Source organism: Myiozetetes cayanensis, unplaced genomic scaffold (assembly GCF_022539395.1).
Source record: "Myiozetetes cayanensis isolate MyiCay16 unplaced genomic scaffold, myiCay2020 scf13, whole genome shotgun sequence".
In the NCBI taxonomy this organism is placed as follows: Eukaryota; Metazoa; Chordata; class Aves; order Passeriformes; family Tyrannidae; genus Myiozetetes; species Myiozetetes cayanensis.
The window spans coordinates 4354201-4486323 of NW_026086937.1; the positions used below are offsets into that span (position 1 = coordinate 4354201).

At 43.0% G+C, this 132123-nt stretch overlaps 4 protein-coding genes and 1 long non-coding RNA gene across 11 annotated transcripts; 2 read left to right on the forward strand and 3 right to left on the reverse strand.

Moving 5' to 3' along the window:
• Positions 1 to 256: 256 nt before the first annotated feature.
• LOC126636432 (uncharacterized) lies at positions 257 to 3748 on the reverse strand. Of its 2 annotated transcripts, none has more exons than XR_007627988.1 (3): positions 3558 to 3748; positions 2856 to 2994; positions 257 to 2517 (listed from the first exon to the last, which is right to left on the reverse strand). It is a non-coding gene; the product is annotated as an uncharacterized LOC126636432 (long non-coding RNA). The 2 variants fall into 2 exon arrangements; XR_007627987.1 differs by having other exon boundaries at positions 2856 to 2999.
• A 5579-nt stretch (positions 3749 to 9327) lies between these two features.
• Positions 9328 to 33993, reverse strand: MOGAT1 (monoacylglycerol O-acyltransferase 1). Of its 4 annotated transcripts, none has more exons than XM_050307797.1 (6): positions 33900 to 33993; positions 22868 to 23046; positions 22249 to 22450; positions 19469 to 19643; positions 16032 to 16231; positions 9328 to 12991 (listed from the first exon to the last, which is right to left on the reverse strand). In XM_050307797.1, exons 1-6 carry the CDS (start codon positions 33979 to 33981, stop codon positions 12837 to 12839), a joined length of 993 nt encoding a protein of 330 aa, XP_050163754.1. In that variant the 5' UTR covers positions 33982 to 33993; the 3' UTR covers positions 9328 to 12836. The 4 variants fall into 4 exon arrangements, with proteins under 4 accessions (XP_050163754.1, XP_050163753.1, XP_050163757.1 ...); XM_050307796.1 differs by lacking the exon at positions 33900 to 33993 and adding an exon at positions 33076 to 33362; XM_050307800.1 differs by lacking the exon at positions 33900 to 33993 and adding an exon at positions 32724 to 33200.
• A 304-nt stretch (positions 33994 to 34297) lies between these two features.
• On the forward strand, positions 34298 to 68775 carry FARSB (phenylalanyl-tRNA synthetase subunit beta). The gene is made up of 17 exons (XM_050307801.1): positions 34298 to 34407; positions 35395 to 35450; positions 36035 to 36189; positions 36744 to 36816; positions 37286 to 37401; positions 37842 to 37992; positions 39209 to 39317; positions 41564 to 41634; positions 42955 to 43016; positions 43101 to 43152; positions 44708 to 44769; positions 45171 to 45378; positions 45803 to 45883; positions 48271 to 48363; positions 50344 to 50461; positions 55724 to 55876; positions 68503 to 68775. Exons 1-17 carry the CDS (start codon positions 34350 to 34352, stop codon positions 68652 to 68654), a joined length of 1770 nt encoding a protein of 589 aa, XP_050163758.1. The 5' UTR covers positions 34298 to 34349; the 3' UTR covers positions 68655 to 68775.
• A 4582-nt stretch (positions 68776 to 73357) lies between these two features.
• On the reverse strand, positions 73358 to 109361 carry SGPP2 (sphingosine-1-phosphate phosphatase 2). Of its 3 annotated transcripts, none has more exons than XM_050307828.1 (5): positions 109316 to 109361; positions 94936 to 95094; positions 85319 to 85498; positions 82760 to 82849; positions 73358 to 76787 (listed from the first exon to the last, which is right to left on the reverse strand). In XM_050307828.1, exons 2-5 carry the CDS (start codon positions 94951 to 94953, stop codon positions 76239 to 76241), a joined length of 837 nt encoding a protein of 278 aa, XP_050163785.1. In that variant the 5' UTR covers positions 94954 to 95094; positions 109316 to 109361; the 3' UTR covers positions 73358 to 76238. The 3 variants fall into 3 exon arrangements, with proteins under 3 accessions (XP_050163785.1, XP_050163786.1, XP_050163784.1); XM_050307829.1 differs by lacking the exon at positions 109316 to 109361 and adding an exon at positions 109038 to 109110; XM_050307827.1 differs by lacking the exon at positions 109316 to 109361 and adding an exon at positions 108663 to 108869.
• A 15163-nt stretch (positions 109362 to 124524) lies between these two features.
• LOC126636337 (RING finger protein 225) lies at positions 124525 to 128025 on the forward strand. The gene has a single exon (XM_050308423.1). It carries the CDS (start codon positions 124525 to 124527, stop codon positions 125767 to 125769), a length of 1245 nt encoding a protein of 414 aa, XP_050164380.1. The 3' UTR covers positions 125770 to 128025.
• The last annotated feature ends 4098 nt before the right edge of the window (positions 128026 to 132123 follow it).

Below are 132123 nucleotides of genomic sequence, written 5' to 3' on the forward strand. Positions count from 1 at the left end.
CCCTGGAGCCCCTCTCAGCTGCTGCACCCTCAGCCCTGGTCAGCCCCTCAGCTCCTCCAGCTCCTCTGGCTATGGCTGTCTGATTTCTGAAATGATTCAGTTTAGGGAATAAACAAAATGGAGCTTCCTCCCTGGGGGAGAGGCATGAGCAGCAGATGAGCAGTGAGAATACCAGCAACCTGCTGTCACAGCCCAAGACTGTCATTACCCTACGTCGCATGTAATTAAGGCTGCGATTCAGCCTCGGTGAATTAATTTGTTCAGTCCTCCTTCACTTGCTGCTGAAATCATGGCATGGGTCCCCTAACTACACCTGGACTTCAGCTGTGAAGTCAGATTTGAACTCTTCAGACTTGAAACAGGAAAACCTCCATCCAGATCCCCTCTCTAGTTCTTTGTGCCTATTTCTTCAATCGAAGGGTTTTGTTTGAAATTGGTGATGAATCAGGACATTTTTGAGGGATCTGAGCAGGACAGAAATCCAGGTGAATTTTGTGTATATATACATTTTTAAAGGTTTCACCTAATTACATCAATATTGCTGTATTAAGTGCAATAATTTTGAGAATCCAGGTATGCACTTCATGTAAAAAGGTGAAACAAGCCTAGGACTGATGATGAGAGTGCTGACGGAACTAATGCACATTTAAAAAAAAACCAAAAACAACAGAAACTGAACTTCCCTTCAATATTGATTTGATCTGGGCTATTGTAGAGCAATGACAACTCTCAGATTGCTTCACATTCCTGTAAGTTAGACTTCAGTGCTTCATGAGAGAACTAAGAAAACATATGAAAAGCCACCATTCAAAATTTCTAACAGCTAATAAGAAATTAGCTACAGAAAGTTCTGCCATTTTATTACATACATGCACACACATATATGTAGAACTGCTTATTTACTCATTAATGAATTTTTTACATCTCCCATCCAGGGTAGCTCCTTTGCTGCAAGGCCCTAGCCAAAATTTAGGGCTAGATGCACAGCCCTTTTCATACATTAACATTATGTTCTAATTCTGGACATTATGTTCTAATTCTTTTTATTTCAAACGGTTATAAATTATTTAAATTGGAGATCTAGCTGACTGTGGTGTAGAGAAATCATGTTTTACCTAAGCTCAGACTGGTTTTTTTAACAATACTATTTATTTCAATACCTGATAAATTCAAATATATTGCCACGCAAGGAAAAAGCTATTTTTCTGTTGAAAATTTAATTGAAGGTTATCCCAAGTAATAATGAAAGCCCTTAGCAGCATTGGCATTACATCAAACATCTCTCCTGGTGCATTACAAAGGTACCTCTGTAGTGCTCATGATCAGAGAAAAGATTAAGTGATACAGAAGGTCGGCTGGTGCTTTCTTAATAAATTCTGGCAACAGAGTTACAACTCTGGACCCTGGCCAAGAGCACAGTTTTCCTGTGCAGTGAAGGGTAGAGCTTAAAACAGAGAAGGCAACAAATCCTCCTCTGCAGCCAGGGCTGGAGAAGGGACAAGCCAGCAGGTGGCCATGGTGGAGCCTCAGAACCACGACTGGGGACAGTTGTACACTATATTCCAATTGATTTTCATATATTTTTTTTTTAATGCAAGTGATTAAAAGCACAGCTGTCCATCTGCACTGCCCAATGACAGCTGGTTTTGCTTTCTCACAGATTAAGTAAAGACAATCAGTCTCTGCAGACCTCTGAGACCACTTCCCATTGATGTCAGAGCCTGGCTCAGCCCCATTCTCACCCCACCCTTTGACTGGGAGCAGCAGGTGACTCCAGTGGGACACCACCATGGCAAGGGCAATCGAGATGCCTTTGTCGACAGGCCAAGCTAAGGAGGCTGTGCCTGACTGCTCCTCAACCACCACAGGGCAGAGCAGCCCTCCCCTTGCGTAGATGGGGTCAGGAGTGGCATCAAGCTGAACAGGAATTGTGAATGAAACAGCAGACATTGTACCCCACAGCCTGGCCACTGAGGAGCATCTTAAATCTCAGCACACAGCTGAAATGATGCTCTTTTACAAACACCACTTTGCCTTAAGCAAAGAAGTTGCATTTATATCAGGTGTCACAGGGGCCCTGCAATACAAATCTTCATTGGAAGCAAAATCAGATTTTTTTGTTGCAACTCTGTAAAACATGCAATGGCATATGATTAGCAATTTTACATGGAAAGAGTCAATTTCATGCTCTTCCCTACTTTTTTCTAGCTCTTACCATCTTGCAGTGTGAAATCTTAGGCAGCAATCACAGCAATACAGTCAAGCAATATTAGAAGAATATCTTTGCAATGCCGAAAAGGGCACATCACACGTGTTAGCAAAATTTGTAATAATACCACATAAATATCAAGCACATCAACATTATTATCCTGCTGCCACCATGAAGGACTGTAGACCAATAGTGTGATAAACACCTCGAGAACTGGAGATTTCCATGCAGGTATCCAAACCAGTTACCTTTTTCCCAAAGGTTTAGAGTGCCAGGCTATCGTCATACAAAATCAGGTGAAGAGATTCCTGTAGAAACAAGACATGGGGTTTAGGATTCCATTTCTAAAACAGTTAATTTAACTTCAAAGTAATTTGATGTTATTAGAGTCATACTTTTGGTTTTGTTATTTCAAGTGTGGATTATTTTCTTACGTATTTTGGTTTTTACTAATGGATAAATAATAATAATAAATAATGTGTCCATTTAATTTTTCCATCTCTTATGGAAAAGGTCAATTATGGAGTTTATACCAGCTTTTAAACCAAAAATTTTTTGTCTGAGGAAGGAATCTAGGAGCTCTCTCTTCTATGAAAGTAAACTTCAATGCTTAAAAAAGATCCAAGTTGATGACAATACCACTTACTGGTTTTACCTCCACTGATAGCATGCTCAAACCGAGATAAGAATCACACCCATGGGTGGTTTCCATCAGGGGGGAATGAACTTCTCAAGATACTCCAGGTAGAGCTGCTCACCTTGCAGTGAGGGTCAGTGTTTCAGCACTGGACTTAGAGAGACAAGAAAAATCAGCATTTGCTGGGATCAGGCCCCTAAAACAGCTTTTCTCTTCACTTTTCACACCAGTGTTTGTACAGACTGGTTATTACAAGTGGGGTCCCAGGTGCTGCAGGGGAAGCAGCCTGTCACACAGCCATACCTGCCAGAGCGTGCCAGCAGGTTTTGGGATCTAGCTACACTTCCAGCAGTTTGCAGCAGCAGATACCTGGGAAGCAGTAATCATGCTCTGGCCAAAGAGGTAAACCAAGGCACAGAGGATGAGGGCCCATTCTGAATCCCAGGGCAATCAGTTAATGATTTGTTTATTACAAAATGGTTAGTCCTTTGTGAACCTGTTCCCTGTTTGCCAATCCACTGTCCTGACTTCTGGACCACATTCAGGCTACTGGACCAGCCCCACTGTTACCTGGTTAAAAAGATTGAGAACAATTTTCCCTTTGTATTTGCTTTTGCACAGGCAAGTTTTTGCACCATCAGACTGAAATATGTTTCTCTGAAGTGCTTCATTCCCACAGGGTTTGTGGCTTTGCACTGAGGTCCATCATACCTAAGGGTTCTGTTTACTTCAGCTGTTTGCATTTTCTCCAAGGCTCCCGAGACAGCTGGACTGCTATGGGACTATCAGGGTGATGAAAAAACTTTCAGTGCTTTGCTCCGAAATGTCCAAAGACAACGCTTCCAGAAAGGCAAAAAGGTCTTGAGAACACATTCCTGTGAGGCTTGTAAGAGGATCCTGAGTCTGAAAGTTAAACAAACAAGAAACCCACATTTTCTGCGAGTCAGACTGGATCAAGACTTTTTCCTCAAGGTATAGAAATTTCAGCTGACCTGCTGGTGACTCCTCACTCTTGCCTCATGTAAAATTGAATCAGGCTTCACACATAAGACCCAGGATAGCACGCTGTTTAGTGGGGAAGTGAAATCTTCTCAAGTTTTCCTCCTGACTTTGAGACCTTTCCCCCCTGGAACCATATGTTTACAAAGAAAGAGACGCTGCTACAAGCAAACGCATTTCAACCTTCCCTGCTGTTATTCTGAGTCAAAGCAGATCTGAATAAGCTGCATCAGATATATTTAACAGTTGCCATGCACCAGTGAAAAGTACATTGTTTTGGACTTATTTCTGTAGTGTTTCTTGGGATGAATGCCCTTAAGTCTACAGACATTTGGGCACTGAGCAGAATCCAGCACATGAGGATAGTGGCTGAGGGAGTTTATTGACATATCTACATTTTAGTTCAGATTAGGGTTGCTCATTTGAACTAAATCTTCCAAGCACAGCAGTTCAGAATTAGTTGAAGGTATGATTTGTCATGACTGAACACTATAAAACTGAAGGAGTAAATTCATGGATACAGCTTCACTTCTCACCTGGGAACAACATTTAACACAGGACTAGAAATGAAGCCCTTCCTTTCATGGTTGAGTGGATTCAGTGAGAGCTGTGGATACCAGTGCCCGTACTGCCTTTTCAACACACCTGTACGATACTCAGCACACCTTGACTCCTGAAAACAGTGACAACAGCTATTTCAGCTTGACCCTGTGCTTCCCCTCTCCAGCTCACTGTTGGCAGCTGGAATTTCAGCTTCTGTTTTCTTCTCCCCAACTTCCAACCCCCGCCCTTCCCTTCCCCTCCCCGCCCCGTGCTGACCCCCAGCTTACAGAGACTCGGCACCACGATATACAGGACACACTGCAATTCAAAGGCCAAAAGTTGCTAAAGCGCTTATGCAAGTTAATTACTGTGCCTGTTTAATCCTATGTAATGCAGATTAGCGCTGTCAGCCACTGCTCGGAGAGCACTTGATGTTACAGGCTGGGCCATCAGCAGGGGCAGAGTCACTGGGAGTGAGGAGATGCTGACCAGTGCTGGGAACAGAAACCTCTCACACCGTTCCCTGGTTGCTATCAGGATGCAGGAGTTGGACACAAAAGCTACATATGAAAAAAAGGCAGGTTTAAAGAGAGTACTGCACCCTTCATTTCAAAAGGAAGTTGTCAGCTTTGACCCCCATGCCCCACTTCTGCACCTTCAGATGAAAAAGTCCAGAGAGGAGATCCACAAAAGAAAGACATCCTTATGCCAAGACACCAGCCATGGTGAAGTTGAGCCACTAGGCACTATTAATATATCAAACTACAACTCCTAATGCACGTTTCCATCAAAATGAACACCGAGAGGTCACAGAAAGCTGCCCAGTTTGAAAGGGACATCATCCACCAGGCAGGAGAAGGCGGAAAGGTGGAGCACTTCCTTGGAACTTCTACTTTGCACAACCTGAGTCCAATCTAATAGGATTAATTTACAGTCATTACTCAGGTAAAATGTCCTTTGGCAGCAGTGTGTGTTTACATAGGGCCTGCTTATTCCCTGAAGGAGTGCAAATACCATGTGTTCAGACAGCTCAATTAAAAAATTACTGACATGTAATATTTCAGAATTTCCAGCACTGCTTTTCCTATTCTGAAATGTTAAAAAATACGGGTTATCTTGATTCGTAAGTGGTAGCCAGGACTACAGCATTTCATACGACACCATTGGTAACCCAGCTGCAGTAATAATGCCAATTTCCTCCACCCATGCATTACTTAACAGTTAAGCAAATATTTTCCACCTCAGCAGATTTTACGATCAAATTACAGACTTATCTCTCTCTGGTTCATGGCTGATACCACTTTGATTGATGGAGGTAATAATGACAGAATATGTGATAAGGTTGTCTATCACTGGCTGAGACTCAAGGCATAGGACACTAAACTTCCACGCTGCTAAAAACCCTTTTTATTCCATGTGACTTACAGATGCAGTAAAATTCAATCATTACTTTAGAAAGAGTATATTTAAATATAAATCACATCAATACTTCTTTTACATTGGAAATCTAAGTCACTTGTATTCTAAAAAATTAGATTTTGCAAGCAAAAGAGATGAGAGATTAAAAGATGAATGAAGTGTCTTGAGATGTTTAATACTGCACTCAGCATGCTTCAGCCACTCGCCTCAATGCCCGAGCATGGACATTAAACTTGCAGCCATCTACCTCAAGATGAATCACAATTTCCTTAAAATCTGCCTGCCAGCAGGGCCATGTGCAGCACCACAGTGATGGGGTGATGCTCACAGGTGAGTGCACTGAGCCTTGGCAACAGCCAGAGACATTCCTGCCCACGCCTGCCTCTTCCTCGTGCCTCTGCCAGTCTGCCCGAGTTTCAACGAAGGGTCGAGGCAAGATGCCAGGCTGAGATGTGGACACGCATCTCGTCCCACCAGCTCTGCTTCAGGAGTGCTGACGTCCATCAGGGAGATGGGGAAGGCAGCGGAGGTGACGTCTCAGCCACCACCGCAAGCCCTGCAGCAGCTCAGGCAGCAGACACCCCGCTCCCCAAGGACAGTGGGCATCCAAAGAGCGGGGTTACCTCTGGCTACGCAGGAGGAAATGGCAGACAAAACATCTTGGCCAATCATTAGCAAAGCCACTCACTTCACGCAGCAGTGGAACAAGATACTGCAAATGAGGAAGGCAAAAGCATCCCTCAGGTAAACGTGGCAAGTACGGAACAGCAGAGCGGGGTAGGGAAAATCGCTCAAAAGGATGAACACGCTGAAAAATAACCCCTGGTACAATGTAAACAGGCTTCCACCTTGAGAATATTAAACATTTTTTCATAGGGTCTTTTTTTCCTTTTGCTGAAGATCAAAAAGCAATGATGTATTTCAGTAGCTTCCAGAGCAGCAACAGTTGTGTTACCTTTTCTGTGCCTTTCTTCCTCCTTCCGTCTTCAGGAATTAAAACGTCGAGCTGCAAAGTCATACGTAGAATTTTTTTTTTTCAGGTGAAACACTGAACCGGAAGGAAAACAGGCAGGGAACAAATGCATTCCAGCAGCAGCAGCACCTTCCTAAGCGCAAGACAAACACGCCAAATCCGGGCAGTCGGGAGGCAGAGTCAGCGTGTTTTAGCTCCATAAAGCTTGACCAAACCACCAGCCCAACAGCTCCCGCAGGCAGGCAGAAGACAAACTCACCTCCTCCGCTGTTCCCTCTCACCCCGCCTGCGTTGGCTTCCTGCTCTGGAAGCGAGGCGAACAGGGAGACACGCACCGCGGAGCACACGCGTGGCAGGGCACGCTTCCATCCATCCCTGCCGCTTTGGAAGCGTGAGAGAGCGCACATGCCTAAATCTTGGTATCCAGGGACAGAATTTCAAGGGCATCCCGCCCTCTCCTGTCCCTGGAGGTGAGGATCGGTTGTTGGTTCCTCTCCGCATCCCGGTCCCGCCGCACGGGCGGTGCGGGAGCCGCTTCCCGCAACGGGCCGCGGGCGGCACCTGGCGGCGCTCCCTGAGCCCGCACGGCTCATCCCGGCCCGGCGCTCCCCACCTTCCCCAAACTCAAAACAGGCAGTGCTGTGTCACTTACCGAAACGAGAAACGGCACAGATTTTAGCAGCAAGTAAACCACCTGGCTTGTGTTTTAGCGTGGACTTCCAGTGCATTTTGAAGCACGGTAGATGTCCGTATTACTACGTGTAAGAATTAGTCCTAAGCAACTTCCCCAGGAAAACGCTGTAGTTCATGTCTCCAGAGGACAACCAGTGCTCTGCAAACAAAGAGAATGAGAGTTTTCCACTCAACACACCTATTCTCTGTGATTAAATAATGCTTGCTGTCTGCAGAAGGGAAAGATGAGACCACCGCTGACTCATGTTAGCCAAGAAAAGCTCACAGCCAACATGCCGGGCTCCTGGTCTGTTCATTAAATTTCAGCATGGCTATTCCAAAAGCAGTGGGGCTCCATTCATGCCGGAAGGAAACTTAACTGAAAATAAATTGCACAAACAGAAGATGCCCCCTGGCTAACAGTTGTAATTGTTACAACTGCCCAAGATGGAAAAGGATCCAGGTTAAATGCCTGTCCATTGGGGTAACAAGTATCTCTTGACCCCAGCACGCTTTAAGGGAAGCTCTTCCTCTTTGCACCACAAACGCTTTTCCCAAGCTTGTGCTGTTTGTGAAACTCAGTGTATGGAAGGCAACCATAGAGGATATGGTTCCTCACCTTCTTTTAGCTACTTTTTTAGATGCATATATTTCTCCAGCATATGACTGCATTAAGTAAATTAATCTCCTCTCCTTTGTCTTCTTCTCTTCCTTTTCTGCAGCTCTATTCTGCCTGTTAAACTGGAAAAAAAACACAAGGCTCTCCTGGGTTCTGCAATATGGGCACTGCTCCAGCAGTTCAGCTGACATGAAATTGATACCAACCTTAAGAAACATCAGCTGAAAGAAACATCTACATCCCTCAGGCCACCCAATTCCCTTCAGAATCAACTGCTTGGGTAAGGAGGTAATATCACCATATCACTTACCTATCACAAGCAGTTGTGATCAGGATTTGTGTTGCTGCAGCACCTTGAGAAGAATGAATGTCCAGTTCATCTCCATTCCTTGTTTTTCTCCATTTCTTGCTTCACAGGTATAACATGCTTCTTTTCAGTATTTCAGCAACACCAGGATGTGATGTTGATCCACTGATGAACCATGACACGCCTCCAATTTACACATGCACACACATAATGGGACTACTTCAAAGTAATCCAAGGCCACTTCTTATCCATTTTTCCTCTTTATAGTATACGGAGATGCAAAGTGGGATCATTGCACAGAGAAAGTATTAAAATGGTAACAAAATACAATTAGCCTTTTCTAGGCTTTGGAATTCACACTTGTCACTGCAGCTGTTAGTGCTGTGTAACATTGCCCTACTTAAAAACCCCAAACATTAAGTACATCACTGTTGTGAGTCGTTTTCCTCTTCCCAAAGGACAAATGCAACACATTTTTTACTCCAAACAGCTATTCAGTTCTTCAGTTCCTAGAGTTAAGCAGAGCCTCTGCAGAACCTTTGTTCTTCTTTCTAGGGTACAGTTACTAAGATTTGGACTTCTTGATGCAAGTTTCATGTAAAATTCAAACTTGCCTTTAAACTGAAGTTGAATTCAACTTCAAAAAACTATTATTTCACCAACTCCTCAAGGGATTGCCCATCCTCCCGTGCTCCAGCTTCCCTGTTGTGCCCTCTTGGCATTGAGCTCCTGGTTGTGGGCTGCTGCAGCCCAGCCCTTCCTGCTGTGGGTCACTTGTTCCTCAGATCCTTTGGAACCCCAGCAGGAACCTGGTTTCCAGTGACCCTTCGGGAGACTGCAGCAAGCAATCCATCCACCTTCCCCACTCCCTGATTTATCAGCATGGTATGAGCACATATGACCCCTTGAGGAGCAGTGGTGCAAATCTGAATTCCAGTCAACACAAGTCCACTTTGATACAAACCTTTATTATCTCAGATCTTGCCACAGCTATCACTGAAACAACTGATGGTCATATTTTACAGGTACCATAAAAAGTTACAAAATGTAAAATATGCTTTGTAGTTCACCAAGTAAAAATACTTGAGGACTGACTTTCTGTAAACAAAATTTGGCACAGGGATGTTCACACATGAGGGAACAGGCAGGTACTGTTATCCTGAGCACACTGGGGAGGCAGTGTTTGCATGGTATAGAGGCAGAGCATCTCTGTCAGTGGGATTACCTGTGGCATTAAAATCCCTTTCCTGGAACTACCTATGGCATTAAAAGGCACAAAGAGAAACACACCACGAAGCAGACCCCACTCAGTGTGATCATCCCATCAGAAATCTGAGCACTACCCAATTCTTCTAGTCACAGCTGGGGAGGGGGTGTCACCATTCCTACTGGCTCTTGCTTTGTCCAGCATGAACCTCAACTGAAGACTGTGCTGCTCCAACAAACATGGGCAGCCTCCTCATGGCTGCAGCAGTGGTGGGATTGGTGCCTTCACTGGCCAAAATGAGGCCATCTGTGGCTTCCAGGGCTCTGGCCTTTGAGCTCATCATTGTGAGGCTGCTTCACAAATCCACACACTAACACAGAGGTAAATATTTCAGAGGATGCCATGTCCACCAGGTTTTAGAGATGGAAATTCTATTTTAAAATAGAATTGTCCTAGATACACTAGACAAGTGGTTAATAAAAGGTAGTTTGGAAGGACCATCATAAACTATAGTCAGCAGTTATTGAGCAACGATAAATATTTAAGTAGCTTGCAGATCTTATTTTCTTTCTTTCTGCATCTCCCTCTATTACAAAGCAATGACAATATCAGTAGTCATAGTAACACAATCCCTACTTGTTCTGCCTGTGCCAGTTATGGATGGTACTCAGAGCCCACAGATAATTTTCTCATGGAATTCAGAGGTAAGCCTGTTTCTAAGGTACCCTCTGGTCCACATATTGCCCCCAAATCAGTATCATAATAATAATAACAATAAATAATGCATATTCCCTAGAAGTTTTGGTTAATTTGGTCAACAAAAATCCATTGTTACTTCCCATTCTCAACATTAATATTTTTAAATTTACAGCCTGAGCTTCTATATCATAAGATAATGGAAAAAGAACAGACAGAGAACGAGAGGAAATATCTCATTAGAGCAGATGATCTAGGAGAGAAAATCAGCACTACTCATCAGGGCAGGCAGCAAAGAAGCAGATCCAAAGGAAATTTCACACGGCTGGCTTAGCAAAAATGACTGCTCAGGGCTCATTACTTAGTACAGTGCTTAGGACCCTACAGACCTCTGCCCAGGAAAAAACCTGCTGTGTTTGACCTCCCTAGAAACATGCCCTTCCAAGCGCTGAAACAATCCTGATCTTAAACTCGTGTCAGACACGTACAGTCACAGTGCTTCCTCTTCTCAAAACCTGCTCCCAAAACCCATTTGTGCTGAATGAGGAGACACCACTCAGTATTTTGCATGCACAGACAGCCCAGAGATCTCACCCCAGGGAAAGATGGACAGAGAGTGAGGAAGTAAGACGCCTACACCACAGTGATCATCAGGAAGCAAAGGCATGGGAAGAGAGGGCAAACACACACGGCATCAAGGCTCAAGTAGAGGTGAACTGTGGGCACGTTTACAGCAGTCTGTCAGGAAAGAGGGGCTTCTTCAGGCACTGCAAATTCCAGCCCTGGTTCCTAGAAAGACTCTATTGTCCAAGAGAAAATGAGAGCAGGATTCACGGGCTCAGTGTTGCCTACATCCATATGACAAACATGCAGTAAAAGGAAGAGCCCTTCTGAGGAAACCAACGTGTTGCTGCAGGGGTTTTGGAACACATATATCTGCTCTGTCTGGCAAATACTTGTTTGGCTTTGGAGCTTTGGTTCATTAGGAGTTCACTCTGTAAGAGCTGAGATCTTTCCACTCTTTTCTTTAAACACCTTCATCTTGCTAAGATATTTTCTTTCCAGAGTTCTACCTTGTTCCCAAAGTCCTAACAGTGTTTCTTCTAAGAAGCCTCCAGCCCAGCAAGCACACAGTGTGCCCAGTCCTGCTATTCTTGGAGCATCCCAGTGCTGAACTGAACCACCTGCAGATGCCCTAGGCTGCCTGACAGCCCTGTGCACAACCTGCCAGAGCTCCTAATTGATGTAATATTCAGGCACCAAAACTGCCTAAAGTAAACAAACTCTTCAGTAATACCAGATCTGCAAAGTCCACATGCAGATAGAAAGCATGTACAAATACAAGAATTTATCTCATAAAAAATTCAGTAACATACTGCAGTTCTCTCCATGCACCATAATCTCCAAGACCTAGGCATTTTAACTGAAAAAGAGTTTGTCTCAGGTTTTTTTTTTTCCTTTTTTTTCTGAAATTGATATCCACATTTAGGATACAACTTTAGGCACCTGGTTTATATACAAAGCACCCTCTTAACCTGCTGCACCCTACAGCTGTGCTCACACTGTCTTGGCATTGCAGCTGTGTCACACTGCAGCTACAGCTGTACACGTGCTTCCCCACACCTGTCAGTGGGGAAGAAAAAGGCATTATCAAGTCAACTTTCCTTGGTGGAGTTTCAGAACCAGACTGAGCAAACCGGGCTCCCCTCCCTTCTGTGCAAGTGCTCGACCTGTGATCATTTCTGCTTTGCACAAGGTGTGAAGGTCACACGATTCCCTCACTTCTCCTGTCCTGTGCCTGCCATCTCCTCTCAAGCTGGAACTATCAAAGCTGCTTCATCTTCCAAACTGAAGATTCAAAACACAGATTGTCCCACACATTCATTGTCCCATCGCTCAGTGCTTCCCACCACCCAGCACACACATGCACACAAAAGCTCAAAACACTGTTCTCCTCCAAACAGAAGGTTTGCTCTGCTTCATAACTTGGACAAACCACTTTTGCCAATATCCTATTCAGGGCTGAAAGCTCCTATTTATTCTTGAATTCTCATGTAAATGGTTTACAGTACCCATCTGCTGAAAACACACACCGTCATCTCTCTGGAAGAGCAGCAGTGGCTTTCTGACGTTCAGAGAACAACCTGATGCCATGTTTGATAAATGCTGGAAAGTCTCTTAACTTCTAATCAAAGACTTCTTGGGTTTATACTTTTCCTGCTCGTGATCTCGTGCTGGGGCGATTTCCTGTGCTCAAGCTATGGGTAGGTACAGTGGCAGTAAGAACATCTATGTGGGGTCTCTTACTTGCATTTCTGGTACAGATAAACCTAAAAGGACAACTCAAAACAACACTGGCTTCGAGGCTCCCATCCCAAAGATTTCCCCCCCACCCAAGAGTAAGATAAAAATCAACAAATCATCTAATAATCCCTTCTTAAAAGTATTCCTTGCATAAGGATAATTACAGCTTGCAAAATATGGATTGCAACAAAGACATCTTTCAGCAGATACTGTTTCTTTCCATGAGATTTGGAATTTCAAATTGTAATTTGCTACTCGAAGATGAGAGATTTATGCTCAGGGATCCCGTAATTTTTTTTGTGTTCTTCAAACAATTGCCTCAGTTTCTGAAGATACAATGCATGTAGATCATCAATCTCTTCAGTGGTGGGGTTCAAGTTCTTTTTCACAGGGATGGGGCTTCCCACTGCAAATCAAACACAACAGCAACATTAGCTTCATTGACATCCCTTTTAAATTAGAATTGCTGTCCCTCCTGTAAGAGATGCTACACAGCTCCCAGGGAGATGACAGAATCACAGCACAACTCTCTTGCCGTGGGGCCTGATCCTGCCTCTCACAAACTTGAGTCCTGGGCCTGGTTTTTCACTTGCTTTTGCTCAAGTTCAGTTAAAATGAATTAAACCCCCCACCATTTCAGTTTGGCAGCAAAAGAGCAAGTGAGAAGGGGATTAAGTTCTAACTTGAAGGAGTTGTTTACAGTTCAAGATACAATCCCATGCATTATGTGCTGTCCACAAGTTCAACACAGTATTTAGAAAAATGTACTTTCTCACAGTCTTCTGATTGGAATACTAAAGCTGTTCAGTGTGAGGGACATGCCTGTGAGAACAGAGGTGCCCTCAGCCACCCAGTCACAAAACAGGACTGAAGGAAACACAGTTACCTTCCTTTTTTTTTTTTCAGAATGGGTATCACTGAGCCAGAAATGTTGTCAGTGACCTCAGCCTAGGGTAGCATGTAAACTCCCAGACCTTCTAAGGTGTCTCTGAACTATCCATTGCCCACGAATGTCACTGCAACCAAAATGTTCTCCAGGCACTGCAAAGCCTGCTACTTGCTCCACTGGAGCGAGAGCAAGAGGGAACATGGATGTCTGGAGGGCAGTCTCCTCCTCTACAGAAAGCTATGGTTAAAAAGCCTGAGATGTGCTAAGAGAAGCTTCCCATGATCTCAGTCTTCCCTGTGTTGTTCAATCACTGCAGAGTTTTACAGCTGTTCTTGCACTGGAGGCACCAAGACTTTAACAGACCCAAACAGGGATTACAGAGAAAATCTGTAGAAAAGCAGAGAGTTAAAAGCACCCCCAGGAGCTTTTACAAAGGCACCTGAAAATCCCTTTCAACAGATGTTGCCACTTCAAATTGGATGGTGTTGACTATGGGGAAGCCTAGCCAGAACCACAAAGAGGCTGAGTCTGCATTTTCCTGCTGCAGCTTCAGCTGCCAACAGCTCTGGGGCCCTGTGTGGTGCTGAAATTCAGACTTTACGTGGATAGGGCTGGGAACCCAGCCCTGGATTGAGCAACACCTTAGGGGGTATGAAATCAATATACATACAATACAGGATTTCCAGAAGCAGGACTGGAAACAGCAAACAAACCCCCAAGCCCTTCTGCAGCAGCCTCTTCTCCCAAGAGTGGAGATTTGTTGTGGAATTAGAAACTACACTCATCTCCCTAATTTTATGTGCAGCTTTAAGAAACCTGCTTAATTTGATATTTGAGAGTTGTTTCTATTTCTGAAAAGCAGTAATAATTTTCAGGAAAAACAAAAGTACCTCACTGATCAAGCCCAAAAAACACTCAGACTGCACAAACCTTGGTTAGCTGAATGGATTTAGGATCCGTGACTTCTGAACCATGAGTAAAACGCTGTCAACACAGCTAACTGATGGTCCTTGTGGGTCCCTTCCAACTCAGGATACTCTGAAATCTGTGACACTGGCTCAGGTGGAGCTCACTGTGACCCTGCAGCTCTCAGGAGCAGAGCCAATGCTTTCCAAGCCACGTTGGGCCACACCAAGAATACCCCACACACGCCTCCAAGGACACAAGGACATCGTGATAGCTCTCAAACATGAGGAAAGATAAAGGTGAAGGATTTCATCAGATCTTACGAGTTCTGTTGCAAGACTCTGGTCTTGCTGATTTGTAGCACTCCTGTGCTCTTGCCAGGGACCACCTCTGCACTTGCAGTAAATATAACAATGATGATTTGACTCAGAGTAAGACATTTTAAGCTTCACAACAGTCTCAGTGTCATCAGCCAAAGGAAAAATTGCAGAAAATACATCTCATGTCATCCAATACATCTCATTTCAATTCTTTCATAACTCTCTGGCTTTAAATTAAGGGACATTTTTAGCCTACCTGTGAACAATGTGGGCTTTAAAAATTAAATCTTTTCAATATATTTAACTGCATGAAGTGATAAAACACAGATCTGCATGAAATTGAACATAAAAAGAGCTACATTTTTGTGTTAAACATTTTTTATTTGCTTTGTACTAAAATAAAATCATCCCTCCATTAAAGGGAGGGCCACCTTAAATGTCCCTTGTGGAACACCAGAAAAGCTTGACTTACTTTTCTTTAGAAAAAGGTTTCATTAGTTCACTCCAGTCAGAATCTGGCAAAAAATTATTTGTCAAAAAGTATACAGACAGAGAACTGTTGCTTTTGCATGATGCCCAGCATCACTTTTTTTTTTTTTTAAAGGTGTGGTTGTCAATAGCACTACTTAAAGCCATTAAAATATGTTCAGTTCCACACTCCAGTGAGAGTGGATGACCAATAATGAAAACTTCTGGGGAAAAACACTCTTCCAAATGGCCTGTTTTGGCATGAACACTCACAATTAAACATGACTGGATCTTTCCATAGTGAAAAAACCAAAGGGGAAGGAAAAACCCTAAAGACCTGCAAAGCCATGTAAGTGGCAGCCTGTCCAAGGGCTGTGGCAGAGGTGCTGCAAGGTGCCCTCTCCCTTTCCTCCTCCATCTTTCCCTCTGTCCTGATGAACTCCAGGTCAGGACTACACAAGTTCCTTCCAGTAGCCTTGCTCCAGAGCACTGCAGTGGTGGCTGTGCATCACCCAGCTGCCACTTCTCTGCAGAGCTAAGAAATGAAGGTTCTGGGCTTCTAACATAGTAAATGCAGCATCCAGAATCCATGGACTGGACAACCCTTGCGTTTCTTTTTGGACTGCTAAGCCTGTGAGTAACTGAGAATGAAGAGTAAGATATGGCCTAGGACAGAAAAGGGAAAGGAGACAAAACCTCCCCCTTTTAACTGGGAAGGACAGCAATTAAAAAAAAAAATAGCTTAAACCTCACATACTGGTTTTAGATACACAATAATAAATTCTTTTTGTTATAACAAATTTATAAAGCAGCACACTGATGAATTTCTAAACATTTGTAAAAGCATTAGAAAAGGCACTTACCAACAGTATGAATGGGTTGCCTGTAAGGTATTAAGCCAAAACTGTATTGAAATACTCCTCTAGCATGAAATAGGGGTAAAGCAAAGCCCATTATCTTTTGCAACTTTTCCTGTACATTTCTGAGCCACGAGCCTTTGGGGTTTGCAACTTGTTTGAATAGTTCATTTTCCCCAAAGGAGAACACCGGCACCAGATGAGCCCTGTAAAACAAAGAGGGCACTGAGAACCCCACATCAGCTTGCACTGCAGTTCACACATCAGCAGCATGGAAGCAGTTTCACAATAACCAGCACAGAAAGCTTCAGCAGCTTTAGGTTTCATCAGCAACAACAGGCATTCAACCCTTCTGATGTGCAGCTGCTTTTTGGATGCCTTGGGTGGTTTGTGTTTAAAAAAAAAAAGTGATAGGCATACAACTAGCAACTAGCTTTTGGCAGTGTTTACTTGGTACCTATTGCAACTTGTTATGACTGTGTGTAATCATAAAAGTGAGTAATTGTATATATCATAAGTACGAGTTTATCCACTTCTACTTCAGCAAGTCCACCCTTGCTGCACTACATTTTCTCCACTGGGAAGCAAAGAAGCTTCATTTCTAACCCTACAAAGGTCCCAGATGGGTGGCATCAAAACCAGATCTTGGCTTGCCTTTGTCTTTTGAGCAGAGTAATGCATGCCCTTGATTTCAGCATAAAAACCATGATAAAAACCAGACATCCTCACAGACATGACTGCAATGCCAAATTTCTCCTCTGCTGTCCAAGTCCCAGTGAAATCCTGCTTCCTCCAGACTTCTTCGAAAACACCAGCCTTAATAATCCATTATTATCAGAGGTCAAATCCTACCCACAGAAATTACATGAACTCGCTTTGGCTCTTGTACAGCCTAATAAATTCTCATTCAGTTCATGAATTGGCTTGGGAGAAAGGCACTGACTCCTGGACAAACTACTTGGGTAGATGGAATCAGTGCAGTTGTCTCCAGCAGGTAAATCCACCATTATACTGAAGACCTTGACTGCAGTATGCTTTTGAATAATGCTTAGTTTCATTAAATGTTCTAAAGACTTTAGAGAAAAAAAGAGCAGTGTGATCTTAAGCAGTCTCTGAAGGATTCACAGATGTTTTATTTGCTTTACTTAAGTCTTAGCTTCTATATTTTAGCTCCATGCAGCCCACACTATCTTTGAGGAAAACATTACTGTAAAACAGCAGCATTGCTATTGTCAGGATGAATTTCTGTGTGGCTCTGAATGCTGAGGAGGATGGAGGATGCACTGAGGACAGAGCTGGCAGGAAAATACTGCAGACAATCAAAACCCACCAGTACAGAAAAAAACCAACTGCTTCAACAGCTTCTTGAGCCTGAGGACTCACACAGACTATCACTCCCACCTACTATTCTGACTGGTGTCTGCTCAGAGTTTCTTTCTCCAGTGGAGCACATATTACCAGCCACCTGTAAAGGAAATATTATAAAGCCTGGTACTTCCTGTGGCCGTGTAAAAACTCCACTTTTTACTACAACACTGAGGCAAACAGGAATATCGTGTGGTGCAACAGTACCCTGACACTGTGGGATTTGTTTTAATCTGGTGAAGGCTTTTGCAAGATGCTATGTAGGAGGTTGAGACAGGGAAATCAGTAACTTATGATTATGAAACTAAAGATAAGTCAGCTGATTCGCCGTTTGTTTCGTGTGTTTAGGATTTCTTCACTTCATATCAGATATTTGTACTACCTTGGACCAAAATGCCTTTTGCAGAAGTGCAGAGGACTTTTGCTGACACACTCAGACCACTTTTGACGAGTTCCTACCTGAGGAACACAGCTTCTCTGTGCTGGCAGCACAGGAGCCAGGGGCAGAGGGGACAGCTTCCTGCATTGCCCCTTCCTCTCTCGGTATTTGATGCTGCAGTTCATGAGCACCAGGAATGTGTGCAGGCACTGATGGCAGGTGGCTCTTCTCATCTGTGTCACCCAAGCCTCCCTTTCATTGCCATGTGAGTTGGAAGCTTTCTTCACATTTTGTTACTTTTCAGAAATAAAGCATTAAAACCCGAAACAATTAATGGCTGCAGAATCTCTGGGCAAGAGCTCTGTTAGAGTCATATTGTCCCACAGCAGCCATTTATGTGTTTTGTAAGTGTCCTGATCTTCTTGTTGTGTGTTGGAGATGCTTTTGAAATCAAGGCCACGACAGGCACAGGTGTATCTGATTTCTCAATCCAAATCAATTTAGATGAGAGATAAGGACCAACCTTGGTGATCTGACAGACCAGATATTTATCAACATGCTCAAAAAAAAAAAAAAAAAAAGGGGGGGGGCACCTAACTATTCTTCTAATCTTTATGGTTAAAACAAGCAAAAGAAGTGTTGAGGGTCCTGCTGAATTAATCAGCAGCTGTCCAGAAATTGAGTAAAGACTCATTTAGGCACTAAAATTCTAATTCAAATACACAAGAGGTGTTTCTGGGTGGAAATTAGACTAAAATGTTACTTTCTACTGGCAAACAGGTCCTTTATGAATCTCCCAGTGATATGTATAAGAAACCCTCTTGGAATTTTGACAAAGAACAGCTTCTAGAACAGACCTTAGCATCCTGTGGGAAAACAGAGAGCTCTTCTTGTAGACCACCTTTTCCCAGTTAATGGCTTAAAAAGCTGTTACAGATTTCTCAAGACCAGTATTTTTTTCTCATTGTTTCACATGTCGATATATAATCCTGGGAGCTTTTCAGAAAGCTTATCAGGTACAAGCCATTGCTTCCAATATTTCTAATTTACAAGCCATCTAGACCAGTCCAGAACAAACACAGTAGCTTATACTATGTAAATCACTCAAAAGATAATACCATCTCTGTTTAGTTACACATTGATGGCTGCTTGATAATAAAAGGTAAGCTAGTTTTTCACAAAAAATTCCCAGGAACTTGCTTTTGCAAATAACAATCCTCAAAAGAAAGTCTTTAGAATGATGGTGAAAGTAGATCCTTCTAGACCACAAATTTTCAGTGATTTAATAAAACAGGTCCTGGCCTTCCAATTTGTTTGTTTGCTTAACCTGATAAGAAAATTCTACCTTAATATAACTTCAGTTTACAGACCAGACAACAGAATGTTTGTTCTACTCAGTAAAACCAGCCAAGGTTTACTAATATTGTTTCATAATTCTTACCCTTTGCTAGTGCAAGAAACAAATGAAACAAAACAAGATATGCTAATAACACCTACTGCTTACAAATTATGAAAGTCAAAGGGAGTTTTCCTTGCAGATAGGATCTAGGTGGACAGGCTTGCTCCTGTGCCCGATATCTGCATGTTCTTAGACAAGTAACTCTTTCAAAATCTCTAAGTTTATACAATATGAACTATATTTAAGAATCAATCTGCATTCAAAGCATGCTCACTACAGCAGCCTAAATGGGAAACCTACCCATGTTTCAGGGCCATTTTAATAAAGCCCTTCCTCTTGAGGATGTTCAGTGTTAGACTTCCAGGATGTGCATTCAGAGATTCCTCTGCTCCTCCGATCACAATGACAGATGCATGGCCACCTCCTTCTTTATTCAGCACATACGAGACACTCTCCTTGGATGCAGAAACCATTCCTTCAGGAGAAAACATGTTAGGAGTGACCACTGGATCTTCATGTACAAGTACAATGGAATTTAAGAAATATTTTTAAATATCTAGATTGTGTTTCAAAATTATAACAGCACAGGACAGAGTTCAAAGATTTGGGTTCAACTCCTCACTCTGCAACAAATTTGGTCTTAGGCAAGTCCTTTGATTCACACTCATGAGCTAAATGCTGATGACTATTGCAAGAGTATTGAGTTCTTCAGTGTGCTCCTCTGCCAAGTCAACTCCCCCTCAGAGAGACTCTGTGCCTGGGAACAGAGGAGTTCAATGGCAGCAGATACTGTCAAGAGGCAGCAGCTAAAGCCATACAGCAGGTGCATACAAACACAGGCACAGAGGGGTTAAAAGAATGAATAGAGGACTTGTTAACTCAAACACCGAGCTACAGTGCCAAGCTGATCCCCTTCATTCTTTTCAAAGCTATAAAGCAGCAGCTCCATTTAAGGCAATGGCCTGACAGCATTACAAGAAGCAGAAAAGATTCACTTGTACCATTCCCAGTGACTGCAAGGGCTCATTCTCTAGTACCCAGGCCCTGGCACTCACCAAACTATTTAGGCTAAAATAGCAGGCTACATGAAGCTTTTGTGGTACTCCCACTCAGAAGCACACTGCTGTACAAGCCTTTATCAATGATTTAGATCTTAGTGCTTTGAAAAATCCCCTTTCTAACAGATACTCACCTAACCTTTCCAGAGTTCCTTTGCACCCTAATTTTTACTTCAAAGGCTCATAGTAGTACCATTTACCGAGAAGCCATGTTTAAATACACTGTGTTGAATTAATATAATCCAAATGACAATTTAGAGATCAAGTCTAATTGATGTTGTGGTTGGTTTAACAGAGCTGGTAGCAAAATGCACTCTGTTGGATGTCCTGTTACTCTCTTGGGTGTTTTTCTACCAGGGACATTACAATGTGGATTATAAAAATTTCATAAAAAAGGAAAAATTACTGTAACCTAGTTTTGAGAGCTGGCCACCAAGAGGAGTAGCTTGCTACTGGAGCAAGTTCAAACCTGAGTAAAAAGCTACTTCCACTTGCCATATAGGTCTTCACAGTCACTTTTACTCTGAAAAATGCAGCTGACTCGCAAATAATTCAAGTGATTCTCATTCACACATCAGCTTGCATCTTCTCTGGAAAGGAAAGCAAGGGCCACTGAGTTTCCCCAGGACAAATCTGTCCCACTGCTGAGGCCGAGATGTCAGCCTGCATACGGGCACTGCTCCCTGCTCACTCACAGCACAGCTCGGGACTGCTGCGACTGCGCTTCCCAGTGCAGAGACAACTCCAGCCAGGCAGGCTTTGGAGACAGGCAGAACAACACTGGGAAATGAAACAATGTGCTAGGAGCACGGCTTGCAGTACAAGGAAGATTTTGTGTTTCATGACTTGACTGATAACCTGTATTACACCGAAGGCCCTCTCTGGTTTATCAGCTGCATACCCAGAAAACCGAGCTCCAATGCTGACTTACTCTTTTGCATGCTTTTTATTGCAGTTGTTTCTTATCCTGCAGGTAAATATTTGTTCCTGGGGGTCAAGATGCCAAAAACAAGTAAAGCTGACTTCCAGCCTAGGAAGTTTAACAGGGTTTAAAAGACAATATTTAAAATGATCATATTCTACCACTGCCAATCCTTCACTTTGCAAGCCTCAAAGAATCTCCTCAGAAATAACATTTGTCTGGAAAGGCATTCTTTGCTATGTTGATCTATATGTAGATACGTAATTGTGATATTAATCTGAAAAACACCCTAGGCCTGTTTCTATGAATGGAGTAGCTTATTGAGATCACACCACTGTGTTACAGTCAGGAATAAAGTTAGATCTCTGTCTTCTAAACCTAGTCTTGTGCATCAGACCATACAAAATGCTTTAGTTGAGTGAATTTAAGTAAAATAACTCCTGTATTAAACACTGTGGGGGAACACTAGTCCTGATTTCATGACTCATTCTTCTGTTCCCCCAACTTTAGTGCTTATTTTTCATTACTGCAGCACTAGTCATGACTATCACCCCTTTATGATAAGTGCTGCTCAGAACAGAGAAAAAATGCTCCTGTCTTTAGAGTTTACATCTCAATTAAAACTACACAAATTTGCAATATGGGACCTCAGTCAGAAGCATGGAATTAAGATCCGACTAGAAAGATATTTCTGATGAGTAAGACTTTAAGCCCTTCAGGTAAGAGATTAGCCTGAATTTGTTTCACAAGTGCCTGCTCAATGACTAAATAACATTATAAACTATTCTGCCCTTGTCTTCTTGCATATAAAGGGTACTCAGTCTCACAGTTCAACTGCTGTCTCACCGTTCAAGAGATAACCAGCGAACTTTTTTCAGAAAGGAAGAAAAGCTCAGCGGTATAATTTAACAAAACTATTACTAAAACCTTCCAAGTTGTTTTGTTACAACATTTCACTACAAAATACAGCTTAAATTTATCATCAACACTGATCCTTCTAAAGTGAAATTACTTACCTTTATAAGTAGAGGAACAGACCCTACATTTGAAGCAGAAGCTACAACATGGAGGAACAGCTGAGACATTCTGCTTTTACCTACCAGCACTCATTACGTATTCTCTGAAGAAGGGACAGCCAAACCAGATGGGCATGATATGAAGATATGGAGTAAGCCCAGGAAATAAATTTTTGAAACTTGGACCGGTGCAAAAGTTTCCGAAGGCTCCAGCTACCAGGACCCCATGAGGGTGAAAGCCAAGTAAGTAGTTGTGATTTGGGTTCAGATCTGAAGTTTTTATCAGCTGAAAAATAGAGCCAGTGGAGGACATTATAATACTTACCTCAAAAACAACAAGTAGGGAGATTGCACATTGACAGGACACAGAACCGATGACAACTCATCTCCTTCTGAGCACTTTAAACCATTGTCCCATTTTACAGATGAACGAAGTTTAAACAGATGTGTCTCAGTATATCATGACTAGCATTTACTGTGCTGAGGCACTACCTTGTGACACAACAGTCCAAGCAGAAAACCAGGCCCTGCCTCTTTTTGTCACTAAATCTCAGATTTCCCATATTTTAAAAATAAGTTAAGTTCACCCTGGAGTGAATTAGAATTTTACCAAAGATGAGTCTTAGACAGTTGTCCATGCTCATGGCTGTTCAAGCTGCCTCTGTTCCAATATTCAGAGTTCTGTGAGAAACCTCTTACTCACATGAATGGGAAAGTATTCCCTGAAGTACTTCCAAACAGTCCAGCTTCTGACCCACTGGGACCGTCTGCCCCCAGCACATGGTGTTTCCCAGTCGAGGTAGAGCCACAGCAGATACAGCACAGCAAGGAACCAGAAGTTTCCCAGGATCAGGATCACGAAGAATCCACAGCAAAACTGTGCTGCAAGATACAGAAAGGGAAAGGAAACCATTAATCACACCTGTCTCCTTTTAAGACCCTGAATGTCCTGCCCTGATTTTTTTATTATGGATGTTATTCATAATGTAAACAAATTGAACTCAACTTACTCCACATTGCATCGTTACCCTGATGGTGAAACATCTCATAGGTACACCACCTCAGTCTATTATTTCTCCTTCTACTGCACAACTGGATATTGGGTAACTAATGTTTGGTAGAGAGCATCTGGTTTACCTAAGGCTTTTAGGAAAAAAGGACATAGCAAGAACTAACAGGGATGTGAAGCTCCAGGGAGTGAGAATAAAGGAGAACTGTGGAAGGAAAGAACAGAAAGGGGACCACAGCACCATCTCTTTTCTAATGAGAGCAGTGTTGGGCAATTATTTTTCCGTTCTGTTTCTTAGTTTCTCTACCTATAACATTGGAATGGTAGTTCTAATCCCAGTCAAAAGTGCTGTCAGTGGTCAAGAAGATGCATTAGACAAGATAAAACATCAAGAGGTTCCACTTTAGACACTAAACACATCACTCTAAGTGGAAGTCAACCATTGCTATGGGAACACAACACCAGTTTTAAGTCCTCATGCATTTGTAAGAACATCCTGCTACAATAACGATACATAATAATTGTATTATACACAATTCAAAGAGCAAGAAAAAGCTGTTTGATTAAACACAGCGTGTTACTTTATGACTCAGTTCTCAAATAATTATTCAGGGAAACACTAGGGAAACTTCATCTTTGTAGAACTTGCAGAATTTTACACTCTTGGAGAAACTTGAGCAGCCCTGGGCAGAGCTGGCTGAAGAGCAGTACAGAGGTACCTGCTGCTCTCTGCCCTGTGGTACTCCCTGCAGCAGCCTGCTTGCTCTGACACCTCCTGAAAACCCCATCAGGCTCATGGATCAGGTGCTGCATTCGAGGTTTGAAAGGGAGTCAGGGCTTTAGCATCATGTATTTACAGAATGGCAAGCAAAACAGGACGCAGTCCTCACTGGAAAACTCAACAGGCAGAGTTGTAGGAAACAGGCATTTTACAGAGCAGAAGTAGCACTTTGTGTCTCCCAATTGACTGGCTTTCATGGGGGAAATATCCTGTTATGTCCTAAAAGAAATTATACCAGTGAAACATACTGAGCTAAATACACCCATAAATAGAGCAGAATTAAAACAAACAACAGAAGTACTTCAGGCAATAATTTGGCTAACACAAGGTAAATATCACCAGAACTGAAAACTTTGAAATAAGCAAATGGACCAACAGTAAAAACCACTCATCCTAGTTTAGATCACCTTCTTTCAAGAGATATTGCTTCGGCATTGAAAACTCACAGCAGACTTCCCAGACTAAGTAGGTTTCGAGAGGCTGAAATTCAGAGCTTAACTTGGCCTAATGACACCCTTGCACTTCCTCCAACCTGAATACTTACTTTTTCTGAACTTAAGCCAACTCCTCCTTGTGCCTGGTTTGACTGTGCCTTCAGAACAGACACGAATATCTTGTCATGGGGTAACTGAGAACTACCACAGAATCCAGAAGCAGACCGAGAAAGCAAAGTTGCTGGTTAGATTGAGTAGGAAAGACAGGGATGAACATTCTCATTTATGGCAGGGATATGAGCACAGAAATAAGGAATTTCATTTGCTCTGAGGAAGGGAGAGGAAACAACCATAAACAAAACCAAGAGCAGGATCAAATCTACCACTTCGAAGGATACTCCATTCCTCAGTACAGAAATTCACTGCTTCCTGCTCCAGCAGGCAACCCGAGTTTTGCACAGAAGAGCACTTCAGTGAGAGCAGCAGCTAACTGAGACCCACAGACCTCCAAAGTCAATGAGGAAAACTCACAGGAGTTGCAACAAGTTCTACACAACATAACTAATGAAGGACAAGTAACACAGGTGGAAGACGACACTCAATTCCACTGCTCCAGATGGAGAAATCACCGGGAATCCCACACCAGCATCACTTCAAAATAGGGCACAGAAATCTTTTGAGAAAAAGTCACTACCTGTTCTTTGAAGAAGAGATTCTGAAACTACAGGAATTTCTACCAATGCTAATCTGGAGAGGATGCTGAATTTCACAGTTTAAGTTTGAATAAGTATGAGAAGTTTTTTAAGTCGCCATAAATCTATTAGTTTCAAGTTGGTACGAAAAACTTGTTAAGTATTTATATTTGCTAACCTTCCTCACAGAAGCACATTTGGCTCAGTTCAGCATCACGTGGGTTTTTGCTATCAGTTTCCAAGCCAAATAGCTGAAAGGTGTTTTTAATCAAAGCATCCTTGCTGTGAGACCTAATTAAATCAGCAGGGAGAAGGCCCAGATAGCAACACTTAATCCTATGCAGACAAACATACTCGAGATCAACAAGTTCAACGCTTTGCTTTAGCTAGAACACATTCCTGAGTGCATGCAAGGTATGGGGAGATAAGCGTGCTGTTAGCACTTCCTTAGGAGAGCTCAGCATCTTGTAGGACAAAGTCGATTACTGCATTCCCTATGAGACATGTGGCAAATTCCTTTTACCATACCTCCTCATTATTTCAATGCATTAGGAGCCTGAAAGGTGAGTTAAACAGTGATGACTCAAACCCAGTGAGCCTATAAACACAAACCGGGTGTTTTCTCCTTCAGACGAGACAATGAGTAAACAAATGGCAATCATTTTACCCAAATTCACAAACAAATTCCAGGCAAAAGGTGAGTAACTTGGAATTCATCACTCTACTATATCATTACATCCTTGGATGTAATCCTGTGTATGCTGTAAGCATAATTTTTTGGTTGAACTTGAATTAAAGCTTTGAAAAATATCTCTATGGTGTATTGGAATAGTGTGGGGAAAAGAAATATAGATTAAAAGAAATATCACTGCCCTGGGACTCTGAAAATCAGCTTTTCCAGCCAATGTTGGCGAGTCCCTTTTCCTCCATTTCCCCATTTATACAACATGTGGATACTCATCTGTTGCAACAAATGGATGTAGTGTTAGCAGCACTGGAAGCCATCCTGCCCCATGATGTTTGAACACCTTGTACTTCAATCATCGAACAGGCTCTGAGTTTGCAGCTGTGGGCACCAAATTCATAAAATAGTTAAAATACCACAGAGGTAGGAAGTAGGAAAACACCATATTGGGTGACAAAATACAGCTGATGGCCACAATTATAGAAGATCCAAATGTATTTGTAGTTATTAAGGAGTCAAAAATGTTTGAGCAATATCTAATGCGAGGGCCACCAAATGTAAGATTGTCCAGTAGAAGAAAAGCCTCCCATTACTCTCAGAGCAGTCTCAAACCATGCCCAGACAGTGCAGGTGTGTCCTAGGTGCCAAGGGTGCTGGTCTCAATCCAACCAGCACTACTGGCTCTCTGTAGTGCCCCAAAAACCTATGCAAAGCAGCTCACTCCAAAACCTCCACACTGCCTGACAGCTCTCAACTACGAGCCCGCCCCTGCCATTTCCCACATGCCATTAGCAAAGTTTTCTGTAAACACATTATGTTGCTATGCTTCAAATGAGATGGAGACTTTCAGAGTTCAGCAATTTGAACCCCATCGCACCAAGGACATGATAAATAAAGCATCTTTGTTCCCCTGGCATTCTCCTGAATAGGCAGGTAGAGATGTGATTTTTAATATTGTACTTCTCTGGGCTTTACAAGTACATGTGCATACCAATTGACAAAGCAAGGTGAAAAGTTCATTTCTTACACCTGTGGACAGAGAGGAGAAAAAAAAAACCAAACCTACAAAACAAAATATGGCATATCCTTCAACAACCATGTTGATATACCTTTAACAGAACACCTTTAGTTTTCAGAGCAGTGACTCCGAGCTGGGTTAGGAACAGAACATTGGAGGGAACACACAAGGAGAATTGCACAGTGATGTTTTCATCCCCAATGAACATTTGCTCTTCTCTATTATCCCTCAAGATACCACCAATAAGTTAATTTTGGCATTAAAAAAAAATTACTTTCCCCGCTTAGTGGATTCTTTCATGCTGGAAAAGAAAAATAAAAATTAAGTCAGCCTTAATTTATGGAGATACTTTCTGCATTACCTATAAATCATAAAGAAAGTGACTGAAATTTAAATGAAGTAACAAATACTACAAACAGACTCCAACAGTCCCACCAAAGTAAGACCAAGGACAATAAGTAACACCTGAAAGGAGGCAACCTGCCAGGGCAACAGTAAATGAGTTCCTGCCTCTGCAGCTTTTATACAGAAAGTCTCTTTTAAAAAAATGGAGTCATGATGTTAGTACTATCTTGTTTAAAGCCTACTAGTCTGTGCAATTCTGTCAATTTAAGAATTTCCACCAGGAGCACAGGAACTTGCTGTCACTTTTTACCCATGGCACATACAGACTCCTCAGCAAAGAAAAAGCTGGGAACATATTTAAACTAACTGCACTGGGAAGTTGTTGAAGCCCACAGGAATCTGGTATCCATCTGAGGTGGTCAGGTGGCCAGCATTTGTTGAATATGTGTCAGTCTCCTGTAGTGGAGGGCCTTTGTTAGGTTATTGGTTACAACTGGGAGTCCCAGTCACAAGGATATTTGAGCATTCCTACCAAGGGAGCTGTATTTCAACAGGGCTGTGATAACAAATACAAACCACTCTAAGATGCAAGGTTTGGAGGTTTGTTTACGCTGAAATTTGGTTGCAGTTCCCAAGACCTTGCACTGACAAACACTGATAAACTACAGATACGGAGCATTAAGCACTACTGACTTGCAGATAGAGCGGTCTGGATACCATAAATCCCTCGGTTACTAATTACCAAATCCCGAAACAGCATGCCAAATTTAGTCTACATATTTCCTGTTTCTTCTATCTCTCCGTAGGCATCCACTGTCAATTATGTTCACACACAGGTTGCCAGGCCAGGGCTCTGGCCTGACACAGCACAGCCATTTTCTCTTCTTATTCTTGAGATACAAACAAATATACACAGATATATGGTGAAATTCCCTCCCTAAAACGAAGGTAACAGAAGCAGTATTCCTAGAAATACTAGTCAGTCAGGCATCAGTAAGTACCCTGTTATTCCCTATGATCACACTTCTGTCCCTACCCATGGGCCAGCAATAAATTTTATGGATAGATGATTACAGACTGACACAAACATGTAGCAATACCAGGCAGCTTGCTAGGATAGGCTCATGGAGCTTAGCTGAGTTTTTTTAATGATCAAGAGTTTTTTAAAAAAAAGGATTTGAGGAAGAACAAGACCGTATTAGCCAGCTATCGCTGATGAATTAAATCAACACCAGATAACAAACAACCACGGCATATTTGGGGAAAAAGTTATAATTTGCTTTAGCACATTACCTGCTTTCTCAACACGGAAATCACTTATTATTTCAGCAGCAATATCTCACCCTGTGGCAAATGTTCCATCATTTCTGTTCTTCTGGGGAAGCCAGATCCACAGCCCCAAACTGTCTCCAGCAAGTTCAATTAACAGACTGTTTCATCCTACATGCATGGAAGTTTAATCACTAGAAAACAGGATGTACTCTAATATATAACAATGTCTTCAGCATATTATTTTGTGGCTTCATGCAGATTAAAGTGTACCTTATATTACATACTGATTTTGTATGTATTTTGCTAGTAAACACAGGCATGCCTGCACAACAGTCACTTCCTAAATCCCCAGTGAGGAAGATCAGCTGGACCTCAAAAGTGAGCCTTAGAAGATGCATCATTCTCCCCTACCACCACCTTGTCTCAGAGCAAAACACTGATATCCCTGTCATAGGGGTAAACTCTCATTTTCCTCTCATCATCATCTGATCCAAGACATCACCACTCCACCCAAGTTACCTAGTTATGCATTTGATTTTGTACAGGCTCAAACTCCACTGTCCCTTTTCACATCAGTTGCATAGAAGTTAGCAGGACAGAAGCTCACCAACCCACCTTCTAGCTTTATTTTCTCCAAAATGCTGTGATTTGATTTGTGCACATGAGAAAGAAAGGAAAACAAAAGGCTAAAGCATCTGCCAAGCAGCACTTTAACCAAATCTGATTGGTTTGATCGTTTTTGTTTGTTTAGGTTTTTATTTGTTATAGGTTATTTTATTTTGTTTTGGGTTTTTTATTGTTGTTTTGGGGTTTAGTTTAAATGGTTTTGTCTTTAAATGAACCCTCTGATCTACCTCCTGCTTAGATACTGCTCACCTCCTGATACAGATGTGCAGTACTGAGGCACACAGCTCACACACCAAGGATAAATCACTGCTCAATTACTGTGCACGAAACAGAAAACCTATTCCTAACAGGAGGATATCAGATAGTGGTAAACACATAACACATAAAATTAATTCAAAGTTCTTAAGAAAAATATTTCCAAGCTTAAAAACAAAGACTCCGTGTTAAACACCAGGGACATCCATTGTATTCATTGACAGTGACAATTCTTTTTGTGTGTGTGTACCACAAAACCTACAGTACAAAAACGTAAGTGATGTTACTCCTTTGCTTTGTTGGTCCAGCAGCACTTACAGGCTCGGAGATTTCATTTCCCAGGTGACTTTCTGCCTGGAGTTGGGCTGGACGATGGCACAGAGTGATCAACAGCAAGCAACTTCACAGTGAGACACGATGCAGGTGCTGCCTGAGCTTGGAAGGGGGCAGACCAGCCCCAGGACTGTCAGTCCCTGGCCAAGACGATGAATCTCTAACAAAGGTAATTACAGCCATAAAAACTACCAATCAAAATGGCTTGTTTCAGCTTTTTTCCAAAGTAGGTACTATAAAATTGCAAAACTTCATATATTTGCTGTTTCAGCAGTATAGCACTAATGGCTTGACATTATCCTTCAGCCTGAAGCTCTTTTGGATACCTGCCTAATACTGCAAGTAACAGTATCATTTCAGCATATTTCCTCATTTTTAGTTTTCATAGGTTTAGTTTTCTGGACTCCAGACTAATAACACTTTCCTTTCAAAAGAGGGAAGCCCGTTTAAAACACCTTTTCATGGAACTTACAACTAAACCTTTTTGGTCTGCTGCACTTGGAGAACACAAGATAGGAAACCATACTGCAGTTTCAACCAGCATGCGGTGGGAATCTGTTAATGGGCATTTCTCTCATCTAACCCAGTATTTCAGAACTTATTTTTGCTTCTGGTGTCATGCCCTTGGATAACAAACAGACAAATCACTGTTACAATGAAAACTTGTCTTTCCCCTTTGAGGGTGAACTTTGGCAGCTTGCAGCACAGAACAAGGAAGCACAGGAACTTACAGCCAGAATTTTAAAGAGGTTCCCTTTGTGTGTAATGAAATTCTGTGCACATCTGTACAGCTTTTTTTGAGGCAGAGGCATGTTTACTCTGCCTACGCTGGACAGCAGAAGCAATGTATCTGTAGTGCAGACCCAGCCTAAGTTTGCATGCTGCATGAAGAAGCAGAACTTTGCTTGTACCATTCTGCTGCAGCTGTTTTCTCAGTATTTTTTGACTGATTCGGTCTTTCTACAGTGGAGATAAGACTGCATGTCTGTATTTCAGGCCAACTTGTGCATAGCCTTTAGGCACAAAAGCAAGAGGGCATTTTTAGTCATCAATTCCAGAGTCTCAGAAAACCATGCAGCATTACGAGAAAGCAAGCCTGGAGAGAAAGGGATTTTTACATTTCTCAGCCAGGAAGATAAAACCAATGCTTAATTTTCTGAGTCTTCTATCCAAGTCACATTACAAATTCCAAGTTGTAATAGGCTCACATTCCCCTCACAGCTTATTCAGTGTGCCAAATCACATTTTCCCATGTCACTCTGATTTAAAAGGTATCATTAACCGACTGAGCTTTTGTGATTCAGGGCACTAATTTCTAGAGTTATCTTACTTTATCTGTTAGTCCTATAATTTCTTTTACTAAGTTATGGCATGTCACCACATACCTAGATGGACAACTTTAGGAGCTAGGCCAGTAGCCTGGTTATTCACTGCTCTAAACATAATAGCTCTATCTATAATATGAATCATGAGTTATCACGGGGCATTATCTGTTCATGTTTTCACATGTAGATATTTAACACAAGACAGACTGATCTACATAAGATCTTGCTTGCCATAAACTAGCTGCAGCCACATACAAACCTCCAAACAGCACCTAAATCTCAAATGTCTCCTGCAATCAACTCACACAGTATTTCAGTATTTCACCTGTACTGGGACATCCCCTCCATGATTTGAAAGTGTCACTTTTTCAAGAGCTTACAAACAGATGTTTCCCTATTTTATCTGCACAGCGGGGGGAGGAAGACAAAAAATCCAGACATAGAAACAATCCAGAACTTCAGAAACCAGCCCTTTTTTCACTCCTTTAAGTCATTTAGGATTCAGCCACCTGAATTTTCCTGCAGCTAAATGAAACTTTTTGGCCAGATCACTGACTGCCCCATGACTGAAAGCTTACGCCTATGAAATTAAAAGGTCACCTTGGATAGCTCTAAAGATAAACAACCCCATGAAGCACAAGCAGATAATCATTATTAAAATCAGTTTGTTCACCAAAATTCAAACATTCTTGCAAACTGATTTTTTCATGGTCGCATGTACTCACTACACCCCAACATAAACCAGCCATAAGACCACTTCCTTGCTGATTTTCCTTGACATTTATTCCCAGACAGCACCAGCTGCAGATGACAGCTGCCTACTTCTCCTGCTGAACTACAGCGAGAATGGATTTTCTGCATCCCAATCACTTCTAGTAAGATCAGAAGGATGTGTTTTTCTGCAGTAGCATTGCTAGGATAAAAAAACTTACTTCCATTGCCACTGAACTTCCACTGCATTATGAGACCGGAAAAATGGCAGTTGCCAAGATCTAATTCAATAACAGAAAATTAGAAGTACAGACTATTTACCATGCAGACAAAAATACAAACAGTTCATACTCCAACTACATATAATTAAAAGGTAACAAAAGAGCCAAATGCTAAGGATAAATAAATCTATGAAGATGCTTCACACCCTCCGTGCTTCTCCCACATACACAAATCTTTCATGTGTGGGCTAACAGCCTAAAAAAAGAAATAATCTGAAAGACATCACACCATCTGAAGGATAATATATTTGTAAAACAAGAAAGACATGCACACATTCCTTTTCTCCTTGTAAGTCCTAAGGCATAGACGATCGTGAAGCGTTCCAACATTTCCAGTAAGGCACGGGTAGTCAGTTGCTCTGTACCTCGGAACAGATTATTCGATAATCACTTCCCAATTTACACAATCCACGGCTTTAGTCTGAGAGAGTTAAGGCTTCTCTTACCTTATCAAGTCACCCATTCCATCGAGTTCAAGATAACTACCCATGTGAATAACATTTGCTGCTGTGAATAGGTGTTTAGTGATAGGTGTCTATTAAGATATTAGAAACGTTAATTATAGAGGAACAATCAGTGGAAAAAGTTTATCAAGTAGAATTGTTATGAACACTTTCTTAAAGCAAATGAGGACATTTTTCATATGTTTACAGAAATGGCTGCATTTGAGCCAGTTCCTTGACAATCCCTATTAATTGTCATCACCTAGTTAAACGAGAATTTTATTATTGAACTACAGCATATAAAGTTATTTTACAAAATTACTAATGAAAACAGCATTACTCATGTACCAGACTTTATGCTCATGTTCAGTAAAAAGTTGCTGTCAGAAACCTGGACGGTGCCTCAGCGTGAAGACACAGTCACTAGCTTTTTAGGATTATATTTGAAAAAGAAGCCATAGGAAGAAATAGACCCAAAAAAAGAGGAAAAGCCATCCAGAGCTTTAAGAGAAGAAAGAAGTGCGACGCTCTTGCCCGCCCGGGGATCGCCGGATTGCTGCTCGCCTGCGGCCGCCGCCTCTGCACCCACGTGGAGCCACAGGGTGGCACAGAGCGATGCACACAGGTAACGCCGGCCACGGAAAAAGCCGATTCTAAGCCATTTTCCCTCTGGGGCAAGTGTAGGAAGGAGGGCTGTTACCAAGCAGGAGGAAGGAGAAGATCCACTGCAGCACGGCGACTGTCTGGATCCTCCTCTTTAGGGGGATGTTGATGGGGGCAAACTCGACCTTCATGCTGGCGGGCGGACAGCAGCGTGGGGAGGCGCGGACCTGCCGGCTCCAGACTCAGCCCCAGCCCGCCGCACCTGCCCGCTCCGCTCTGCTCTGCCGCGGCCCCGCTGGAGGACGCGCCCCTCCTGCCGCCGGCGCTGCCCACGGCCGGGCCCCGGCGGGCGGGGACGGGGAGGCGGCACCGCCCGCCCCGGCCGTCGGAAACACGATCCTGGAGCGGGACAGAGCCCGGGCGCGGCTGCGGGGGCTGGTCCTGCTACACCCCCGTCCTCAGAGACAGCTCGCACGGCCCGGGATGCCGCGGCTGCTCACGGTGCTGAGCGGCACCGGGGCGGAGGCACCCGCGGCTTTATCGGGGCATGTCCGCGCCCGCGGAGCCAAGCTGTGTCCGCACCCGCGGAGTCAGGTGTGTTCACACCCCCCGCACCCGCGGAGCCAGCTGTGCCCGCACCTGACGGTCCGGGCCAGCGTTCCCTCTCGCAGCGTCCCGGAGCGCCGGCGCTCCCGGACGCGCTTAAGGCTCTTACACCATTAAAGAGCTTATGGAGCTGACCCAGAACTTAAAATTTGAGTTCCTGCCGCGTTCGGGGTCAAGCCTTTCGTTTCTAATTAAAACCAGCACACGCACAGCCTTCTACTCGCTGCCGGGGTGTCCGTCACAGGGATCGCCCCCTTCCACCACCCCCACCAAAAAAAAAAAAAAAAAAAAAAGAAAATTGAAAAGAAAACACACTCCCGAAACTTGCACAGAGCTGCCCCGGCTGAACCCGCTTCCCCGCGGGGACGGCGGCAGCGCCCGGGACTGGCGGTCCCATATGGGAACGGGGACAGGGCAGGGAGTGGGGGTGCCATGTGGGGACAGGGACAGCGCCAGTACCGGGACACCCCGTCCCCAACAGGCCGTGCCCCCGCTCTCCGCCGGCCCCTCCCGCCGCCATGGCGGGTCCCCTCGGGCGGGCTGATGTCACGGCCGTAGCTGCCCGCCGCGCTGCCGGGGCCCGGCGCGCCTCCCTCCCCGTGGCCGGGCGGAGGGCACGGGCGGACCCTCCCCACGGCCGCCCGTCCCCGCCGTGTCCCCGCCGTGTCCCCGCCGTGCCCGCCCCGGGGGCCGCGGGGGGCGAGCGGCGGGCAGCGCGGCGGGGCCTGACGGGCGGGCAGCGCAGGCGCGGTGCGGGAGAACGCCATGCCGACCGTGAGCGTGAAGCGGGAGCTGCTGTTCCAGGCGCTGGGCAGGCCCTACAGTGAGTGTTCCCGGGATCCGCGGGACCCGCGGGGATGCGTCCCGACATCCCCCGGCCCAGCACCGCGGGGATGCGTCCCGACATCCCCCGGCCCAGCACCGCGGCTGCCGCGCTGCGATCGGCGCGGGCCGGCGAGCCCCTGAGCGGGCACGGCCGCGCCCTCCGCGCGGGGTGTCCCGTGTGGGACAGCTCCGACCCCTCGGGCGATCCCGGTGGCGCATCCCGGGTGCCCCCCGAGCCCACCCGCCTGCCCCTCGGCAGCCACCGGCACGCCGGGCACAGCCACGGGCCGGCCCTGCCCCTCTAGTCCGTGGCGCACGTGGGCGCTGTTCGAGCCCGGATCTCTCGGGGGAATCAGAACCAGGCCCTTCCAAATCGCGGCTTCTGGCTGGGAGTTTCTGTTTTAGGGACTGGTTAAGTCAAAAGGAGAGGGAAGAGGTGGGAGCAGGCACAGCAAGCGGTGGACACCGTGGTTTTATTCAGTTCTCCTTTCCCGGCTCTTTAGAATCGTGGCTCTTGGGCTGAAGGAGCGTTCGGAGCCACGCAGGGGCTGTGGCTCTTAGGACAGATCTGCATGGCCAGATCAGGGCTGTGTTACTGACACGCTACAACGCAGTTGATGCAACCTCTGTGTAACAACCTGACTTAACAACAACGGGAGCAATTGGCAGAAGCTGCCCAATGATTCCCTCCTGTTTTCATTATCTGTTCAGGCCATAATTGCTCTGACACGCTTGGCTGAGGAGCTAAGCTCCAAGGCTCAGAAGCCCTTGCTGTGACTGTAAGAATACCATGTCAGCAAATGTACATATGCTTAAGAAGCTGCCACTCAGATGCAAATACAAGCAAAATTCTTTAAATTATTACTACCCATTTGTTTTCAAAAAATCCTTTGTTACCTTGTTTGAAAACATTCAAAACAAACACACAAAAAAAATTAAGTCTGGGGTCTGCTTATTAACCAAAGTTCACCTTCTTCCTTCACAGCGGACGAAGAATTTGATGAGCTTTGCTTTGAGTTTGGTTTGGAGCTCGATGAAATTGTAAGTAATGTTTTTATTTGTTGCAACATCTGCAATAAATGTATTTTTCCTGTACATTGTTACCCAAGTTGTAATTAACTCATATTTAAAGTTTTGATTTAGGTTCTGTACTTCTGAAGATTTGCTAGCCTTGATAACTCTATCCACGTGAATCTTTTTCAAGTAGACCTGATTTGGTTTTGATTTTTAATTTTAAGTTATGCATCTTTTAGTGACATTTATCAAAACACATCCGAACATCATGTGTTCTGCTTTATTTCAGAATAGACTTGATGATAATAAGTCATTTGTCAATCTATTGCCAAAAATGTCTCAGTTATGTACAGGGATCTGACAGCCTGGAGACTCTTGTTTCTAAAATCTCTATTTTTAAAATAAAATTTTAACACCGCTTTACAGTCCCTTAGTCTGAGAAAGATGGTATGTAACTTCTCGAATTTGGTGTGTCCATTTGTTGTATAAATCCAAATTACACTGTTAAACTTCCAATTAATACAGTTTTTTCTTATTATGTTATATAACTATCACACTCCTATCAGTGACAAGTTATTTCAGATTCAAACCACATTTTTGTTGAATTTCAGACATCTGAGAAAGACATTATAAGTAAAGAAAAAGGCGAAGAAAAGGCAAAGGGTGCATCTGATGTTGTTCTCTACAAAATTGATGTTCCTGCCAACCGTTATGATCTTCTTTGCCTGGAGGGGCTGGTCCGAGGACTGCAGATTTTTAAAGAAAGGTAAGGCAGAGTTGTGAGAGTTTTGTGTGGTTGGTTAGTTGTTGAAACACAAGTCCATTTCTGGTCAGTAAATAAAATTTCAACTTGCTTGGATTATGAATATGATTTTGTGTGTAGATCAGATTCATCAGATGTTCCTCTGGACAGGATCTACTGTATAACTTTAAAAGACCAGTTGAGGCTGTTAACTGGGTTTTGGGTCTGTTCTAAAAATTTTTAACTGCTGTTCCATTGAGACTTATCCTCTGTAAAGAACTCCTAAAGAACTCCTGTAGCAAAACTTCCTTGTGATCCTTTGTAATAAATACCAAAACAAATAACTTATTTCACTTTTCTGCTACGACTTTATCTTCTTGAGTTCTTCCTTTCTAGTTCAGTAATCTGTTTACCTTCCCATAGAAAAGAAGTTTTGAACAGTTAGCTGATTACATGTCAAGAAACGTTACAAAGGAAGTTTTGCACATATATTGCTGCTACGTTTCTAAAGTTTCTTGCACTTGGGGAGCTTTTTTTTTTTTTTTTCAGTTACAGACTTACTTCTGGTTTTGTTTTAGGATAAATATCCCGAGATATGAAAAGATAATACCAGCTGAGGGTGAAGGTCAGAAGCTGATTATCACTGAACAGGTAAAAGTGTTTACTGCACCTTTGTAAATGTATTGAGAGCTGCTGAAGCAGCAAGATCTGTATCAGTGCCAATTTTGTAAGAGCAGTGAGACTGGAAATCTTGTTTGCAGAACAAGAGCTAAAACAACTTAAATATCTCTACTCATTGCAATTTATTTTTAGTGAAGTGGACGGGGAGGAACAAGAGAGAAATTATTTGGGTGAACCTAATAGCAGATCAAATCAAAGTTTCAGGTGCTCACATTCCATTGACCTTCTGGGCCATTGCACAGTATATTGCAAACCTGCTGGTCTCTACCGACCTGGATTGTGTTTATTTGGGTTTTTCCCCTTTGGCATTCTAATATCTTTGCATGAATTTTCCTACTTTATGAAAGAGGACTTTATGAAGAAGAGTGCCCATTTAATCAGTTGGAATTTTGTGTTTCCCGTGTACTTGAAATTTACATGTTGCTGCTGCAAACTGCAGACTGTCCAAATCCGTCCTCACGCTGTAGCTGCTGTCCTCCGTAATATAACTTTTACCAAGGAACGCTATGAGAGCTTCATTGACCTCCAAGAAAAGCTACACCAAAACATTTGCAGGTTAGTGTTTAAATTTAAAGTAGTGTATAGTGTCTATGAATATGATTTTATCACATGTTAAGACTCTGCATCCTTGTTGCAGAGAGGCATTATAGTTACACCAAGGGAAATCTTTTATACCAGCTGTCTATATCCTTCTAATTTCTTTGCCTGTTTCTGCCCTCTTTCAGTAATGTTCAACAGAAATAGCTGTTACAGCTCAGGTGACAGTTGAGGCAGAAGTGTTTTACAACATTCCCACTGGATTTACCTTTGCTGTTGTGTTGTTAACATTTGATAAAATGTGATTTGTGAAATAATTTCTGGGCTTCTCAAAATTATCCTCCTTTTTCAGTAAGTTCTATGAATGCATAGAAGTACAGAGCATCATTAGATACTATCTCTAAGAAACTCCAAGTATTTTTAGTAAAAATGTGATTTTGTCTTCTTTTTCTTTCTAGGAAAAGAGCATTAGTAGCAATAGGTACCCATGACTTGGACACCATCTCTGGTCCATTTACTTATACAGCCAAAGCACCTTCAGACATTAAATTCAAGCCCTTGAATCAATCTCAGGAGTACACAGCCTCACAAATTATGGATCTGTATAGGGTGAGATTTTTTTCAGACTTTTTGCACTAAATGCAGGAAGATAAATTTCCAAGGCATAACATCCCTCATATCCTTGTTGTTGAGAGTTGTTCTTACAAATAAAACACAGTTATTTTTTGTAGCTTCACAGACAATGAACAGTCCACATTTTGCTTATTCGTGAGAAATGCAGGGTAATACTTTATTTTTATTGTCCATGAGAGATACATCGTGGTGTTTTGTGGCTAAGCACAGCTCTAAGAACAGTGGGTTTGATAGTAACCCTCTGATTTGTCAACACAAAGGCTGCTTTTTATGATGCTCTTAGTAATACTGTAAAAGGGTTCTGTATTTATCTGTCTACACTGGTAAAATACTCAGTGTAAAAAGCTGGGAAAAGTTTAGGGTAAATATTATTCTTTTAATGTTACTTTCATTTGGCCAGTTTATTTGTGGAAGATGTTGGTTTATTTATCCAACTGCATATCAGGCAAGCATAGCTGTGTGAAAGGCTCAAGTTAACTCTGGCACTGCTCTTGGCCCAGCATCCTGATGAAACCAGGTAAATGCTAGGAAAAGATTCTGTCAGGGCTAACTTTATGAAGCCTGTGTGTCCACTTTCAATGCCAGCATTTCAAAATAATACTATTATTCTTTCATTTTACAATATACAGCTGTGCTGGAGCACACGTACTGGCCATAGAGACAAATCCTCAAATATCTCTGACTAAAGATGAGTAAGAGCTAGGAAAAAAAGGGTTATCAGAGAGACTGAAAGGAAATTGTTTTTGGCACAGCATACCTATGTCATTGAAATAAATGTAAATTTTGAATCAAATTCGAGTGTGCCAGTATGCAGCAATTTATAATTAAAAGCATTACAGTGCTAATTTTTATCACTTTTAAGGGTAGTTCCTATAAACTAGGGACGTTTGGCGATGTTTGTCTGCTGTGTTGAACAGGGGCATCATCTGGATAGCATGGCCTATGCATGTTTGAGAGAATCCTGAAAGTAATAGTTTTTAACACTTCTGAAGAAAACCAAAAATCCAGTTCTCTCATTTCAAACTTCTCCTGCTGCTGAGAGCAAACAGCCTTTGCTAGTAAAAGTATGCAGCTCTAAGGCCAATCCTTCCTTCTTTCAAAATTCCCCTTAATCTCTTAGCAAAGGTTTGTGGCACTGTGGAAGTTCACACGTGAGCTGAAGTGAAACTTAGGCTGTGCTTTGTTTCTCCAGAATGACAGCCACCTTCGGCACTATTTACCCCTGATTGAAAACAAGCCACGTTATCCTGTCATTTACGACAGCAACGGTGTCGTTCTGTCCATGCCACCCATCATCAATGGTGAGATTAATTTGTGACTGGCTCGTACTGTCACTGCTGTTTTGTGTGTGAGTTTGTCTGACAGAAACACGGATGTGTAATAGGGATTATTGTGCTTTCTTAACATTGTTTTACTTAAAATTTCATATTATCTTCTTTCCTCTTTTCAATTTAAATGCAGCCAAACCTTTTGCTCCCTCCCTAGGCTGCTTGTGTTCTTTCTTCTCATCCTCATCAAGAGGATGTAAAAGTCCCACTGCAGACCTCTGCATTTAGCTTCTCATACCCTTCTACAGCTTAGCAGAGTTCCTTGTGACAGAAATCTTTGTTAGGAAAGCATTTGTTTAGCTAAAAGGAGCATGCAAGAAATGATTTTGTAAACTGACAACTGTAACTAATAACTGTAACTTTGTACTCCGTTTTACGTGGTCACAGCAGGGAACGTTTCACCTCTGTCTTAAGATCAGTGTATTTATGAGCACTGTGAATTAGTTTTGATGGATTCCTATTGTTATCACACAAGTGATTTCAGGAGACTTTGATGGCTTAAAAATAATAAATTGGTCTCAACTCTTTTTGCATTGTTTCTAAACATGGGTTCCTCTGGATGCAAAAGAAATGGGTGATTTTTGACAACCACGCTTACTGAAGCCGTTTAATGGCATGACAAGAATTACTCCTTTAAGAAAGATGTTTCAGTATGCCTCTGTCTATACCTATATACTGAAATACAGGTCAAGAATCAGTAACTTTCCCTACACTGACCAATAAATCTGCAGTGATAATCTCTTTGGATGTATTTTTCCTAATTGACCTTATCCAGCTAACCCAAATCTTCTTAAAAGGCAGCTCAAACTCTCTGGCAGGGACTGGTAGGAACAACTGTTGTGAACTGAAGCTGGTGTCAACCACTGTGTCTGATCCTTCTTTGTTGGGCTCGTTCCAGCTTGGGTGTGTTCCATGTATAAGTGTTACAGATTGTTTATATTTTGTCAATTAAAAATATTGAACAGTATCTGAGAGAGGCTTCCAGGTTAAAGGTGCCTTTTAAATGCAGTGTAAACATCTGTATAGGTTGTTTGGGTTATCTACAAGCACTGAAATGAAGGGTTATGTTTGCTTTGAAGTGGGTCCAGAAATGCCGAATACATTCCATCTGCAAGGAGATGCAGCCCAGCATTGAAGGGAATACAAGATCCCTCAGTCCTGGGATCCTCAGTGCACCAAACTTTCAGTCTAGCTGTGGCTTAGTTTCTCAGGTAGGAAACTAAAACCAGAGAAGCTGAATGACTTGCTCAGGGTCAGAGGAAGCAGGAATGCCCAGGTGCTTTCCTTTGCCTCTAGTGGGGTGCATCTGCATTAGTTAATGGTGCAGTGAAAGTAAAGAAGCAGAAGGAGGTTGGATTTGGCATGATCCCATACAGTTCTAGGACTCTGTATGCCCATGGTGCATGGTTACCAGCCGTGGAATTCACTCAAGGCGTGCACTGCCCATCTGTACCTAACAGGCAGTACCAGGATTGCTTGTGGCTTACTAACAGAACCCCAGTTCTCAACCAGCTACTGGGGGAGTTTGCATCTAGTTTGCAAGAGAGACACTTTAGGTGCTTCTTCCAGACAAGAAGCAGTTTTGAGGGCATTAGGGATGTGCTTCAGCACGCACCTCATGGCTCCCAGCACAGACAAAGCAAATTCATGCCTAGAAGAGATCCATACTAGGATGTAAATTATTGATGTAGAGCAACCTATAGTGTGTCAGCAGACAATGTCTAAGGATCTTGATTATTCACGGAATTAGCTATTGATAGTCACTAGTCTAAAGCACTTTTTAAAAACCATTTCATTCATTCGTGCCTGAGGAAATTACGCACTTCACACATTTGATGCAAGTGTCAGACTAAATCCAGGGAAGATGGGATGCTGTGGCAGTGCAGAACCCCTTTGCTAACAGCAGATGGCCACTGTCCTGCTAGTTGGCTTTTTCAGCTGGGTACTGAGATACCTGTAGATTTGTGTATCCTTTAGTGAAAGTCATGGCCCAGTCAGCGTGTCTGGTCTGTCTTTTTCCTTTCTTTGATTCATAAATTCAAAAATAAAAAGAGCTGCTATTCTGCCAACAGTTGTGAAAGTTGGTGCAGTAGACAGTGGCTTTTTTTTAAGCTGCAGAAGATGACAATGATCTATCTGAATCACAGAATGAGTCAGTATCAGTGTTATTGCAATGAAAGTAATATTTCTTAACATGTTTTTGTCTTCACATGTTTTAGGAGATCATACAAAAATAAGCCTAAAGACCAGAAATGTGTTTATTGAATGTACAGGCACAGATATTACAAAGGTAAATTAATCTTTCCTGCTTTTGATATGTATTAATATCATTGTCTTCCCTATGGGTGATAGGGCTCCTATACAGAGACCGACAATAACCAGGCATATGGAGCCAACCTTCCAATTCAGAAGTTGCAGGACTGTGGAACTCCCTCAACACAGTTTTAGGCTTGCTCAATAGACAGCACTGTGTTTTCACTGAATTTTAATTTTCCTGTATCTTTACGTGAACAGTAAGTGTTCAGCTTGTATGAGAAAGTAATTTAAGTAAATTAGGGACTGTTTGTTCTTGTTGTTGTTCAGCACTTTTTCTAAATCTGAAAGGCTTTGAAAAGAGTAAAATTCACTAAGACTGCCTTTTTTTGGCAGAATACTCTTTGTGAATAATCATTTTGTCTCCTGCTGAAAATTTGGGCTGAGGGAAGGAAGGCAGCAATTTTTCTTCATAGTTATCTTTTTCAAGCAGGGACGCTGTGCAAATAGTTGCCAGATTCAAGTCTTTCCATATGCAAATTCTGTAACTCAAAGCTGCAGCATGAAAGCCTAGCAGTCATAATTGCCTATTCTTGAATATAGGTTGTGCATTCATTGAGTTTCCCTGAAGTGTGTAACTTGATCCTTAAGAGCAAAACTGCTTTTAACTTACCCTACTACACAATGATATGTTAACAACACAAATAAATCTGCACGTTGGGAGTGGCTTCTAAGCAAACTAATAAATAACTGCTTCTTGCTACTGCTTGCCTTGACAGGAGGAATAAAAATAGTGCTATTACATTTACATGAAGGAAATAATACTGTCAGGCATCAAAAAAAAAACCCCTTTGTAGATGGAGAAGTTCATCTGAACCTCATGATTATGTTCTGCTATACTAATCTCTTAAAATATTAACTGTAAAACAAAAAAAACTGCAGACAAGGTTTTTTGATAATGTATTACTAAGCAATGCACAGTCCTTCAGCCTCTACATTCTCACTTGAACTTCAGTGAAATGACTAATTAGACTGAAGGTTAGGAAGACCCAGCTCCAAATGGTCATCAAGACCCTGTGTATCTACAGAACAGAGTTAATAAAAGATAAACCAGTACTTCAGAACCTTGAAAACCAAAGATTTCAAGTTTTTGCACAAACATCTTTACATCAGAAGAAAAACATCCATTAAAATTGAATCTAGTTTTCTAGACTGCTAGGATTTTAGTTGAGTTATTAGAATAGAATGAAAAGAACGTAACACAGGATGTCCCCTCCCATTTTTTGTTAAGATATTTTGTCTACTTCAACACAAGCAGCTGAGAGATTTCAGTGGGATTATTTTCTTTATTTTGTAGGCAAAAATTGTTCTTGATATTATAGTCACGATGTTTAGTGAATATTGTGAGAAGCCGTTCACGTGAGTATAAATCTCCAACCAGAGAAACATTTGGGCCATGTGTTAAAAACGTTTTTACTTCCTTTTTTTTTTTGTCTCTCTCAGTGTTGAAGCAGTAGAAGTAGTTTATCCCAATGGGAAGACCCACATCTATCCGGTAAGCGTTGCATTATGGTATCTCTGTGTCCTTGGGGAAAGGGATTTTATTTACACAGAGTCTGGTAAGGGTGACATTGTTTTCTTCTTGTGCAGTGGCAGCACATGCCGGTTCTGAGGTGCAGAGCTTGGCACTATCTGTGTGTTAGTGAGTCAGAGCCTTCTCTAACCCCACAGAAAATAACTCGCTTCCTCTTATCTAGGAAACTCATCCTGAAGCTCCATTAATTTATGATAAGGCTAAAAATACAGACTCACTGACATAGCCTTGTACTCCAGAAAAAAGGGGTAGGGTTTAAAGTTACAAGTGGGAACTACTAATATGTTTTAGAATGCATGTGATAGGAACTTTTTCAGAAAAAATAAAAATTGCAATCAAAGGTCATAATCTATGTCTAAAGGCTTTAAAACCTATGTGTTTGAAATCAGGAAAAATTAATGCAGGAAGAGGTTCTGCAGCCTTAAGCCCATGGACAGCTGAAATCAGCCTCAGCACAACTTACTTATCAGATCTGGAAGCTTTAATGCCCTTCAGTTAAAATAACCTTGTATTACACTGCATTTTTCAGTCTTTCACTTCATAGACACCAACTATATAAAGGTCTATAAGGCAGGATGTTGACTTGAAGTGCAGGTTGCCTGCATTCAGAGTCCCAGACAGACCTCTTTGCAGTAATGGAGTCTTACATTTTTGTTCTCTTAATAAGTATGAAGAAAGCAATTCCTTGTGTTTCCTGAAAGTAACTGAAGACAGATCTGGTTGAGTTCCTAAAATCAGATATATTAAGCAAGTACAAACTGTGTAGAGGGAAAGTTATTTTTGTTGAGAGGTTTTCTAGTGGTATTTTAGCTTTTTCGTTTTTGCAACGTCAGCTTTAATCAACAGAGGAAAGACCTTGAATCCTGAAGAGAAAACCAACAAAACAGAAATCTCTGCAGTTACCAAAGTAGCTTCCCTAGATAAAACAGTAAAAAAAATCCCCAAAGTGTTGGATGCTATGGTTTCCAAGGATGTGTATATCAAGAACTTTAGAAACACATAAAATACATAAATACATACAAAGTAGCTTTTTAAAATACGGTGCAAACTTGCTAAGTAAGATACTGGTAGATATTTTTGTGCCAACATGGAAATAGAAAATATTCTTTCCTTTTCGTCCTAAGAGTCACTTGGTCTGTGCTAGACCCTGGGATCTCATGCATGGCCATTCAGTGCTTTAGGGCTTTGACTTAGGATGAACTGGTGACCAGAAACTTTCAGTGACCCTACTACTTGCATAGGTCAGAAATTATTGGAAGATTCAATAACAGGGATTTCATGCTGCATCCAACCTTCTAGCATAACCAAGAAACAGCTTTTGCATCACATACTATAGTATGTTTTCAAGAATCCTGTTACCTTTAAAATGCTAGGTTTGGCCTAATATTCCACATTTTCTTCTGTGGATGTGATTTTAATGTGTCAGTTAGAAACTGGATTACTAAGGTGTCAGTGTTGAATCCTCTTCTGTGGAAATGGCAAGCACTGTGTATGCTTAAAAGCTTTCTCTTTTTAGGAACTGGCTTACCGAAAAGAGAAGGTGAAATCTGAAGTCATTAACAAGAAAATAGGAATCAGGTGTGTTATTGCCAATGCAAACAATTTCCATTAATCACGAAAAAAGTACTAAAAGATACTGATTATTGCATTGTTTTAAAAATGTTTAGATTATGTGATTTTTTTAGTTTATCAAAAATTCAGAGGTAATTTGAATGACTCTCTAAGACTTCTTCCCCTGTTCTCAACAAAAGAGAATTCTTTATGGTCCCACACAACTGTTATGAGGTAAAGAAAAATGACTATCTCAAGAGTCAGAATCTGAGCTGGTTCTGATTGAATGCTAAGTCTGTGTGCAGTCCATAAGACATTTGGAGATTCTTTAGGACATAAGGCAGTGCAGCAGAAACATTGATTACTTTTAAAAAACCAGTCGATATAGTGCAAAATCCATAAATTACTACTCTCTTGTTTTGTTTCAGTGAAACTCCATCAAGCCTCGCAAAGCTCCTGACCAGGATGTGTTTGAAGTCGAACATCATAGGGAATGGGAACCTTCTAGAGGTTGAAATCCCTCCTACCAGGGCAGATATTATCCATGCATGTGATATCATAGAAGATGCAGCAATAGCTTATGGTTATAACAACATTCAGATGGTTATTCCGAAAACGTACACCATAGCTAATCAAGTAAGATTGCCCCTTCAAATGAACGCTCTGTTGTCAGTAAATGACTAGTGCATGCCAGAAGGGCTTTGGGGAAAACAGAACCTAGGAATTAAATATTTTGACATGCTTTGCCTTGAGAAGTATTTACCATGGATGGGATACAAAACAGATGCCCCGCTGATTTGACTAAGTCCAAGACCAGTGGTTGCTGGTACTTGAAAAAAGACAGGGTTTAAGTAGGGAGCCTGTATTAAATCTCTAATTGGGAGATTCATTTCCTCAGGCAAGCCTAAAGGCAGCTGGCTGATGCTTTCAAAAATTTTAAGCACACAAGCATAGTCCTTCCCTAGTGAATTTACCGTCATGTAACAAGCAGAATCACCTCGGGAAAAAAATAGCAAAAGGCTTTTAGATGGAAGCTGAAAACTGTTTTGTTTCATTTTAGCTCCCTCTCAATAAGCTCTCAGAACTTCTGAGACTGGACCTGGCAGCTGCTGGATTCACTGAAGCACTCACTTTTGCCCTGGTATATTATATTGATTTCATACTTTTCTTAGCTGCATGTTGGAACAGCAGTGCAGTCAGAATTGCAGAGGATGGTGTGAAGATATGTTACTGTGTAAATGTACCAGTATTATCCAGTACTGATTGTTTACTAGTGTTTTAGATTTAGAGTATAATATTTTGTGAGTTTGTAGGTCAGAGAAATGGAATGAATCACTGTTAATGTGGCATGGAGTTTTAAGTATAGAGGGGGAAAAAGCTGCTGAAGTACTAGTTTGAGTTTAACTTGATAGGATGAAATTGTAAGACAGCAAGTATCTCTTGAGACTTTGGTCACCAGTGAAATTCATCACAGTTCTATAATCTGGAAAACAAACATTTATACATTCTGGTGGATACTACTACAGTTTAGAGATTACCCTGTTTCTATATTTCCCTTCAGTATTGTCACTTGCCCATGATTCCTTGCATTAGATACCAAGCTGGTATGTAATTATTCAGTCAGCAAAGAGTATATTTTAAGAATAGCCTTAAAAAAGTTACCATGCACACTAAGGGGACACAAAATCCTCTGTAAATTTCACCACAGATAGAGGGGGTTTTTTTTTGTATGGAAGAACAAATAAAAATGCAGCAATTGTTACCAATGGCTGTAGGTATTATTCATATTATTTTGCTACAAGCCACGCCAGTAGTCTTTTACCAAGAATTAGGACTCTGCAACAGCAAGATGCACCAATGCAGGCTCCTAAAACACTTCCAGTATTTGAAAAATCCAGGTATTGCAACCAAATTTGGTAATTTGAATGTATTGAATAAAATTTTAACTCCTTCAGATTTTACAGAGCTTCAAAGGCAAAATCTGGCCTAATTCTGAAAAAATACATTCCAGTTTTAATATTTGTTATTAACTCATTTAAGTAACCAGAACAGTAATTATTATTAATTCCTGCAGTGCTAGTATCTGACAAAGGTATTCAGACCTGTAGCAGTACCATGTTGGGGAAACACTACATATTACATGGTCAAGCTTTTATAGCTGTCCTTATTCGTTAGTAAATATAGTTAATTCTTTTTCAGCATTGAATAGGTAATGTGTTTAAAGCATTTAATGTATTACATCGCTACAACTGAGAACCTTTTATGAGCTACAACAGCAGAATTTTTGAAGGTCATGCAGTGTATCATGTTATCACATTACATATTTGCATTTCTGCTGTGGCAGGATGAAACCCACAGCCTGCTGTGTCACCAGCACTATTAAAACACCAGTGTGAGGCCCATGACTATGATAACTGTAATTTATGCTATAACATTCTGTAGCCCAGTGTTATGTGATAAACAGTGCTTATGTATTTGTGCACTCAATCTGTTCCCTTGGTTAGAGCCCCAAATTATACTTGTACACAATAACATTGCCTTCTGTGAGAGGCTCCAATTGAGCCAGAATGCATTTGGTTAAATCACAGTAACATGCTGTAGTTTAGATACACATCTGAAAACTGTTTAACACAGTTTTCTCCTCCTGAGTTCAGCTTGGGGTTTTTTATTATTCAATAATCCACTTTTTCAGATGGTATCATCTGCTCATTTTTCTCACATTTGGTCTATCAACGCACTTTCCAGAGTGCTGCCAGTGCAAAGGGAGCACTTCTGGCAGACTGCAGTGTACAAGCAAATCCTCAATTACATGCCTAGTGTGCTATTGGTTTCTCTAATACATTAATAAAGCTATAAATTCTGGAAATCTGAAGTGTGGATCTTATCAGTAGCATCTATTGCTGCATGTGCACAGACAGTGTCTGAGCCTGATAACGTGAATGTGTATTGTGTTACCGACCAGCATAAAAATGCACCTCTAGAATAAGGGCATTAAAAACACTCCCAACTCCCAAAAATTGAAAAGAACAAACTGCAGGAGTCCTATGGAGCTCTGAAAATTGAAGTCTTGGCCATAGAACCTGTTTACATAGACAGTACTTTACTTGCTCCAAGTTTCCCCCATAGGATTGTTCTCACGAGAAAGCTCAGGTACAGCCCCTTTACAAGTGTTATTTTCAGAATAAAATACTCCACCCTCTGCAAGTCAGGGGGCACCATCTGAGCCTCTCTTTTTAAAACAGATGACAGCAATACATGACAGAAGCTTAAACAAACACCTGTGTTTTTTTTAAACCAGCCTTATTTTGCTTAGTAATTAATGTTTGTAAATAAACCAAGTTTGCCTATTTAGTCCTAGGACTAGGGCTTAATTTTTAGTTTGAGCAGGTGTTGCACATGAGAGCATTTATTATGGGGCCTCAGAGGCAGAGCTACAATTGCACTGTTCATTCTTGATATCGAATTCCATCACTGGCTTGCTGTCTGTTTTAACCACTTGACTTTGGTGGGGTTTTGTCTCGTTTTCAGTGTTCTCAAGAAGATATTGCAGATAAACTTGGCATGGATATGTCTGCAACGAATGCCGTGCGCATAGGAAACCCCAAAACCGCGGAATTTCAGGTGAGATCATTCACACTGAGAGCAATATTGTCACAGATTCTGTATTCAAAGAGGAGAGAAAGGAACCAACAGAAAGTAAAATTTATAAACTAGAGCTCCTTTTCCTGCATTAAGGAGGTTGTGTTTATTTACATGCTGAACTTGCTAGCAGCCATCTTCTGTTACTCCTTCACTGAGAAACACCTTTTCTGGTGCAAAATACTATATAGCTTTTCAGTAAAGTAAAATACCACGCTCTTTGTGACAGAATATGGCAAAATTGTTCAGTCTTACTGCAGAAAATCCCAGATGGTTGATCAGCTCCCCCATTTAGAAAAACGTATAAAAGGACATAAAACGAGCTACCACACCTGACAATCTCTGAACTTCCTCAGGCCTGGATAAGAAACATTTGGGGGTTTTTTAATTATTAATAATTTTTACTGCTGTTTTTTTTTTATAAATTCAGAACAGTGCTCTTGAAGTACTTTAATGCCCCTTTCTAGCTCTTTGCTAGAGCAGAGAGTGAGAGGTCAAGTATGGTATTCCCAACAATTCTGAAAATACCTAAGAGTGTACCTATAGTTTTTTTATTTCTTTTGGAGAGTGTTGTTTGTTTTTTAAAAAGATACTTTCTTTAGTTTACAGAGAAGGTAAATTTAGAGTCCTTTTCTTCTTTCTAACATAAGAAATACAAAGGTAAACTCACTTTAGAAATATTTTGAAAAGTTTCAGGATTCTGTGGGGTATTAATGTTTTGTTTTTAACAAAATACAAAACATTTTCCCTTAAGATCTTCAGTAAGTCCAATTTCTCTGAGTGTCTAAAATACCTTCCTAGATCTTATTTCTGATCCTGAAAACAGTCTCCTTGCTGCTCTGAGATTCAAGGACAGAGTTTTTGCCTGCAGTCACGCGTCTCCTGTTCTACTTGGTACCACAAATGAGCAGTCGTGCAAGGCACTGTTGTTATCACCTCCTCATGGATGTCATTTGGCATAACATGCTAGGCAGTGTTATTACTGCATGAATATTCCTCCTGTCAAAAATAGCTTCAGTCTCTTAAAATCTGTAGGCCTTCCTGAAAATTGGGAAGGATCGCTCTTTGTGATGCACTATAAACTTGCAGCTATAGATGGGAGCTGTGATGAGATCCTCAGGATATTTTCCCCCATCCCCTATCCTCTGCCAGCAAGACAAGGGCAGGAGGATGCCTGGGACTGTATTCTAACTGAGTGTGCAGCTAGAACTCTTCATGGGTTATGAAAAGTAGGATAAATAGGCAGAAATGCTGCAGACCAAAGCTGAGTACATAATAACTTCTGACCTGCAGTCAAGGAGTAGACAGTCACTCCCATCCCTCTTCTGTTAGATTTACTGAATTAGACTCTTCTGGTTTGACAAATAAAAATGAAAAAGCTGCACTTTTAAGGAAGTATTTGAATGGAGAACATAGGAAATGTTACTGTTCCTACAAATAAATTCACAGGTATGATTGTCTCTTTGCATATGTGTTCCATGGATTTCAGGTTGTCCCTGACTGAATATATCCGTTTCTATTACTTAGCTTATTCCTATCATTGATTGGTATCAGGAGGTATAAACACAGTATTTTCGATAGCACTTAATATTTCCAAAAATAACATTCAGGATTTGCCTTTTGCATAGGTGAGAATAAATTTCTGGGAATTTTTTGCACTTTCTGTGGTTTTTTTTTTATTACCCTGCACTGCAGCTCAAGCACCTGTAAAATGGGACCTGTTCTTTAGCTCACATATAGGCCCTTTGAGAAAATGCAGTATAAAGAACATGCAGAGAACATACATTTTCAAGTTCAGTCATTCTAAATCAAAGATGCTTAAACATTAGAGATAAGTCCAGTATTTGCACCTGACTACTTTTAAACTCCTGTTACAAATGAGCAAAAAAAAAAAAAGTGAAGAAAACGAACATGAGCTATTTTGGAAGGTATTTGACTTGCAGCATCATGTTTGTCCTGCAGGTGGCACGTACAACCCTCCTTCCTGGGCTGCTGAAAACTATTGCTGCCAACAGAAAGATGCCCTTGCCTCTGAAACTCTTCGAGATTTCTGACATTGTAGTAAAAGATCCTAATACAGGTAAGAGAAGGTTCCTCAGAATCTTTGATAGTGGAAATACGTCTACATACCAAAAGGCAATAATATTAAGTAAATCTGTATTTCCTTAAAAGTGGTAATTTCAATGGTAATAGTTGTTTACATACTACGTGGGGGTTTTATTTATGTGCACAGGACAAGAGAGCTTGGTGGATTTTAGAGTGGCTAGAAACATGGTTCATTTTAGATGTTCTCTCAAAAGTACAAGTTAGGTAGATTGGTAAATTTATAGGTATCTAAATATCATTTAAAATCTGTCAAGAAAACAGAAAGAGTGTAAGGATAAACACAAGGCAATTTTGCACCAAGAAAGAACCTGCTCTAAAGTGCTTGTATTGATGCACCTATTTTTACTTGCTTTTAAATCGAGGGCTCATTGGGATTCTTACCAGGTATGTAATTGATATTCTTATCAGAGATGTAACTCAGAAGCTGCCTGCTGGTAATGTTAAGTGGCACAAATGGTGTAAAGGAGTAAATACTGAAGCCATGGTGCTGTTAGAGTCCTAGAGCCCTGACCCACTGCAGATGTGCCAGCTCTGCCAGCTGTGAAACAGAATTGTCTTAAGCCTGGGAATAACAGGTTGTATTTGCAGACAGATTCTATCCTGGAGAGCGGTAATTCAGAGGAAAATTTTGGGGTCAGTGTGTCTCAACATGAATCCCTTTTCCATCACCTTTAAACAGGATTGCTTGTATTTGTTTTCCAAAATTACCTTCTGGGAATCTGACAACAGATAGGAAGAATGAGATGGGTGGAAGAGAGACAAGGCAGAGAGTGAAGCACGTCTTTGTATAAAAGTGTATCAATAAATAAATAAATAAATAAAAAAGCTCCACAGTACAAAACTTCCTCTCTCATCAATAAAAATATTTTTCTTATCTTTCCACTTATCCAACTATGCAAAGAAAGCGTGGCTGCCTTGCAACTGTTCTGTAACCTTAATTGTTTTATGTGAAACAGCCAAAGCATCTAGTCCACTTTTCAAAAGTTTCAATAAAATCCTTCCTGTGTTTTGTTTTGGGGCCTCTTTGCACTGATTTCACTGCACATGATCAAAATTTCAAATTACCTTTGTCTGGAAAAAGGTATCACAGGAAAATGAACTGTAAAAATAGATTTTTAAATGTTAAAAATTTTACTGATTCATTTCTTTCTGTATGGTATACTGAGGGAAAAGGAGTGCACAAGCTACAGCTCTTGGGAAGAGTTACAAGTCTGAATGGAGTTTTGCCTCTCAGTGAAAAAGGCTGACATTACTTTAAATTCAGCAGTAGAAATGGTTCTGTTGTTTCATTATCTGGTTTCAGATTTTAGTGATTGTGTTTAAAGTATCTGGGATCTGCAAAACAAAGGTTTATATAAGGCATAAACAAAATGGCAAGTAAATTGCTTTGGTGATGAATTTAATTTGTAGATTACCTTTGTTTTCTTTTTTTTAAAGGAAAAAAAGGAACTTTGCCAAGCAAAATAAGCAGTTTTAGCAAGCCATGTAGACTTTTTTTTATTAAATACAGACAGTTTGGTGGTGCATCTCATTCCTTGTTGGGCATGCAGTTAGCTACAATGCAAAAAATGTGGTACAGATGGCAGAATAGCATCAGCATTCTTCAGAACTAAGAGTGGGGCTGTTTATCTTGGACTAAGGAGCACATTTACTCTGGCATTATAACATTTGGAAGTTAAATTGTTACTTTTATTTCGTGTGTGTCAAGTGTAGCTCTTGAAGGGTTTCATTTAGGTGGATGGCTGTTTAAGAGTTTTATGAAGACTGATTTTGTGGTGTACTTCATTTTGATGGGAATCATTGCAACAGATAAAAGACTTCTGAGGCAGCAGCTTTGTGCTCTTGGGCAGCCCTCTCATTGACTGAGCTCTTACAGACTCTGAGCAGTGTCTGAAATTGGTTTTAAAGTTTTGTTTAGAATAACTACTGTCCCCAAATTTACTTCCAAAATTAAACTTGCCTAATAAACAGTTTGAAAGGGGGGGAGTGGGAAGAAAGGTAACTCTACAAACACTGAAAAATATAGGGTTGTCCTCTCACATATGGAATGAGATTTCCTTCACAAGGCTTATGTCATCAGACTGAGTAATTTAATTTTATTATTTCATGATTTTGGCATGCAGAATTTCCAATTAATAATTTCAAAAGTATGGGTCAAAAGAGTACTGACATTAACTGTATTTGAAATGGCATCTTGTAGTCATTCATGTGTGAATGAACCAGTCTCTTTTAAACACACTTATGCTTACCAAGGTGAACCAAACACATTTCTCTTCAGACATATCTGGAAGACAGGTTTGATGTATTAAATTAGCAAAATGTGTGCCAGATTTAATGTGACTAAATGGAACCAAATCTGAGCAAAAATTTTTCTTCTCAGGGCAGGAGGAAATGTTCTGATTTTGAATATGTTGCACAATATTTATGTGGTTAACTTGTGACACCGGGCAGTCTCTTCTGGTAGGATAGTTACCCAAGTTCAGGGGATAAATCACCATTTTTACCACCAGGCCTAACAGAGAATACCCTTTCACCACAACAAAAGAAATGAATCCATTAGAAAATCACCTCTCACTAGTGATCTTGGAGAATCTGGCAAGCTTATGGTAGCACACATTTTGCACAATTTACATCATTTGTGAGTACAGCTGCTGCCTCATTTTGAAGCATTGTTCCAAACTGCCTGGAAGTGTTAGTTATATGCAGAAAATAGTTTGGAAGGTGAAAAGACAGGTTTAAATGAGCAGGTGTCTCAGATCACCAGGTCATTTTTCTGAAGCATCTCTCATTTGGTAGTGAACAGCACACAACACTGCTTTATCTTTCTTCTGCACTCTTTTGGCTCACATATTTCTGAGCAGCTGCCCATCCTTTGGATTGTTTTTCGGCAGCATCCCCAGGAAGTGCTTTGAAGTCTCAGAAATATATACATATATATATATATGTATTTATAATTTAGGTTGACATACTTGGCAGGCTCATTTGAAAAATAGCAGTGTTTCATGGCATGACACAAGAGATCTCTTAAGTGAGTTATAGAGAACTGAAGCATTTCTAACATCTGCCAGCTTTTGCCTGTAATTCCTAAAACTTTCTTTTTTCTTCCTATTGCCTGTAAAGAACTTCCTGTGTTGTATTATAACTCTGTAAAGCAGTAAGTTTTATAACAGAGCATTTTTGAATACTTGAAAAAGCATCCTTTCCTTTACCAAAGGTTTCTTAAGTTGAAAAGATAAGGCATAAAAAAGCATTCTGTGTGTTTATTTCTGATGCTTTAATTAAGAATTCTGATCTGAAGACACCACTGAACTATCTTAATCATAATGAAATTAAAATTCAGATAGTTGTCACAAAATCTGCTAGCATAATGACTCACAGGAAAAAAAAGGAAATCATTTTACTGAATGTGCTGTCTTTCTTCTGTTGTTCAGTGCAACATGAAAATAAATTATTGACCGTCCAATACTGCATTACTGATTGGTATCTTAGAGCTGGGAAAAAGAGATGCATGTTATGGGACTGAACAGCCTGTGTGCTCAGAGCCAAAATCAGATGCTGCATTTATTGATACTTTATCTGTAGCCTTTACTGTTCCGTGTTGCCATTTTAACTTCAGGACTGGATTCTCCAGCATTATTTAACACTGCACGTTATTATAATGACAGGAAAAATATCCTGAGTGACAAAATACAGTAAGTTCAGCTTGCAGTGACTGATTAGAGAAGTTGCAGCTGTGTTACCAAGTTGCTGCACTGGAAGCTTTGAATGACTTGTGGCTCAGAAAGGCTGAGGTTTCATCTTGTATGGAGGCTCTGCTCCTGTGTTTTCCTGTACTTTTTAACCTGTATTTCTAGTTATTTGGCAAATGTTTTCCTGTTCACTTTCTGACAGATTTTTCGTTATTAAGTGTTTAATTGGAGAAAATAAACAAGGTGTAAATTTCATTTAATCTCTGATTTTTTATTTAGTAGATAATAACAGTTCAGGAAACACTCATGAGTGCAGAAGTTTCTGCTGGTATTTAAGCTCACCCTGTGTCATGCAGGAAGATTGGCTATGGGGAGTCAGACCAAAGCTCATTTAGCCCAGTGCCCTGAATGTAACTCCAGCTAAAAGTGCTTTGCCAGGGGAGAAGCACAAGAGCAAGGACACAGAAAATTCTTTCAGAGAGCTCCCTGTTGTCTGGCCACGAGTAGCTCAGGGACTTCCCAACATAACACGGTTCTTTGTTTGTACTAAGAAGTAGTAGATTTATCTGCTATGAACTTCATCTGCCTCCTCAGAGCTGTGTAAACTGGCACCCACAAAATCCTGTTACAAAGAAGTTTCACTCCTTCACTCTATGCTGCCTGAAGAACCCACTCCTTTTCTTGTTTCTTGCTTTAAGCTTGGTTCCTCTTGACCTTAATGAAGATGCTGAAACCCCCTCAAAAGTAGGACACAGTAGTGCTAAAGAGTGTAGTGCAATGAAGTAGGCTAAAGGTGCAAGTATAACAACATACTACCACATACTAATTTTGAAAGTTTAAAAAAAGAGAAACCTATTTTGCTGAAATCAATAATGTAAGAAGGGATCGGGCAAGGTTTTGGCTTAAGGAATTGTCAAAAGTGGGAGATACTCGTGTCACTGTCTTGAGTTTGTGCAGTGTAGCACATTTTTCATAATCACTTGGTTTCAGGCATATCCCAGATGATCACAAAAACCATCAGTTGTGATTTAAAACCTTCTGTGAATTTAGATCTTTTCACAGATCACCACGCTAATGTTATTACTCATTTCAGGTTGTGGGCTGGTTTTTTTGTAGTGGTGGTTGCTCTGCAGCCGAGTTCTATAAATATTTAGCTTTCCCTCCAGCATCACAGGTTTCTCCATGCTTACTGAGTACTTGCATTTTGGCTAGTCCATTTTAAATTTCTTTAACACTTTATGTGTCTTTATGCATCTTCTGTCACTGCATAGAAGATACTCCTGTGTAACAACCCTCTTTCCTGCCTAATGAATAGGGGTACTTTAAATCTGACTTTACATTTCTGACTCTGAGAGTCCAGTGGGTTAAAGAAATCCCATTATTTCCTCAGATTACATGCCCAGTGTGTCAGAGAAGCCATTTTACTTATTTATTTCTCCTTTCAGCCACAAGTGCCTCACAGTGCAGCAGAAGAAAACAGATGCAAAAGGCAAGGTTGAAAGTGTGATAAAGTTCCCAGATAACATAATTGTTTCCTCCTCCTTCAGATGTAGGTGCAAGAAACTACAGACATTTATGTGCGATTTACTACAACAAAAGCCCTGGGTTTGAGATTATCCATGGTTTGCTGGACAGGATCATGCAGGTTCTGGAAGTACCACCAAATGAAGAGAATGGCTACACAATCAAGGCAGCTGAAGGTAAGGAAGACAGAACTAGAGTGTACAGCAGAGGTTGTTCAGGATCTCAAATATTCCTCTACAGTCTGAGGTGAATTTTTGGTTGTTGTCAGCAGTAGACACTAAAGATTAATATCATTATATATGCTGTCATATTGAGTCACGATGAAATGATGGTGAAAAGGCATTAACTGCATTCACTGATTGTAAGATGGGATTGCTGTCTTTCTGTGAGCTATTCTGAGTAGTTTTATGTAGTTTGTGAGTTGACAGCCTTTTAAGGAGACTTGTAGTAAAGCAAATGCCATGAACTTCATGGACTGTTTATAACGAATTAATCTGCTGATGGCAAGGGTATGTAGGAATTCACTGAACTGATGAATATGCCAGACACCCACTGTATTCTCCTTGGATAACAGAGGCTGGAAAAGACAACTTCTTACACCTTATCTTTTAGTTTATAGCTTCATCTATAGCTTTTTTTCATACAGGTACATTTTATTTATACACTCATGTGAAGGTACATGCCTTATATATCTTTTATTCTTTAAATATCTTTTAATCAGTCTTTGAGAACTGACCCTGCTGCTTAGACAGTTTTATAACAGCCCTCTTCCTTCTCCATACAGGGTGAGCTGCACATGAATTAAAAATAACATCCTTAAGTGCAGAATCTCCTCTGTGTATGTGCCTGTGCATGTAAGAGAGAAAGCAAGCAGGTTGACCTGATTACTTCATTGAGAGAGCATAGGTTGATGGAAGAGAGCAAGCACCAGCACTCATCTATTCTGCTGCCTAAAATAACAGCATAGAAAATACAAAATACATACTGACCCTTTTTCCCTCTCCTTTTCTTAAGAAAGTACTATTTTGCTCAGTATTATTTAGGCAGACTTTCAAAGGGTTTAGTAGAATATCGTTAATAGGATTCCCAGGTTGACCAGAGGAATGTTTAGTTCAATTATATTTCTAATTCTAATTCTACCAAGCACAGAGTGGGTAATAGCAAAGCTTGGTATTTGGAAAGGGGGTGTGGTAGTGGGGAGTCAGAAGAGCCTCTGGGAACTGGTTACTCAGCTGTCATTGAAGTTAAATCAAACTGCTGTATGCCTATTCAAAACTCTTCTGTAGCTGCTTTTTGAATAGACTTATCAGGAGTTTGCTTTAATACTGAAAAATATTTGCAAGTGTTTTATATTCTGTATTGTAACATTTCAGCTGGCTGCAAGAAACTGGAAAAAGATCTCAAAAATAATCCTAACAGAGGGAAGAAGTTATTTCTAGATATTAGTGCTGCTCAGTATTCCTGATGCTGGGAGATTTGTAATGCTCATTGAAAATCCCTGCATTCCCATGACATTACTCCACAATGCATTTAGTGTAAAGGGTGGATTATGCCTTGTCATGTGCAATATATTACAAGCAGTTTGTGGCTTTTGGCTATAGCCAAAAAAAAAAAAAAAGTGTCTGCTACTTTCTGTTTCATCAGTGATTCAGAAACTCTCCTGGGATGGCACAGAGATTCCTTGCAGTTCTCCTGACTTTGGAATTTAACCTTGGTAACAATGCAGATGGCTGATACTCCAATGCCAGAGCAAATGCAGTGTCACTGCACCAACTTATCTTCAAAGACCTTCACTGCAGAGATGGTTGGAAGTCAAAGTAGTTGGAGAATTTTGTTTGGGGCTTTTTGTTGTTGGTTTGTTGGTTATTTTTGGGTTTTATTAAACTTCCTTCACAGTCTGTCAATTGAGCATGTGCCAGAGAGAAAATGTCAGCAGATGATGGAGTAAGGTCAATTGCTGAGTGAAAAAAAGATATCCTGTAACATCTTAAAGAGACTGCAGGATACTGAAATAATTCATGAGAGCACTGCAAGTTACTTCAGAGGTTTTAAATCAGGACATTACACATGGCAGGGATTTTTAGATGAATCTCTACGGAGCCTGCTTTTTTATTGCCTGTGCCGAATTTAAAATTTATACAGTGAGAAATAGGTTTATCCTGTGACTGGTTTATCCTCTGATTTAGAGAGATTTAGAGGTACTTTCTCTGTATGTAATTTTAAATAAAACTTGAACCTAGTAAGCAACAGAGTGTGAAAAGTAGGGTTTTAGTCCAGTTGTTTTTATTCCTTGTGTAACTGATTCAAATAGTTCCAGTGATTATTGAAAAACATGACAGAGAATAAAATATTGCTTTGAAAGAACAACTGAGAGAAGATAGAGATGTACTGGGGACATATTTGTCACTTATCCAAATTCACTTTGCAAAATAAAATGCCTGTGCTATAGTCCTGTTTGGTCCATATGTGCAAATCATGGTTATTTAAGCTCCTTCTGTTCCACCAACACCTAAGTGCCCTGTGATTTGACCTTAAGGTCAGAGCCTTTTTGCCTTCGTAGCAACACCTGTGAAAAAAGTGCAGATGCTAGAAAATATGGGTGAAATTGTGATGTTCCCCTGGCCTTTGCCACTAGGGTTTGGTGTAATCTGAGCTAGGTAATAAATGGAGAAGAGCTGTTTAGAGCCAGCCCTAAGGAAGAGGAGGTTTTGAGTGACTGAATTTCCAGAATTTCAGCATACATTTGGCACTCAGTGCTTTTTAGTTTCTTAAAAGTTACTAATGAAACCTTTTGGTTTTTTTCTTACTACAACTAAACATACAACATTAAAGTCAGAATTCTGAAATCCTGCCCATTGTTTTAAAATGCACAGAATTAATTTGTTTGCTATGTCAGTGAACCCTACAGGCCTAGAAAAGCATTTTGGTTCTTCTCTTTGTTTCATGGAATAGGCATCCATAATCAAACATAGATTGAAAAAGAGTACAATCATTGCATCAAGCCTCAAATTTGTCTGTGCTCTGTAATAAAAAATTTTTGCATAAAACTTTTGAGATCTTAGCCAGTTCCATACCATTAATAAAATGTAAAGCTCAGTGTGAATGTGTATGATTAGGAGGTAAACAAATAAAATCAAACTTTTTAAAGTATAAAAATCTGGGTAGAAAAAGACAACAAATTTGGTCATGGATGACCATCTGAGGTGACTATTTTCTTCCAGAAATCAGGACAATGATCACAGGAGGTGATGTTAATCATGGGATTTGGGTCCATAGAAAAGTCTTACTTAGGCTAAGAAGAATAAAGAAAGGCTTAGTAAATACTGACAGCAGATTATATATCACAGCCTTCAAAGGAGTGGTGTGAAGTCTAAGGTGTCATTATCCTCACTCCTAATGTAACATTTAGAATGGCTGTCCCTTATTTCAGGAAGAAACCCCTCGTTTTACAGTACCTTTGAAGGGTCTCCATACTTTGCAAATGGAATGTAATTGGGCACAAACTGTTTTAAAAGGGAAAATAATACCCCTGTTTAATAAAAAAGAAGCAATTTGACGGGTTCACAAGAAGTGAAAAATCTATATATAAAGAAAAAAACCTATATATATGCATGGGTACCACTTCACTGTCTCCCCCTTTGCCTTCTATGATAAAACTGAAGTAGCATTCATTCATGTGAAAACAAGCAACCCCTGAATAGTGTCAGCCTGTGACATGAGCTACTTTTTTGTACATGATTGATTCTTATGGAACTCAGCTAACTCTTGGATTTATTTTTTTTTTTTAACTAAATGTTCATGCCATTCATTCTTTTAGGGTAATCATCAGCTTAGCAAAGCTGGGAGGTCAGTCTGTTTGTGTTCAGCATAAACACGTGCATAATAAATGCATACTAACTCTTGTTTCATTCAGTAACTGATAATTGTCTTTAAAAAAAAAAAAAAAGAGAAACTGCACACTCCCTTCTTTTTACTGCCCTTATTTAATTAAATGAAAGGTGTGGTAAAGTGTAGAAAATTTTAATTCCACAGTAAATCATAGTAATAGCTTCTCATTTGGTAAGGTTTAGCTGTGAAATTAGAGGTGTAATAGTTATCTCCATAACTAAGGACATCAGTAAACATTTGCTTTTATAATAATAATTATACAATAAACAACTTTAAGAGAAGATTTAGACCGTGAACCTCAATACACAAGACAAGGGGAGGGAAATCTGGACTAATTGCAAGTTAGGTGGATAGAATTGAACCACGGCATCTGTTTAAACTGGGAGACTACAATCTGTACAGGTATTTAATGCCCATGTTGAACTTGGCGTTATTGATGCCTGGTTTATTTTAAGAAATCAGAGATTGATGGCTTTTAATGGCAATTCTGGCCTTTCAGCTGCCTGTCTTGGCAGCCACTGCATTGGTCACAGATGTCAACAATTGTCTGTTTACTCATAGATAACTAAAGGAAATGTGCCAATTTTACTGTGAAGCCTCCAGATATCATTTCTGGCATACTAGGAGATGTCAGACAATTCTTAATCCATTTAACTAGCATTCCGAAACAGGTACTTAATAGGTGCTATTGCGTCCTTGTAATTGTATTTATAGTATTTCAGATTACAAATTTGGTAGATGATCGGGTTTGTTTGAAAACATCTGTTCTCAACAAAAACATATCAGATGGTAATTCAACATATTCAAGTCCTCTTCGTTTCACATTTGCCAATTCCCAAGATTTTCTTTTTTGGTCACCAGCATCAATCCCCCAAAGTTGTATCAGTTAGGGGAAAAATGCATTATTTTAGCACAGCGTGGGATAATAAAAGATTTGACGGGCTTAGACTTCTTTGTCTTTTAAACTTTCATCACCAAATTATGTTTGAGACCCTTTCTCCCCCCACACATGAAATAAAATAAATTCAATTAGAGAACAAAGAAAGTATTTGTTTCTCAAACCCAGAAGATTATTTCAGAAGAGAAACTCCTTTGAACTGACTAATTCAGAAATCTGTGTCCTGTAGTATAATCCCCCCTGTAGTGGGAGGGGTGTGGGGGGAATAAATCTATAGTAAATCTATGCAAAAATACTGCAAGGAGAAGTGTTAAGTGAATTTGAAAAGACACACAAGCTACCTTATACCTTCCTCTTTCTGCAGGTACTAAGAGATTACAATTGTGTTCTTCCCATTGCATTTTATTCTGACAGATGAGGGATGCTTCAAGAAGTAGTAGCATTTGTCCTGACAGTTAAGACTTTTCATTTTCTGCTGGTTTGTTTTTTTTTTTTCAACTCCCTGAACCATCTAAATCACTGGCATTTGTGTTGCTGGAGCTCAAGGTGTCAGTGTCTTCTCCCTGACAATTCTCTGCTCTGCTGCTATTGCCTTACTTGGGGAATAAACTCTTCAGAGTTTAATTCTTCTTCTTCCACCCCAAAGGCAACTCTCTTTTTCAATCACACATTATAACAAATACTAACACATGAAAATCTTCCTTGCATCAAGAGTTTTAGATGTCTGGCACAGCTTTACATTATGTAATTATAGATTTAGGTCATTTCCATGTTTTCTGTCTGTTTCCGTACATTTTTAAATAGAACATTACTTCTTAATCATAAACTGTTATTTTTAATGTTGCAAAGCCCTCTCTAGAAAAGAAATGATTCATCCAAGCCAGTAGCAGAAATAGCAGCAATAGCACATCTCCTTTCCCAGTGAACAGGGGCACTGAGGGTTAGGGTGTTTCATCCTTCAATTCCATTTTCACCTGCACAGCCTGCTATAGCTAGAGGCAAACTAAGTGTGCATATGCTTTCATTTTCACCACTACCATATTAATATTAATGCTAACAAATGTGAGCATGTCAATTTTATGCTTTATAGTTAAGCAGTTCTCCAGTCTGGCGTGATTTTTCAATTGTGATATTGGGGCAGAGAAGCAATGTTTCAAATTCAATCTTACCTTTTTTTTTTTTTTTTTAAATGTCTGCAATTACATTTTAAACAGGAATTTGCAAGATATTGGCTCAAAGTTTTAGGTCAATGTGAATGCAGGTTGCCTGACTTAATGCTGGTTCTCGTTATTCTCTAATGCTTGTGTGAAAGCAGAGCCTAAAAGCTAAAACTGCTGCCTTACTGTGAGTACACAGAGTTAAGTTCTACCCCCTACCATAAAGAATATGGTTTATTGTTTCCTAGCTTCTGACAGACTCTGATGTTTGCAAGGGCGAATTATTCCTTTAGATATCCAAAGAGAGATAAAAACCAGTCACGGAACAGGAAGAAATTAAGTTTTTTAATATCGAAAGCTTTGTGTTCTCAGACTCAAGTGAAATAGCAAGACATCTTTAAAAAAAAAAAAGGAGTGAGCTTTAGTTGGGATTAGGAATTCCCTAGTTTTATCAATACAATAGCTGTGACACAATACCAGCTTAGATTTGTGACTTTTAGAAAAGGCAAAGTATAATATTTCAGATTAATCTGGATAAATCAGATAAAGCAGGCCTGAAAACAAAGATGGGTTGTGTAATGGTAACTCTGCAGTGCATCTAAACCCCAGTGTAGAATTGTTGTTTCTGACAACTACCCCACAAATGCAAAGTTTTTAAGCTTTGTACACAAACACTGATTTCTATAAAAACAGATGGAATTTGATAGATTTCTTCCTGGGTTTCCTACTGTAGTTTTTCTGTACGCAGTATTTAAACAACCTGGTGCTCCAGCACTGAATAAGAGAAATGTTGTTACTTGTATCAGTGACCCAGAATGTCTGTGTTCCTTTAGCCTCAGCATCCACCCAAATATTACTCTCCATTAGGAAAGGCAGGAACACAGTGATTTTACCCAGATCACCTTCAGTATCTGAGACTGCTGTAATCCTGAGGATAACATGGGCAAATAAAGAGGTTCTCCAAACCTATTGCATTCTTGAACCACTTCCTGACACCCAGCAACACCAAACACCCTCTGTTTCTAGAGCAATAATGAAAAATAAGCCAGGCTTATAAGGTTGTAGTATGATATAGAAGAGTTAATTTTTCTCACACCCACCCCAAGATACAAATTAATAAAAACACAGCCATTGACTTAGTTGTAATACGAGAAGATGATTAATTGACTGACCACTGCAGATTTGTGGATGATTCTCCATGTTCTCTAGTCTCATTGTCTGCACAAGGACTCTTAATATTCAGCTCTATTTTTGGATATCCTGTGTACCAGTCCAGGTAAACAATTGACAGTCACTTTACCCTCTTCTGTTACGCCCTGTATGAGGAGGCTTTTGAAAAAGGAGGATATCAGAATGAAAAATGTCCTTTAAACAAGGACATATTCATTTCCATCATATATTTCTTCTGTCTTTTTTGTCAAGTGTTAATTATTTTCTTGAGGAGGGGGCACATACCTTTTCTTGAGGCACATACCTGAAATTTGATTGTACTAATTTGGATTTCCTGATGTGTCATTAACAGTTAGGTGTGCTCTGGGGTGTGGCGGTTGTTGTGGCACGGCTTTAGTTAGGATTTACAAACCAAAAGACTACAGTTAATAAATATCCCACTGTCCCCAAAGTGTGGTTTTTCTGGGCATGAGAATATAAGGGGGAAGAACTGCTGACAGTGTGCAACTTAAAAGAACAGTTGGTCTCGATGGGTTCCAAAAGTTATGCAAGATTTGAAATGTCTGTGATTTAAAAAAAATAGCTGAAGGTGAATTATCCCACAAAGAGATATGATTTTGAGGTTGCTGTTGTTTTGCATAATGTTCTGGGAGCTTGGCTGTACTGTGTACATGGGCAAAAAAAGGTCCTTTTAAAACACTGCCTGGTCTGATCGTGTCCTCTGACTCTGAGTTTGATTTGTACTTTCTGCCAAAAGAAAGAATTGGTCAAAAGTGTGAAGAACCTGATCCTGAAACCAGCATCCAACCTCCCAAAACTAAATTCCATCCAGTGCAGCAGAGGCAAAATACTTTGCCAGGTGAGTCAGGATGAGGTAGTGAAAGGGCAGCTGGAGCGACTAAAGGGGAGGAGAATTAAGATGAAAGACTACTGAGGCCAGATGAGCTCTGCTCTGTTACCTTCCTAATCTTCAGCTTCCAGTGTTCCTTCAAATTACAGGAACAAACAAGTGGGTTTGAAGGCTCAGTGCAACTGTAGGCCTATACTACTACTTTAATCTATTTCTTTTTGAAAGGAAGGGAGAGTAAGGTAGAGAAAAGAAACTGTGCAAGGTGTTTGACAACAGAGAGTGCAGGGAACTCAGAGCTCTTTGAGGGTCAATTAGCCAGAAAATGTGCTAAAGACTACATGCTCTGTTGGATTATTGGCCAAAGAATTACCCCAGAGCAATCAAAGTGGCCCTGTTGCCTGAATACAGAAAGGCAATTACGGATTTTGAGGACATGCTACAGAAGCTTTAATTAAAGGTATTATTTCTACATCACTGAACACTGGAAATTAAATTCTTACTTGCAGCCATGAGAAGTAGCTTTTGTCTTCTGCTGGCGTGTAGTATGTCAGCATAAGACACGGCTGGCTTTGGCATCTCTTCTTTAGGAACACATATTGTGTTTCACCCCACCCCTTCTCCTAACTACCAATTATAGACCTGACATATTAAGAGGTGGATTTCCATTGCCAGACCTTCGGGCTTCCTCTGGCATTGTCCAGGTCTCAGTCAGCAAGGACAACACAACCTGACCAGATTTCAAGGTGAAGTTTATGAAGTACAATTTCCGTGCAGAGCAGAAAGGGTTTACATATCGAGAACGATAAAATCTGTTACCCTTAAAAACAGACGGTATAATCAACTGCAAATTTTAGAATAATTTTGACTCTCCACAACCAGCCAGCCAGACCTACAAGAGCAGCCTTTCAGTGTAACTGCACCAGCAGCAAACACAGTGCCTTCCTTGCACACCTACCAAGAGTGGGGCCTCCAGGTGTGCTTGACTGACTGCCTGACCAGGGAAAGCTTTCCTCAGGAAGACCATGCTCTTCACAACCATAGTGCTCTTGGTGACACTGTGTAGACAGATAAGACAAGCTCTGTGGTGAGCTCCTGCTGAAAAGCTGCAGGTCACAGCTGCTAATGATTCTGGGAAGGCTCCTTTTGGCATCAGTGCTCTATTGAAGCCTCACAGCACTGGGCTTCTCCTTATGCTGTGATTTATTCAAACAAGGTAACACTGTGTGCAGTTTTTGCTGACTCCTCATATGTACAAGTAGCATAAGCACCTGTCTTTCATACAGCCTGCACTCTCACTCTGTAATAAAGTTTTTAGTTTACCTCAGGAGTTGAAGTCACATAACACTGTCTAGCACAAAACACAAGCTTTGCTAGAAATCTAAACCACCGTTGCTGTTTACTTGATAACACAAGAAACACACAAATTAGTAGAAAAAAAGTAGTCCTTACCTTTGTTTCCTGGTTGTTTTGGTGAACCCTCAGGTTTGCTGCCCTGCTCCATTGGTTGCTCAAGCCCTCCTGCAACCTGTCCTCAGCTCAGCAAGGTTCCTCTAGCTCAGGTCTCCTTTTGTGGTAGTGGTTGGTCCCTCAGTCAAAGCCCTCCCTCCAGCTGCAAAATGCTTGTTTCTTTTTCCCCCCCTGCTTTTTGCTCAGGTTTTTCATGTTTCTTCTGAGATTTTTTTCCTTCTTTATGTTCTTCCATTTCACTGTCTGAATTTTTTCAATCTGAAATTTACATTTGCTCCAAATTCTGGTGCCCTGGCAACCAACATTACCCAGTCTGGTGCATGAGACAATCTCCTTCCCTTACCACCTGTGTGGTCAAAGGAAGAGTCCCTAAGATGAGGAAGACTTTAGATCCCCCATGTGGGATGCAGTCTGGAGGCCCTTTTGGCAGGCAGGAATATACTTTGAAGCATTCTGTAGTGCAGCCAATTATCATAATAATAGTTCCATTATTAACCAGAGTTCATAAACTCTCTGTAAACCTGTTCCTCAGCTCATGTTTCTTTGGTGCAAGAGCCAAGTGCTAGCTGGACAGATGGGGGCTCTAAAGCTTTTAACAGGTTCTTTCATTTTTATTTGCTCACTGTCTGATCTTTTCCAGTCACAGAATTATGCCCTGCAACTGCCATGTCTTCACTTCATGCCATAATCACTAAGCCATTTCATAGTTTTTGATATAATGGCATGAATTGCTTTCAGGTTTCAGAATTTATCACAAATGCATGTTATTTAGTTAAATGCAAGGAAACTTCTCCTGAAGTTAACCTTCTAGGGAAGGTCAGTAGTGGTGGATGTGATAAGGCTTCAAGTCCCCCCACCACTTGTTCAGCTTCTGCCTGACTTCTGCCTGGGAGACCAACAACTGGTGATGCCTGGATAGCAGAGCATTTCTTGTGCCTGAAAACATAACATTGTTTCACACAATGGGAAGTGGCACAGATCTGGGAAATTGCCCTTGACAAATTGACTGAGTGCATGATTATTTTAGACCCCATCAGATGTCTACAAGTTTAAAAACACTTAAGTCTCATGATATAGTTGGGTCTAGATGTGCAAGAAGATAAAATAACTTTCCCAAGACTACAGACAAGGCAGCTCAGAAGAACAGACAAGTCAGACCCAGAGCTTTTTAACTGACCATGTTGTCAGAGCTCTTTTTTCCTATAAATTTATAGTGGGGTACCATGCCAACATTATTGACTTCTGCTTGGTTCTTGCTCTTGTGCCAGTTTAATCATACAGTCCAGTTTCTAAAAGGATGTCACTGTGTGCTGCTCACATCTTTGGGACAATACCAGCTTTATTCACAAATAGGAAAGCCTTTACCACTGACTAAAAGGGGACTTTATTTTTAGGTTGTGTTTTCACCCACAATCTGCTGAGTGATCTATATGTGTGGCATTTGTCTCTTTTCTATATTTGTTTCATCAAGTTTTATTTTAACACTTGTTTTGAATAGTGCAGTTTGGCAGTTCAAGTGTCTGTTTGGCTGGAGTCACATGCCAGTAACATCCAGGGTGAGATAGTTTCACTGTTGTATGTCCAGTGTAAGTAGCTGGCATGTGCTTGTAGCTAAGCCTGGAACTGGATCACTTAAAAGATGAATATTTTTTAAAGCAGCCTTTAAGTAATGTTACTGTGGTCATTTACCGCTGCCACCAGATTTCACAAGGTAGCCAAAACTGAAGTAGACATTTAAGTTAATTTGCACTTGCAGCAGCTTGGGCAAGAAAAAGACCTTACTGCTCTTCTTGTAGCTGCAGGTTACAACTACAAACCTCATAGGAGATACTTCTTAAATGAATTATTTCCACTGGAGAGCCAACAGAGAATGTATCTCTAGACTTGACCACTAGTGACCAGAGTGTCATGAAAATGTTCCTGAGGTTTGAGGTTCATTTGGACCTTTTTGCCTTTTGATTAGCTCCTTGATCACACAGTAAAGTGTCCTGGGCTTATCTTGAACCTTAAGTAGTGTTTGGAGCAACCAGAGAGTAATTTGCTGAATTAGGCAGTTCTTGTGATCTTTTTTTCAGGATGTAGAGGATGCTGAAGGGCTGAGAGCCACGTCAGTAGCGGACAGGGAGTAGGAGTGTAAGCAGCTCCTCAGCTCTTGTCTTCACAGTGGCACAGAAGCAAGTTCAGCAGGGATGTCCCTCATCCCCACTGATGCAGCCTCACACACCCCCAATAACTGTCTCCTTCTGGTAGAAGATGCTTTGTTAGATTTTAGCTGAAGATGCACAGGGTGAGGGCAGGGAAGCTGGCTGGTCCCCAGTGCTGACCCTGCTGACTTCTGAGTGGAAATCCAGTAAAGAACCCTTCCTCTGTGCAAGGGCAGCAGTACTGAAAACATGGTGGAGGCAGCTTTCTGAGGAGGATGTGTAGGATGCAGTGGCCTTGTTTCATCCTCCCCCCTTTCCTCTTTGAGATCACAGCATCAGCTGCAGCACTACTCACTGGATATCCCACACCCTGTGCCTCGCTTCCACACACCTGTCTTGAAAGAGGTCGTTTCAGAAGGAGCAACCTGCTGGTTTGGTTTGGGTTTGTCTTTTGAAGGGCTATCAGGTAAAAATGCCACTCAACTCAGACTGAAAATGCAAGTATAGCTGCTCTAGACAAGCTTGAACGTGTTGCTGGTATAGCCACCACGCACAGGGAAGTTCCCATGTAGGAAGGCTTTCCATGAAAAAGTCTGCACAGCTCCTCCAAGTTCTTCATGGCAAGTTCAAGTACTATTTTTTAAAAACTTTTAAATAACATTTTAAACCTGGGACTTGGTTTGAGGTAAGAAGAAGATGATCTTTGACTTCCTTTGAGTTGTTCATTGTTTCACAGTTTTACAGTGTATAGGAAACTGCCTAAAAGCTTTTCTCCAGATGAGGAATGTAGGTTGTTTCTAATTATGTGACATATAATCAAGAGTGACATGCCAACTTACCCTTTAGATGACAGCAAGCTTTATTTCCTTAAACAGACTAAGGTGGGAAACATTCAGGTGTTAAATAGCCTAAAGGCTGCAAAAGTTCCTTATTTCAGTAGCCCTCTGACTCGACTTAACTGTGCTAATTTCTATTGCAGGAGCAACTTAGTCAAAACAACTGGAGTGTGAAAAATGCCCACGCTTTGGGCTTCGCATTTTATTTTTAACTCAGTGTTTTCTCATTCTCTATCAATCATGACAACTGTTAATGCAAGAAAGTGAGAGCCCCTTCTTAGCATCTCAGCACAGAGAACAGTTTAATACTGAGAGCTTTGTTCTGCACATTAAATGCCTATTGACTTCTCTGGCCCAAAGAAACATTGATTTTTCTCTCACTTTCTTTACAGGCTCTGCTTTCTTTCCTGGTCGCTGTGCTGAGGTCTTTGCCAAAGGTCAAAGCATTGGGAAACTTGGAGTTCTGCACCCTGATGTTATCACCAAGTTTGAGCTCACCATGCCATGCTCTGCCCTGGAGATCAATATTGAGCCCTTCGTGTGAAGACATGACTTTCATCCTCCGACAGCCGTCCACTGTCACATGCAGCACCCTCTGCTCTTTTGTCTCCCTCCCGGGGGACATTGGCTTGTGCTTTTATGTTCCAATAAACTAGAAAAACAGACCCTGTCTCCCTGAGTAAATGTGTTCCTTACAGTCAATCTGGCTGGCTTCTGCAGGGAAAGAATGTGGCATCTCGGGCTAGGCTGTGCCATCAATGTTTTTTAAGGGCAGGGGGGAAGAAACAAGTTGGGTCAAAGCCCAGTGTTCTACAAGGGAAATGTAATGGCAGAGCACATGATTAGTTTTCAAAATCAGAAATGTTCCACAGACACAGCTTCATACTGTAACTGATTATGGCTGCATAACAGGAATCTCATTCTTTTCTTATTGCATGAAATAAGATAATTGATTAGAGCAAATGTTGAGTGAATGTGAGCAGAACTAAGGAGTTGAGCTTTTATTCTGTACGGTTGTCATGTGCTCATCAATGGCTGGGGGAGGAAAATAAACTTGTTTCATGAAAACCAGAGCTATTTTGTAAGCAAGATGTGTGTAATATCTGCTCCCCTACTCCAGACATAACTGTTGATCCTTTATCATTCTAAATTCAGAAAGGAGAGGGGGTGGAATGAAATTTTTTCATGGTTGATGTAAGCCTAGCGTTTTTTTGAAGCTCCAAACCAAACTGGGGAAGCGCATTTAAGAGCACATGCCAGCGGTCTTTTCCATGAGGAGCAGAGCACTATCAAAGCCTTTGTCCTTCTGGGGCTGGCATGTTTGCCTGCAGAAGTCAGTGTGGGCCCGCTGCACTCACAGCCCGCCGGTGGCTTTCTGGACCCCAGCTGCGCAGGGACCACGCAGCTTTGGGATAGGATTACTCCTCTTGAAGTTTTGCCCCTGCCAAGACATGAGAACCTCTCTCATGGGTCAGGCTTTTCCTTCTAGGTGGCTTTCTGGCAGCGGTTATGCCACAGCCTGGCGCATTGTGCCTCGGCTCTCTGGGAAAACTGAGAAGCTCCATCCAGCAGGGCGATGGCCGATCCAGCCTTTCTGTGGGAATGTCACCAAGTGGGTGGTCAGCTCAGTATGTTGAAGCAGCTCTTTACTGGCTGGCTTGTGGAGTTGGCTGTCCCTCCTATGCAATATTATAACCATTGCTAATGTTGCAGGCTGACAATAGCCAGTATTTTATGTTAGGTCTATCCGCTGTGGGTCATTTCCCTTGCGAGAGCCAGATAGCCCCTGGTCCCAGGAGGGGACTGTCCAAGAGTGGGCATCTGGGAGACGCTGGAGGAGGGTGTTACAATGACTGCCTCACTGAGCAGAGGGATGTGCAGTGCTGAGGGTGAGGTAAGCTCGCAGTTTTACGAGCTGCATGTCTGCACAGACCCACATCACTGGACTCACGAGGGCTTTTCGATGGCAGCCCCGCCAGTAATCTTAACAGGTGGGAGGGCAACAGGCAAGGCTTTTTGGTGCAAGTGTTAATCCAGTATGAAAAATGCACTACAGTTACCCATCTGGAAACCCTACGGTTCCCCTCAGATGGAAGTGTAGATTTTAATTATCTCTGCATGACAGACGTGAAATGAGAATATAGCTATTGCCATACGTTGCACGACTGACTCCAGTGCCCACGGAGAGTGAGAAAACTGCAGCTCACATTTTAAATCTCCCAAGGGATTAGCCAGCTTGCCGTTTGCAGGATATATCTCTCTCTCCGTGGTGCCTACACAACTGTAACCAAGCAAGCTCGCAGTGTGGGAAGCAATCTGTAACGCAGATGGTAAGTATTAACCCCCCCTGTTTATTGGTGTGTCATGCACGGGGATTAGGACGACAATAAGGCAGATTTGCATTGCAGCAGAGCGCAGGCATATTTGCGTGCACTAAATATATTTCTCTACACAAGATTTTCTGACTCTTTGGGTGTCCCAATTCTGCCGTGAATTTACTGTCCTTTGAGTTTAAAGACCAGATTAGGCTGGGACTAAGGGCTTGAGCTGTGGTGGCATGTGTTGCGAGGCTTTCAGGGATCGCTTCTCTTTCATGCCATTTGCCCATGCGTTGGCAGCTAAATGCACCACTAACAGGACACTAACTCTGTCCCAGGTAAGTACCATTACTTGCTAAAAGTGGAGGATGAGAATCAAGGTAAAGGTTAAAAAACCCATTTGGAGCCCCTGCCCCCCTCCCCCCCAGATAACTGTGGTGCCAGCAGCCTTGCAGGGGCTGCTGTGGCAATGAAATTCAAGCTTTTCTGTAGTGCTGTGCTCAGGATTAACCGTGATTCCTGATGAGTGGGGCACTTCATGTAAGTCTGGTGTATTTATTGCAAGGCTTTGTCTTTCATAGCTCCAAACCAATTAACTGGTATTTACAGCCTGCTCGTAGCTGTATGCAGAACTCGAGGTAGCTGTCACCCAGCTTCCTGCAAGAGCAAGCCACTGTGAGCAGTGAAATTTGCTTTTACCCTTTGTTGTAGCCATGGTCTCTGTCAAAGGAAATATCTGCTGCTCATGGTGGCTTCTGTGCGACTTTTTGACATCTTTTGAACTTGGATTTTCTTTTTAAAGAAGAGCTGGAAGTGGGATTTTTCACTACTGGTCCCCAGTTACAGATTGCTTTTGGCCTGCCCCTGCTGCCTGTGTGTACTGGGTCATCTCTGGGGATCAGAACATGAGCACAAAAAGCTGGACAGCTGGTGACAGAGAGGTCAAAGCTGGTTTAGGGTGCCATCTAGGTGACTGCTGAGTTCCATTCTGCTGGACATGAGCACCTCTGGGTTTGTCCTGGCTGTGCTTCGGAGCTGGAAAGCTGATTTTCCAAAGGAGCAGAACCCTGAGACAGCCTGGCTGCAGCTCCCAGCACAGGCCCCTGCGCTCACAGGTCACCCTCGCTATTGCACAAGAGTGTTTATGTAAAGGTGACACTCGGGACTGTTTCCATCTCCGTGCTGGCACCGTGCTTGCTTGCAATTCAAATCGTTCTCAGTTTGGCAGGTGAGTATGGAATAGGCTGAGCAACAGCACCGGGCGCTGCCAGGAGGCTGCTGGGGGGTCACGGCCTCTCACACACAACACCTCTGACCGCCCAGTGACCTCGAAACCGAGCCTGGTGCGAGGGCAGCCAGGTGAGCAGGGCAGCAGAGGGACAGTGGGCAGGCTGGCCATCACTGCCAGCCCACTGCCAGCCCCAACAGATGATGGGGGAACCGATGTGCTCCAGCAGGAGCTGGAGCTGGAGCTGGAGCTGGAGCTGGCTGGCAGCAAGCAAGGGCCTTGCTTTACACAGGTTTTAGCAAATGTGCAAGATCCCACACACTACTGAGCTGCACTTCCACCCTGTTCAGAGAGGTACTCGCATCTCCTAACATGTAGCACAGATTAGAAGGGTCAAAACTGAAACTCAGGCCGTTGTATTCCAGCCCCTAAATTACATCACCTGTTTCCCAAAAAGCAAGGTGCCAGCTTGCTGGTGATTTTGCATAGAAATTTGGATGGATTAGGAGACTGGGGTCATGACCAAATTACCGCTGAAAAATTAAAGCAGGAAAATTCAGTGCTTGCCGCTTTGGGTTTTAATCCCTGCCAAAACGTGCAATGCCATTTGGCAGCTGGCAGAGTAGCTGGTTCTGCACCAGGGGACCATCACACAGAGATGCTCGATGGCAGGGTTACAGGTTGAAGGCTGTGTTGGCACCACATGCCTGGAAAATGATTTGCAAAGTGAGCATTTCAGCAGGCAGCCTAAGGCAGGACAGAGTGGACTAAGCTAAGGGTGAGGTGCCTGCTACATCTCTCTTGACAGAATAATGAAGGAAACAGATTGCCTTGCACCACCCCTCCAGCTGTAGGCAGCCACAGGATGGAGACCTGTAGCACTGGACCAGGACAGACAGAAGTCAACAGCCCAGGCTCCAAGGCTGATGCTCTGGAAGTTACCTCCAACCCCATTCGCATCAAACACAGTGTTTTATTCTAAAATCTGAGCATGCCTACTCAAGAGGATTCAGCTGGTGACTCTGTGTTACTGAGAACAGAACATGACCAGCAAACCCGCCACAAAACTTGCTTTCTACCACCACACTAGAAATGCAGAGGCACCCACACTGCAGGGATGAAGGGATGGGGAGCCTTTCCACAGACAGCAAAGACACACACGAGTTTTCTGCGAGGACCTGGTTCTTCAGGTTAATGAAATACAGAAAGGGTGAAGTCTCTTACCTTGTTAGAGGACTTGCCTCTCCAAACCTGGCCCTGTGGGAACGGCTGAGGTCCCATGAGCATCTCACAAGCACAGAGCCCAGCTGAAAGCTCTGTCTGACCCAGGTGGCCCAGGGATGTTGCAGCAGTTGGGCTCACCCCCATCAGCTGTGGGCACTTGGGGCCCAGGGCCATACCACTTCCAGGCAGGGCATGATGTTGGTAGAACAATATGGCCCTACCTGGTTTCAAATACACATCCTTGGCCACAAAACCTTGTTGGGCTGCTCAATGAATGCAAAAATTCAGCTAGACTGAGCAGGAGACAAGGGGCCACAAATGGGACAGCTTGGGAGGAGAGGTGCATGGTTGCACTTGGGAATCTGTATAAACTGGGACTCATTCCCCTCACATCAGTCATTTACAAGTAGCAATAGAGGACATAAAATGAACAGACAAACACCAAACTCTGCAAAATAGGTATATTTTAAAATTTGAACCAAATACAGTTTGCATTTATTGCATGAATCACATGCAGGTTAATACTATAAAAATACTTGTGCAGCATTTATATATAATTTATAAAATCTTTGTAGCACAAAATAGATGTGAATCAGAACAGAAATTTTACACATAAAGCTGCATGAATGTCCCTGTCAAGCTGTGCCTTTCTTGGGACTGATTCGCCCCCCAGCTTAAACACTCATCTTGCTGCCAAGTTTTTTCCCAGTTTTGGTCCCATCCACTGTGGTGTGGCCCCTCCACAGGGCTCCACCTCTGTGCTGCAGCTGTACATCATACAGCACTCTTAACACAGGAGTTTTAAAGGTGTTTTAAAGCCTGATGGCAGCACTTTTGTGGTGTGTGGGAGGGAGAGAGGCTGAGGATGGAACCCCATGGCTTTGGTGGCCGGAGTCCAGCACTCACCCAAGGGCAAGCGTGACTGGGCATGAGCCCTGCTGAAGGGCTCGCTGAAGCTGTTGGCATGCACATGTGAAGTCCACACAACCTGATATAAAACAGTTTATCCACAGCCTGAACAAATCTAAAAGTGGTTAAAATTTCTGCCTGCATTTCCTCTGGAGACCGACACCCTGGGTTTTAAAGTGGCACAGCCCTTTCACACACGTGCCTCCCGCTCCTCAGAGGAACTCCCAGGTACCACTCTTTACAATTCCTTTACATTCTTCAGGTTCATTTTCCTTGCAGCCAGGAAGACAAGCGTGCATGGTTAAAAAGCTGGCTCTCACAGTACATTCTGCCAGGGAAGGCACGGGGGCCATGCTTGGAGCTCTGCAGCGATAGCATGGGAACATTTTTCTCCAGCCAAGCAGACCACATTCACCACTGTATTTCTCAACAGCTCATTGGTCTAACAGCTGATATATATTTTTTTAAATAAGCAGCCTGAGTTATAGGGATGATCCCCCCATGAACACTCCTAACCTGCTATTCTACAAGTGTACACACAGTATTGCAGGACGCATGGAAGACCAACTGTGATGCTGTGCAGCACCAGAAAATGATGGCATCATATCATTGCCACATGTTGCAGTCACCAGAGTCACTACTCAGCTCCTTCCACAACGCAGTTTGTGGACACTACTTGTCATCCCTGCATGACAGGAAGGACTTTCCCCTGTCCCTTAGACAGAGGAGATTAATCTGAGTTAACCAGTTTGAATACAAACATCAGTGTTGTGGTAATAACTCTGCTCAGTTGTATGTGGTAAAATGATCTCTTAGTGGAGGCTTTCTTACTAATATCCAAGATAAACTTGTTGCAAATCACATAAAATGTTTTCTGTTAGATTTTCCTTGTGTTTTATGTTTGGAGGGTTTTTTTGAACTCTAATGGACAAAACCATCCACACAGAACTAGCCAGCTCTGGCAGTGCCATCAGAAACTGTGAGCTCTGCCCGATGATGGCACTTCACTCTTGGATGGTTGTTTCTTCCCCCACACCACCAGTCACTTGCTCTCCCATGCCCCAAACCTGAGCCCTTCCTTGGATTGCTCTACTGCTTCAGCAGGAGCAGGACCACAGCAGGGCAGCGAGGGGCACAGCCACACTCCCTGGCACCCCCAGCCCCATGGCAAAACAGCCACTGCTGCCACTCTGGGAGGAATTTTGGCTCTGTGCTTGTCATCTTTAGCCACCTGGACCAAGGGTCTCTAGTTACAGGACACAGTGGGGGCAGCAATTTCTAACCCAAAGTTATCTGTGCCCAGCAATTCCTGTGACCCCTCCAAGTCAGCCAGTTGGGGTTTGTGTGGCAAGGCCATGGTAGTGAGGGGTAGCTTCTCTAAGAAGGTGTGCCAGAAGCTTCCCCTGTGTCCAACAGAACCAGTGCCAGCCAGCTCCAAGACAGATCCACTGCTGGACAAGGCTGAGCCCCTCAGCAACAGTGGTAACACCTCTGGGATAACACAGTTAAGAAGGGAGGAAAAACCCCGTGCAACTGCAGCCAGAGAGAGGAGTGAAGATGTGGGAAAGGAAGAACTCTGCAGACACCAAGATTACTGAAGGAGGAGGAGTAAGATGTGCTCTGGGTACCAGAACAGAGATTTCACCGCAGCTTGTTGTGCAGACCATGTGAGGCAGCTGTCCCCCTGCAGCTCATGGAAGTCCTTAGTAGAGCAGAGACCCACCTGCAGTTTGTGGAGATCTCACATAGGGGCAGGGGGATGAGGCTGCAACCCTGTGGGAAGCCTACACTGGAGCAGGCTCCTGGCTGTGACTTGTGACCTCCTCCAGGGGACACATGCCAGAGCAGTTAATGAAGAACTGTAGCCCATGGGAAGAACTCACACTGGAGAAGTTTTTGGAGAGGTGTCTTCTATGGGAAGGACCCTATACTGGAGCAGAGGAGGAGCGTAAGGAATCCTACCCCCAAGGAGGGAGGAGCAACAGAAACAACATGTGATGAACTGACTGTAACCTCCATTCCCCATCCCCTGTGATGGTGGGTAGGAGGAGATAGAGAATTCAGGAGTGAAGTTGAGCCTGGGAAGAAGGGAAGGGTAAGTGGAAGGCATTCTTAATATTTGGTTTTATTTCTCATTTTCCTACTCTGATTAGTTTGGTAATAAATTAAACTAATTTCCCCAAGTCGAGTCTGTTTTGCCTGTGACTGTAAGTGCTGGGAGATCTCTCCCTGTCCTTATCTCAACCAATGACCCTCTCTTTTTATTTTCTCTCCCCTGCCCAGCTGAGGAGTGACAGAGAGGCTTTGGTGAGCCCCTGGCATCCAGCCACAGTCGACTCACCACACCAGTGCAGAAAGGCACAAAACACTTTTTGGTCAAGTCACCAGCTGTGATGGAGTTCTCACGTCTCTGAGGTGGTGGTGCCGCTCGGTGAGGAAGGCGCTGAGCTCACTCCAGCCCCAACAGCTTGTGAAGCAGCGGCACAATCACGGTAGCAGTGAAGCCAACTGAGGAGTATGTGATGAACTTATAGGGCACTTCAACTTCCAGTCGTCTCCGGGCCTCCAGGTCACGAATGGGAAACTTGTACTGATAACCCAGCGCACCAAGGACCGCGTTCTTCATGAGCCAGCGCGTCAGCAGGACAACTAAGATGCCTACAAAGAACCTGGCTAGCACAACCACCACTTTAGTGGTGATCAGAGGAAATCCAAGCTGAAAACTTTCGCTGGCATAGACTGGTGCAGTCTGGTTGTACTGGTTGTTTAACCAAAACCCCACAGTTGCTCCAGCTGCTGCTCCTAAGATAGTAGTGGTGTCTCCCCTAGTAGGGCTGTAATAGTCTAGTTTGGGGTAGTTGTAACATAAGACAAGAGGCACAACTATGGAAAACAGTGGGCAGAAGGGACTAGTTAACAGCAAGTGCTCTATCGTGTCCCACGCAGGATACAAGAGCACGAGCAGCACGGCCGAAATCAGTGCTCCGCCGATCACATCCTGCAAAGAAATCACGTTTAAGAACTTTGTGAGACCTGGAAGGTAAACAAGGTGATGATAGAAGACCAGTGTCTGCATTGGTGGGTGCCCAGTGGTGGAGGAACACACTGAATTCACAGTGATGGCGCTATTCATATGCAGGGACGACCTGTAGCCTGTGCTGAACAAAACCCAACCCAGATACACAGAGATATGCATGTATCTGTGGACACACATATTTCCCCTGAACAAGTGAAATTCTCCTCCTCACCCTCTCTCATGTTTTAAGGGCACTCTTCACCTACGACCTCAATGGAAAAGGCACACGCACAGCTCCACCTCAGGGACAACCTCACAGTAAGCTGCCTTCACACAAACCCTTCCCCTCCCATTATCCTACAAGTAATTTCGTCACATCAGTAGGATTATCACTTGCTTGCTTTGCATAAACGGGAAGATGCTGTACTTTGTCAGAGGCAAGCTCCCATCCCAGTAACACGAGCTCCAGGGATGAAAAGTGCAGAGCTGTGGGACGTGGTGTGTGTGTGCCGTGATTTCTGCCAGCCTTGGCAAGAGGCTGGCACCGCTGGGCAGGAATACATCAGGAGGGAATTTGTTGCCCAAGCCACTGAAGTCCGGCTTTCAGTACAGCGCCTGAAGCAAGCGCATAGTTAAACCCTAATTTATTAACAGAGGCAAATAAGGTGTTTTGAGAACTCGATTGTTGTCAGCTCCAAAGCTGGGAAAGAAGACAAAAGCCGTGTGTATGAGAGCAGCCAGGTAAAAAGCCATAAAACAAGTTTCCCTGTGGTGCTCTCACAGACAGCAGTGTCCTCTCCTCAGGATTGCATCTTCTTCACCAAGTCATGCCAGTTGAATTCTACCATGCTTGGTCACAGTCTGAAAATGAATTATTTATGCAAACTTCACTTTTAGTCAGGCAGGAACGAGGGGACTTTTTCACAAGAGAAATATTTAATGATATTCTGGTAAATGCATTACTCCAGTATGGCTGAACTTCAGCTGTTTACAACTTTCAGGCAATATATTCACAGCATGTTTGGTTTTAAGCAACTCCAAGAGCCATTTTGCATATTCCTAATACAAATTTCCACTTACATTTATTCCCTCATCCATAACATGAGGATAGCCATGGAAAAACACAAAGCTCTTCACAGATGTCTAGTATATAAAATACTATTAAGTGTCCATTTTTCATAACAATTCATCTTTTTACATCAATTTTTAGACGATAACTTTACACACAAAGCGTGTTTTGGCCCAACACTAAGTAACTACCTCAACACAAAAGAGCTGAGGACTGCTTCCAGGACTGATGTTCAGAAATCCCATCCCCGCTCTGTACCTCTATTTCCCACCCTGCTATTTGTCCACCTCATATTAGAAGAAAAAGTCCTTCTAAATACCCCTCTGTGGGTGATCAAAGAGTGAACTCAAAAGCTGTTCACCTGCTTTTCTTTTCCAGTTAAAGAGATGTAACCAAACATTATCATTCCCTAACAAAGGCTTTGCTCAGATTTACCCAGCTGACTCCAGTGGTTCCCAACCCAGTTGCAGACAGTCTCTATTTACAAACCTGATGAAAATTTTCTGGATTTTATTAGCCTTACCATTCAGCCCCAATACAGTAACACAGCTCCTGTAGTTTTCAAGCAGGACCCAGATAACCAGCTCTGCCTCAACCAGTGGCTGGTACCAGGGGTCTCCAAACTGGGTGCACAAGGCAACCAGTGAGGCTGGGGGAAGAACATACCTTTTGCACCACTAATAATTAAATAAAATATACGTATTTTTTCAAAGTAGTGTTTATTTTATCCTTCTCTTACATGTTTAAAAGTCTATTTTGTGCATGTTTTATAACGTATCTATCAGTACAGTAGTACATGTGTACAAATCCTAAGTAAATATATATGTATGTATAGGGGGTGCATGTTCAAAATTTTTTACTGAACAAAAAAGTTTGGAGGCCAGTGGTTTATTCTGTTTTTAACCCTTATCCACTGATCTATGGGCTTCTCATATATTAGGAGCTTAGAAGCTTACTAGAAGCTGCTGGAGAGCTCAGGACACACCCAGCCAAAACTGTCTGTGGTGACCCCCTTCGGTCCTGGTTTGCTTGGACAGCTTTGATTTTTTCAACTCACAGAGGAGGCAGATGAGTTCCAGACCAACACTTTACAAGGGCATTTAGCAGTGAATTAATTATTTCCCCCTCTGACTGTTAAACTAAGGAGAAGATGGGAAGAGGAGGGTTGTCTCCGATTTCTGCAAGAAACACTGCTGTTCTGGACTCTCCCTGCTGTGCCCCCTGGAGCAGGACCCGAGTTTTTCCCGGGTGTGGAGCTGCTGTTAGCACTCCCAGGAAGCACATTCTTTCCTGTACGCCTATGTAAACAGATTAGCCTCTCGCCAAGCCCACAATTATAAAGGAATTTTTAAATAAGGGCAGGCACGAATTTTGCTCAAGGTGCAGCACTACCGGCAAAGCTTAAAACCTCCTGTTCCCCTGCTGGGATGCTCCAGCTTCCTCAGCACAGACAAGTCCTCCACAGGTTTCATCTACCTCCCCAAAAGGCCCCCCAGTGCTCTGCAGTTTGGCCCTGCTCCCACACAGCACCAAACATCTGCCCCTTTTCAGCATCAGCGAGGCCTCGCTCCCGTTGATTCGAGGTGGAGAGCTGTCAGTTCACTTTGCTGCCCTAAGAACAGGCCACTGTGGGGTTTTGAACGCTGCACTCATTCAGATTGCTTTGCTGTGCTCCGGGTACATACAGAGAAACAACAGAGGCAAACACCCAGCTGCAGGTGATGCCTGGGATGCAGGACTGGGGGCTTCAAGATGCTCCCTGCCTGTCATCAGGGTCCATGGGTACCGTCACCAGCTGCCATTCTTGCACTGGTCTGCCTTTTTATTTTGCTAAGCCATAGAGCACAGTTCGGTTTAGGATTGCAAAAGCTTTCTGAAGGTGAGACTCTCCTATGTTCTTCCCACTCAATCTACAGTTGGAATTGCAAACACTCACAAAATCCCCCAGGATATCAAATCAGCACAAAACCACTAAACAAGGTGGCACTCAAGAACCTTCCCTGATATTGCCAATCAAAGCAAAATCACACTTTTCCCATTCTGTCTTCTACATGGTCACCTATTGTTACCTGAGTTACCTTCATGTTTTCATTTAGTGTGAAACACCACCCAGTCTCCTAAACATAAATATCTTATTTGGTTTCCATTCCTAAAGGTGACTTTATTTCACCCCCCAAGGACTGTACTACACAGAGTGTAAAGTAATGTGAATACGTTGTTTGTTTATCAGCTTTAAAATATTGAAGATAATTTCAGGATTAATGGTACTATTAAAAAAACTGCCATACAGCACAGGAAAGGGGCAAGGTGGAGGCTCACAAACACCCACCCCCTCCTGAGCGGGCTGTAATCAGTAATAAATGCACCAACACTGACATCAGTGTATCTCGGGGGGAAAACAATTCGCTTTGTTTACAGAAACAACTTGCACTTTTCTTTTTGGTCATAAAAAGCGACCTTTTGACTCCTCCCTATACACTGCCCACAGTGCTGGCCAGCACAGGGAATTGTTGCTTGTAACTCAGGGCAGCTGCAGCACCAGCGAGGTTCTCAGCACATCAGCAGTGGCTCTGGAGGGACTGACTTCATCAGCTGAGACAGAAAAATGTGTTCACTGCACTGAGGCAGGCACCTAAAATTGGGCCAATGTTTTAAGATGCCACGCAAAGGGATGTTTTCTAAAATACAATTCTCTGATGAAAAAGGCAAATGACACAACCACCAGTCTTATTGCTTTTTGTTCCTTAAAAATAACTGCTAAAACCTTACAGATTCGCTGTTTCAAAATGTGTCCAAATTTTTGATTTGGCCTTTCCAGGTAACTCTAGATTCCCTCTTTGCCAGGCCTTCATATTCCATCAGTTAAGCCCTAAAAGAAATGGCCCTGCCTTTGCCCTGTTTTTCCACACGTGGGACATTCTGGTGTTGAGGTGGTGAAGGTGGGTTGCTGCAACTAATTTACCTCTAAGCAGTGCAACTGCATTGCTGCCACCCCATTCTCTGGCTGGGTGATGTTATCCCAGTAACAGCCCAGGCAATGGGTGTTTATTCCCTTTTCCCTATGCATAGTAGTCATTCTGGTACAGCTATAATGATGCAGATAGCTCTCATACCAGCTTACTGCCTCTCCAGAAGGTCTTTATTGGTGACATCTCTTCTAGTGACACGACTGTGCTTTCTGAGACCACTCCTGATTCAAAAGCAAGACCATTGGTGCTGAAATACAAACTGATTTTCAGGGCTGAGACTACAGAAGACAAGGTTCTACACCTGGGCTCCAGATGCAGCAAAGCACACAATGCAACCCTCCTTGTCACTCCTCTTCTGGTTCCTCAAACAGGAAAAGTTCAGTTACACCAAGTTGGTGGATATATGTTATCCATCCATTTACTTTACTAAAATATGATGGTTAATACATAATTATATCCTTTGTATTAAGACCTCAGTTTAAAAATCCCTCAAAGTGTGGGAAATGGCTCTGAACTGCACTTGTTCCCCCAAAGAACCACTCACTGCAGGTGGGACACCAGAACCAGTCGTTGTGGGGGGCACAATGTGCTGCAGAGAGAGGGGTTGCATTTGGGCTGTGATCCTTGGGCCTTTCCCCAGCTCCATTCCCACCATGGCACGTACAGGAAGCAGAACCCAGCAAAGAATATTTGCCCTTTTGAAAGGCAGCATTGCTCACACGTCAACTAAGGAGCTTTTTTTTTTTTGGTTATTTTAAAGCCCTTTTTTACCATGTCAAAAGCACAAAGGACTTTTTCTTCTTTACCCTAAAATCCATCTAAATATAGAGGGGTCTTTCACTATAATGGACCAGCAAGAGAAGTATGCAAAGAATTTCTACTGATTGACTTAAGGTCACTAGCCAAGAAAGGACGTCTCCAGCTTCGATGTAAGATATTGTTTTGATCCACTAGGCCTGAAAGGGAAGGTCAAGCTATATTTTATAGCTAACCCTAATCTCATAAGGGCTCCCTTTCTTTCAGTCACCGAGTCTCATTGCAAACATAATTACTACTTAATAAAAAAGATTAAATTATTTATGCACATGCAACCAACAATGCCTATCAAACTCCTGCAGGGAAGTAGCCAGGATTTTCTATCCATACTTGGGAAGCTGAACCACCACCCTGACCACTATATATAATAGATAAATAGTGCTTGCTCTTCTCAGGAAGGAACCAGTTACTGTGTTATCACAGGTACACTGAAATCTGTTCCTAAAACAGGACTGATGTCTCCAAGCAACTGTGCCCAACCAATCTGTCACACAAAGTCACAGATATTTTATGATTATTTTCAGATGAAGTATTTGTGCATTTTAGTCCCTTAAGAATTATTTTCCTTCCAGCTGAAAACACGAAACTTGTCATAATATTTTTATAATTGCCCCTTGTATGGTAACAGGAGACCTGCTGTCCCCTGGGCCCCCAAGGGCAGCTCACTTGCCATGGTTTACCCTCGTGAGTCACCAACCTGCTATTCCTGCCCGAACACTCCCAGGCTAAACCAGCCCCAGAGTATTTCTCGCTGAAAACAGTGATACTGTTGCACAAAAGGCTTAGCTAAGGAGCAGCCTCAGTTGCCCAAGTGCATTCCTCACAATTAAAATTTCAAAATAGAGAACTACAATTGAGATGCCACCCCGACCTCACCCGGCTCCTCAACCTCCGTACGCTTCTGCCTCCCAAATACTACTGTGCACTCAAATAGCAATAGCCTGAGGGCTTCCTCACAGCTTTTTTGAATGTACAGCCTGAAATTCAGTGGCACAACTTTTATATCCCTGTGGTGGCAGGGCCAAGGCAGGTCACACATTGTTTGAAGAGTGGGAGATGGGAATTGCTGTAGGAAAGCAGAGCTGGAGGCACAACCTTACCAGGACTGTGTGCATCCCCGTGTAGAGCCTGCTGAGGCACACCAGGGTCGAAAACACAAACGCTGCTACCAGGCCGAGTTCAAATGGATACTGTGAAAAGGGAAAAAAATAATAAAATAAATACACCCATTACACCAAGCAGATGGACTGACCTAAGGATCTCGTGCTGGGAAGCGGCTCCTGAGCTGTACTTTCCTGAAGAGATTAATGTGACCTGAGAAGAGACCCCACATCAGCTAACATGCAATCCTGCTAGAAGGTAATTTCATTACCTGTCGTGCTGCTTTTGCAAAAATCTAGTCTCAGTGTGGGGAATCCTGGGAAACAGATGGCATTTGCAGAATTGTTCCCTTAGAGTATCTACCTTTAGCATGTCAGTGCTAAAGACCTTAAGGAAAAAGGCACAGCCTGTACAAGCGATGTCCAAGGTTGCACTGCAGCCTCAGCTCAGCCAAGGGGATTGTGACAGCCCCAGAGCCTGAGCAGAAGTGTGATCAATAGTCCTCGAGCAGCGGGCTGAGAGGGGACAATCAATGTCTGGGCTGAAACCACAATCTGGCTATCAGAGCAGTCAGGACCGCTCTTCCCCGTGACACTTAAAGGTCTAATCATCTTCTTATGAAGCTGTTTTTGCTTAATTCCCTCTCCAAGTTGCCTGCAAAGATGGAAAGAAGCATTTGAATAAATCAACATATAAAAAGGGAAAAAAACCCTCCTACATTTGGTAAAGAATAAGCTTAACATATTAGCCCTTAATCTACTCATTCAAATCCTGAAACCGAGTGGGCTGCTGGGTTCCTTTCAGTCCAAAAAGGAGATTTTTCTGTAAAAAATAAACCAACCCAAAATACAAATAAAGGAAATTAATTCACCCAATTTGACAGAGTCTCCATCTTCTGCCAGAGGCTGCCAGCTGACCAGGCTGGTCACAGGTCAGAGCAAAAATGCATCTGTGGAAATTTTAAGCATAACAACTCTTTTCTGACCCTTTCACCCAGTATATTCCAACCACCAAACAGAGAGCCCAGACCCAGCTGCAGATGTCACTCCCAGTTCACAAAACACTACTTTTCCTCACTTCCCTAAGCCTTCAGAGGGTTTACACCCACTTTACTCCCCCAGCAGGCAGCCTGGGAGCTAGTCCAGATCAGTAATTGATGATGAGGGCAGTTTGAGAAGATAGCAGCATAATGTTCTGGAAGATTTTTCTGTCCTAATAGAGGCAATTAAATAATTTAATTACTTGACAGCAGTTTTATTGTTCCATGGCAGCTTCCAAGAAGCGCGAGGCACCCTGTGAAGAGCTGCATGTCCCACTGGTCACTTGTTGATTAAGGAGGAGGAGAAGGTGCTGCTGACCAGGTCTTCTTGGCAGCTCTGACGCATGGGATGGATCTGATCTTCCAAGGATGACAAATATCCCATCTTATGGCTTCCTGTCCCCATCCCACTCTCAAGTTGCTCTGAGCAGTTACCACACAGTGACCAGGGAGCTGGCAGCACAGCTTTGGGCACGACTGACCTGCTCACTTATCCCCGTGCTGTGGGCAGCAGAAAAGCCTGCTGCTTCACAGCTGGGACCAGAGGAGTCTGGAAGTTAAATCATCTCAGAGATCTCAGTGTAACCCAGAGATCCCCACTGCTGTGAGTTGCAGTCCCAGGACACAGCACCGTTCACTGAACAGTGTCCACCTTTCTCCCTGCACAGGGGACACTGCACTGCAGGGGGGACACCCAGGGACACTGTGTCAGCAAGAACCCCCTGGCTGTACTGCAAGCCCTTTTGGCTACGTGGATTTATCCCTGAAATACACTTGAGAGGGCTGAGAAACACGCTTAAGTACAATCCAGCCAGGAAGTTATTACTGCTAGAGTACAGGAAATGCATGCTTGGATTCATAAAACGAAATGAAAATAATCATCATGGAGAAATGAGTTTTCAGGAAATAAACCTTTCAGAAAGATAATGAGGGAAAATAATGATGAAACATCCCCAAGCAGCCTACAGCTCCAGGTGCAGTGAAATTGCTGTTACTTCTCTGGCAAACAGGCTCTCAAATCATGTTCTATGCTGTTAGTCTAACACATATTAGAGCCAGGGGATTTCCAAGGATGCTCTTCCTTTCCTACACAAGTCAGGTGACACAGAGCTCCTTGGTTTCCCTGGGAGCTGGCCTGTCCTGACGTGCAGCAGTGACTTGGTGGGCATGGGATGAGCACAAAATGCTGGCCCTGGGCACCTTCCCTCCATGGTCACCCCATGTGAGAAAGTACAGTGAACTCAACAAACCATGGCAGGGCAGTGCATCCTGCCCACATTTCATGATTAAAAAAAAGGAGATTTCCGCTAAATTTCTTTTTGTGTCTATTATTGGCCAGCTACAGGTAACCACAGGAAATAATACATGCACATCTGTGAAAATAAATGCAGAGCTCCTCTGAAAGTGGCAATAGCTTTGGATTTGCCAGCTTTGCGTAGCTTGCTGGAAGCAGATATATGTGGGTTTTTTCAGACACGTATTTTCTTTTTCTTCTCCTCTTCTTTTTCGTACCCCCTACCTTGTACTGGTTCATGGTTGCAGTGAAAAAGGAGAAGGAGATGGCTGTGGCTGCCATGGCGTGGGTGGAAGGCATCCCGTACTCTGCATTCGTCCTCATTTCCAGCTTGACCACAGGTGGTGAGAGGGGCCGAGGCCACTTGAGGATGTCCTTGGAGACCTGGCCTATGTACATCACAATCTGGGGACAGGAAAGGCCACAGGGCAGTCAGTCAGCACAGCCAACCCCCATGCAGCCCACCCAAGAACCACCTGTATTTCTATGCTTTTTCCTGCAAAATCCACCCCTCCAAGCGCAGAATTTGCCTGCTGAATTATTAAAGGGGTTTCCATTAGCTCAGCCAGCGAAGGAAGCGGTGGTTTTACTGCACCGTGTGGTAACTTGATCAGAAGTGGGACCAAAAGGAGGGTTGGCTGACGAGATGCAGCAATACAGGACAGCGTGAGGCAGACAGCTGGCTCCCACCCCATGCCAGAGAAGTTTAAGTTTCCTCCCTATCCCTCACACCCACTCCCTTTCAAAGAAAATAGCTATAAGAGAAACTTTCCCACAACCATCTTCAAATCACTGCCTTGCCCAGCCGTGTCCCTCCCAGCTGCGTGCGGCACCAGCTCCCCCATTCCCAGCAGCTCCCACTCCACCCACTGCACGAGGTGCTGCAGGAAACCCTCTGGGATGCACCACCCCTCTGGTTATTAAATGACAACCCCAGCATCCTCAGAGAGGCAGCAGAGGGAGAACTGGACAAGCAACGTGAAGTACCAGTTCTCCTGCCTAACTCCCCAGTAAAAGGCTTTTGTTCCCTGCTTGGGACACCAGAGGTTTAAGCAAAGGCTCCATTAATTAGCTCCCAAGCAGAGCAATACTATTTTTGGGGGGAAATGTTGCATTCTCAGTTCAGCAACAGAAGCAGAGGCAAGAGGCAAAGCTGGTCCAGCATCCCTAAGAGGTGCAGCTCATCCAGCCACGCCCAGGGCACCCACTGTGTTGACATCCTCTGCTCCTTAGCATCCTCTTTCCTGCAGCAGGCTCTCAGCATCCAGTGAGGACTGAGAAAAATCAACCAGGCTGTCCCTGAAGGATGCATTTCCTTTCTATTTCCAGCCTCCTCCCTTCACATAGTGTAGCCAGACATAGGCAAAGAAGGTTCTTCAAAACAAAGCAAACCTTTTTTCCTTTTTTTTTTTTTTTCTTTTTTAAATACAAAAATCAGGTTAACTGATGTCTACCATGAAAGCTCAGTTGCTGTGTGAGACGGCTCGCTGTTCTGCTTCTCACACTTCCACTAGCAAAGGAGGGGTCTTAAAATAACATCCTTCCCATGCTGGTGTTAGCCATATGCTACAACAGCAACACCATCATCCACTGCCACATTTGTCAGCAGCCACATTGCATCCCTCTCTTTCCCCCAACCATTTAAAAAATGGCTTCACATTGAAAGAAAGATGTCAGGATTCAGGATTCACATGTCAGGACCAGGAAAAAGCCCGAAGTCACGTCCTTTTCTCTACAGCAAAGCACATGCTGCAGGGAGTGATAGACTTACATCCAGCACCAGAGCCTGGAAAAGTGACTGGTGGTGCCTTTGCAGCCTTTATCCCTCATCACATGAATCACGTTACTGTCTCATTATCAGCACCAGCTGTGACACTCCTGGCTGCTCCTACAGACACACAGGGCACAGGGGAGACAGCAAAGACCCTGCCCCAGACCATTCACAGTAAACAAAGGCTCAAGGAACAAATGTCTTCTAGAAAACACTGTGTGGGTTTATTTGGTTAATGCTACCAAGTTTCCAAATGGATGCAGGCACATCTTTGGAAGTTAATTAAATTCCGGGGTAGAAAGCAAAATTACTCTCTCCAGCCAGCAGAACATAAAACATTGAGGCTGCCATTTGTGATACCATCTGAGAGGCAAGGTAGGATGAGCCAGTTTATCAGCAGTCCTCTGTAATAATGACTTCCACTTGTGGAAGTATTATTAGCCCTGGTACGCAAGAGCATTACAGGAGAGGAAATGAGTCATCTCTAAAATGAAGGCTATGCTAGGACTCCTCTGATGGTGACAAACAGGCTGAATGCTGGAGGTGGAATGGGTAAGCAAAAATACCAGGCTTCCTCACAACACCCTCCTTCCTGGCATTCCAGATTAAATTCTGACCCTTCTGCTTTTTAAAAACACATATTGTATAGCCAGTAGGGAGAGGTGAGACAACCTCAATAAAAACATGAAGAGGAATCCAGAGCATGCTCAAACTAAGTGCTGATCTCTGACACACCAGAACTTTGCCCTTAGTTTATCTGGGTACCGTGCACGTGCCTTTACACACAATGTCCCGGATTGTTTGGCAGAAGCAGCAGCTGTGGGTGCAGTAAAACATCCCCCACCAGCTGGACTGGCAGGCTTCTCCAAGAGGTGGAAGATGGCAAGTGCTCATGTCTAAAGGCCAGCCAGCACAGGGGTTGCTCTGCTTTGCCTGCACCCCACGTGCTGCTCGCACCGGCTGGAGGAGCCAGACTCAAACCACGCTCATCTCCGATCTAAAATAAAACCCATTCCAAAAGTTTTCCTGTACCTGTGTACATTTCCACCCAAGGGGTCTCCAAGCCCAAGGCTGAACACTGAATAGAAGAGGCAACAGGCCCTCAAGCACAGAGCAAGCAGGTGCTGTGTGCTCTCTTGCAGGCATGGCAAAGAGCAAAACCTTGAAGCTAATAATGTCTCCATGCTTAATTGTTCTGTTTGCTTCTTCCTTGCATTGCTGACATTTTTTGCCTACCTAGAGTGCTGTGGCACAGACTGTGCCTGAGCTGCCATCCCTCCCAAGGGTCCTGCATCTGTAACCACACAGGCTGGACACATGGGCCAGGGCAGCAAGCTGGATACACCAGTGTTTTTGTCTAAATCCAAGCCCATAGACACTGTTATTCAGTTTTGGATCCTGTGAATTTCCTGCTCTTTTCTCATACACATCCATGCCTTCCAAATGCAATGAAAATGACTCTGAAATCTTCCAAGTTAAATCCTTACAAAAAATGTAAGCAGCAATAAAAAAAAAAAAAAACCTGAGTAAAGACTTCTTACATGTTCCCCTCTCAAAATTATTTTTTATTAATACTGTAAGCAACTTAAAATCAAGACTTTCCTCCCTGGTACCTACCAGTACAGCTGGGGTGGCCTGTGCTGTGCGAGGGCAACAGCAATCATTTACAGTAAGCCAGGACATCAGGTGAAGGAAAGGCAAAGATTTATTGCCACTTTGGGTCAAGAGCATTACATTTTACTACACAAAGGCAATTGGCAGTTGCTATAGCAGCACAACAGCCTCTGTAGTCTTTTTCTGAGAGCTTCCTCTTAATTTGCTCTGAGTCGTATACATGGTCTACCTCCAAAAATATATCCTCACCTGGGCCTTTACATCAGGGTAAACAAGGTGAATCTATCTTTGCAATTTTAACAAATCTTGCTTTACTGAACAACCAGAGAATTAAACTTGAGGCATTAGCATCCCCACAGATCCTGATGCCAGTTCATTTGTTCCAACATCTGCAGGAGTTCCCTCTGGAGTGAGAGGCTGCTCCCTTCCCTCTGAGCATCTCAAGTCCCATAACGTGACCTGTCTCCTTGACATTTGAACGCCTCTGGTATTGAGTCAATCATCTAGGAAGAGGTTTTTCTCACCTGCAGGTGTTGTCTGGCATTTGCAGTGGTTTTCCCTCCCTCAGTTGCTGCAGGCAGCACTCCCGTGGCAGGAAGCAAGAGCGCTGCGAGCAGATTTACTGCACAGTGCAGATGCACAGGAGGGCAGACAGACACACAGCCAAGCCAGTTCTGCATGCAGAGGCATGGCACCAGAGCCTCAGGGCACGATTTCCCCTGTGGAACATTCCTATGGCAGCTGCCCAGACCCCGAGTCTGGCAGGATTTCGGAAACGGGCTGAGTGCTGCAGGTGTGCTGTGTGTCGGCATCCTCCATCATCCCTCCCCTGCCACAGCCTCCGCACAGCAGGGACACACCTGACTCCCACAGGCACCTGAAGGTCAGGAGGAGCAACTCTTTTGGTATTCTGTAATAATTCAGCTAACAAAGAGAAAGCAGAACACGTTTATTTTCAACTTCTGATTTTACAGCTCTCCTATCTATGCTATTGATCTACTAAAAGGACAAGATGAAATTCAAGAGGAGACGTGGGGTCAGAAAGCATTGGCGGCTTCTTCCCCGAGACTCACAGTGTGGCAGCCTGACTTTGAATGTGCTGTTTTGGCTCCAAAACAGAAACTCTATAACCTGGCTCTAGAAACCCTGGCCTGCAGTAGCATATGTCATCTTCTCAGAAAGGAAACTCACAGTTTGAAAACGACGTTGCTTTGGGTTTTTTTCCATAACACTGTGCACTGATAAGAGTGACCAAGTACATCAGGGGGAAAAAAAGAAGGATGCACTATTAATAAACTGGCATTTGCAGATTAGTCAAGCAGAAGCAAAATTGTATGTGGTTGCCGAGGCAGGCGTGACTTTCATTTACCATACAGGAATTAAACCAAGCACCCAGCCTGCACCATTCACAGCTTCTGTTCTCAGCACGCCCCAGAGAAAGCTCAATTGACCAGAGAAACACTGCAGCACAAAATAGCTGTGACTGTGTCCCTCGAGCATCACTTGGGTCATGGGGAAAGAGGAGCAGGGCAAGGAAGAGAACGTTCCTGTGGAGATACTCCTCCCACCCACAAGTCAATGCCAAGAACTAAGGTTTGGCATCAGGAAAATACACCATGAAAGTCACTGAGCAGCACTGTTGGCCTTTCGCCCTGGCAGCAGCCCACGTGGAGGAAGCTCTGTAGAGCAGAGGACCCCCAGGCACCCCCAGCCTGGGGAGGCCCTAAGCCACCCTCTGATTGTATCCTGCTCCCCATCCCCTCCCTGAACCACCTGGCTGCTCCCTGCATGCAGATATGCCAGTGGCACACATGCCTCATGAGAGAGGGCGTGCGGCTGTGGGAACTCAAGGATCTGCCATTTCCAGCATGGTTGTTGTTTTCCAGGAAATGCATCAACCTTGAGCTGGCTGCACAGGAACTTTACATGTTTTCCAAGGGTTTAGTTGGGTTCAATGGGGCATTCGAGGTCACACTGAGCTGGTGGGATGCTCAAACACTCAGGTTGTCCCAGCTCCACGATGGGAGCAGCAAATTTAGGAGGCAGGTCCCCAGCCCACCACAAGCATCACAGCACACATATCACAACAAGGGTCAGCAGGAGATAGGGAGAGGAAGAGACAACATGGACAGCTCCCTAGAAAAAGTTATATGTACATATAAGGAGGGAGGGCTTCGTCTCAATTCAGGCTTCAGAAACCCAAAACCAGAACAAGATCTCGTGCTCCCAGAAGTGCAACCAACCAACACCCTAGCACATTCACTCTGTCTTTAAGAGAAGTCTTTGGACAAAAACTCTAAGGGAGTTGACTGTCTTATAATGGGCTCAAAGAAAGAAATTTGGGGCCAGTCTCCTGGTGGCAGGAAAAAAGTACTGTTGCATTGATCTGGTTTGTCATTAACACCTAAAATTGGGAAACGGTTATACCTAGTAGATCTAGTGAAATACTAAAGGTTGCCAATTTAAACTTCACCTTAAATGATTCACAGCTGGTCTCAGTTGTGAAAGCCTCACTGGCACTCTTTCTTCAAGGGTGGAGTACAGCTACCAGTTCTTACAAAATTCCATTTCAATCAACATTTTATCAACTTGCACATGTCATTTTCTTTTAGGGACCAATTACTTCTGTATTCTGACATTATGTAGTTACCTATGTGCCTGAATACAGTTTTACATGCTCTTGTGCAGTGTAATATATGGCACTTTCAAGAGCTTGACTTTCGAGTGACTATGTTTATCAGCTGTTCCAGGATTGTTGAGGTGAAATGTAGCAAAGGCAGTAAAACTAACAAACACATAAGAATTGTTAAACCCAAAGTTTGCTTAAAAGTGTTTTTTTTCACAGCAGTGCCTGGGGATTCAACCACCTCATAATAAAGTCAGTGGCATCCCAATTGCAGGTAAACTCCTGCTGGTTCAGAAACTCCAGGTTACCAGGAGAGATGGAGTTGAGAGCTCATCATTCCTGAGCAGCTATGTGGTGACAGGCTGTAGAAAAAATGCTCCTCTGGAAAGCAAGATGCTAAATGGCCATAGACCCAAGACCTTCTCAGACTTGCTGAAGATGTCCACACCCAGTGCTGCTCAGGGAGCCCAGAGGGGTTCACACAGCCTGGTAAACCAGGCACCCAAACCTGGCATCACCAGGCACCCAAACCTGGCATCACCAGGCCCCCAAACCCTGCCTTCCTTCAGAGCTGCCGCCTACCCCTGAGTCAGCAGCTTATCGCTGTCACATGCCAACAGCTTCCACACCTGCCCCAACAAAGTCCACGCTGGCCAGCTCTTATTTATATTGCATAAATTAAAGTTTTATAGGCTATAAAGAAGTGTGGATACCCTAGGCAAAAAAAAAAAAAAAAAAAAAGGAACGAGAAAAAAAGATTTCCAGGCATGCTGAATAGCAAACTGAAACTGTAACTATTTTTATCCCCAGGTCTCTAGCTCTGAAATTCCACACCAAAATAAAGCTTTCAGATCTGAAAGAACTGCAAAAAATAAGAAACAAACAAACAAACAAAACCAAAGTGAGCCTTCGCCTCTTGACCTGAGATGTGCAATGAATTTAAAGTACATTTGGGACCTGGTTTGTGTGAAGCTATTTTTTCATCTCTGTACTTCCTGGTTGAAGTCACAACAGTCACAGGCTTCAAAGCTTTGTCTGTGCAGGTTCAAGAGCTTTTACTTCAAATTTCTGGAGAAGAGAAGCAAAGACACCAGAGTACCTTCAGCACTGACCCAGCATCTTGCTCAGAAGTTTCAGTTATTTCCTCCACCTATCCAGAAGGGTAAAGCCTGCACATGTGCTGTGAATCCTCAGAGGAAAGGCACTGCTGGAAGCACAACATGGTGTTTGAAGATTCCACAACCAGCATTTCCCAGAGCCATTCACCTAAACAGGAAAGCACAAGTACCTGGCTTTGGGGACCCAGGGCTGGAGAAGATATCCCAGGGTACTAAGTCCACTCCTCTGCTGCTGCTGAAATAAACCCTCTTCATACTTTTTCTTACTGCCCTTCATCCTTCTAGGGCTATTTCACAACCTTTGTCTTCAACTTAAGTTATTTATGACTGCCTTATGCATGTTTCTTCTTGTGGCTGTACTTTCATTTTAAGAAACTCCTTTCCCGTAGTGTTTGCAGCCAGCCCCATTCTCTCTCCAGCTTCATTTTGTTAAGAACTTACCTAAGTTTTCAGTCTTTGCTCAGAAAATAGTCTGTTCCTTAATCATCCCTGGCCCTGCTCCAGTTTGAAATTATCTTTCTTAAATGGGGGTGACTGGCTCTGCATAAAATATTACAGATAAGATGGCAGGAAAGCTTTGTAAACAGCATTAATACTGCTTTAATTTTTAAGGCAAGAAACTCCCCTGATTCATCCTGGGAAACTGCCACTGTTTCCAACTTGCAACAGAAACTCACAGGTTTAAGTCCCTGCCCACAGCAGGGAGGATGGAAGCAGATGATCTTTAAGATCCCTTCCAACCCAAGCCATTCTATGATTCTATAAGACAGATCAGCACCACTTACAGCACTGTTAATACCAGTTCCTGCTCACAGCCTTCTTTCCAGCAAGAAACTTACCCAGCTGAGCTTGCCATAATATTAACTCACGGCCTGCACAGACATCTTTAGTCATTTCACAATTACATATAATTAACACGTTTTAAAAATACAGATTGTCATAAGCCCGTGTATTTAAAACAACTTCCCCTTTTCATTATAAAGTGCAACTCCACAACTCCCTCGGTAACTGGAAAAATAGTATTAATAATCATAATATCACATACTCTAATTACAGAATCACAGAATATGCTGAGCTGGAAGGGACCCACAAGGATCATCAAGTCCAACTCCTGACCCTGCACAGGACCATCCCCAACAATCACACCATGTGCCTGAGGGTGTTATCCAAACGCTTCTTGAACTCTGTCAGGCTTGGGGCTGTGACCCCTTCCCTGGGGAGCCTGTTCAGTGCCCAGAAAAAGGTGAAGAACCTTTTTCGAATGTTCAACCTAAACCTCCCCTGACACAACTTCAGGCCATTTGCACAGGTCCTGTCACTGGTCACCACAGAGAAGAGATCAGTGCCTGTCCCTCCTTTTACTCTCACGAGGAATTTATAGACTTGATGAGGTCTTAAACCAGACTAGGTCTGGCCAGTACTCAGATGAACCCTTTGCAAGAAAAAGGCAAGGTAAGTCTGCATAAAGGCATGAGAAGAGCTCTAAGGAGTCATTTTCTGAGCAATATGCAAACGCAGAAGGCAGTGACTACCAATTTTCATCTTCTGTGGCATGTTTCCAGAAGCAGTAGGTGTACTCCTGGCCAAAACCCAGCTCTAATTATACAGTGTCCACCTACTTCTACATTTCACTTGCAAGTCATTTTTCATGTTCTCTCTATAAAATGTATTGACTAGGGTTGTTGGCACAGAGCAATTCTCTCCAAGACCGTGTGTATTTGAAGCGTATTAGGAATTCAAATAGTTTTTATTATTTCTCATCACATTATTTGGTCAAAAGACAGAATATTATTAAAAAGAACTGACTAAATCACAGAGAAGCTTCACTGTAAAGAAAAAAAGCTAGCTATCAAACCCAAATTTTTACCAAACTTCGATTTCTTAAATCAATTGACAGCCAAACCTCCAGGGTCTGCCATCTGCCAGAGGTGCTCACTTACCTCCCTTCTTTGTTCTAAAATAGTTGCATTTGGGCAGCAAAGATCTGATCAATACCAAGATGAGCAATGTCAGTGACAAAACAGCCAATCTCAGCCTGAAGTGCCTGGTTATCTGCCGTTTTTTCAGTGCCAGAATGGAAATACATTATTCTGGATACTCACAAACCACACTTGTGAAGGCTGAAGCGATGGAGAAATCAGTTAATTTGGGAATGTTCTCATGTTAACAAAAAATCAATGCTTTTAAGTCTTAGCTTTCAACAGATAATCTGATTTCCCCCCCTGCCCCTCAAATTACTGCTTATCCCACTGCAGCCTGCACATCCCCTTACTATCAGGTTTACAGTCATTTCAACCAAGCAAGAACTATAAGAAGAAGTTATACAGAAGAAATTAGAACAAGAGAGAGATTTCCTGAAATGATGAATAATTATCTTAAAATCCTATGACACATTGGGAAGGACGTGTTTTCCAAACTGTTCTATGGAAACCTTATCAAAAGCAGCTGAATCTGTGATTGGGCTGGAAAAAAATAAGTCAGTCCAAGATGTGGCAGAGATGAACAGATACCCTATGTCAGCTAATGCCTCTCAGCTCCTCTCTCAGCATCACAATGCCTCTGATTCCTGAACACACTGAGCATTCCTGAGTTATGTATAAATAGTGTCAGTGCTTTTCTTTGAAGGGATTTTGTTTGTTTGAAGGGTTATTCTTAAATATTCATTTGCTATGGATACAGAATCAACATTTAAATTAATCATAGAAATACTTACCGACCAAACAATTATCATTCTTCTAGATACGGAGTGGTCAATATTCCAGTAGGTAAATGGAAGGAAAGTGATATAAAAAATCTCTTCACCCAAAGCAGCTGAAAACCTGAACAAGTAGTAGTAGAAGTAGTTCTTCACAATATACTTCTGTGTGCAGTCCTGGAAATAGAGAATTTTGCAAAGTTTTATTGAATCAGAAAATCACAACAAACATTCAAGATACTTTAACTGCCACAGTTCCCAGTCCTTAAACCAAACAACTTGTTATAACAAGTGCCAAGAAATGAAGTTCAGCTTTTATAGTAAAACGAATAGTGATAGCTCAACTACATTTCCTGCAGAGCAGAAATCTATTCCGGCTAATTAAGCTGACAAAAACTTTCAAGAGATCGGATCAGCCCTTCCTCCAGGGTAATAAAGAGTATTTCATAAAAGGGTACTGATGTGCTAAGTTTCTACATCTGTAGACAAAGCCACCATTGTTTTCACTGGAAATGTGTTGAGATGAAAAACATAAACTGCAATTAGCAAGCCACTTCATTTAGAATTTGCCTCGTTGATAGCAGGCAAAGTTGACCCTGCTAGTATGAGAAATTTGCTGCCAGGTCCACTGACAGCAGCACTCCCAACACTGCCCTCAACACCGGGCTCTCCCTGTGCCTCCCACCCCATGCTGGCCATGGCAGGATGCTCAGGGCATCCATCACCCCACGCTGAGATGCCACAGCTGTAAACTACAGCTCTTACACCTCCAGATTTTCACTTCAGTGTCTTTAAGTAACAACCGCCAGGTTGTCTCTTTAAACATTACCAGCAGATACGTTGCAATCAGTGACACTTTAGCACTTCATTTATTCATTTTATTAAGCTAGATATTTCATTCAGCCTCTGGATTTGGCAGCTGGATGATATCATAAGATGCACCCCACCTAACATGTTCGTATTCTCTCTTCTAAAAGGTGACACCCAGCCCTCCAGGGCTGAGAAGCCACAGAGCAGCACTCATTGCTAAGTCCATGACTTTGTTCACTTGGCCAAAAAGTGTCTAGAAAATGTTTGTTGCTACTGCTGCTGCTTTTTGGGACTAGGACACCACTAAGAACCCTCATACCCTGTCAGCAAGAGCAATATGCAAGTCAATCACATTGTATAGGAGCACCTGTACACTCAAGGAAAAGAAAGGGATATATATATACACACATATATACACACACATAAACGTATATTAAGAGAATTTTTGACTTGGGGAAGGAGTAAAGGAGCCAATCTAGTCTCACTCCCTCTATCCCCAAAAAATTAATATAGAGGTTCCCTATGTAAATATGAGATGAAGGAACTTCCTAAAAATGAGAACTGAGAAAGGATCACAGAGGTTTGAGCATGGACACACTAAGTCAAGATATAGCTTTGACATAAGCTAGCAGAACTCCTCTAATAGGAACACTGTTATGCTCAGAGTGGTCTGTGTAACTCATTTACCAAAGAGAAACTCTCATCCTATGTGCTAGTGAGAAACTATAAAAATTGTCTAAGGAGTTTAGACATGCAATTGTGACTCATTGTAAAAGCCATTAGAAGTTCCAGTCGCTTCATCTGCTTTTAATGCAGAGACGAGGCAAACTGCATGGACACAACAAAAGCAAGATGGAAAGAAGTTGCATCCATTCACCTGTCCCAGAAAAACACAACTTAAATTGATTTTTGTGTCAATAAACAGAAAAGATGAGTCAATGCTTCTGAAATGCCGGGGTCAGGGGAGTGTTCCCCCATCTATCAGTAGCAGAGGTCACAGAGGAGTTACTGGCATCCCTCTAGGATAGCACAGCAGTATGCTGGGGCTGGCCAAATGACAGAGCAATCAGTCTGTCTCTAGTCTCATCTGCCACTTAGAAAACACCCCCAGTGCAATTAGCACTCCGATGCTGCTTCTGTCTGAGATTCTGAAACCCTATTTTGTGACACTTAACACAGAAAGCCCCACAGAAAGCCCTCTTCTGGCATTGCTAACTCCTCAATTAAGCATCAATCCTCTAAGGTATTAGGAATGACGAGCTTGTGTGCTTTAGCTCAAGATGATCAGACATATCCCTAAGGTAATACTTGTATACTCAGAACCTCATGAGATGAGGGATAAAGTTTTCCAATTCCAATAGCTGTTTTGTGGGGAATAGTTTTTCAGGTTCTTAAAAAAAAAAAAAAAAAAAAAATCAGGAGTTAAAAAATATTTCCAGGTAGAAGGCAGGGCCAAGTCCTTCCACATGATTTTAAAACCTTCTCCTTTTTCTTTCTCCTTTTCTATCAGAAATCACCCACTACACATACTTGTTTGATAGTGCATGGTAGTAAAAAGTTGATGATTGCACTCACTGTGATCCTGAAGCATTGTTAAGTATAGCAAGCCTGCTCCATGCACCTCCAGACAGCAGTTAGCTCACCTTTACTACTAATACACACCATTCCTGCAGAAAGCAAAGACTGCTGTGCTTTGTGAAGTGTCTTCCCTTTTTATTCTCATTCTAACCCCAGTGCAGAAAAAGTGATCACAGTTATTCGTGTGAACATTTAGCATATTCTAACATTCTCAGAAGTTTATTCAGTCTCTAATTTTAAGTAACTCTGATCTTTAGGCCTGGTTATTCTTAACGTACTGAGGTGACCTGATGCTTTTCACAATCCCTGAAGCCCTTTCAGTGAGTCAGCCCTCCCATGCATCTCCATTGCTACTTGGTCTGGACCAGAGAGGTTTTAATGGGCAGTAATTAAGGCTGTAGATAAATTCAGAACTTCTAGAGCATTTCAGACGCAAAATGCTATAAGCCATGACATTTACAGATGCAGAAGACACGTAATTTCACACAAATTACTCTTCTCATCAACTGTGAAGTATCTATTTTAGAAAAACCTTGACTGTTTAGGATGAATGTGTGACTCTCTGTAAATTAACTACTCACCTGAAGTACTGTCATGGAAAATGGCTATTGTAGGCCATCCCACTTTGGCAGGCTCTGCACATGGGTGGGTCACCCACAGCAGGTGCTGCCCCATGCTCGGGGATCCTGAGTGCAAAGCCTGTGCCACAGCACCCACCCAACCTCCCTGGAGCATGGGAGCATCCCCAAAACATTCCTACAGAGCAGTAATGACAGGGCCAGCAGAGCAGGGCAAACCCACACCGTGGTGACTCTGGAGATACAATAACACACGATGACACAGCACTGGAGGAATCCATTTCAAAAGGATGTGCATATGTAACTTTTAGCCTTTAAAGATGAAGTGAAGGAACAGCGGCTGAACCACTAACATAACAGATTTAAAATGTGGTTTTAGGTAGAGGTATAACCCCCACAAGACAAAAAAAAAAAAAAAAAATAGCTGTGTAAAGATACTACTCCTTGCAATTCCTGTGGGGTATCTCTTGTCAGAGATCTAAACAGGCCCTGGCTTCTCCTGTCCTGTCTCTAGAGACAAGCTTTGCAGCATCAGACTTCTAAGGCTCAGAGCCTGACCCAGAGATACCATTAACCAACACTCTGTTCTCAACTCCCAATTACTTTGGATCTTTTAGAAGATGTTTAATTGAAGTTCTTTCAACAGAATTGCCTTGCAGAAGATTAGGAATTTCCCTCCCAAAGCCCCTAGTTAACACATTGCAATACTTATAATTTAAGGGATTTTTTAAATGTACTAAAAAAAAAAGTATAAAATTTAGAGAAGCCATCAGAAACCAGGAACAAGGGGAAAAGCCAAAAATTCCAATCTAGATGTTGCTGCACACAGAGAAAGTATAAATCAGACAATTCAGCCCCACAGGGCAGTGCTGTTTGGAGTATAAGCAGTGGGAAAAAAATCTCCTGTACTGCAGCCTTCTGTAGAAACAGTCAGTCTTACATCACCTTCTATATTTACTAACAGTTAATAAAAGAACCTATCAAGATCACAATGAAAAATCAGATATTGGCAATGAGATTTTGGAAAATCAGAAAAAGCAAAAACCATGATGGAAGGAATTGCAAAGATGTCAGGGAGACAGAGGTGGGGAGGGCAATAGCACAGGGAGCCCCAAGGCATGAAAAACACACCTAACCAAACTCATACATATGTGCAGTTTCCAACTCTGCTCAACCACTTTCAAACAAGTCATTAATTTTTTACCCTCTAAAGAATGTGAGGCAGCCAGTTAGCAATAGTTGTCTGGTCTACATAGTGCTCTTGTTGAAGGAGGAATACCTAAAGCTAATGAAACCTCAGAAATTTGAGATGGAGACAAACAGAAATCACAAGAAAATGCCATAAAGTTCAGTCCAGCCCTGCTGTTTGCAGCAAGTGCTTGTTGACTGGTACACAGAGATGAAACATCCAGCTCCCAGACACTGCAGAGACATGTGGTGTGGGACCATCAGCTGATGCAGAAGCAAAGACAATCACTGCATGAGAAGTAACAATGCATGAGTTTCAAACCAGAGAGTAACAGCACTTTCAGTCTCAGGCAAAGAACAAGTGGGGAGCCTAAAAACCAGGCAGAATCCCAGTAGCATTTCATTAATTCCTTAATTCCTTCAAAGCACTAAAAAAGGCCATTAGCTAAAGCTCTCAGCAAAGGTACCATAACAGAGCAGTGCTGCAAAGGCAATGGCACCAGGGATGGCTGGAAGCTGTCAGGCTGAAAGGGGCAACCCTTTGCCAGAGCAAAGCCTGAGACCAGTGAAGCGGTAAAGAGGAAATGAGCATCCAGGTCTCCCAACAACACTGTCCCACTAGGCTCACAGTGCTCACCCAATCAATCTCTCACACCATTCACCACATCTTACATCAATACATCTTCATCTGACGTTTCCCCTTCAGTCTGTAAAGGATGGTGTAGCTCAGGCAGTTACACACACCCAGCACACTGAAGCTGGAATGGGTCCAGCACACAGTTAAAATACCTCAGTTTGTGTGTGCGGATGTAATTTTTTTGACTTCAGATTATAAGTCCCTTCCACTCTAAATAGTACTTGGGATGTAGACTAGAATAGTAGGTTTTATTTCTGTATCATGCTTTTGAGGTAACACTATTAGCCTCCTTCCTTCAGCTGGAAGAACACACATAGAGGTAACAGAATCTGCCAAGTCATTTAAATATAAAGTGGAATAACATAAGACTAGAGTTGACAGAGCATTTGTTCAGGCAATGAATAGTAAGAATCAATGAAGGAAAAAATTGATTATGTTATTTTTCTAAAAGAAAGCCTTCTTAAAGAAACAAAGAAAACCCCATAAGTCTCTTTCAGATGCATAGGGGCATGGTTACAAGAGTGAGATTGCTTGTGAAGGACCATGCCTGCAGTCACTGGAAGGACAGCCTCGGGCTTCCTAAAAGACAACCTAAACCAAGCCTAGTCCAGCTTGTCCACCAAGGATGGACAGCTTGCACTCCCATCACTCTGATGGAAGTTTGTCTAAAATTTGTCTAACCTGTCCTTACCGACACCAGTGGTGGAGGCTCCATTGCTTCTCCAAGCAATCTCCAAGTGGTTTGCTCTCCTGCCACCTAACCAGAAACTTTCTTACTGAAATTTAAACCTATGACTATTTTATTATCTACTGCAGACAAGGAAGAAATTGTTTCTTCTCTCTTAAGGCTTACACAGGAGAAGGTTGCACAAGCATTCAGAAAGCTCATAACTGTCCTCTCTTCCACTGCTTAATCACCTGGTAATTCTTCCAGAAGATACTTAGCATTTTCCAGAACAGCACTTCACATGCCTGTCTTGAATTTCAGAGCCCAAAGATCAGACATGGTGCAGCGATGCTGAAGGACCACTCCTGCACAATTCCATTCATTTTGAGGGTGGTTTTCAGAAGCATGCCACCTTTGAACCATGCCCAACCTGTGATCTCCTCCACTCACTTCTTTTCCTCCGTTAAATCACTACCAAGTCTATTGTTTTCCATCCTGCAGTTGAGTATTTACTACACCTGCTCCTTCAATAAATATCTGCACCTATTGAACACAAGTCAATTTTCAATCATACCCTCAGCTAAATAAGACTATTTGACTTCTGTTCTCATCCTCCAGCCTGACTGAAGTTTCTCCTAAATTCATCTCACAAGCAGCATGTGTCTCACAATTAGATTTCCAACTAATCATTTCCACAGAGCTATGAAACTTACTCTGAAGACACTCTCATCATTTTCCATCAGAAGGTGTCCACTGTGGCACTCAAACTCGCAGGCCATGCAACTTCATGTATTCCTTTCTTAGCAGATGCCTGGAGAGCTGACAACCATGATTCAGGGAATCACGGAATAGTTTGGGTTGGAAGGGACCTTTAAAGGTCATCTAGTCCAACCCTCAAACCTGCTAGCCCATATACTTTGGAGCTTTTGCTAGCTGATAGTAAAAATGCGAGATGTTCTGATCTCCACACAGTGGCCCCATGAGATCAGAATCATGCTTCCTTCCTTTTCTTCTGGTATAATTTTGAGGAACCCAAAAAGGTCTGCCTTCCACCACGATCTTCAGAGTTTTAAGCATTGCTTCCCTGCCCGCTCTTTATGGTAAGTTGTTCCTCTCACAGCCATTTCAGTTGCTCGAGCGACTCCCCAATGTCCAGTTCTTACTCTTTTGTTTTGAATCACTGATGTGTGTTGGCACAGCAGTTTCCTGCTGAGAAAGCTGCACAACAACAGCGTGGGTAGGGCTGTGTGCATCTCCTCCTCGATGAGCTCACCTCCTTCGTCCTCTCAGCCCTGCTTTGCCAGCCAGAGGTTGGGCAGATTGGACACGGCTGTTTCGAGTGCCACGACAGAAGTGGTGGGTGAGCTTCCCATGCACTTCAGCATCCTCCCACATTCCAGGAAGAACTGGCCAATTTGTGCAATAACAAAACAACAGGGCAAAATAGCGAGGCAGGAGAGGGAAGGGCAGAAGGAAAAGGCTTCCTTCCTCCCAGTTTTACAGTGGAAAAACAGGTTTGTTTAATTGCATTTTAATTGACGAGAATTAGACTGCAATTTCGTGAGGTGCAACACATAGGGCCTGCACCTGGAAATGTCTGAGGAAGTTATTTTAAGGGTTAGGTAGCATTTGTGTCTGTGGACAGAAGGAGGAAAACACACGAGTTAAAAACCAGAGAAAGAAAATTACAGGCAGTTCAGAAAGATGGAAATTCCAGCTTCAAAGCAGATATCAGATTCCTCTGAAACATAACCGTACTTCATCTCTCCGAAGGCAAAATGTTACTAAAACTGTTTTTGGATAGAAGAAGGATGTGTCACAAAACAGCAGTTTTCAATCTGCACAGCATTAGATGGCCACCCTGCCTACACACAAGCTCCCTGCAAGCACCACCACCTCTTAGTTTTGACTTCCTGCCAAAAACACATGAGTCAGAGCATTATTAGGACCTGCATGGCTGCTAGATACACAGGGTGTTCTCAGAGATGTAGGGGAGGAGGAATGGGAAGCCCCTCACTCACTTTTCCCCCATCACATCAGGTTAGAGGAGCTCTCAGCTGATAGGAGCTCCTCAGCAGAAGCTTAACATGACCTAACCCAAGAGAAACATGTGGGAATGGCCAGTGACCATGGAGAACCAGGACTCCACTGTTATGTCTCTTCTCAGAGCAAAAAAGCTTGTTCTCATCTTAAGATTTTATTTTAGAAATTAAACATATCCTGGAAGTTGGACAGGACAGATTAGTCACATATTTCTACCCAGCAGCATCAAGAATCTACTCAGTTGCTTTTGCACAAAGACTGGTTCCACAGCAGAGGTCTATCCTGAGGGGCATGGAGCAGCAAGGCTTCTGGAAGATAAACGGGCAGATAAACAATTTTCAGAAAACTAAACTATTATTTTTTTAATCTCTTATAATCAGACACCACAGGGTGAAGTGACTGCTTCCCTCGAACACAGCTCCAGGTTTCAAGTCAAAGAGCAGTTTCCTAAGGTAGAACTTAATAGTGCTTTGGGTTGAGTATCATCACAAATTTGCAAGTCCCAGCCAGGTGCACTCAGACCACCGTAAGGGGGAAGGAACATGAGTTCAAATTGCAGCTGTGGCTGTGGAGAGGCGTATTGGAGGACATCTCAGCAGCCAGCCCACCCCTGGGGAGGAGAGCTGTAGATAAGGTGTTTTCAATTCACTTGCTGCCTCATTATTAGTTGCAATTAGCGCAGGCCATGCCAATGTCAGCTGTGTTTCCGATGGAGAAACACACAAGGAGACCAACATGTAATCTGATGTTGCCAACAAGTTCAGCTCCAAGGATCTCTTCTGCTGCTTCAAGGTGTGGATCTCCTACCCTGCTGAACAAGTGACTCTGTGGCTGAAGCTCCCTCAGCACTCCAGCAGCTTCCAGGAGCCAGCAGTGCCCAGCACAGCACTCTTGGCATGGGCTTGCAAGGCTTAATACTCCAGTCTGTGCCAGTTCAATATTCACCCTGGTACCTCATAGGTGCAGGTGACATGGGCATCACAGCTGCCCTTCTGTAAGGACCCCCCACCTCCTCCCTATACCCTTCCTATAGTCTGTTGTTTACTCTGTCCTCTTCTTCATGCCATGCATCCTGGTGGATGGACCTTAAATTTTTCAGAGGACAGGCTCCTCACTGCTAACTCCTCTGAGCCCCTTCACTGCAAACACTCAGTCTTTGCTCTTGTGCCACAGCTGAGGTGTCTGACACTGCCTTCTGCAAAACAAAGCACCCCAGTGCTCTCCCTTTACACAGGGAAATAGCAATGGGAAATACTGGAGGCAACACATCTAATTAAATTGGCTGACATAAGTAAGTGTTTATAATTCTGTCCAGTGGAGCGAGCTGCAAAGGGGGTAACAACCTGGCCTGGGGTTACAGAGTGACCACTCAGCTTCCTGTGTGCCAGAATCCAGTTTGCAACTGCGAATTCTCTTCAAAAGGAAGAATTAAACATTTTTATTTTTACATTTAGTAATAAATATTTCCAAATATAGTAATAAAATAAAGTAGCAATAAATCAGCAATACAGCTCCATATTAAAGCATTTACATGCCTCTACATCTAGACCAATAGCAGTTTACCTTGAGAAAATAAGTAGCAGATGCTAATTAAACTGAACTGATATGAAGCCCTATAAAGCAGGAAACTGAATAGTCATTTAAAATAAAACTCTCATGGTTTAGACAATTCTACTTCTACATTCTAGACCTCAGATTTACTTGCCATGACAGTCAATAGTCACCTTCCACTGTTCAGATGACCCACAGACATTCCCTGCAGAGCATATACACAAGGTAAGGTGAAAGAACTGGCTGTTCAAAGGAATTTTCCAGGGACAACAGATTTTTCTCTGGCTTCTCATCTGTTAAACTTACTCCTGTTCTCCAGAGCTCTAAAGGAGAACAACGACAGCAGATGAGCTTTTATTCTTCTGGTTGATATCTGAACTAATGGCCTAAGACATTCACCAGAATTATAGAGCAGTAAGTGGCTCACCTCCAAACACTGGAATTAATCCTAGGATCCTGACAGCTCCTCATTACGAGGTCCAGTGGCCTCCAAAAAGATGACTGAGGCCGTGAGCCAGGAAGCACTGAGTCATGAAGCACATCATCACGGGTGTAACCCCTCACATGCCCCCTGCACCAGCAGCCACCTGGCCAGCAGCAGCTCTCTCAGCAGCTGGCACCACACAGACACCACACAGGATACCTACTGCAATCAGTGAAGCTTCACAAACTTCTGTCAGCATCAGGCGTTTCTGCAGCAAGATCTTGAAGATGAGATGGTAACAAATGACACACGTCTGGCTTTGCTGTCTGTTCTCCAAAGGGGACACTGGGCTTCTCACTGAGGAGTGGCAAACTCAGGGCTAACAGATTTTCACAGGGTTGCCACACACTACTTGAATCTTGGATGTGACTGTACTGTCATCTTCTGAAGGACCTTCACTTGCAAGGCTGCCCAAAACCATCCAGTGAAACCATCTCACTCATACAGACTAGCGTCATCTCTTAGTGGCTGCTTAAACCTGAAACCAAAAATCAGACACATGCACGACAGGCAAGCTCCCTCAGCAGCCACGCCAGGTAGGGGAGATTGAACATGGAGTACCAGAGCACGGGAACAAGGCTGGGGAACGTGAGCCTTGTGCTCAATGAAATAAGAAACTGGATCTCATGTTTCTCCAGCTGCAGCTCCAAACTCAGCAACTTCCAAAAGTTCAGTTGCACCCTCTAGGAGGACAAAGTGCTAGCACCTGAGGCAGGACTGCCTCCCTGTCAGTTCTCCCAACAGTGCTCATGGGCATTTTTCACAAGGGTTTGTCTCATCTGCTGCACCTACCCCAGCTACCACCAACTTACTGCTGCATGGAAAGGGAAACACGAAACCAAGTAAGCCTGCATGGCATTTTAAAAAGAAAAGCAAGACTCTGAGGCTGATGTAAAAACCTATTGCAAGGGAACACCACAGGAGAGAGAGCTTGACTCTAGCCCTAGAACAAGCATGCTGCAAATTACCAGCCACGCCATCACAGCAAAAGCAGCGTTGTCATCTACATCTTGCCAGTAATCGACTACAATCTTTGGGGACCGCAATATATCTGAGATGGATGTGCAGCTTTTACCCACATTTTCCATTTCTATTACCATCACCTTGCTGTTCTCCTGGTTATTATCCTCCTCACCTACGGCATGAGCAAGAACCATACAATCACTAAACGTCATCAGGCAGTTTGTAAACACTGCGCCAGTTCGGAGCAGTTCTGACAGTTAAGGTGTAACTACAGAGTAAACATGAACTGTACTCTTTCAGAGGCAGAAAGAAAGATCTCAAGAGACGATAAAGCATCTGGGAAAGGAAGAGTGGAGAAAGACAAACAAATCTCTACAGAGAACTTTGAATAGATGATTATTTTTTTCCCTTTGCTCCCTTTCATTCAGGCTATCAATTTCAGGAGCCAAAGTCCATCAGTAGATTGGAGATAAGCAGAGCTACACTTTTTAAACATATTTAGCATTTCTTTGGCCACTCACAGAACACCAGAGAAATCCTCAGAAAGTAAGTCAGTGGTTTTAAGTACACAGCTGGAGGACTTTATACAGAGCATCAGGAAAAGTTATCTTTTAAGCAGTTTCAGAAATAAATTTCTTGTGATACAAGCTAATAATAGAAAGGAGTACAGAAAAGAAAGTAGTATTAGCTAGAGACAGGATAATTAGAAGAAGTTACTGTCTTGTCTTCAGTAACAATAAAACCAGACAGTTTCTCCACTAAAAGCCCATGGGTTCAATATCCAGTCCAAACCAGGGCATAAATCCAGTTAGCATGTTGGACTAGCACCATTCTGTATCATCCACAAATACCAGAGTTTTCATTTGAGGTATTAAAAAGTGTTTCTAAATGATCTGGTAACCAAGGAACATCAAGAACATGGGCTAGGCAACTAATTCAATATTTAAGTAATTCAACTAATTCAATAATTAATATGCAGCCGTGGCTGTCACATCTAAGCATTTCATTCCTTGTCTCATCATCTCGTGGCAACTCCTGGGGGCAGACAGGACTGACTTCCAAAGATTCAGGAACACAGCCACTGTAATCAGGCCTTGCTGGTCTTTTTTTTTTTCTTTTTAACAGGTTATACATAAAGAAGACACTCATGAATTGTGAGCAGCCCTCCTGGCAACAAATGTACGCAGGTAATTAAAGGCTTCCTTCTCCCAGGTGAAGAGCTGTCCTGTCTCTTTACCCTCCTGAGGGATTCTCTTTTCTCTCCATGCAGTACAACATCCATCCCTACCAGGTGTGTCCATCCCCTCCCAAACCACCACCAGCTGCAAGCCCTCAACTCCCTTTCCCCAGAGTCTCTCCAGCTGGGACACCCTGGCACACAGTCCAGCCCATGTCAGGTGCAGGGGCCTGAGACAAGAAAGGGGGAATGCCCTGGAGAGATGGAGCTGTGGCAACCCCAGCATCCATTCAGCCATTCACATCTTCTTCACTGCATGCAATATACTCTGCTCACAGATATAACCCACTGATTGTGCAAGAACTTACACAGGAGAACCTGAAAACCTTTAACTACTGCACTGTGGCAGCAAGGACAAAGCAGTGTGAGAGTTACTACCTGACAGAAACCACTTGTCCTGATGACACAGACTTTGAAGTTTCAGGAAGGGATGGATGAGCACAGAGCCGCTCCATCAGGTAGAGATGCAGTTGCAGCACTTAAGCACCTTTCTGCAAACAGCTGCAGCTAACAGCAAGAAAATACTACTGTCTATAGAGAATTTATGGCCAAGGAATTTGCTATGTGTATGAAACTCCTAAACCTACTTATTTGCAGATACGTCAGGACAACCCCAGTTCATTTAGGAACAGAGCAGTGGGCCTGGGAGTTGGAATAAGCGAGGTCCAAATTCACTTTTTTCATCTCCTGGCCAAGACCCTCCTTGTAAAAATGGATTTTCCAGTTTCACAACAAGGAGCAGAGAGAGTCTGTCTTTATAATTCTAGCACCTCATTGAAAGAAACACTATTCAAACCATTACTCCCATCCCCATTTTGGGGGCTTTGAACCCAACTTTCACATGTTTCAGCAGTCAGTGTCCTAATTCTGTGGAAACAAACCCTTCTACTTCTAACTCCAAGTTTCATGTAGTCTCACTCAGGACACATTCACCCTTCATATACAGGTAGTTATGCCTTACTTTGCGAAACCCAAAACAATTGCTCAAGGTGAACAGCTGCATTCATGAAGCATTAACTTGGACAGTATTTTAGTAACAACACTGCTACATTAACTACGTCACTGTTCAAAAGAAAGCAGCAACAACAAAACTTTTAGTGAATTATCCGCATATTCTACCCAAAATAGATCTTACTGTAGTTCAGAAAGAACAGACTGAAGAACTACATGTTCTAATTGAGAGAGAGTCAAGCAGAAGCTGATGAAGAGTTTTAGATACTTGAAATGGGAATGCAGGCAGTGGATGTGTAACAGGGAAGGAGTGGTAGAGTTGCAGCATTCACGGCTGGTCCGTGTTTATTTTGCAGGTAGAGTTTGGAAGCCCATTATCACATCTGCTTTCCAAAAGGCACCACAAAGTGATCTACTAATGAATTCAAGTCATTACAGTAAGAGAAAAAAGCAGGTCGTCCGACCTGTACACATGGGTTGCATCATGCCCTTCCCTGCTCCCTCCTGATACACAAGGGAATTACAGACCGTGCCGGGAAACGCCGCGACTTGCAGGGCCAGCGGGAAGCACAGGGAGCTCAGCCTGTCTTCACGGGCACGGCGGCTGCGATGAGCAGGGATGAGCGCTCAGCGCCCAGGCCCGGGCGGCAGCGGGGCCGGCTGCGGGCACCCGGTGCGGGGACAGCGCAGCACCGCGGCAGGTGCGCCCCGGACGGAGAGAGACCCGCGGGCAACAGAACCACTCCTTCCCAGCCGCTACCCGCGGATACCTGCATCCCCTCTGCAGGCAGGTCCTGCTCGCACCGACCGCCTCTCATTTCGGTGGTGCCAGCGATGGGGATGAGCGGAGAGCCCAAAGCCGCCTCCCCGGCGGGGCCGGGATGCAGCCGGGCTGCGGCACCGCACAGCGCTCAGCGGAGCCCGCTCGCAGCCCGGCCCCTCCATCCCTCTTCTCCATTCCCAGTCCGGGCAGGCGGCGGGATGCGGGGAGACCCTCCCGGGGTGCCCCTGCACCCACAGCTGTGCTGAGTCACGGCCGGGCCACCCCCTGCACTCACCTGCGGGCCGCGGCCGCTCCGCACCCCGCCGGGGGGTGCTCGGCAGCGCAGCGCGGCCGCCCCATTGCAGGCGCCGCGGTCCCGGGACCCGTCCGCGGGGTCGTTGCTGCTGCCGCCGCCCTCCTCGCCGGCGGGGAAGAGCCCGCAGGAGCGCTGGAAGCGCGCCACGGGCTGGGAGCTGCGCAGGGTGCCCAGCAGGCGGGCCATGCTGCCGGCAGGCTCCGCGCAGCGCGGCCCCAGCGCGGCCCGGGGCCGCGGGCAGGTGCGCCCGCCCCGCCCCGCACAGGTGAGCCCGCCCCGCCCCGCCCGCTTCACAGGTGCGGGGCCCCGCCCGGGAGCGCCCCTTGCCGGCCGGGCCGTGCCCTCCCTGCCCACCTGGTGGGGGCAGGAAATTCAGCGCCTTCCTCTTCTTTGGATATTTTCCCTGCCGTGATGGTCCTGGTAAAAAAAAAAACAAAACCACAAAAAAACCAAACACACACACACAAAAACACAACAACAACAACAAAACAAACAAAACCCAACAAAAAACAAACAAAAAACCAAAACAAAAACCCACAAACAAACAAAAAAAAACCACACACACACACACACAAAAAAAAACCAACAAAAAAACCAACCAAACCACCAAAACCCCAAAGAACGTAATCTACCTCGAGATAAGAACGCCTGCTTTCTTAGCCTAAAGATAGAACGCCCTGAATCACATCGAGAACTTCGGGAAATGTGGATGCTGGGCCACGTGAGCTCATTTCCTGTCAATTCACCCCCTCGGGTATAAAATGTACCCTCGCCTGTCCCTGGCTTCATTTTGTCCTGTATTGGAGTCAGCTTTTATTTCTTCTCCCAAATATTTGCACGTCTATATTGTATACATCACATGTACACATACACACCTATAAGGATACATCTCCAAGTATTTCCTCCCTTAAATAAAGCTGTGGAGTTTCCCAGGCAAAGAGAGGACTTATCACTTGCAAGATGCTTCTCAAACTCTGGGGCTGCAAACCTTGCCACAGGTGATACTTGCTAATTCCTGCTGTTGAAACATTAAGAACCTTAGTTCTGTCAGTGCATTTTTTTTTTTTCAGAACAGCCCATTTCTATTCTCATAAATTATTTTGTACAAGGATTGCACAAGCATCATTTACTCAATGTAGACTCATTTCAAGTTTGTTGCCTTTTTTTTTTGCTCTCAAATACACCTAATTATCCAAGATTGCATCAAGGCTTTTCTTTCCAGAGCCCTTGGAAACCAAAGGGATGCTCTTTTACTTTATAGCAAGTCAGTTTGCCCCTGTGCCACTGTCTGGGCTGCCTGTGGGAGATGCTCACCCAGGCCCTGTGAGTGCCTGTGCTCTCGAGATGGCAGAGTCATCTCACCACCCAGCCTGGGATGGGGCCAGGCCAGCCCACGGCCAGCCCATGTGGCCTCAGTGAGGAATCCCAGGGACAGCTCTCCATCACCACCATCCAGACTCCAGGGCAGACTCCATAGATCTCATCTAATTGTTTGTGTGATTCATTTTCTTTTATCTCCTCACAATGCAATCCTCTATCATTAGGGGTTTGCCCAACTGCAGCTCCAGGTGCCATCACGTTTCAAGTGCTTTCCTCATTGCTGTGCGTGCAGACACTCCTCCCTGGCCGTGATGACAGGGCTGCAGCTCAGCTGTCTGCAGAACCAGTTCACACAGACTGAGGGGGGAGGCTGCCCACTCCCTCTGGGTTGTATGTTTGTCCTGTTTGCTTGAGGGAATTATTCATTATTTGCTTCTGGCTTTGTTTTTTTTAATGGTTGTATAATTTCCTAGGTGCACACATAAGTATCTGAGAAACTTTTCTTTTCTCTGTGTCTTGGATCTGTGAAACTTCCACAAGCATAGAATTTCAATTAAAAAATTGCATTCATATTGCTTGATTCCTTTACACAGACTGACTTCAATAGAGCCAGATGCATTCAATTCAGGGTCCTTTCACGGTTGTTTTCACTCTGTTACAAAAACTATCCTCATAACTATTCCATTCTTACTTTGTCCACCTATATGACAAGGGTTTTAACATGTTAATTTGAAGAGTAAAATTACAGCCCTGCTGGTGCCACCTGCAGCTGATGCCAGTGGGATAGGATGTCATCCAGAGACACGGTGGAAAGCAGGAAAGCAGGAATGAAAGTGCATGGCCAGGGCCAGCACTCAATAGGTATTTTAAAACATCTCTTTGTCAACCACAAGTCAATATTTATCTGATCTGCCTACATACTTATGTCATTATAATACTTCCCAAGTATTAAAATAGAACTAACCATTTGCAGCCAGCTTCTCCCTAATTCCTCTTCAGGCACACACTTAGGCTAGTGGGAGTGTGCCCCAAAGAGCATTAATAAAAATTCAGGATGACTGAGGTTTTTTAAATCAAACTTGCTCTAAACTTAATAAAGAGGAAAAAAAAAAAAGAAGGGGGGGATTTCTACTTATTGTTAATTTTAATATGCCTTGTCCATGTCTTGGAATCAACGTGAGCAATTATAAGTGCTATGTGAGCTGATAATGGAAGTCTGTGACCCTTTCTTTTGCTGTGAAAAGTGAAAGAATTTGTGGGAGTTATGTTCCTAATATAGACTGATTTCTGCAATCAAAGAAACATTTCAGGTTCATAGAACCAGAGAATATGCTGAGTTGGAAGGGAACCCCAAGGATCATCAAGTTCAACTCCTGTCCCTGCACAGGACAGCCCCAAAATCACACCATGTGCCTGAGAGCACTGTCTAAACACCTCTTGAACTCTGTTATGCTTGGTGCTGTGACCGCTTCTCTGGGGATCCTGTTCCAGTACTCCACTATGCTCTGGATGAGCATTTTCTTATATCCAGCCTAAACCTTCCCTGGCACAGCCTCATGCCACTCCCTTGGGTCCTCTTGCTGGTCACCAGAGAGTAGAGATCAGTGTCTGTCCCTCCATTTCTGCTCATGACGATGTTGAAGACCACGAGGTCTCCCCCCAGCCTCCTCTTGTGCAGGCTGTACAGAGCAAGTGATCTCAGCTGCTCCTCACAGGGCTTCCCTACCAGACCCATCACCATCTTTGTCTCCTGTAGTTTTAGGACACAAAGAAAACTCACTAATGGCTTTTGGATATTTTCTTAGGAAGGTAATGATCAATCTAATCAAACTGCCTTTACCACCTCTCCTCAACTGATTTTTGAACAAACTGGCAAATTCAAACTACATTCATCATGGGAGCAGAGGTTTCCCCAGACTTGCAGTCCTGCAAGGAGAAATGGCAGTGGAATAACAGACAGAGACACAGCTTGAGCTTCCTGATGGTCCCACTCAGCACACACTTATTTCCAGGTGTGCTGCTGACAATTCTGCCTCTTGTCTGTCCAGTACCAAACAGATATAGGCACAGGTGCAGGATACAGCAGGTTATGGGGGACCAGGAAGAGGGAAACAGATACTTCCAGGATGAAACAGAGGATTGTAGGAAGGATGGCAGCACATCACGGGGAGGTGTTTGGACCAGAGAGAAGATGGAGGGTTTGAGGAGAGAGCCAAGGGCAGAAGACTGACTATTGCAGAGGAAAATGCCTAGTAATGTGAAAATGTAAAAATCTATAGAAACCTTGTTTCATCATTTCTACTGCTCTCAGAACAACTTGTTTACACTTGCTCAAAGCAAGAGTATGAATCATCCCTCTTCTATTCCCTATGTGGAACAATGTTCTAATCTCCTTTTCCTGAGACCTATGTCCTATTACTTCTGATGGGCAAAAAAAGATACTCAGGATTTGTCTCCTTGAAAGATTTGCTTTAGAAAACAACCCCAAAACATGACAACTAAGAAAAAAATCAAGAACTGTCCCACACTTCATGTGGCCCATAGAAATTTCCTGACATTCAGAAAGGCAGCTTTCTTTGAAATTAGTGGAATCAATGTCACTCCAAAAGAGCAGACAAGCAGCATTCTGAGAGTGTTTAAAACAAGCTATTTGCAAACTGTTCAGTTCCAAAAAAAAAAAAAGTTTTTAAGGCTTTATCTAGTGAAACTGCCTCATCCAGGGCCAGAATATCTCACTAATAGCTGGTCAGCATTCAGCTACATTTTCACAAGGGAAGAAAATCACCCCTGGGCTGAGGATAAGCGTGAAAGATGAGAATATAAAGGATAACTTTTGAGAAAGCTGAAAATAGTGCCTTGTGCTGAAGGCATTTCCTTTAACAACAACGGGTGTCACTGTCATGACGGTGGATAATTTTGCCTCCAGCATCAACACAGCTAAGAGCGAAGTACAAATTCCACGACTGGGGGTGGATGATGATGCTGGGAGAACACAGCACAGTTTTCAGATGTCAGCCTGAGTTTGCAATCCTGACAGGCCAGACAAGCCTTGTTTTGACTCATAAGCTGAGGGAATGGGCCTGGAGGAGCAAAATACAAGCACAACTTTTGCCATCGCTCTGCAGACAGCAACCACATTTCACCGAGGAAAATCATGCTTGGAGTGACTTCGGCTGAGAGCCCTTTGAGGCAACTATGGGTTATTAGTTATAAATACAAATGTCAGAACTGCAGTTTTCCCAGCAAAAAAAACCCCACTGAAATGACATGAACATGAACAAATTGAAGACTTTGATGAAACTGCTGTAGAGCAGGCAGAGAGCCACTGCGTGATGAGATATCTGAGCCACCAGGGGAGAGGCCTTGCTAGTGTCTTTAATAACTGGAAGGATGATGAAGCTTTGGCAGGGCAGAGCTGCAAACACCAGCAGGCTGTGACCTGGGACCACTGAGCTTGGCAGTAGGATGTGGGCTGTGCCAAAGGGAGGGGTGGGACTCAACTTACAGTTCCCTGAGAGTCCTCTGTCTGAAGATGCTTAATGCTAGACACAGAAATCCTTTGGCCCCATGGTGAAGACAGAAATCTCACCAACTCATTAAGTGCCACAGCACATTTTACTTAAAAAGGTTTGAAGAAATTTTCTTTTCAGCTTCATCCCATGTGTTTTCTTTATTCTCAGTCATTTTCTCAACATACTTAGAGTTGAACTCTTACTTTCATATTTGCCATTTTTTGGCAATTTGCTATTTTTTAGTGTTTATACTGGGAAAGAAATTATTGAAATTTGTATGCTTTAATAACTCAAGTTACGAGCACTCTTTTTATGAGTCTTTTGCTTCTTCATTATATTTAGTTGACAAGCTATTGAACACGCTAGTTTGGATCTGAGCCTTTCAGTACTGAATGTCAGACCCAACCACCCACTAACCTCACAGGCAACAAAATGGAGCTTTCTCAGCTCAGCTGGAAGAACTGAAGTTTTTAAAATATGGTGAAAAGATGAAGAAGTTCTGCAGAAAGTGCCCTTAGAAACCAACACATGAGAGGCTATGGTTTTCACAGCACTTGAATCTTTTGCTTTTGATTTAATGCCTATCACAGTTCAAACAAAATTCAATTTGAAGAATTGTTTTTAGAAAAAAAAATGTTTGCAACAAAGGTCAATAAAGAAAGAGTCACAGAGTTTCACCAGGCTCTGCTCTGCAGCAGAAGGGACCTGTACCAGCAGAAGGTACAATCCCCACGGCATCTCCCCCAGGTTTGATCTCCATTAGAGACATCACAATGTAAACCCAGCTTGATTTTGCACAGCAGGAGTCCCTCTGGGATCCAAGCTACTCATCAAGTCCCAGAACTCTAAGTATAGAGGAAAATGGAGTTTTAGACCCAGTCTTGAATAATTCTGTCATAATTTTATTACAAAATCCCTATTATATATAGTCATATCTTCAGTTTGAGGGAATGCAAATACAAAAGCAAAGTGAATTTTAGAACTTGGACAGATGAATGCGTCTCTAAAAATTGCAAGAAAGAGAATGTGCTGAAGCTGCAGCGCTGTCTTGGGTAGGGATAATTAACTTTTCTGTTTGCAGTGTAAGTAACCAGATAATTCTATGTAATTGTTTATGATTTGAATTGCTTGAAACGGTATTGCTAATTTCCAGAGACAATTAGCATGCCATTTAAATAATTATTCTGCACCATATCACTTGGGCACTTCAATTGCACGCACATCTACTGTGAAATTCCTAGAGGTGTTCTCAACACTTCTGATTATTTGTAGGCTATACCATACCTTTGCTATTTCAGTGTTTCAGGAAACAACAACAGAAGAGAACTTCATAAAGTCGTGTTTAAATATCAAACTTAAGCCCCAAAAATATTTAAAAAGTTAACTATTATAAGAGTTGAGCTGTCTGATTATCTTATTTACAGCACCATATACCAGCCCTCTGAAAAGAAGTTCTGATTGTCTCAACAGCAGCCTAGGCTTAAAATGCTGAAAACTTTCCTTTCTCTGGGCTGAGTTTTGCCTTGATGTACTGGGAACCACGGGAAGGGTTTCTAGCATTTTTTACAGTGGCTCCCATGCGGCTGTCTGGTGCACCTCTGCTTACAGCAGGCAGTGCCAGGACTGAAGGGATGACACAAAGACAAGGAAATTTGGCAGGTTCTGCAAATCACCCCTGTGAAGGTGCCTGGGAGGGCTTTGCTAACGGGGAGGGCACTGCTGGAAGGGCACAGCTGAACAATCCTCCTTCCTCTTTGCTTGCTTCATTCCAAGACATCTCCTGGCATGGTCTCTTTTACTCACTTAGCATGTGTAAAAACGATGACAAGGTTATAGTTCTCGACTACTTATGATCGACTGCAGCACAATACCCCACTTTTTACAACTGCCCTTTCTTTCAAGAAATCTGTTATTCTAGAAAAGTCAGTTCTGCTCTGAGCCCACGTGCACAGCAGGAAGCCTGAACACAGTGTGCTGTTTCCAAGCAGTCAGCTGCTAATGGGCAGCTCCCAGCCAGTGTGTACAAAGCTAAGCGAAAACTATGGGAAAGGAGCTGCTGATTTTAATCATGTACCTGTTCTGTGGCAAAAGTAATTGATACCAGTGCTGGGCAGCAGCAGTTTATCTTTCCCTGGCAGAGACCACTTCCAAATGCCCTCTGTGCACTGCACATCCTGCATGGTCATTCATCTTGTTCAGAGCAAGGATGGATTTAAAAGCCAGGTACCTCTCCATCCTGCCCCTTGATAGCTTCTCCTTAGTGACACCTCGCACACATCAAACATCCTGCCATCATTTCTGAAGCTGCAGCACTGCATCTTCTAAATGCTTCTCCCTGCACTATGGCAGCATGAGTCACTGCTGCCCAACACTTGTTTGCAATGCAACAGACTGAGGGTGCTTTTCTTTCCTCTGAAATCTGCCTGTTTGCAGTATGGAGCTGGGCATTGCCAGGGCAGGTCAACCTGGGCATCAGGATTGTTCAGTCCCTGAAGAGACTCTGACAACAACAAAAAGCATCCTGACAAGGGCAACAGTGGCTTTTGCTGGGAGCTGCTGTCCTCTTAAAATTTTTTTTATTTCCAGGCAATTTATGTGTGAACAATCCAGAGAGGAAAGGGTGGGAGTGGAAAATGAGCAATGAAATGGATGGATGGAGATTTGTGCAGCCAGTTCATAGATTTATTTTATCCTTAGTTCATATATTTATTTTGGTTTTATGCATGAACTTTGGGTAGCTAATGCTTTTTAAACCACTAAAAAATATATGCCCAGCCAATTCATTCAACTATGAACAGTTTTGAAATTCTCTACTTTTTCATTCTACTGCCACCCACATTACAGATGTCATCCTAAAACCATAAATAGCTCTTGGGTTTTTTGCTTTATTTCTACTATTTACATGACAAACCTTAATGTCATTGATCCTATTTTAAAGAGAGAAAAAAATCCCACATCCATATGTCAACATTTTAACATTGCTTGACTGGCAGTAAACCAAGAAGAATACATATGTACATTTTTTAAGGTATAGTAGATAGCAACAATCATTAGGAGGTCTGACAGCGTTTGCCTTGATTCATTTAAAAATAATATGAGCCATCCCCTTCAAACAGTGGAAGCTGTGAAATCAACTGCACAGGGCAGTAAGAAAAAACCTTACCTAATCTGGGAATTTGCCCTGATTTTAGCAATTAATACTCAGCCACTGATGAAGCAAGGGCACTGCTATTCTTACATGTGGATAAGTGACGTTGGGATGACTATTTCTTTCAGGTGTGACTGGTGTGTTTCCAGAGCCTGAGGCTGCCCTGCCCTTGCTTTCTGAAGTTTGCAACCCTAAAAAATGTGACCATCTTCAGATGAGGGGAAGGAAGAAAGGAAAAGGGATTCATAAGGAAGACAGAAATATAGGGCTACCCTGCACTTACAGAACTCCTTGTGCAGACATCACTGAATTCAGAGGCAGACAGACTGAGGAGGTGGCTTGCCTAGGTGGCTCCCTCCTCCCTCTTCAGAATGGAGTCATAATTGATCCCTCACCTCTAGTAACTCATAGTAGGAGTTATTTTCTACTATGCCTCATTCTCAGAGCAAACATTTTGCTGTTGAAATGCATTTAAATATCACCAAATGGCAGGCATTTTCAATATTTTTTTTGCAGGAGGGAAACATGGCCATTCTTTGTTATCTCCCCTTAATGCAAAACACTATTAACTGCCTGTATGGCTATTTTAATAAACTTTAACTATTTTAATAAAGTATTTCCTCTGCATCAAGCTGTTGAATATCAGATGTCATCTGAGAGGTGACCAACCACACCTGACAGGAGCTGCTGCACCTTCTGACTGGGAGGGAGGATGTTGGGTGGATGTTAGGGCAGCATTTACAGTGCTACAGCCTTTGTGTCTCTTGCACACACACTGTGCAGGTCAACAAGACATGAGACATCCACTGATTATTTTAGAGAAGACATCCATGCTCATCCTGTTACCCCTCTTTATTTGTGCTCATCTGGGGAATATGCACATTGGAAAAGCAATGGCAGCATCTTCAGAGCTTTTAACTGTGACTGTTGACCTTCCACCATGGATCACCCATCTGGTTGGCAGATCTCCCGTCAATGGCTGAAGAGAAAATCATGTTTTAACTCCCTTCCTTAGTGGTTATGAAGTCTCCAGTAGTGCAAGAGTAGAGAGAAGTTGTATTCCTTGGGTGCTTTCTTGCATGAGCAACTACTAATCCAAACCACAACTCTAACTCAATGTCCACGCTTCTAGCAAAATAAGTACAGAAACTTGGGGTGAGCTTCTAAAATCTTATTTGAAGCCTCAGACAGTCAAAGAGACAAGACTAGAGAAGTAAATAAAACAAAAATATTGATCTAATTACACAGGGTAAAAATGTTTCTATGAGATTGTAAGATAAATTTTTTTGAGGGCAGAAGTGTTTACAGAGACCTGAAGTGGCCCTATGACAATTTCTCCCAAATAGGGTATTTTTCTCTCAACACAAAAAAACCCACTCAGTCAGTATAGATCACATCTCCTAAAATCAGATATATGATGATTTCTAGCATGAAGAATGAATTGCCTCTCCTGGTGTTGATAAAATCACCCGAAGGTCTCTTTCAAAGTAACTGCCAAGCCAAGCTTATTTTTGTACTGATTTTGTAATCTGCATATGAAAGACTTGATCTGGAATAGGATCTCAGCCTGGCTCCCAATTATATTCCCTCAGGTCTAAAGGTGGAAAACTTATGTACACAGGACCCAGTTCTGTACTCACTAAGGAAGGTGCAACTAGAGCAAATGCAATGAACCCAGTGAAATTCTTCCAAATTGGCATTTCCTACTAGGAGTACAAGTTAAGTCCACATTTTTTGTGGGGAAAAAATTGTGAAGAAAAAAAAAAGCAATTTAATCAGTTTTTAGTTATTCTTACTCATAAACCTCAGGAACCATGTACTCTTCAATGAATGTAATTTAGGTTTTAAATTGGAATGAAGGAATCTCTGTCTTGACTCAGCTAGAATTGCATTTTTAGCTAAGTGAAGTTTTCTCTCCAAATGTAACATCCTGAGTTTTCACCCCCACCAGAAAGTTGTCAGTTGCTTTTGTTGCAAAATATTTAATATCTGATCAACCCATTAGACTCAAGCTTCTCATCTTGCTTTCCAATATTGTGAAAGTGAGTGGGCCAGCAGCACAGACCATACAGCAGGAATATGCCAAGTAACAAATCAGATATCCCTTTCCTTCTAGAGTTACGGTCACCCCTGGCAAGTGGAGTTTGAAGTTGGCAGCATCCCTTTTGGCAGTCTCCATCCCTTTGTGATGCTGGAGATCTGTTCACTGGGTCTGAGTCACTTGGCTTGTTCAGCAGGGACAATTACTCTGCTATTGTACCCCCTCTAAGCCACCCCTTCCAGAGGCTGTGGAGTCATGGTCTGTTGAGTTTCCTTCAGAAGGAAGATCTTCCCAATCCCCAGTCCTTTCTGCTCTTGCCTGAACATTTTCCTTCCTAGAGTAAGAGGCACCAGAAGCACACACAGGGCTCAGTACATGGTTGATACAGCAACAAACCACAGTTTTCTCTTTTCATCTATAATTGCTCCTAATTCACCTCTAACACTTAGTTTGCTTTTCTGACTGATGCTTTTTTTTAAAAGCAGAGGCTGGGCTCCTCCAGGGTTGCAGAGATCCAGGAAGGTTTTAGGTTCATGTCAAGTGATGCTTAAATTCACTATTTCATGTGAGAAGATGTTATAGTTTGTTTAAAAAAAGAAGGAAAACAACAACAAAAAAAGAAACCCCCATGTGCTCACTTCAGCTCAAAACCAACAAAAAATCTATGATTTTAATATCTGAATATACACAATAGTATGAATGTAAAAATTCCCAAGCTCTTCCTCTGTTCCTTATTCTGAATTGATTCAAGCACATATACATAATATTGTGGTCTGAGCAATAGTAGTTGTTTCCAAGCTGTCTTAACAAAATATGTCTCTGTCATTATCAAGGACAAAAACTGGGCCACTTTGAAGCTGATGACAAAAAACTCTTAACGAGCTTCACTAGATCAGGATTTCAGTTCAGAGACAGCCATCCCTATTTTAACTCAAAGTTACCACTGATATCCTGTAATAAAATCAGTAAATGAAATGTGCACTATGTATTTTAAAGTGTGTTCTCAAAGGACTAAGTAATCTTTCACAGAGATTTCATATACTATCTCAGTGTGATGCAAGGACAATTTGGGTAGCAGAAAGTAACTGCCCAAGATTAAATAGCCATGCTGGCATTCACTAATTACTCTAATCACCATTAATAGTAATTATTAATTTTGGCTATATTTTCCCCATGAGCTGCTTTACTGTGGCCAATATAACCATGACATTTAGCTAATTTTAACCTCTAAGGTGCCACGAGACACAGCAGTCCCTCATCCTGAAATGCCCTGCTCCGCAGAGATCTGTCTCCTTGCCGAGGCTGCTGTGCCAGCTCGCTGCACCAAGCAGGCCCAAACAGGCTCTGCCAGCCCCACACTGCCACCTAAATCAGCATCCAGTGTTGGATTCAATTTTCACTATTACTCTGACGTGCAGAAAACACAGTGCTGGCCAAAACAAAGCACTTCTCTGAGGGTTTCCCTCTTTTTCGCCTTTTAGCTTGATGCTTCTTGAAAAAAAAAACAACTGTTAAATCCAATAATCCAATTCCTGGATTCTTGACTTAGTTCTATCATCAGGAAAGGGTTTGAAGAAGTGCCATTTGCTTAGGAGAAGGTAAAATTTATAAAAATACGTTTGTTCCTAAAGCTGCAACCAACCCAGAAGATTGCATCAATTTAAATACTGTTCTGTATGAGATTAATTAAATCCCTGCAAACACCCAGGGCAGGTCTGCCTTAACACAGAAACACAGTTCCTGATCCAAGGAGCTGTAATAAAGCACCATTCCACGAGAAATGCAGGCTCCTTTGGCTGTGTATCACTGCTCTCTGCAGCCCAAGGGACTCAAAGAAAGAACAGCTCTGCAGCCCAAATTATCAATTTTAATTCTCCCATTGACTGGAGTAACTGTAGGTCTGCATGGGGAATACCAGAGTCACCTCTGCTCAAACTGTAGAGTCAGCCCATTTCTGCCACCATCTTAAACAACATTTCTGAGTTGGGTTTCCTCTGGATAGCAAGTCTGTGGTGATCTCCTCGTTGCTGTTAAACCTGAGCTATTTGATAAGTATATTGCAAATAATGGTCATGCTCTCAAAATTTCAAATGGTTCCTCATCTTTTCTTAACAAAAGCTTCTAATGCAGTTACCTGTTTGGGATCTGCTGAAAACACAGGGTTATGGAAAATAAATGGATGGGAATAACCAGAAATTATTCCCATCAGAAATTATGTATCATCCCCAGCCTTAAGCCCACGTCCCTTGCCCTTTTATTGCCAATAAACCTGTTGCACAATTTGGCATCAGACTGATGCCAATGATGGTGTATCTGTGCTTGGGGCTGCAGGTCAACACAGGGTGAGGAAGTGAAGCTTAAAACTTAACCTAGAAGAAAAGAGAAAGCCCAGACCTCACTGGCAAAGGTGAGTGGTTAGTGAAGTCCTGTCTTTCACACATTCCTCATTGCCTGAGGCAGCTGAAAGGACTGTATTTAGAAGCTACAACACAAGAAAGGGGTTTTTTTTTAGGGAGAATAGTGTCAAACATTATATTAGTCTGCTTCTACCTCTGCATCTTTCCTGTTATATACATTAAGAGATTAACATATTTTTATATGGCTGTGACTGACAAAGAATTGCTCATAACTGTAATCCTTTTTCTCTCCTTTTTCAGCTCCCTGAAATAGCTTGCAAGTATTATTGAAAATGAACACTTCTTTCTGTACTGAACACAAAAGACCACACATGTCATAGCTTTTATAGTAGTTCCAATACAGAAAAGGTAAAAAAGCACTTTAATTGTAAATTATTCAGAAATACTTTATGTAAAATAAAATGTTAATGTGAAGAAAGCAGAAGATGTTGCAGTTTCCTACTATGCAATGGTAGTGCATAAAAATAAGGCACATCTTTTGCCAGCCCTCAAAAGTGAGTGGAATTGGGGCTGGAGAATGAATCTTGTGCAAATGAATTTGAGTGGAAGAGTGGGCTCATCGGTGAGTTCATTTTACACTGTTACAGCTCTTCTCAGACCAAGTCCTGCACCAGCATCAAACTGGCACACTGCACTGGATAAATCTGGCCCAATATTTAAAACACGAAAAATCAATTATTATCAGCTACAGAATGACTATTTTTTAAGTGGAAAAAATGTTTTGTAAGGGTTGTTTGCCACTTTTGCTCCAAATTTGTAACACAGCTTCTGCTGAACAACATTCAAAGTCTCCAATAACGGTTCATCCAAAAGTCAGCCCTCAGAATCAACTCAGTTGCATTTGGCATTATTTTTACAATAACTAATACATCTTTCCCACTAAAGAACAGTCCCTACAAGCTGACAATCCAAAAATAAATGCTCATTGCAATTAAAGTGACTAAAAGAGAGAATACACCTGGATCTTCAGAAATACAGCAGGTGTTCAGAAATCTGACAAAATTTTTCTTTAGTGTCTACTTAGGAAGCCTCACGCACCCAGGGAGCAACCTGCTGTGCTGAGTTGTTCCAGCAGAAAAACTAATGAAAAAGGGTTCAGTTTGATTGTCTCCAAAAACTGACTTGCCATGTTATCACATGGCTAGCAGAAGGATAAGGATGGAACCTGCAAATGTCACTAAAGACACAAAGAGGTAAACAGGAGTTGTACCCTTCCACAGAACAAAGCAGCATCTCACCAGGCGAGAGGACCACATGCTCTGCATGTTCTGCTAAATAATGTTCTCTAGGGGCTGCATGGCACAGGATAACCTGGCTTGTGTGGGACTGAGTTGTACAGCATTGTGTTCACGGGGGTAATTATGAACAAGGAAGTTTCTGTGACTAAATACCAGTTTTTCCTATTCTTAGTTTTATCAAAAAAAAAAAAAAGTAAATTTCATCCTAATTTTGCATTTAGGTTTTTAGAATTATTACTATTTTTCAGTTATGCTCAACTTCCCCATCTGTGTAGTTTTCATGCCAGAATTACAGGAAGCTTTCCCAATTCTGACTTCCATATACTTATTAGACGGAGTTTCAGTTGACCTCAAGGCAGATACACTAGATAAGAAAATTCAGAACAAAAACGACAGGGGAAAAGCAGTTTGAACCAGAAATGCAGCTGATATATCTGGACTTTATTAAAGCATTTGATACAGTTCCTCAAAAAAATTTACTTGAAAAAGTGATTCATATTTGCTTGGATCTAAGGACTTTCACATGTTTTAAAAATTAATTGGAAGTTGTAGGGTTGTGAAAGTGGCAATAATATTAAAGCGAAGGGCGGTGCCTGGGATAATTTGACATATATCTTTTAACAATGAGCTAATTAAATAGGAACACGATGCTATTTGGGAAACCGTAGCAAGCAAAAAAAAAACAAACCCAACAAAAATAAAACAAAAGCTAAACCAAAACAAACAAACCACCAGAAACATATATTTTAGAATATAAGAACGCCTGAGTAAATACGATGAGATTTCATTTAAAAAATTGAAGTTACCAGAGTTAGATGAAAACAGTCCAAAGTTATCAGGCAGATTAATTCTGAGGTCGCAAACCAGTGTGGGCTTTTAAAAAGGGGCAATTTTTGACTTTACGTGCTGAGTAGCTGTGCACTGTGGACAGTGACAGCAAAAGTCATCTTCTTTTTTTTAGAGACACAACCAAGATTTTTAAAAGACTTTAAATCATCTTCTAGGCTAAATTATGAAAAGGATATGTCTCTCTGTCCAGAGAATGTTCCTACTTTTCTCTGTTTGGCTTTATCCCATTATTTCGGTTTATGCTCAGCTAACTTTAGGTTCCCTCTTTTGCTAGTTTTATTTTTCAAGGACAATCTTCAGATCTGCCATCATAATTTACCAATTTGTGGCTTTTCATCTTATCAACAAGCCAGTCCTCCTAAACAACGTTTTTTTCCATTTTGTCTCTTCAAGAATGCTCAGAGCTCAAGAACAAAGTAAGTCCTGGCTCAGAGAGAAGGGTCCAGCACTGAGAAGGAGAGGGAGCTTTCCCTAGCCTTTGCCATGAAGCACTCCTGAAAACATGGCAGAGGAGAGGGTAAGGTGTCCAAGCTGTAACAGCTCTCAGTCCTTGAGTCAACATGTCCAAGACGCAGCTTTAGCAAGACAGCAGGGCAGTGCAGTGTGCCTGAATCATGGGCCTTACCTGCCTAGAGCTATCCTCATTGTAGTATTTCAGAACTACAAAGAAAAATAATCAATTATGGCCTGTGCTACACCTACAGATAAAGGAGTTACTCCAGACTTCCCTGACAAGACAGCGCAGATTTTGATTTAGTGAAATCTTTAAAATTGTTCAACATATGACATCACCAGCTACGGATGTTTCACTGTTTGGATTCTTTTTCATTAAACTGGGCAAAAGCTCTCAACCTTTTAGCGATGTCAGGATGTAAATAACAACATCATCAGCTCCTTCCGCCTCCTGTTTCCGGAATAAAATGCCCTTTATTTTCACTGTGGAAAATGAAAGAGAATCACAGCACAAAAGGTTCTTCCCAAAAAGCAGCAAAATATCAGTTAGCCTGTGAACTGCGGTATGTGGAAGAGATGTCACCCTGTCTTCCCATGTTAACCCTTCACCAGCGGCGTTCGTGCCTAACAAGTGTCTTGTCATCGTAAGCTCTAGTCCCAGCGCATAATGACGGTGGGGAGTCCTCATCAACTGTTAAAATGAACAAAAGCAGTTAAAAAAAATTAAAATAAATAAATAAATAAATAAAGGCACTCTAAAAAGCTCCCGACACACAGGCGTGTTCCCGGAGAGCATCCCGATCCCCCGCCCGGCCGTGCCGCGGGGGCGGCTCCCGCCGCTGAGCCAGACGCGGGGCGCTGGGATGCGGCATCCCGGGGGCACGGGCGGCCGCGCCGCACGGCCCCGCTGCACCGCACGGCCCCGCTGCACCGCACAGCCCCGCACCGCTCGCCAGGCGGGCAGGGGAGAGGCCCCGCCGCGCACCGGCGGCCGCTCCCGGGGGCGGGCGGCGCCGATCCCGCCCCCCGCCCGCGGCAGCCGCCAGCAGCCCCCGGCAGCCGCCAGCGCGGCGGGTGGCGCAGGCAGGCGGCCGCCAGCCCTCCCTCCATCCATCCCTCCCTCCATCCCCCGCCCTCCCCGCCGGGCCGCGCTGCAGCCCGCGGGCGCGGCCAGGAGGCGGCGGGGCCGCGGCTCCCCCGGCTCCCCGCCCGCCGGCCAGGCGTGGGGCGGCCCGGGACTCCCCGCCTTTCCGCGGCTCTCCGTCCCCCTCCGGCGAGATGTTATGGCCGAGCCGGCGCAGACGGGCGGCGTAGGGCAGGGCGGGCAGCGGGAGGATGAGGCGGCGGCGGCGGCCGCCGCCCCCAGCTCCGAGGACTACGAGTGCAAGATCTGCTACAACTACTTCGACCTGGAGCGGCGGGCGCCCAAGCTGCTGGAGTGCCTGCACACCTTCTGCCAGGAGTGCCTGAGCCAGCTGCACCTGCGCGCCGCGCAGCATCCCCCCGCCGCCGGCGCCGAGCCGGGGCCGGGCCGCTCCCCCGGCGGCTCCCTGGCCTGCCCGCTCTGCCGCCACCGCACGGCGCTGCCCGACCACCGCGTCCACGGCCTCCCGGTCAACACCAAGCTGGCCGCCGCCTGCCCGCCGCAGCTGCGGGCCCGCGACCCGGTGCCGCAGGACCGGCTGCCGCCGCTGCCGCCGCGCCGCCCGCCCCGCGCCCGGGAGGCGGCGGCCGCGCTCGCCCCGCCGCCCCCCGCCCCCGCCGGGCCGCGCTCCTCGGGCGGCGGCTACGAGAGCTGCCAGAGCTGCAAGCGGGCGGCGCTGAGCGCCGGCTGCGTGTGCGTCGTCGTCTCCTTCCTCTCCATGGTGGTGCTGCTCTTCACCGGCCTCATCTTCGTCAACCAGTACGGCGGGGACGCCGCCCCGGGCGCCGCGGCATCGCCGTCGCCGGTGGGGCCCATCTGCCTGTCGGTGGCCAGCATCCTCGCCCTCTTCTCCGTCGTCGTCACATGGCTCATCTGCTGGCTCAAGTACCGGCCCGAGGCGGCGACCGGCGGGGCCACCGCGAACGGCACGGCGCGGGGCCGGGCCCGCAGGAGCGACACGTAGCCCCGGCGGAGCCGAGCGGGGCCGGGCCGGGCCGGGCTGCGCGGGGCGGGCGGCGCGGAGCGGGCTGAGCGCGGGGTCCGGCGGTGCGGGGAGCCCCGGGCGCGGCGGGCCCGCCCTGGTGACAGGTGCCAGCCCTGCCGCGGTGACCGGTGCCAGGCCAGACCCGATGTCATGGTGAGCCCTGCGGCCAGGCCGGCCCCCTGGCACCGGCGCAGCCCGCGGCGGTGGGGATGGGCTGGAGGGTGACCCGGCGAGGGGTCACGGAGGGTCCGGACGCTCAGGAGGGAGGGCAGGGCGCGCCTTTCCAGCTGAGATGCCTGGAAGGGCCTCCCTGGGGAGCTGGAGGTTGGGGGCTGACGCGCCTCCCCGCCTCTGCGGGAGCGCACCCGGCGTTCTGAGCTCCTGATGCAGAAGGACACAATCGAGATTAAAGAAAACTGGCTTACTGTTGCCCCCACCTGGAAGATAATTGGAGAGATTCGCTGTGGTTAGGAGCAGAACAGGATCACGATGTTTAATGCGCTTTGTTTTTTCCCCTTTATGAAGTTAACAAGTACATGTAGAAGAAGCTGTAACAGAAATGTATTATCTTAAAAGAGACTGAGCCAAAGTTTCCTACAATGTATTGAGTACGGTTTTATTATAATTTTATTAGAAGGCCGTTGAGCCCTCTGATGGTTGCTTAAAATAAGCTGTGTTATTTAATTCCTTGAAATTCTAATTTAATGTGGGAGACCGAAACACTACACTGAACACTTACAACAATTTATGGAATATTATTTAATTAATGGAGCTCTAAAATAGAGCAAAGAGACTCCTGTGGCAGGGAGTAATATTTCACTGGCCATTGATTTCATTTTTATGCAATGAGAGAAGCCCACATTAAAGTACAAATTTTCAGCATCACTGTAAAAGTGGAATGCAGTAGCATAATTTGTGATTGAACGTTTGCCTCTGGTTGAGGTAGCTATAACAAGACAGTGGTTTTCCCTCTTGGTAAGTTTCTCTTCTGTGTTGGGAGTTTCTGTAGCGGCCAGTAGAAAGCGTTTTTATTCTGAGTTTGGAATATCAGAGGTGTCTGTGAAATGTGACAAGATGCTCATAATTTGAAATGGAAAAACGTTGCCATACAGCTGGTTTTGTAGTATATTAAGGAGAACACTCTATATAGATACTGTTCTATGTTGCAGGATAATTCATTTGGTGCCTGAATTTTTTTAACCTAATTAGTTGTTATAATCTATTCTATTGGGAATAAGATAATGCTGCTTATTCCGTGTTTCTACACAGTACTGTAATGGAATGAAGTAATTATTTTCGTGCTTAACAATTCAAGAATTTTAAAAGTGATCTTTTAGTATGTGTATTTTGCAAGCTGTCTGCATGATATTCTGACAAGTATCCTCTTAATAGACCTTTACTTGACCACTTATATTTATCACAAGTGCAAAGGAATTTACTATGTAGAAACGTAAAGACAGCAGGTGAAGATGTGTGATGTGTTTTATGACTGCACAAGTGATGTGTACTGTGCATTGTTCTGATTATCACAAATCTGTGAAAAACAACCCCCTGACGCCCAAGAAACCCCACAAACCCAAGCGATGTTTATACAAACTCTGTGACGATGGACACAGTTTACGGAAGCAGCATGTGATCTTTGTGTCACGTCTATTTGAAAAGATCCACACCAGCCTTTTAAAGTCGTATATCATATTATAAAGGCCCCGAGGAGATAAATTACTGGGATCAACTGTGGCTCTGGCCATGATCCATGTATTTAGACCAATGTTTTCCAACTTGGAGTTGCTCGTTTTCTGTCTAAAAGGTTATGCCTCCTAAAATCTGGCCTGACCGTTAGCCCCTGTTGACTTCAGCAGTAGTTGTGAATGTTCTGCACCAAAGAAAATCATGAGACTTTTATTTAAGCATCTAATTGAGAGTTTAGATGCTTGACTTCAGGTACAAATGTTTGAAGATTTGGGCCTTAACCTCTCTGTTCTTCAGTTAATGCATCTGTAAAGTTTGATAATAGCATTGACCTACCTCACAGGCAAGATGTGAGGCTTTATTTATTAAAGTTTTTAAGCAATTGGAGATCCTTGAAGAGGAGGTGCTATAGAAGCGAAAGTATTATTATAAATGATACTGTAGTAGGAATAAAATATATGTAAATTAATGGACATAAACAGCAGCAATGTTTTCTAAGAAAAATAAATATATAAAATATGTACATGTGTACATCATATGCACCGATACATGATTTACCTGTTTGTGCTTCTACTGCATACCCGCGTTTCTGTTCAACCAGGTAAGCTCCAGTCCCTCGCGGTTCAGGTGAGCCCAGCCAGCCGTCGCTGCTCCAACTCCATCTCTTGCAGACGTGCCAGAGGTAGCTCTGAGTGCTCATGGAGCTCAGCTGGAGCTCTCTCTGTGTAGTTCTTTGCTTTGGTTGCTCTGAGCTGCTCAGGTGTCGCAGGTGTGCTCCTGGCACTCCGCTGAGCTCCCACCGACGTGCAGCGTGTGCGGGAGCTGCCGGCCCACGGAAGCTGTTCCTTTGCTGTGCCCTGAAATACTGATTACAGTAAGAAATGTATACTCCCACCCAGTTCTTTACACATCATAGTTTTATTCTTGCCTTTTCTCTGCAAACAGTATTTGCCATTTTGACTAAACCAATGGTTTCGACTGGGATCCATGGACTACCAAAGGAGCTGCAAAAGGTAAGTTAAGAAAAATCGATAATCAGAAGCTCAAATCTGTTACTTTAGAGGTTGGCACAATACAAAAAGTTGAAGATCACAGGCCTAAACAGGATTTTCAGGCTTATTCACATTGAATGATCATGTTACATATCAGGTTCCTACCCATATATTTGAAAATACATCAGAGCCAAATTAAAATGGACCATCTGACAATATGCCAAATCTTTCTCTCTGCTTCTGCAAATTTTGGGAAACTCCACTGGTTTCAGGAGCGTTAGTCTGGATCCACATCACAGTATCAGTCAGAAAAAAATCATGCATTGTATACATCTCTGGCTACTGTAGAATCCCAGTATTATATTTGTATTTTGGGTTCCTTTGAGTGTACAGATTGCTTGTCCAAAGCCAACCTTTGCTCAAGTTTCAGTAAAAAAAGGTTATACAAAAAGAGAAAAATCTGTGTGGCTGGTGGTTTATTATTGTAACTATTTCAGTCATGGCACTTGTGTGTTCTGGTTGTTTAAAAATGCACAGAGATTTGCAGGGGAAGGGATGTGCAGCAGGTACAATATCGACACATCTTGCAGAAAACAGTGGTGCTTTGGGGCACTCTGTGGGAAAGCAGAGAAGACAGGGTATGCCACAACACCATGGGAAAAACCGTGAGAAATAAAAACTACTGGCTTTTTTTTTTTTTTTTTTTCTTCTGTGCAATATTTTCCTGTTTTACTCAGTCTGGGGCACAGGGAATGGAAATATCAGGAAAGTAAACAGTGGCCTGAATCTTTCTCAGGAACCTTTTACCTCTCCGCTATCCCAGTCTGTGTAAACTCTGAAAGATCTGTACTTTCGAGTTGTGCCAAAAGATCTCAGCATTTTTGTGGCAGTAATCCCGCAATTCCTCCACCTGAATGGAGCATAGTGAACTCCAGGCAGGAAGATTAGATGAAATGCTAAGTGCAGGATTTGGAATAGGCTGCCAGACATCAGTGATATTAGACCAAGAGAGGGAGAGAAAAGCAGAAAGAAGAAAAAGCAGAGCCCACCCAACCAACACAGAACCTGGGGGAGTAGTCACGTGCTGCAAACTCTGCATTTCCAGGTCACCTGGGACAGGTGACCACCATCCCTGCTGGAGGAAAGTTCTCACTGGAGATAACTGTAGCCACAGGAGGAGACTCAGTCTATGGTCTTTGTGGGCAGCTTCTGTATAACTTGTGCTCAAGAATTCAATTTTTTAAAGCACAATTGCATTTTTTATATTTACCACGCACACTCAGTGCCACAGTGTAAAAATGTTGTTTCTGCTCTCTCATTTGAAAGTGTCTCTAGTAAATACTGGAGTTGCAGAGAAGAAATTATAGTCCTTTTTGCATCACTAACCCATAAGCAGTGAAGAATCATACAGTATTCCTTTATATAATGGCAAGTATTCATCTTTTGAAAGGTAGGCTTGACAGAAAACAACTTAAGTATTTCATAAATGCATGGAAGGAATAAACCCTAGTTGATTGATTAAAAGGCCTGCATCTGGAGAGACATATATTTTTTATCATGCAAAAAGCAACGTAGGAGTAATTGTCATGTTTATGATAATTTGAAATTTAGCAAATAATGAAAAAAGTAGCTAACAGCAGTGGGGACTGAGTTGTACATCCCTACAAGTTAAGGCAATGACGTGCATTTCCTGAAGTGACTGGTAGTTTGCATCCCATCTATTTTCGGCTGGGTTGAGACAGCATTTTGGAAGCACAGTTTGAAAATCACACTTAATCATAGTACTGTGGGCTGAGAACCTCAAAAGACCATCTTACTCTGAAAAGAGAGTTTCTGTCTGCATTTATACTTTTAAGAACAGGAAAAAAAAAAAACCTGTTTGGTTTTTTTTTTCCTGGTGCTGTAAAAATAAATTTTTATAATATGGTGGGTCACAGGTGCAATGGAAACCCTGTTGCTTCTTACCTTAATACTCTTTCTTTGTAGATCAAATTACAACTCACAGGGATTTGGGTTTGTTTTCAAGGTTTACGTCCCAAAGTAGCTTACTGTGTGTAACACTTCATAAAAATATACCTTCTGCACATGATGGAGGAGTGAGTTTCCTGCAGGCAGTTACCACAGGCTGGGGAGTACAGGTGTAGTTATAGAGTTAATGTGCATTTTCAGTTCAAATCCTACTCTGGTGAACAATTTCCCTGGTGTGGGAGAACTGTTCCATCTGGCTGTCCTGGTCATGCAAACAGACAAAATCCCACTGTGTGTGTGAACTACAGGTTCACTGTACCTGTGCTATGTGTATTCAGACCTGTGGCTGAAAAACTTTGCTCAGGGCAATGGTCTTTGTGAATCCCAAGGAAAGGTGCTGTTGCAGCTTCTTACTGAAGAAGAAGCCATTATTTAAACATGAATGTGTCCAGAACAATGGCTATTAACCATCTCTGACCTGCAGACTTAAGCATAAACAATGCAGTTGTTATTAATATGGTGTGAGATAGGTTTATGGACACAAAACTGAGAGCCTAAACTTCACTGAAATTCAAAGTGTCTAATTTTGTCAGAGCTCTTTGTGTGCACTTCAAATCTTCCTGAGCTCAATAGCCCTTTTTCAGGTGTTACAGATGCTTTGTAGCTATTCTGTCCCTGACAGCTCTACTAATCTAGAGAATATGCTTTTCTCACTGGAGGTTAGTTGATTTTGTTAGTGTGTTATATTGCCAAAGAAAATTTTCATCTTTGCTTGTCTTAACCTCTGCTCATTTAAACCACATCAGAGGTGGCTCGCTGTCACTTTCCCATTGGTGCAGGATCTTCACACAAGCAGTACAAATGTTCCCTTCATGCTATGGATGGGTCCAGGAAGCAGTGGGTTTTTCATGGCTATGATTCCTAATGGTGCTGAAGGATATTTAGATTTGGTGGCTCGCTTTTATCAGAGCTAGAAAATCCTGCAGCTTATCCTGCTTTTACATTTTATCTGAGCGTATGTAGAAATGGAGATAGTTGGAAAAAAATGCCAAAGTTACATTAACAAAGTGTGATTTATGTCATGGGATATGCATACGTTCATACTGCACATATTCAACTACGTTGATCTTTGATCAATGCAGCATAAAATACTTCTGCTTGTGCTTGGGGAAGGAGCAATACTGGCCCTCTGCCTGTATCTCCTCTTACTGAAAACACCTGGGTCTGAAACTGGCCTGGAAGCTCAGGGTCTGAGCTGCTCGCAGGCGTGCTGTTCACATGTCATGCAGATTCAGAGATTTTGCATGAAGGTGACTGTAATCTCTTACACATAGTTTCGGTTGAGAAATATTTCAGCTGTTTTAAGAAGATTTTTACAGTAATCAAATATCATGAGGTTGATTTGTCTCGTTGGATTATGAAATTGGGGGGATAGCTTGAAAGATTTTTACTTTTTTTTTTTTTAATTATTTTTATTCGTCTTCTTGATTCCTCCAACTCTTGATTTGTCAGGGAATCTAAATCTTAGACTTCAGCTCATTACAGATCCAGATATAAGCTATGTTTCCCCATCTTACTTCTAAGTTGTTTAAACATGTAGAAAAATCTAACAAATGCATTTTGATTATCATTTTGTGATATTTTGGTTAATAACCAATAGCAATAACAGCATTTAGGTTTTGGT

What these genes read in the sequence shown, in the direction of transcription:
- MOGAT1 (XM_050307796.1), bottom strand. Translation starts at nt 33,169, where the DNA reads ATGAAGGTCGAGTTTGCCCCCATCAACATCCCCCTAAAGAGGAGGATC. An exon ending in GGGAATACTTTCCCATTCAT is followed by an intron (nt 22,451 to 22,867) that starts GTGAGTAAGAGG and finishes TCTATTTTTCAG; the next exon opens with CTGATAAAAACTTCAGATCT. An exon ending in AAAATGGCCCTGAAACATGG is followed by an intron (nt 16,232 to 19,468) that starts GTAGGTTTCCCA and finishes TTTGTTTTACAG; the next exon opens with GGCTCATCTGGTGCCGGTGT.
- FARSB (XM_050307801.1), top strand. Translation starts at nt 34,350, where the DNA reads ATGCCGACCGTGAGCGTGAAGCGGGAGCTGCTGTTCCAGGCGCTGGGC. An exon ending in AACAAGAAAATAGGAATCAG is followed by an intron (nt 44,770 to 45,170) that starts GTGTGTTATTGC and finishes GTTTTGTTTCAG; the next exon opens with TGAAACTCCATCAAGCCTCG. An exon ending in AAGCACTCACTTTTGCCCTG is followed by an intron (nt 45,884 to 48,270) that starts GTATATTATATT and finishes TCTCGTTTTCAG; the next exon opens with TGTTCTCAAGAAGATATTGC.
- SGPP2 (XM_050307827.1), bottom strand. Translation starts at nt 108,869, where the DNA reads ATGGCCCGCCTGCTGGGCACCCTGCGCAGCTCCCAGCCCGTGGCGCGC. An exon ending in GGAGCGGCCGCGGCCCGCAG is followed by an intron (nt 95,095 to 108,662) that starts GTGAGTGCAGGG and finishes CTCTATTTCCAG; the next exon opens with GACTGCACACAGAAGTATAT. An exon ending in CGGGGATGCACACAGTCCTG is followed by an intron (nt 76,788 to 82,759) that starts GTAAGGTTGTGC and finishes ATTTCTTTGCAG; the next exon opens with GATGTGATCGGCGGAGCACT.
- LOC126636337 (XM_050308423.1), top strand. Translation starts at nt 124,525, where the DNA reads ATGCGGCATCCCGGGGGCACGGGCGGCCGCGCCGCACGGCCCCGCTGC.